General features: G+C 39.2%; 2 protein-coding genes across 5 annotated transcripts; one reads left to right on the forward strand and one right to left on the reverse strand.

Moving 5' to 3' along the window:
- The first annotated feature begins 23,613 nt into the window (after positions 1 to 23,613).
- On the forward strand, positions 23,614 to 35,713 carry SMNDC1 (survival motor neuron domain containing 1). 2 transcript variants are annotated; one of them, XM_012771102.3, is made up of 6 exons: positions 23,614 to 23,836; positions 25,104 to 25,223; positions 29,930 to 30,072; positions 30,802 to 30,963; positions 33,044 to 33,197; positions 34,466 to 35,713. In XM_012771102.3, exons 2-6 carry the CDS (start codon positions 25,104 to 25,106, stop codon positions 34,601 to 34,603), a joined length of 717 nt encoding a protein of 238 aa, XP_012626556.1. In that variant the 5' UTR covers positions 23,614 to 23,836; the 3' UTR covers positions 34,604 to 35,713. The 2 variants fall into 2 exon arrangements, with proteins under 2 accessions (XP_012626556.1, XP_075865915.1); XM_076009800.1 differs by lacking the exons at positions 23,614 to 23,836; positions 25,104 to 25,223 and adding an exon at positions 27,244 to 28,154.
- Positions 35,714 to 42,217: 6,504 nt separating this feature from the next.
- MXI1 (MAX interactor 1, dimerization protein) lies at positions 42,218 to 118,676 on the reverse strand. Of its 3 annotated transcripts, none has more exons than XM_012771068.3 (6): positions 118,147 to 118,676; positions 100,618 to 100,750; positions 81,715 to 81,744; positions 51,174 to 51,288; positions 50,409 to 50,580; positions 42,218 to 44,784 (listed from the first exon to the last, which is right to left on the reverse strand). In XM_012771068.3, the coding sequence occupies exons 1-6, from the start codon at positions 118,418 to 118,420 to the stop codon at positions 44,621 to 44,623; spliced, it is 888 nt and encodes a 295-aa protein (XP_012626522.1). In that variant the 5' UTR covers positions 118,421 to 118,676; the 3' UTR covers positions 42,218 to 44,620. The 3 variants fall into 3 exon arrangements, with proteins under 3 accessions (XP_012626522.1, XP_075865914.1, XP_012626531.1); XM_076009799.1 differs by lacking the exon at positions 118,147 to 118,676 and adding an exon at positions 116,773 to 116,850; XM_012771077.3 differs by lacking the exon at positions 118,147 to 118,676 and adding an exon at positions 101,731 to 101,995.
- Positions 118,677 to 121,896: the final 3,220 nt, after the last annotated feature.

The following is a 121,896-nucleotide window of genomic DNA, read 5'->3' on the forward strand; positions in this document are numbered from 1 at the left end:
AAGATGCCATCTACAAGCCAAGGAGAGAAGCCCGAGAAGAAACCAACCCGCCAATACCTTGATCTCAGACTTCTAGCTCCAGAACTGTAAGAAAATTAATTTCTGTTGTTGAAAGAAGAAAGAAAGAAAGAGAAAGAAAGAAAGAAAGAGAGAGAGAGAGAGAGAGAGAGAAAGAGAGAAAGAGAGAAAGAGAGAAAGAGGGAAAGAAAGAAAGAAAGAAAGAAAGAAAGAAAGAAAGAAAGAAAGAAAGAAAGAAAGAAAGAAAGAAAGAGGAGGAGAGGGGAGGGGAGGGGAGGAGAAGGGAGGGGAGGAGAGGAGAGGAGAGGAGAGGAGAGGAGAAGGGAGGCGAGGGGAGGGGAGGAGAGGGGAGGAGAGGGGAGGGGAGGGGAGGGGAGGGGAGGGGAGGGGAGGGGAGGGGAGAGGAGAGAACATGTCCCCAAAGGAAACCCTGCACATACCCATTAAGGAGCATGGGGTCTCCTCTGAGGGTGATAACAATATTTTGGAACCAGACAGGGTGGCTGCAAACATTGTGAAGCACTCGATGCTACTGAATTGTTCATTTTATTTTTTTTTTCTTTTAACCTCCATTTTACAGATGGATGAATTGTTCATTTTAAAAGGATTCATTATGTTATATAGATTTCATCTCAATTTAAAAAACGCATTACTTAATATATGTGCATTTCATTGTATATAAATTTAAACTAAAAATAAATAAACTGGAAAAACATTCAACTCTTTTAAAAAAAAGATAGCATATCCCTAATAAGGGCTCATCGGTATGTCCCACGTGAGTGGCCCTGCGGTGCCTGGCCAGGAAGCTCTACTTTCCACCTGGGTGCTTTCCCCTGACCCTCCTTTCCTCACACTCTAACGCGGCTTCCATCCTCACCCTTCTACTGAAAGGTCTATCGGGGTCATCTTGCCCAAGCCAATGGTCAGTTCTCTGTCCTCATCTTAGTCAACCTGTGGGCACCATTCAGCCGAGATGACAACTCTCCTGTTCTTGAAACACTTGTCTGGGCTTCTGTGATGCCACATCTGATTGTCTTCCCACTTCACTGGCCCTTCTTCAATCTCCTTTGTACCTTCTCCCCCCCCCCAAATATACAGAGCCCCAGGCTCTATTTTTGGCCATCTCTCCTCTTTCTTTAGCTGGGTACCCTAACTCAGTCCAACTATATGTCTGTGACTTGCAAGTAAGTATCTTCAGCCTGAACATCTCCCCTGAACTCCAGGCATGTCCTATCCTACTGCCCATTTGACATCTCTAAGCAGATGTTTCACACAGCTGAGACAGAAATATGGATTCCTTCCTATTTTACTCTAGAACATCTCATTTTTGTAAATAATACCATCATTTACCTACTTCTCAGGCTAAATGTAGCCATGTGCTTAAGTCATCTCTTCCTGACACCACACTATTACTGCACAGCACAACTTATCGGCTCTGCCTCCAGAATGTACCCTGAATACAATCACCTTTCCCTGTTCCCATCCCCACCGCTCCAATCCAGGCCCAGGGCCCTGCCACCATCTCTTGCTGGACTACCACATTTTCTCTAGTAGGTCTCTCTTACTTCCCTCTTGCCTGCTTTCAGACCAATCTTCACCCAGCTACTGGAATAATGGTTTTTAAAACATAAATCGGGTCTCATCAACACTCCATTGAGTGAGTGTCCATTGCATTGAGAATAAAATTCAAATTCTCACAAGGCACTCCCCCATTTCCCCAGCCCCATCTCTCTCTCTACCTGTCTCCTCGCCCACAACACTCTAGCCACACTCTCCTTCTTCCTGTCCCAGAGCCTTTACATTTGCTCTTCCTGCTGCACAGAGTGCCTTTGCCCAGCCTTGAGCAGTTCCCTCTCTGCTCATGCCAATGGGACTTCAAATCAATTGGCGGCTTCTCTGAGAGCAGGTGTCTCCTATTTAATCTTCTTGCTAGCTCTTATTTATCCCTAAAATTGTCTTATGTATTTATCGCTGACTTGTTTAATGACTGTCGCCATCTGCTGGAATGTCAGTTCCTTGAGAGCAAGGACTCCTATTCATGGCTGTATCACCAGTGCTTAGGACAGTATCTGGCAATAGAAAGCACTGTTCAAGGTCTGTCCAGGAAGTATCCAGCCATGGTTCATATAATGAGGTTAGCAACAGCGCTGTAACCTGGCAGCCAAGGGGAGTGGACTCTAATGTGCATGTGTGAACAATGGTGACGTCACTGCACTGGTCAGTGGGGCACCAGACACCGTTAAATGAGCATGTGTACTGTGTGGCCATCGCATTCAAAATGAGTGAGTAGAGCAACGAACCTGCATCAAATTTTGCATTAAACTTGAACATTCCTCTGCGGAAACTATTTGGATGATTTAGAAGGCATCAGAGAGAAAGCTGCCCCTTCCCAGGAGTTCCAGCAAAAATCTCAGATTCAACTTCTACTGGACCAACTTGAAACAGGTGGCCCCCACAACCAATCACTGTGTCTAGAGGGATGGAATATGCTAATTAGCCCAGCCAAGCCACTCGCCCACTCCTAGATGGGACAGAGTGGTTGGGAGTTGGTTCAACTGAAGCACATGGTTTAAGAGCAGAGGAGGGTGGTTCCCCTAAAGAAAACTGCAATCTATCACTAGGCTAAAAGATGCAAGTTAGGGGAGGAAAAAAGTTCATCCCAATTATCTATTTGTTTCAGGGAACTAAAGCATATTGCTGAAACTTTTGCTGTAATTTTAGAGCTTAAGGATGAAGAATGGCTTGACTGCTGCCATCTCACAGCCCAGCCTAGTGACCTTATTCACCCACTGAATATTTACACAGCACTGACTGTGTATAATATCTCACACAGCCTGTACGACAGACACCTCCTACTCTGGAGGTCATCCTTTATTAGTTTCCTTTCTGTCATCTGGTGCTGAATGTTATTACTAAGACTCAACCTCAGACTCTTAAGGCCAAAGCCCTGACCTCTTGTTTCTCTTGTGTCCAGGCTTTAAGGTCCTGAGCATCTCCCTAGGTTTAGAGGTTTACCTTTGCCTGGCAACATCATTAATCTTCCTGATTTGGCCCCATACTTCATTTTGCTGGACTACCCCCCTTCCTATCTCACTCCTTGGAATTTGCTCTCTGGCCAGCCCCGCGGAATCACCAGACCTGTTGCTACCCAAAGCCTGCCTTCATTGCAGTCATTTCACTGCCAAATGACTCCTTCCTTAACCCCCGTGATGAATATACCCACTCTAGTGTTCACCTCCCTAGAGAAGTTATGGAATCATCCTATCATTTGTGCAAAGAATACATCTAAGGCAGTCTTAAAAGAGAGCCTATCCTACACAAAAATGTCTCTAAGAAAGGCTATTCTCCAATTTAAGCTGGCACTGGACAATCTTCTTTTTTTCTTGAGACAGGGTCTCCCTCTGTCGCCCAGACTGGAGTGCAGTGGCACCATCATAGCTCACTGCAGCCTTCCATTCCTGGGCTCAAGCAATCCTCTTGCCTCGGCCTCCCAAAGTGCTGGGATCATTACAGGCTTAAACCACCATGCCTGCCTGCCACTGGAAAATCTTCATTTTTCCTGATTTCACAGACAGAAGACCTAGAGGATGAGCTGATTGCTACCTTTCGTGATTACCTTGCACACACTCAGATATCAACATTCAGTAAGTCATCAGTTTCCCCTTCTTGCAATTCATTCATTTATTAAAATCAAGTGTTCCTAACCCTTTCAGATTGTTACTCCCCACTTGGTCCTCTGCAATCACTTGTCTCATGCTCTGGGGCTGAGATCTGGGAGCGAGAGCCCTGTAGTTTTCCCTCTGAGTCATAAACGTGGGGACAAAGTATTCTTCATGATCCCACTTGTTATTTCCTTTTTCTCAAACTGCAGAAAGTCAGTCTGGTGGTCAGGTGAATTCCTAAGCAGTGCTCCTTTGGCACAAGTGTTCCCATTCTAAGCACTTACGTTGGTTGAACCTCTCTATTTGCATAAGTAGAAACATAAAGCTTCTTTCTCTAGAGCAGCTGCTAACCTGACCCACAAGTGCAGTTTTATTCCCACCAGAATATAAGATCCATGAGGAAAGGGGTTTTGTTTAGCTATTACTTTATCTACAGTATTCAGTATATCTGGGCACTCAAGGACTATGAATGCATCCATTCAACAAATGTTTATTGAAGCATTTACTAAAAAGGTCATTGTGTCATGTGATACTTGAGATAGAAGGAATTAAAAACAAATGTAGCCAGAGGAACATTTCAGCCAGAAGAAACAGAACTGCCTTAAACAATCTACCAACACACATAAGTAGAATTCCAAATTGAGATCAGCTCAGGTTTGCTCAATCCACCATCAAGGACCCAGGTTTTTTCACGGCATCATCCTAAGACCTGTTCCCTATGGGGAAGGACGAGAGGGGAGGAAGAGAGAGACATCATTGAGTGGCTGTCAGTAACAATGGGGATGATGACAGGAGACAGAGGAGCTTCCTGCAAAAGCGAGTAAGACCCTTACTGGAAAATCACAGCACTCCTCTTGGGTCTCTGTGGCCAGACTGGGTCATACATTCGTTCCTGAATCACAGATTTAGCCTCGGACCAATCAGACCCTCGCCTGACACTGAGGGTGAGGTCAGCACCCCCTAAAGCAAAGGGGGCTGTATGGAGAAGGGGTGGCTCTCTGAACAGAACCCCTGAGGAGGGGGTAGGAGCTAGGGGCTGGGGTGGGGGCACGGGGCGGCCATGGCATTCACCCCAAACAGCAACTTGCCTTTGTCAGGAAAGGCAAATGCCATGTGTGAACTGATTTAATCCTTCCAATGACGCTCGAGCAGTGGTTCTCCATCCAGGGGCAAGTCAGCTAAGCAGCGATTCACCTAAGCAGCAATTCTGATCTCAAAGGCCTGGGGCAGGGCCTGGACAGTTGCAGTTCTTCAATGCCCATGGGTGACTGTGACGCTCAGCCTACCCTGCACACCAGGGCTGTGGGCCAAGCAGCGCCATCCTACAGGTGTGCAAAGAAGTATTCAGCACAGAATGGTATTGATAAATGGTTCAGAAGAGAAACTCAATGAAATAAGAGAATAATATTTATTCATGGTGATCAATTAAATTATTTGCCTAACTTAAGAAAACTACTATGCATAACTTGTGCTTAATTCAACTCATTTGACATGAGGTTACAGAAGAGAGTCTGAGTCTACTTGTGGAATATGTTGGTTTATTTTCAGTGCTTGAAGACACATTCAGAGATACTGGGTTTGGGAAGACACCATATAAGTTAACCTGCATGCTGTAAATGTGTTTTATGTTTAAATAAAGAGGAACATTTTTTTGAAAAAAAAAAAAAAAAGAAGTATTCAGCACAGTCCCTGCCCTGGAAATTCTACAGTAAATGTCAACGCTGTCAAGGTTAAGAGATGTTGACATACAAGCCAGAGGGTTTCAAGGGGGGAAAATGCTCCCCACAGGCAAGAATTTGGGGGAAGAGAAGTTACTAGGAGACAGTGGGACCCCCAAAGACAAATAAGACTTGAGTGGGGAGCCAGGGGCAGCCACACAGCCAGAAGGGCACAGCGCGAGCCGGGTGGAGAAAGGTGGAACGCTTGCCAAATTCATGCGTGGCCTTTGTTGGAGGAGGGGCTGAAGTCTGGCTGTTACCGTGTTAGTTCCCGGGAAAGAGAAGTTTTCTCATCACGAACTGATGACTGGAGAAACTAAGGTTCGTTTCCAGAAGTTGGTGAATCAGTGCTATCTGATATTCCTGATACTTTGCCGAAACTATTCACCAAGCTTCCTCTTTGAGCACAAAGGGGATTTTAAGAGGCAACATTGGGGCTTTCACATATTTATGTTTTTAAAATCAGATACACCGGGTGGAAAAACCCTGTGAGATCACCTCTGTGCTCTACCCAAGCTGTGCAAGGGATACGCAATCATCTTCTTAGAGAAGGAGGCATTTCAATTCTTCTTCAAAGCAAACAAAGATAAACCTGATGAAATCCAGCCAGGCTGCAAAAGTGATGAGGAGAAAGATTGGAAACAACCTAGAGAATATGGAGGAAGTTTGTAAATTGGCCGGCAATTGGATTACATTTAAAGATTCAATTAGTGACAGATTCAGAATAGAGCTTCCTTTAGCAAGTCTGGTAACAACCAGGCAAAGGCTTGGTGGTTTGCAGATAGCATAGAAAGTGAGTCACCTGGCATTGGCTTGCTCAGCTGGGCTGGGACAAATGTCACCCACTCCCTTTGATGGATACACCCCATGCATAGAAATATGTGGATAGGTATTGATTTTTTTGAACTCTATCATTACTCACTATTCTTGACAACTTGTTTTCCGTATTTGGTTTGCCTCGTTGGTGCTATTTCTTCTGCTTCTAAATTGCTTTTTAGTGAACTCTGATGGGTTCTACCTGATGCTAAAGAAGTTTCTCAGAGAAAGAGAGTTGGCAACAGACATTCAATGTATGGATTGGGCTGGACACTGGGGGAATATTGCCTCTCCCAAGTTTCAAGAGGGCTTGCCTATGTGATCTATTAAGTGGATTCAGGTTGAGAACTCTGGGCTAGTCAAGAGAGGCACCTACAGAGAGCACTGGTGCAGTAATTAGCTGCAGCAATGGAAATAAAATTTGTGCATATCTTTCAAGTAGGGGTCATCATGTAACCTTTATAAGAGAAGTGTTATGGAGACAACAGAAAAAAAAGAAAAGATAGAAAGAAAGATACAAAGCAAAACACCAGGCCACAGAGGAGAGGACTAGCATAAGCCAGTGAGGGCAGAGGCAAGAGCTGGCTTGCCCAGTCTCCACCCCTGTGCTCAACCAGCCTCGGAGCAGAAGCCTGAGCAGGAACGTGCAAGAGGGCAGCTGATGTGGGGGTGACGTGGCAGAGGCCTCCCTGCAAAGTTAAAGGTGACTTACATACACTGGCTGTGAGAACTGGCGATTTCTGCTGGTCCCATCTTTCCAGGTTTGAGCTGATCTCTAAGTTCAGTGAGAATCATTTTTGTAGTCTCAACTCAATCATTTTTGTAGTCTTCTCTTCAGGGTAGACCTGAAATCAGTGATGCTGATGAGCTGAAAATGATTGCAAACAAAAGACAATTATTTTGGAGAAATTCAGGCTTTGTTTTGGCAAATGAGTTGCTTAAGAACTCTAGAGATGTGAATGGTGGGCATGAGTAACATTCCACAAAAAGTGGTATAAAGGCCGGGCGCGGTGGCTCACGCTTGTAATCCTAGCACTCTGGGAGGCCGAGGCGGGCGGATTGCTCAAGGTCAGGAGTTCAAAACCAGCCTGAGCGAGACCCCGTCTCTACTATAAAAAATAGAAAGAAATTAATTGGCCAACTAATATATATATATATAAATTAGCCGGGCATGGTGGCTCGTGCCTGTAGTCCCAGCAACTCGGGAGGCTGAGGCAGTAGGATTGCTTAAGCCCAGGAGTCTGAGGTTGCTGTGAGCTAGGCTGACGCCATGGCACTCACTCTAACCTAGGCAAGAAAGCGAGACTCTCTCAAAAAAAAAAAAAAAAAAAAAAAAAAAAAAGTGGTATAAAAAGCAAAGCAGGGTAGTCTATCGCCTATAGTTGTGAGGAGGGCAAAAACAGTTTCACTGACAAAGATCACTCCACTGGTTTAAGCTAGCTGTTGGTCTACTCATGCCCTAATGATCATACTAGGTTAGGGAGGTGAATCATTTAGTCCAACTCAACCTCTTGGAGGGAAAATAAGCCCAGCTGCCTTACTGCTGTTGGGTCCTCTTAACCTAAGCACTATATAAAGTTCTTCCCCTTGGGCCTTTGCCTCAGGTTCTTTTCTGATTTTCTCACCAAGATATTTTTATTTGGAGAAGGTTTATTATGGCAAAAGAAGAACTTGGTGGCTAAGAAATGGAGAGGCTCCATATGGATAATCAACTCAAACTCTGTTTCACTCAGGTATTTGCTCATTCAACAAACACTGAGTACCTAATACTTGCACCTAATATTTCTGGAGATCTACAGATGAATAAGATCTGATCCCAAAGGAAAATCAGTGATGAGAGTACAGTGGAACATCAGATATTAATATAATAGAGGTAAGTATGCACAGGACACCACAGCACCACAAGGCAGGAGTGCAGGGGACATCCACTTCCACCTGGGGAAAGGGGCCAGGGAGGTTTTCCAAGAGGAGGTAATGCTTGGGTTGAGAATGAAAGGATGAGTGCAAATTAGCCAGAAAACAAGAGAAGAAGAATCTTCCACAAAAAAGACCAATATTAGCAAAGCCATAGAGGTGTAATACCTTGGAAACCTGCAAATAATTTAGTTTAACTCAGGCTGGACATGTTGGAAGGCCCTCGATCTGGAGGGACCTTTTTAGGTTATGCTAAGGTGCAGAATCTTTAATTCCAAAGGGATAGAAAACCACTGGAAGAGTTTAAATTGGGAAGTGACACGAATTGGGCTTAAACTAACCATTCTGGCAGCTGAACGAGAAGAGAGCGGGATGATGGTCTAGGAGGCTCCCAGGCTATAAATGAGCGGGAACTGACCTAACACAGCAGCTGGGTGAGAGGACAGGGGTTTGAGCTACATGATGGTATAAGAGATGGAGTCAGTGCCCCACTGAGGTAGGAAAGAAAGGAGAAGAATGATTTCAGAGGGATCTCTGGCTTCCCTCTTGTAGGACAATGTGGCAGGTGGCATCATTTTCCTTGAAAAAAGATATATAAGAGGAGGAGCAACTTTGGAGGGAAGAGGATAAATTCCATTTTGGATATGTGTGTGAAGTGTCTGTGGCTTCTTTTGCTTTTAGCAGTTTGAATAAAATGTGTCTAGGTATGGTTTTCTTTGTATTTATCCTGCTTGGAGTTTACTAAGATTCTTCAATCTGTAATTTTATGTCTTTCACCAAATTTGGAAAAATTTAAGCTACTTTTTTTCTAAAAAAATTTCTGTGTTATTTTCTCTTCATTAGGGATTACAATTATATCTATGTTAGTATTTTTGATATTTACCCAGAGGTCAATGAGGCTGTATTAATTTTTCTTCAATCTTTTTTCTCTCTTATCTCCAGTTCTGATCATTACTATTGACTTTTTTCTAGTTCACTGACTTTCATCTGCCATCTCCAATCTTCTGTTAACCTCATTGAGTGAATTGTTAATTTTAGATATTGTATTTTTTACCTCGAGAATTTTCTTTGAGTTCCTTTTTGTAATTTTTCTTTCTCTGCTGAAGTTTCCTCTCTGTTTATTCATTATGATCATATTTTCCTTGGGCAGAATTACAATAGCTAGTTTAAAATAATTATAATCTAATTCCAATTTTTGTATCATTTTAGGTTCAATCTGTATTGATTTTCTTTTCTCTTGAATATGGGTCACATTTTTTCTGATTGTACAGTAATTTTGAATTGTGACCTACACGTTATGAATGATACATTGTAGACACTGGTTTCTATTATGTTCCTCTGCAAAGTTTTTAACTTTTTGTTTTACTAACCAGTTAACTAGACTAAAACTCTAAACTTTTTCTCCTCTATGGTGGTAAGACATTAAAAATTCTGCTCAGTTATTTTATCATTAACTAGGCTTCTTGACATCTGCCCCACATGTGTATAATTCAGAGGTCAGCGAAAGATTTGGGGAAAGTTTATACCCAGAATTTGGGGCTTCTCTTCTGTGGTTCTCTCCTTTCTATGATACCCACCATCACAACCATTTTCCAGTTGTGATAGCTGTGATAGCCTCAAGCTCTGACTTCTAATTCCTCAAATCAATTAATCAAAATTCTGGATTTCTCTCGAAATTCTAACTACCCTAGCTTGGAGCTGACTGGGACGTGCCCTCAGGCAAAAATTCATTAAAAAACAAACTGAACCAGGAAACTCATCCAGTGTCAACTCTTCTCTAGTTTCTAGTTTGGTCACTCTTTAATGCCTTTAGGTCATTTTTGTAATTTTAATTTTCATGATTGTCATTTGTGGAAGGGTTAATCCAATACGAACTACTCTGCTATTAACAGAGATGGAATTCCAGGTGCTCAATAAATATTTGTTGAACAAATTCAAGTACCCACTTTACATCTCCATGTTGACCTTAATAGACACTATACACTTAATTTTCCCAACTGCCTTGATAGTTCCACTTGAATGCATAATAGGCATTTCAAACTCAACATATCCAAACAGGAACACTCCTACCTCAGAGTCTTTGCACTTTTGTTTCCTCTGCACGAAATGATCTTCCACCAGATATCTACATGGTTTACAATTCTTACTCCCTCCAGGTCTCAGCGCTAGAGTCAACTTCAATGAGACTTTCCTGACCATTTGCTATAAAATAAATCCATACCCTCCTTTTGCACTACTGCTCTCCTTGCTCCCCTTTAATCTTCCCCATAGCACTTATAACCACAGAACTATTACAGATCTGATTTTAATTTTTTTAATTTTTTATTTTTTTTAGACAGAGTCTCACTCTGTTGCCTGGGCTAGAGTGCCATGGTGTCAACCTAGCTCATAGCAACCTCAATCTCCTGGGCTCAAGTGATCCTCCTGCCTCAGCCTCCCAAGTAGCTGGGATTACAGGCATGTGCTACCATGCCCGGCTAATTTTTTCTATATGTATTAGTTGGCCAATTAATTTCTTTCTATTTATAGTAGAGATGGGGTGTTGCTCTTGCTCATGCTGGTCTTGAACTCCTGACCTTGAGCAATCCCCCCACACCCCCCCACACCCCCCCACACCCCCCACACCCCCAGACCCCCACCTTGGCCTCCCAGAATGCTAGGATTACAGGCGTGAGCCACCGCGCCTGGCCCAGATCTGATTTTTAAATTATTGCTGTTCCCCATCACTATAGCCTAAGCTCCACGAGGGCAGGAACTTTTCACTGCTCTATCCCTAGAACTGAGAAAAGACCCTGGCATGGAGTAGCTGTTCAATAAATTTTTGTTAAATGAATGTTGAAGCTACTTGAATCAAAAAGAGTGAGAAGAAAACCTGGGTAAGGAAAGAACAATAACATTCACAGGCAGTGTGGTGGAACAAGAGCCTGTAAAATAGACAAAGGTCCCAGCAGCCAAAGGGAGAAAATCCAGGAGAGAATAATGTCACAGAAGCCACAAGAGGAGTTTCTATAGGGAAGATGTCAAATACTGCAAAGATCAAGTGAAGTGAGAACTGCAGAGTGGTTTTTCTGCCATTATGAGTTAGGAGGGCCTTGATGGCTGTGTATGTGACAGTCATCTCAGTGGCACAGTAGAAGAGGAAGCCAGACCACAGGGAGACATGGAGTAGCAGCAAGTAGAAACACAGGTCAAAGGCTGGGAGAAGGGCTAGAAGGGAAGTGAGGCTGAAGCTGCAGGAATAAGGGAATAAGGAGAGAGGGATTGTGGAGGAGATGAACTCAGCCCAGCTGGAGGGTTTGCCTTAGGCACGAGGAACAAGACTTCAGTCTGACTCTGAGATGCAAGAGGGAGGAAAGCATTTGTTTGACTACAGAGTCAGGGCTGCTACAGATGGTTGCATTAGTTACGTCCTGTTTAGACTGACCCCTGGCTGAGAGGGGCATTCTGCTCTCCAAGTCACAGCCCTGATGTGGGGCTGTGTCCACCTGGAAGAAGAGATACATGTTTACTAATGTAGCATCTAAGCCATGCCTCTGTGGCATCACGTTTTCTGAAGGGAGGGGGTACATTTTCCTAAGATTTACAAAAGTGGCCTGTATAAAACTTGCACATTTTTCCATAAATATACGGAGGATTCTTACAGGATTTTTGATTTTCGGTTTCTCTTTTTAAACATATTAAACATTATATATCAAAGAAATAAAATACTGTAGGCACAGTGAAGAGCCTGATATAGCAGCACTATCCAATCCCAGTGCCCTCCTCCTTCCCCAAAGACAACCACTGTCCTGAATGGGGTATTTTTTTTTTTTTTTTTTTTTTTTTTTTTTTTTTTTGAGACAGAGTCTTGCTTTGTTGTCCAGGCTAGAGTGAGTGCCGTGGCGTCAGCCTAGCTCACAGCAACCTCAAACTCCTGGGCTCGAGCGATCCTTCTGCCTCAGCCTCCCCAGTAGCTGGGACTACAGGCATGCGCCACCATGCCCGGCTAATTTTTTTTTTTATATATATATCAGTTGGCCAATTAATTTCTTTCTATTTTTATAGTAGAGACAGGGTCTTGCTCTTGCTCAGGCTGGTTTTGAACTCCTGACCTTGAGCAATCCGCCTGCCTCGGCCTCCCAAGAGCTAGGATTGAATGGGGTATTTTTCATTCCCATGCACAGTCTTATACTTTTGCTACAACTGTGTTCCCATAAACAATATAAAGCATATTTTTATATGACTTAAATATTTGTATAAATGATTTCCTACCATACATATTACCCTGTGATTTGCTTTTTTCTTTTTGCTTAACATTGTTTTTGAGATTTATCCATGTTGATACATGTACTTCTAGTTCATTCATCTTCACTCATTTCATGAATATTTATTCAACATTCTATTAAATAAATATACCATACTTTTCCCTACATTTTTCTATTGATGAACATGCAGGCTGTTGTTTTAAAGCTTTTATTTTTAAAGTCAAAGCTGTGGACTGGTGCTGTGGCTCATGCCTGTAATCCCAGCACTTTGGGAAGCCCAGGCAGGAGGATCACTTGACCCCAGGAGTTCAAGACTAGCCTGGGCAGCATAGTGAGACCCCATCTCTACAAAAAGTTTAAAAATTAGCCAGGTATGGTGGCTCATGCCTATAGTCCCAGCTACTCGGGAGGCTGAGGCAGGAAGATCACTTGAGCCCAGGAGTTCAAGGCTACTATGAGCTATGATCACACCACTGTATTCCAGCCTGAACAACAGAGGGAGACCTTATCTCAAAAAATAAATAACTGGAAAAAATTTTAAATGATAAAATCAAAGATGGAAAAAGGTTTTTGTGTCTCCTTATTACATATACAAGAACTTCTCTCAGAGTGGAATTGCTGGCTCCCAGGGTTACCCTCCTTCACCCACCAACTGGCCCTCCAAAGTGGATAAAATATGTACTCCCATTAGTTGTGTGTGAGTATTACCATTTTCTGATTTTATTTTCAGACTTTAAAATTTTATCCCATCAGTGGGGCTATAGTTTTTGTTGGCACATCCCCTATTATTCATAAGCTTGAGTTTTTGTCATGTTTTTTGGCCATTTGGGGTTCTTTCTTTTATAAATTTTTTGTTCATCTTTCTAGCTCTCTTCCTCTTTCTTCTACTTTTCATTTTTCCATTAGGCCATTTATCTGTTTTCTTAATGATACACAGGGTTTTAAAAATTATTATGGTTACTAATCCTTTATTATAAATATCTTTGGTCTGTGGCTTGTCTTTAACGTTTTAATGATGTCTTTGGTTGTATACTTGATTTAAATTTTAACATATTTAATAGTTATACTTTTCCATTTTTTCAAGGATGAATCAACATGAATCACTTTTAGGTATAGGTGCTGGAGGGGGGAAGGTATGTAAGAAAACTCTTGCCAAATGACCTTCCTTTTCTTTGTAAAGTAAAAGGGGAACACAACTCTTACAGATTTCTGTAGAGTTCCTGAGCAACTTCCTCCTTCAGTCAACTTGCATTAACTGAGTCCACACCAAATGCCCAGACCCAGGATTTGGCTGCGGTGGATTGGGGAGGGGGCTGAGATAGGATTTAATACATGGAACCCTGCCTTACTAGAACTTAGCATCAGGAGACTAATAAGGGTTAGACTGTGTAGCCCTCATACACTACAGTAGAAACTCAGAGGAAGGAGAGATCAGGGTAGGATTGAGTGATTGTCTATGGACTGGATTCCTCAGGGAAGACTGTATGTCAACTTCCTTGACTTCATATAAACTTAAGGATCACAGAGTCTTAGGTCTACAAAGAAACAAATAAGGAAATAGAGGCCCACTGAAGTTAAGCTTTCACAGCTAGTGAGAGACAAAATCCACACTGGAACTACGGATTCCCATCCAGTGTGCTGTCCCACATGCCAAGAAAGAATATTGACATGTCTCCCTTTGATCATAAAATAGAGATCTGAGAGTATATGAAAGATAACAAGTAAGTCAAAACAGAAAATCAACAACCCAAAAGAGCCCATGACCATTTAATCTGGGCTCACAAACTGTTAGAATCAGTTATTATAGTTACATCACTTTGTCTTATAAAGATACAGAGCAATATGTTACCTTCTATTTTTTCCCTCCAGATAAGGCACAAAGAAGTAAAGTGACTTACTTAGCCCAGGTCACTCTACAAGTCACAGCAAAAGAAAGTAAATTAACATAAGTTCTATTCTCAATACTTTTATAATATAAATCACAAGAGCAATGGTCACATATGTTTACACATCAACGCCACTTTCTTGTCTTGGTTATATGAATTTTGTTCTACCGATTGTCGGGTTAATTGACTCTCCTTCATTTTGCCTATGCAGAAAGCATCAAACCTAGGCAGCCACTCAGTAACACTGAAAAAATAAACCAGAGATACATTGATTAAATTGCTTATAATCAAGTTGCTATTACAGTCTTCATTTTTCCTATTTATATCCTTACCAGCACACATGAGTGTAAAAAATCACTTCCAACTGCCTGCAAGAGACACGCTGTAATTAGGATTAATCAAAAGTTCTTCCCAGTATGAAAATGCCAAAAACATTACCTCCTTATATCTTACTATAGTAATAGGCTTATGAAGAAATTGATATTATGCGCCCGTGTGAGAGAAATAGCACTAATTATAAGAAAGCTTTAGAATATTCACCAAAGTCAAATATAATGTTCACTGATGTTGAAAATCTGCTTCCGCTGTGTTTTCAAGGAGACCGAATTTAGTCCAATTCAACAGTCACATTATCAAGTATCTACTAGTGCCAGACACGTCTTGCCAGGTGTTGAAGATGCAAAGAAGAATAAAATGTTATTGTCACCCATTGGATATAATCCCTAGAAGAGCCCAGTTATAAACACCAATAGTCCAGGTTGCTCTTAATAGATGTAAAAACATTAAGGGAACAGAAGAGGGAAGCAAGGAGCTCTACCTGTGAAAGCTGGTAAGCTGTCACTAATGCCCATATGAACATGGTCTTTAAAGACATTCTTCCAGGCAGGGAAGTGGGAAAAGCATGTGACATGGAGCAGACACTGGGAGCAAAGGCAGTGAGGCAGGTTTGTGTACGGAGCATGTGGCCAGTGCAAAGGCTATGGCCATATCACCAATGGCCTTATGTGGTGGGCCAACAAGTTGGGATTTTAACATGTAGGTGTGGGCATGCTTAGATTGCTGTTTTCAGAAGATCAATCAGACAGCCGAGAGTGGAGGACACATCCCAGGAAAGGAATCCCATTCTTAGGCTATTGCATTAGGCTAAGTGAGAAATGATGACAGGCTGATCTGCAGTACAAGAGATGGAGAAGAGGAAATACATCCAAAAGACTTCTGGGGGTGGTTTACATTCTTAAATGACTATATGGGAGGAAAGTGATTCCTTCAGCTGAAACTAGAAAAAAAAATTAGGCAGAGTATCAGTGTCACAGAATACAAAAGAAGTCAAGGTCAGGCAAAAATATAAGTTAAAAATTTTCTTTATGGGCCGGGCGTGGTGGCTCATGCCTGTAATCCTAGCACTCTGCGAGGCTGAGGCTGGTAGATTGTTTGAGCTCAAGAGTCCGAGACCAGCCTGAGCAAGAGCAAGACCCCGTCTCTATTAAAAATAGAAAGAAATTAGGTGGACAACTAAAAATACATAGAAAAAATTAGCCCGGCATTATGGTGCATGCCTGTAGTCCCAGCTACTCGGGAGGCTGAGGCAGGAGGATCACTTGAGCCCAGGAGTTTGAGGTTGCTGTGAGCTAGGCTGACCCCATGGCATTCTAGCCAGGGCAACAGAGTGAGACTCTGCCTCAAATAAAAAAAAAATAATAATAAAAAAAAAGTCAATCAGACATTTACTAACTGCAAAGAGGCTATTTTTGGGAAATATAATTTATTCCTCCTTTTCCTTCCCTTTTTATAAAATTCACTCTAATGCCTTTTGATATATCAGAGGAAACTATCACCAATTATGTCAAAAAATTCTGTTGAGTATTTTTCAACAGAGGAAATGCTTATTCTTTGTACCTAAGATGCTTCTATATACACAATCTCTCCTACAGCATAAAATATATACCAGAAATCAATTTCAAACAAACATGATGATATCACCTGCAGGAAGTGCTGGGCATTTTTCCATTATTAAAACTAATGGAAGAAAATAAGATGAGAAGGTGATGTTTCATGGTTTCTGATATGGGTAGCTTCTGCAAGAGAGGCAGTGTCAGAGATACGGAAAATACCGAAAATGAGGCCTTCTTCCCTACTGTAGTGGCTGCTGGGGTGCTTTGCCCAGATTCCCTCTTTAGGACTGAGGTGCTCATTCTCCCAGCAGCTGGGAGTGCTGGCGGCTGACTTGCTTTCAGGTGAATTGCTCTCAGCCCCTTTTACAGGGGCGGCTCCCATCTATTAGCTGACCAATTGAAGATGGGTGAATATAAAGCTCTGGCCCCTTGACTTGGGCATCTCAGCTGCAGAAGGGTCATCTCAGCTCCGGAGCTTCTACGGGACTGCCTGAGTCCCAGCTGCCACTGTGTAGCAGCTCACCTCGCCCTGTCCTGCCTGTCACCTCTCACAGGTAATGTTCCCAAGGGCACTCTCCAAAAAACCTCTTGCACAGAAATCTCAGAGTCCTTTCCCCAGGAAACCCAAACTCAAAAACCTTCCAGGATCATAAAGAGCCTTTCACGAGCAGTAATTACAGAGAACGAGGGTGTCACTATAAAAGTACCTATTGAATATCTGGGTCTTGAACAAGATGAGCCACATTTTATTCCTACTTATGTTCTAAAACTAAAAACAAGAGATGCTGCAAACGGTACACAAGTGGTCTTCTAAAAGGCTTTGGACATAAAAGAACTTATAAAACTTATTAAAGAATCACAGGAAGGTCAGATAAAAACATGTATATTAGAACCAAAATGGAAGATGAGTTCAGGTAACTTGTGGTTCTTCATCATTTGGATTCTGCAAGCCATAGTTTTTTTTGGTTGTTTATTTTTGCATATCTCTTCCCACCCTCATCCTCACATCCCTCCCAGTAGCTACTTAGCAATGTTCCTTCAATCTAAGGCTACATCACTGGGGAAAAAACAAAAAACCAAAAAACAAACAACAACAAAAATCAGATATCAAAAGATGCCTGTATCCTGACTGCCACCTAATGGAATTTTTGAGCATTAAACTTGTGTAGTTTTTTTGTGTTTTGTTTTGATCTGCTGACATTATATAAATAAAATGGCTAAAAGTGACCATATTCAGCTATGGGCCACTAGTCGTAATAGGGCATAGGCCAGCCGGTGGCTCACGCCTGTAATCCTAGCACTCTGGGAGGCCGAGGTGGGCGGATTGCTCAAGGTCAGGAATTTAAAACCAGCTGAGCAAGAGCGAGACCCCGTCTCTACTATAAATAGAAAGAATTTAATTGGCCAACTAATATATATAGACAAAATTAGCTGGGCATGGTGGCACATGCCTGTAGTCCCAGCCACTCGGGAGGCTGAGGCAGCAGGATTGCTTGAGCCCAGGAGTCTGAGGTTGCCGTGAGCCTGGCTGACACCACGGGCACTTACTCTAGCCTGGGCAACAAATGGAGACTCTGTCTCAAAAAAAAAAAAAAAAAAAAATAGGGCAAAACTCCAGGGCTCATTTTGGTTCTGGAAAAAGTCTAGTTAATTGTCTTCTTTTTTCCCTGTCTACATTTGGGAATGTATATCCCTGCCACCCATGGCTGTTTGGTTTACATAACCTTCAAAAAGAGATTGTTCTGTTATCCACTGTGCAATAAAAGTAATATGGAATATTTCACCCTTTTCTCCCTTTTTCTATGATAAATGGGCTGTAGGCGACATGGATATGGGAGTAGGCAATACTCAGATAAGGAGGGTATTAGCGGAGGCTGTGGTGCAGATGAATCCAATTAACTCCAGGTTTAGAAGGCCATCTTAAGACCAATCCTGAAGCTGTTACGTGAGAAAGCCAAAGGGGCCAGAGAATGAAAAAAAGGGCCAATCACCACCTCAGATGGCAAGGCCCACGGGACTCTCTCCTGCACGTGGAGAAGTCAAAGTAATTCTTTCACATGTTACTCATGCTTTCCTTCCTGGCCTTCAAAGAGTTCTTGGTGACTGCTTCAGCCTCCACTGCCCACATCTTTTCTGCTAAGCCTCGATCCACCTGGCTTTCTACTGTCCTTGTTGCTGCTGCTGTTATTGTTTCTGACAATGCTTTTGTAATCTTCTATATTACTTCTGAGCTTGTTAAGCTACTGCTAACTCCTAGAGTTCCCTTCAACTATTGGCTGGTCTTTCCCAAACACACAAACATTCCTAAAACCCTTCTAAAAGGTGTCCTAGCCAGTCTACGAATACATTGTGTTATGCAAAATTTGAAACATACAGACATTGAAAGACTAGTACAATGAACACATATATTCTCCACCTAGATTCAATGATGTATCATTTTGTTGCCACATTTTAATTTTTCTCTATGTATACATATATAATTCATGTATACATACATTAATATATGTGAATTTTGTAAAATTTTTACATCATTTTTTTGGCCAAATGCTTTGAAGGTAAGTTACAGATGTTATGGTACTTCACCCTTGTAAATACCTGAGCATAGAACATTCTAAGTAATCATAATTTTCACACCGATTAAAATTAATAAAACTCAATATCATCTAATATCAAGTCTATATTCAAATTTCCCAGTGTCTCCCATTTTTTTGGTCAATTTTCTTTCTTTTTCTTATTTTTGAGACAGAGTCTCGCTTTGTTGCCCAGGCTAGAGTGAGTGCCGTGGTGTCAGCCTAGCTCACAGCAACCTCAAACTCCTGGGCTCAAGCAATCCTGCTGCCTCAGCCTCCCAAGTAGCTGGGACTACAGGCATGTGCCACCATGCCTGGCTAATTTTTTCTATATATTTTTAGTTGTTTAGCTAATTTCTATTTTAAGTAGAGACATGGTCTCACTCTTGCTCAAGCTGGTCTTGAACTCAGCTCAAATCAAACGATCCTCCTGCCCCAGCCTCCCAGAGTGCTAGGATTACAGGCGTGAGCCACCAGGCCTGGCCCTTTTTGTCTCTTAATCTAGAATAGTCCCTCACTCTTTTTAATGATACTGACCTTTTGAAAAATTTAGGCCAGTTTCCTTATAGAATGTCCCACATTCTGAACCCGATTCTTTCCTCACAGTCCTTTTGCCTCTTTCTCTATGCATGTATTTCCTGTATACTGGAAGGTGGGTCAAAAGGCTTGATTATATTCAGGTTAAGCATTTTGGGCAGGGTTCCTGCATAAGTGTGATGCTGTTAGTAAGTACTTCATGTACTTAGAGGCATACAAAATCAGGTTGTTCCACAATTGGTGGTGCTAAATTTGTTCCCTGGATTAAATTAGTGATTGCTGAATTTCTTCACAGGCATATTTTCCCTTTGTATTTATTAAATCTGTGGTGTGTAATACTTTGTATGTACGTGTGACATTTTGACACTATGCAAACATCCTTCCTTTCCCTTCTCCTTTTACCATATGGGTTTTAACTTCTATTGATGATCCTTGTTTAAATTACTGGGGATTATAAATGGTGACTTTTCCAATTTTATCATTCCATCTACATTTATTGGCTGGCATTTTCCTATAAACAAAAACTCCCTTTCCCCACTCTCTGAGTATCACTCTGGACTTACGAATTTAAAAAACCCGCTTTGACAATCTATTATAGTTATTCTTCTTAGTGGCCAGTGGAGTACCCTAAAACTGGATTCTGTGGGCTTTTGGTTTGACCTTATTAATTTGGGGGTACTTCCTTGCCTTCTGGGAAGGTGTTTCAAGCTCAACTTTGTTCTTTTGTACTTTTTGGGCCTGAGACCCCAAATCAGCCATTTCTCATAGAAATACCATTTCTTTTAGTGGGGAATAGTATTTAGATATCAAGATGTGGGCACCCTCTAGTGAGGTGACATTAGTTCTAAGAAAGATATATATGAAAAACTCTAATTCAAATTTAACATCAGAGGGTTTCCCCCATAACTTTTATATTTGAATTTCTTTCCTTAGAGTTTCTACCGACAAATATATATATATATTTTTTAACCTGTAGTATATTTGAGAATTCAAAAATTACATTACCAATAGCAGTACTAGCAATAAATCTGTGACATTTGAGGGTTTTTGTTTGGTTGTTTGGATTCTTTTTTCTCCCAGAATATATACCACTAAGAAGGTATGGTTAGAGTACTATTAAGCACTTCTGAATATCTCTAAAGCGCTATCATTTCTGACCCCTGCTTGTTAAACCTTAGATTATAATCTTTTTCAAACTGAAGAAATTCTGCTTTTAGTGGAATGTTTTCTATTCTTTAGTGCTATAGTTTCTGTTCTTTAGTGGTACACGTAAAACACAAAATAGCTTAAAATGCACATCCTTTCTGATAACAAAATAGACCAGAAAGGGAAAAAAAATGCACATTACAATGCAATACAGATTTAAGTAAACAATTCAGGATAGCTATGAATGATGAACATCTGAGCCCCTACACTGAACAACATGCATTTAGGCTGTTTTTCCATCAACTAAGCATCATCCCAGGATATATGTATTCAATGCACTGGTTACAGTGCATTGAGATAAATCTCTCAATAAGCACAAAAAAGCAAGTAGCTTGCTCTGTAGCAAATCTCCATGCACCTATTGTGACTAAAGAAAGTCAACAATTATGATGACTACACACACATCTCTAATTCATCACCTTAGGCAACTGTTGAGATAGCCCCAGATTTGCCCACATTTTTTTTTTTCTATTTATAATCAGGAAAGGATACAAGAAAAGCTAATTTAAAGAATTCAGTCTCCCATTTGACCAACATGTATTAGTTTTATTGCATACTCATGTGCTCTGCAGTGGGTTAACTCATTTCCAAAGGCAGGAGCTATACTGTAGCTTTCTTTAATAGTGAAAGGAAATAGCTGTATATTCTAATGACAATTTGGAGTCTTTAACTTTTATTCACTTACTGGGTTTAAATAAATGCCAGTTTAAAGACCTACAGGTTTTGGACACTGCTCTTTTTGGAGAATAAACATGATTAAGTTTGGATGCACATGTTTCAAGAAAAATCAGACACTGAAAGTGGATTTTTGACACTTCAAAGGAGGTGGTAAGTCAGAAAGCCTATATGAAGTATCACTCTTAATCAAATTTAACATCAGAGGGTTTCTCCCATAACTTCCTCATAATTGTTTGTTTTGTCTTTAATGCCACATAAAATCATTGTGAAAATTAAATGAATATGTGTAAAATGCTTAGAATGGTATCTGGCACATACAACTGTTATTGCTTTGTGAGAATTAAAATTCAACATAGCTTTTCTTTATAAATAAATGTTGCACAGAGATTAAAAATCTGAAAACAAAACTATCAAGATGGTATAGAAATCAATACTGGAACTTATAATAAATATTCCCCTATTTTCTGATCTATGGGGTTCAGGAAGAGTTCTCATTTGAGATTTTACACAACTGTGAAGTTTACTTTATATTCAAGGAAGAGCCTTCTGGTATCAGTTTTTAAAATACACAATTAAAATAAGAGCAGTTATCAAAAAACTACATTTTATTTTAAACAAGTTTCTACTTTATTTAAGGAAAAGTACATTCTGGTTTGTCCTCCCTCTTAATTCTGGGTACACACGGCCACCTTCTGCAGCATTTTCAATCGTCACAAGTTGACTGCCATCCCAATCACACTCACAAACCTGACCTAGTTTCCACCTCAATAAGTTATCTGACTCACCATGAGGGCGATGTGTGTGTATGTAGAGAATAAAAGGGAAGGCTCCTTCAAAAGAAAACAAGGAAGGAAGAAAGAAAGGAAGGAAGGAAGGGAAGGAAGGAAGGGAAGGAAGGAGGGAAGGAAGGAAAGGAAGGAAGGAAGGAAGGAAGGAAGGAAGGAAGGAAGGAAGGAAGGAAGGAAGGAAGATAGGAAGGAAGATAGGAAGGAAGGAAGAAAGGAAGGAAGAAAGGAAGGAAGAAAGGAAGGAAGGAAGGAAGGAAGAAAGGAAGGAAGAAAGGAAGGAAGAAAGGAAGGAAGAAAGATAGAAAGAAAGATGCTGGCACAGTTCAAAAGAACCCATCTGAGAAGAGGGCCTTCTTATGGGTCCAGCAACGAACCCTCAATCCCCCTGGGAAGGTTCCTTCCCAACATTTTACATAGCCTCTTTGTATCTTAGAACTTTATTTTTCATAACAACACGACATGTAAAATTTTTAAAAAATTGTAATAAAATTATATATAGTAAGAAAAAGGGTAAATCGTAAAAACGGTAATCAATGAAAACATCTGACTTCCACTTCAAACCTCTAGACAGATTTGTGTATCCGTCCAGAACTTGCATATATCATTACACACAATGTGTGTAATACTTCAACATAAATAGAAGTTATTCATACTACCCTGCTAATCATTCACCACTAATTTGGAGATTGTTCCCTATCAGGCGAGATTTAGCCTAATTAACTTAATTAAAACCAAGTTTTTTGAGAGAGTCTCACCTGTTGCCTGGGCTAGAGTGCTCTGGCGTCAGCCTAGCTCACAGCAACCTCAAACTCCTGGCCGCAAGCAATCCTGCTGCCTCAGCCTCCCACGTAGCTAGGACTACAAGTATGTGCTAATTTATATATATATATATATATATTTTTTTTTCAGTTGTCCAGCTAATTTTTCTATTTTTTTAGTAGAGATGGGGGGGGGTGTCTCACTCTTGCTCAGGCTGGTCTCGAACTCCTGAGCCCAAAGATCCTCCCAGCTAGGCCTCCCAGAATGCTAGGATTATAGGCGTGAGCCACCACGCCCAGCCAAAACCAAGTAAGTTTTAACAAAATAGTTTTAAATCAAACTCCTCTCCAATAGGTTCTTTCCGCTACAATTTAGATTCCTGTTGCTACTAAAGTTTTTAATTAATACGTAAAGCAGCAGTTTTCAAACTTGAGCGGACATCAATATCACCTGGAAAGCTTGTGGAAACACCTTGCTGAGCTCACCCCCGGAGTTTCAGGATTTAGAAGGTCTGGGGCGGAGCTTGAGAAACTGCTTTTCCAATAAATTCCCAGGTGATGCTGAGGGTTCAGGGACCACACTTTGAGAATCAGCCACCAGTATAAAGGCTGCATTATACCCATTCCTCCCATCTCCCAGCACCGCTCGCCTAAGAAGGCACAAGCGACTACTCGTCTGAAAACATCAAGGACCCAAAAGTACCCGCCCCAAAAGAAACAGCTCCCGATGCAAGCCGGAACCGACGTAAGACGAACCTATGTTCTGCGCCCCGCGCAGCCCGACTACGCCACTTCCCCCACGACTACACCCGCCTTCTCCACGTCCCTAACATGAGTTAGGTGGAATGCTTAGAGGGCGCGAGGAGTCACGTGAGATCAGTGACATCTCGCGAGTATTTGTGTATCTCGCGAGACTTCACTCGCCTCTGTCTTTTCCTCCTTCCAGCGCCCGGCTTTCCTCCCCTCCCCCTCGCCGCCGACCGAGTTTTTCCTTTTCAGACAGAGTCGCCTTGTCGTCGCGAAGGTTTTTTGTTTTTGTTTTTTTGTTTTTTTGTTTTTTTTTACTGCTGCTGCTGCTGCTACCACCACCACCCCTGGGCTAATTTGCCCTGACCCTTTCCCGCCGCCCTGACCCCAACCCCACACAAGGTAACAAACCCCGTCGGGGAGACAGTAAGGCCTCGCCGGGCCTCAGTCTCTCCCTAATTGAAGCCGAGGCCCGAGGCCGACTGGCCCGCCTCGTCGGAGAAGTCTGGGCGTCCGCAATAGAGTTAGGAGCCACCGTCTCCTCGCCCACCCAGAGTTGAGCCTTCAGGGGCCCCCGGTGCCGTGGCGGCGAACTAGGCCAACTAGGGGAGTCCGTCGGGTGGGGTTGGGACGCCGGTGACGGTTCCGGGAAGAGCTTACTTGAGGGTTGTGGGGCTCCAGCAGTTTCCCTGGAAACTGTTGTTTGAATTTCGAGGTCTGAAATAATTATGCAAGTACTGGCGGGCTTTGAGGTGTTGGGGAGCTGGAAGGAGGCAGGTTGGCTTGCTTTAACCCTTTGAGACCTTTCCCGATGCCAGGCTGTAGTTGAACAGAAATGTTAAGAAAGATAAGGATCCTGGGAAGTCTTGTACGTTTCCTTATGTCATTAAAAAAGAGTTAGTTCGTATCTTATTTTCAGGAAAATGAGTGAGCTGGATTTGGCAAAAGGCATGATCCTTAAATCGGAGCTTATTTGCGCTGTTTTACTAAGAAATGCATCGACAACTATTTAGGTGACTGGGTGAAAAATTTTTGTTCTGAAGAACTAAATGCACTCTGAATAGTTCAAGTAGAGTTAATGTAGTTAATTTTTTAAAAAAATTCTTATTTGGCTTTGGAAGCAATTGCTTAAAAATAAGATTTTTCCCCTCAAAAGATTCAACTCTTAAAAGAAGATATAACAGCCTTGATTATGAGCCAAACACAGTGCCTTCCCTGTAATAGGAGTTTAAAGAAAATTAGAAATTTTCATTTCCCTCTTACCTCCTTTTCTACTTTTCTCTTCATATGGAATTTATCTCATGTGTTTATAATCCTCAGAATCAAGCTATCTTTTTTTTTTTTTTTTTTTGGAGACAGAGTCTTCTCTGTTGCCCGGGCTAGAGTGCTCAGCCTCCCAAGTCCTCATGAGTAGCTGGGACTACAGGCATGTGCCACCATCCCCGGCTGATTTTTTGTATGTATTTTTAGTTGTCCAGCTAATTTCTTTCTATTTTTAGTAGAGACAGGGGTCTCACTCTTGCTCAGACTGGTCTTGAACTCCTGACCTTGAGCGATCCTCCTGCCTCAGCCTCCCAGAGTGCTAGGATTACAGGTGTGAACCACCACGCCCAGCCTATGGTTTGATTTTTGGTCCAGTTTTCATGGCAACCGTTTTTATTTTCCCCAGATGTCAGAAGATTTAGCAAAGCAGCTGGCAAGCTACAAAGCTCAACTCCAGCAAGTTGAAGCTGCATTATCTGGAAATGGAGAAAACGAAGATTTGCTAAAATTGAAGAAAGATTTACAAGTAAGTATAGGTGGACAATTGTAGTTTTTCTGTTTTTCAAATAATTTATTGCATAGAATCCATAGGCACCCAAACCATGTTTGGAGAGGGTACCCTCCTGTGTGTGTGTTCACATTCATGTGTGTCTGTCTTAGTGTTACATGTATATACACATAGGCACTGTGGCTTGTAGGAGGGTTGCTTCCTCTGTATATATCAAAATGAGTGACATGTTATTCTTAAATCTTGGATGCTTCTATAATTTTAAAATAAGAGATGAAAGTCTTAAAAGTCTCTGTCAGTTCTTAAAGAAAGGGTACATACAACTCTACAATGAAAAGTGCTTTTATTTTTTAAGACCTGGCAAGGGAAATTTAATTCAAAAGATATTACAACTAATATTCAAAAAGAAAAGTATAACCATATTAAGATTATTTTTAATGCCACAAGATTCTTTGAAAATGAAAATGTGGCTTTTCCCCTCCAAAGTTGTGCCTTTCACCTTGTATTGAAAACATATATTTCAGCAAATGAGAGGACCAAGTTAAAAAAAAAATCATAAAAAGACTTCAGGAGGTACATGTTCTCTGCATAGATGTTTGAAGTTAAGGTTAGGTTTTTACAGTGTAGTTGTTGACAATTGTTGAATTGATGTGGTGAAAAGGAGATCTTAATTTGTCTGTCATGGGAGAGTTGAGTAGGTATGATACCTTTTTTTTTTTTAAACTTGCACTGGGATTTCAAGACAAAGTGATAGTAAATATCTGTTGTTTCTTAGGACAACAGGTTTATTAAGAAAAACAGCATATAGAATTAGTGAATATTAATACATGGGACTTTTCATCTTAAGAATGTCCTTTAACTTCTGAACCTGATTTTTAAAAAAGTTTTAAGGGTATTTTGATGATCTCTTTACTGATTGAGTAAAGAACTCAAATTTGTGTTCTATCTAAATAATCTTTCCCTGCCTTTATCATCTTGTTGTCCATTAAAACTATTAATATTTTAGGGATATTAGAACTGCAGACAAATGGAACTTAACTTGAAATGGGGTCCAGATTTGGGATTCTGAAACTGCTTATCTGGGCATAATTAAGATGAGTTGAATATTTTCAAATTCTAGATTTAGGATAATGGTATATTTTTAAAAACAAACTGTCTGGGATAATTTCAATATGAACAGGACCCCTTCTTCAATGTACAGAAGCTAGGTCTGTGGATTTTAGGGTGCTAGTCAATGAGAAAAAGGTGTTTGGGGCCATTACTCTCACAGGCCGGTCATTAAAAATAACTCAGAGGTTTGCTTTCTGTGCATTCATTTGATTTGCTTATATGTTGTGAGTATACATTGAAGATGAGGCGATAGAGGCAAACTGACCTCTTGTATACTTATACTCTGTAAAGTACTAACTTTATGTTTGCCCCAATGAGAGATGTCCAATCTACTTTTACCAACCTAAAACCAGTCCTTTTTTTCTTTGAAGAAAAGAAAACATTGTGTGCCAGTGTTCTCTATATTGCTTCCTGGGCAGTATATGTGGAACTAACTGGTAGAGGGGAAGTTGGGAGTGGAGTTTGAACTGGAGTTTTAATATTTCTGAAATAAATTGTCATTAGAGTCTGGGTAGAACTGCTTTCCGATCTGTACTGTGTGGAGAAACCATCATGGTAGACATTATAGTAAGCACCTAAAATGCTTACCTAGGGTTTGGTTAATAATGACTTGGGAACCATTTATGTGTAAAATATTCTCTTTTCTATAACCATTTAGAATAGCACTATCCAATAGAACTTTCTATGATGTTACGAACATTCTATATCTGTTGTTCAATACCATAGCCACTAGCCACATGTGGCTATTCAACACTTAAAATACAGGTCAGGTTACTGAAGAGCTGAGTTTTTAATTTAATTAGGTTAAATAACTACATGTGACAACCATGTTGAATGCCAAAAATTTAGAAGGTTAAGTTCTAATACTTCTGGTAGTAATAATAGCAATGCCTTTCCTGACCAGTTTTGATCATAGTTTCTTTCCCTCTCAGTCTATCATGAGAAAAAAAGTTTAATTTTGGTTACTAGGTTAGGTCCCTTTTGAATTGAAAACTATTCAAAGATGGAAGGCATCTTTTAAGATTAAGTGAAATTCTGAAAAGTATTTGGCTACATGCTTCTATTTAGTAATTGTCTCCATTGAGGCTACAGTTACAGCTTCTATTTTGTTTTGGGTTTTTCCCTCCCTCCTTTTTCTTTGCTTTCTGAGAACTATCTCATGGCATTGATTTTTAAGTCAGTCTGTCTGTCATGTTTGGTGAGAAGTCTGTTCAGCCTGTTTGTGGCTTCCTCATTTTCATATTTTTCACCTATCATATAGTTTCTAATTCCTTGTGTTTCTCTATTGGAATTATATCCTTATCCTGGTTATTAATTTGTTTGCCATTTGATTTATGACAAAATGCTCTTTTTGTATTTTTTCAATGATTTCATTTTGCCAGTAAGGTTTCCATATTTATTTCTTTTATGTACTGTTTTTCATATAGACTAAAGTTACTCGGCAAGCAGCAAATTAATCTTCTGAAGTCCTAACTGCCATTCTTTTTTCACTTAAAAAGTGGGTATAGTAAAATCCAGGCTAGCTAGCTAACTAGCTCCCAGGGGTAGTCTATGATGATCACAGAAATAGTAAATTTATTAGGCTGTTTTACTGAATAAACTCATTCTAAAGGAGGCAGGGGTCAAGTCACTTGTCTCATATATTACAGTGGCTCTCTGCATCCCCGAAACGCCTTCCTTCAGTAAGCAGAGTGCTTGAGTGCACCCCCTTTGACCTGCTGATATGTAGATCACAACACCTGATGCTTCCTGGAATTGCCGATTACTGTAACTGCTGCCCATCTGTGGATGAAGGAGCAGTTTCAGAACTCAGACTTGAGGGAGGAAAAGTAATTAATGGTATGTACCTTCAAGAAACCCCCTCATACATAAAATAGTTTTTCTAATACTTTGGTCCATGTGCACATGTGAAGAAAAAAAAAATTAGAAGGTTCTTCATAGTTTGGAGGTAGATGTAAAACTATAGCAGGGTTAAAGGACACTGTGAGTAAATGCTCTGGACTTTTTTAGAGGGTCATTTCAACACAGGGCTCTGAAAATTCTTATAATATGCACAGCTTTTCAGGACCCTTTTCTTTGATGAAAATGTATTTCCTTATGAAAATACAGTGGGGAAATGTTCTGTCATAAAAGAATAGAGTTCTGAATTTGAGACCTATAAATGCAGAATTCATGTTAGTGCTTTGATAGTTAAGTGATCCCTAAGAAGATGTGGAAGTATTTGATGATAGGGATTGTGTGGGTTCTTGAGTCAAGCTTACTGGATTATGTTCCTGGCCCTGAAAGTGATTAACTGAAAACAAGACTGGATAATTTACTCTTCTTCTCTGCATATTACATAATGTATTTATTTGGAAGGTTCTTAGGTTTATTTGCAAAGGACTATCTAAAAAGTATTTAAATGGCTACTTGGCAACTAATAAAACTTAGAGATGTTATTTCTACTGAATTTTTAACTCAAATTTGAGTCTTGTAGGACTGACCTTTCTCTAAGAGCTTATATTCATTTTTTTTAAAGACTCATATACTACTTTTTCAGAAATAGCTAGGAAGATTTAGAATCTTAAGGAGAGAGGTAATATTTACTGGCTACTGAATCAGAACTATTAGAAAACTTCAATGGGAACCAAAAGAATCTCAGTATATAGTTTAGCTTTGCTAATTTTTTTCCCTAAACACACAGTATGATGTTTTAAATGCAACAGTGGGGGAATAGGTATGCAAGGTCTTAAATCAGATAAGATGAAATATAACATAGATCTTCATTAGAGTAAAAAATACAGCAGATAGGTAGCAGAATCTATCAATGTGTACTATTTCTCAAATTTTTAAGCCATCTGTATACCAAACATCTTTGAATGAAGCCAATAAATATAAGCCTGAATTACAAAAAATATCTGTCACACAGGCGTTGCCTGTTTATGTTTTTGTTTTTTCCTTTTAAATGAAGCCTAATGTACTTAATGTTAAGGTATGGAATATTTTAAATCTAACCTGATAATTTGCTTACCCAGATGGGGTGAGTTTTATAATAAATGAATACGATGACTACTGGTTTCTTTTATATATGTCTATAGTATTTTAGTAGAAATATGTATAAGTAGGAAAATTTTTATTACTAATAAAAGGGCTGCTTCAAGTGTTTTGAAGATGAGGGGGTGGCTAGGCAGTTAATACTACTGCCTATAAAACAGTAGGGTTGCATAAAATATACATGACAATGATAAGAATAAAAGTGATCTCAAATCTAATTTAGTCTCTCATACTTTCTTATTTTTAAAGAGATCTAGTCAGCTAAAATAGTTACTTAGAAATAATGCATGGTATTTAAGCTCAAGTCTACTCTATTTCCATTAGTATTTGTGGTTAATTAAGTTGAAAGGCAACTATATGGGCTTAAATCACAGCTCTACCACTTACTGGTATAAAAGGTTGTATCTCGGTTTCTACATGGGGATAATCACAACTACTCTCAATAGTATTATGAACAGCAAATAAATATATAGAGAGTGCTTAAGTGCTATACAGTGTAAGAGCTGTTGTCATCAGTAACAAAGTAGTTTACAATGTGAATTATAAAAATAATGTTACGGTTTTTGTTTGTCTTTTTTTAGGAAGTCATAGAACTAACCAAAGACCTTCTGTCAACTCAACCTTCTGAAACTCTTACAAGTTCAGACAGTTTTGCTTCTACTCAGCCCACTCATTCATGGAAAGTAGGAGACAAGTGTATGGCAATCTGGAGTGAAGATGGACAGTAAGTGTAGAAAAAAAAAACTCTAACTATAACATGAAATAATAAAATACAATGGTAAGAAGTTTTTATTCAGTTTGAACTACTCTGTTTTAATCTTTCTACGTAGGCAATATAATTTATAGAGCCAGTTTGATTTTTGGATGGTTGCCATTAATACAATATAGTTTTGACTTTAGATTAAGTTGTAGGGGAGAACAATGGCTTGGATACTAGAGGAAAGAAAAATGAAAGCAGAGAAAAATGAATGGTTATTTCTAAAATTAGTAAATTCTTTTTGGTTGATTATCTCAGACTTCTGTGACTTGCACACACTGAAATCATTCTTATAGAAAATCTTTTCTCAAAGAGATTAAAGAACATTGAGCAGACATATGTAAGGGACTTTGCAACAATATTGAAAATTGAGTGAATGGTTGATTATCTCAGACTTCTGTGACTTGCACACACTGAAATCATTCTTATAAGAAATAATCTTTTCTCAAAGAGATTAAAGAACAGTGAGCAGACATATATGTAAGGGACTTTGTAACAATATTTTGATTAGGACTTCCTTTTTTGATAGCCGATGGCTAACTTCAACCAGTCTTTGAATTATCTTTGCCAAAAAGGCCATTTGATTATAGAAGTTTCATTTTAGACACATGTAATGATTGTATCACTACAGTATAAGTCTTGTAGGCTGAGTACGAAACCTTTACTCACCTGCTTACAGCCATGATATCTTTACAGGTGTTATGAAGCGGAGATTGAGGAGATAGATGAAGAAAATGGCACCGCTGCAATCACCTTCGCTGGTTATGGCAATGCTGAAGTGACTCCACTGTTGAACCTCAAGCCTGTAGAAGAAGGAAGGAAGGCAAAAGAGGATAGTGGCAACAAACCCATGTCCAAGTAAGTAACTGTGACTTTTTTAGTATTTTATGTGTGATTTTCCCCATTTGGGCACTTGAGGTAGTCTGCAGAGAGAATCTCAGGAGGCTAGATTGAGGTGAGAAAGTTATAATACTGATTATTAACATTGTTTTGAAGATTACTGATAATAGGGTTAACATTGTATGTGTATGCCTAGGTAAAGTGAAGACATTTTGGTTCACTCTTGGGCATTCAATAAATATTAAGAGGATACTCTGCACTAAGAACATTTTCCTGGTATATTTTTATAAGCCAAGTGCTAGAGCTTACACCACAGTGAAGAAGACCAACTTGGGCCTTGTCCCAACTGAGTTTATTAAACATCTAAGGCAGAAAAGGCATAATTAAACAAGTGCTTTAATAATAAAGTATAAAAGTTATAAAGGGGATATAATAGGTACTTTAAGGGAACAAAGAAGAGGTACCAAAACTATACTTTCATTATCAGGGTAGGTTTCTTTGAGAAAATGTCATCTCAACTGAGACTTGAAAAGAACAGGAGTTAGCCAGGGTTAAAAAAAAATTAGAAGGCCATGTGACATTGAGTATATATATCTGGGTTTGCATCCTATCTCTGTTATTAAAAAGCCTTATGACCTGGGAAAAGCTGCTTCACATCTGTTTCCTCATCTGTAGAATAAGGGGCAATAGTTAGGTACATTAACTAGGTTGTGAGGATTAAAGTGATAACATCAGTAAAGCACATAACACAGTTCTTGACATGTAGTAAAGGTTTAGTAAATATTTACTTTTTTTTTTTTTTTTTTTTTTTTTGAGACAGTCTCGCTTTGTTGCCCAGGCTAGAGTTTGTTCCATGGCGTCAGCCTAGCTCACAGCAACCTCAAACTCTTGTGCTCAAGCGATCCTCCTGTCTAATCCTCCCAACTAGCTGGGACTACAGGCATGTGCCACCATGCCCGGCTGATTTTTTTGTATATATATATATATTAGTTGGCCAATTAATTTCTTTCTATTTATAGTAGAGACGGGGATCTCGCTCTTGCTCAGGCTGGTTTTGAACTCCTGACCTCAAGCAATCCGCCCGCCTCGGCCTCCCAGAGTGCTAGGATTACAGGCGTGAGCCACCTCGCCCAGCCTAAATATTTACTTTTTAAAAAGGGTAGACATAAAAGTAACAAATCCTGTGATAAAAACTTGAGACTGGAAGGTGGGTGGTTTGAGAAGAGCGTAGAGAGATAGAATCCAGATTATAAAGAGCTGGTAAGCCACTGATAACATTTTAAGTTGAAGGGATATGATGTGATCAGATTTGAGCTTTAGAATGACGGCAGGCAAAAGAGAAGGGAGCTACTGCTATGATCCAGGTATAAGATGATGGCAGCCTGAACCCAGGGATTGGGAATGGAGAAGTGTATGGTTTTGAATGGTTTTTAACAGGCCAGATCAACAGTATTTTTAGTCTTTGACTTCTGAGTAAAAAGCCATGCTTAGCTTCCCGGTGGTGATATGGTACCGGGAATCTAGATTTTGCCTTTCTTTAAAGATCTTTCTTCATCCTTCATTTGGTTAGAAGTTAGTGTTAACTGAGCAGAAATTATTGAGAGTTTTAGAATTTTTGGAAACACTTGGTTATTTTGTTTTTATAAGAATTGTTAGCAGTGATTTCCTTTGTTGCTACTACATTGCTCTAGGTGAAATAGTTTTATCTGCATTGAATCTCATATTTTTTTCTAAATGCTATACTTGCTAACTGTATCTATTTGGAAATTGATAACGGCTTAGACATCTATTGATATTGAAATTCAGTTTATTACTAAAACACAACTGGTAAAAGCTTATATACAAGTCAAATAAAAATTCACATTGAAATATTTGATTTATATGTGTGATTATAGTTTAAAAGCTTCTAATGATGCTACCTATTTCTTTAAAAACCATTTCTTAGTAGTACTAGGTGATTGGCATTGATTTTAATGAGTTAGTGCTTTTCATGTAGAGGAATATATGTTTATTTGGGTTTTTTGCACTGCTAATGTCTACAAAGAAGTCATCTTTTAAGTCTTAATAGTTGACATTTAGCTCTGTTTTTTCCACATAGAAAAGAAATGATGGCCCAACAGCGTGAATATAAAAAGAAGAAGGCTTTGAAAAAAGCACAGAGAATAAAAGAACTTGAGCAGGAAAGAGAGGATCAGAAGGTGAAATGGCAACAGTTCAATAACAGAGCCTATTCTAAAAACAAAAAAGGCCAGGTTGGTAAATCTTTCAATCACACTTTGTAAATTTGAAAAGTGCGACTGTCATTAAAATGACTTTAATATGAAAAGAGAGGTACATAGATTTTTGGAAGTACATGCTTAACCAGAGCGTAAATTCAGAATCATCAATCCTCAATTTGGCTTATTGAAAAATAACCTCCGTTAGCCACTGTCTCTGCAATAAAAAATGAGTTGAGTTTATATCAGAAATTACAAAGTCTATGCTCTTTTCCTTGTGCAAACTAAAATTCAAAAAATTATTTGCTACCTTACCACTTACAGGCAATCTGCTGAACTCTACCTGCTTTATTAACATGCTGTGGGCATCACTGGTAGAAGTTATTTAAAAGAGCATTCAAGGGCCGGGCGTGGTGGCTCACGCCTGTAATCCTAGCACTTTGGGAGGCCGAGGCGGGCGGATTGCTCAAGGTTAGGAGTTCGAAACCAGCCTGAGCGAGACCCCGTCTCTACCAAAAATAGAAAATAAATTAATTGACCAACTAAAAATATATATACAAAAAAAAAAATTAGCCGGGCATGGTGGCGCATGCCTGTAGTCCCAGATACTCGGGAGGCTGAGGCAGTAGGATCGCTGAGCCCCGGAGATTGAGGTTGCTGTGAGCCAGGCTGACGCCACGGCACTCACTCTAGCCTGGGCAACAAAGTGAGACTCTGTCTCAAAAAAAAAAAAAAAAAAAGAGCATTCAAGTTCAAGTGTTTCGGGGGTGGAGGGAGGTAGAAAATAACCATAGCATTCATATAGAAGTTCAGAATAAGGATAATTTGACTTTCATATCTTAGTTTTCATTGCTGTCAAGATAGCTCCTCCAGTGGTGGACGTGACTTCTGGAAAGTAGCACTTCCTTTTCAGAAAGATGTTTATTTTGTGACTTACAAGGGCCAAGAGACAATTTAGGCATCATAACAGGTCCCACAGTTAAACATCAATACAGCCAGAGTTTGGTCATGCTAATAAAATGGATAGCTCATACCTAAAATAAGGATTGGAGTCTGCAAATCTAAAAATTTTAAGGCACCTGAAGGCAAGCGTTATGAGGATTAATAGCATGTAGTGATATTTTCCACAACTTATAAGTTGGAGTAAATGGCTTCCACCATGAGCCCATTTCTGTAACCATTTTGATACTAAATGAAGGCAGTGTGCTTTTCTTTTGTAAAATATTGAAACCAGAACATATTTTAGCATAATTGAAACTTTTTCCAAAACTAATCAGGAATGATTTCTGTTTTCTTTCCCATAGGTAAAGAGGAGTATTTTTGCCTCACCTGAGAGTGTAACGGGCAAAGTTGGAGTAGGAACTTGTGGAATTGCTGATAAACCTATGACACAATATCAAGATACTTCTAAATACAATGTTAGGCATTTGATGCCTCAGTAATCAGAAAAACTGTTGGATTTCATCTCTGCAGGGCTTTACATTTACCTTTTTATCCTTATATTTTTCTAAAGGTAAATTATTTGTTAGATGAGTAAGGAAGATACCATTGTTGTCATTATTTGACTTCAATAGAATGAAACTTGAAGAAATTGAATTTGATAACTGCTATTCATTTAACTTTTTTCATTACTACTACCACAGTTCCCTCAAAGTTTGTTGAATAAAGCAACTTTTCTAGATGCTGCTTAGTACAGCACTTAGATGAATTGTTGATCTTCCTATTATCAGGCCCCCACTTAATCTATGGTATATACTTTTTGTAAGTCATAACTTGGAATTTTCAGATGCTTTGAACTTGATACATATTCTAGCAATTCATTGAAACATCAAGACAAAACAACCTGCTAAAGCGATCTTTACCTTTTTTTTAATCTTCAACTTTGAAACCTAGCTTTTGGTCCATTTCAGCCTAAATACAGGTTAATTTGTAAATGGCAAAGTTTGTTTTGAGGTTTTTCCTTCAATACTTTGTTTTCTAGGCCTATTATGCCATGGCTAAAGTTGATCCAGCTTTTATTTTTATTTGAGTTTTAGTTTTATGTAAGAAACCATGTTTAGGATGAGCTGCCTTTTCTAAGGTATTTTTGTTTTCTGTATGTTTGCTTTTTTCCTGTGTTGATTTTTCACTTAGTTGTGGTACCATGTTTTGGATGTGTAATGTTTATATGGGAAGACAAAAAGCTGATGTATAGCCCTGTATACAGTGTAGATACTATTTTTGTAAAAAAAAAAAAAAAAAAAGCAAGGCTAAATTAATGAACAAGAGTACTGAATGTTTCATCATTAAAATTTCCTGTATTTCTTGTGCATTAATCAGACCATAATTTTCCTGTATATTATGTTCATGTAGCTGAGTTTATAATTTTTAACTAGATCAAGTCAGCATTTGTTGGTGTAAGTGAACATCACAATTACTGTCAGTTGAGTTTAAGCCAAATATATGCATAGAAAAGGGTCTTCCTATTAATGGAAGATGATGATTTTTAGGATGTATGTTAACTTCAGTTTTGTATGTTTAACTTTTATTAAATAAAGTATTTCTAAAATCTCCAGGGTGTGTTAACAAAAGGATGATGTGTTTAGCTGCCAGCGTTGGTATAGTGTTTAAGCCTTTGAAGTACTTGCACACAGCATTGCCGTGGAAGAGAATATTCAGTATGTGATAAAGATTTCAATAAATCCTTAAGTATTCCTTCCATTAGATAAAACATTGCATCCTAAAGTACAAGCCAGTCTTATTTTACGGGCTTGTGTTATGTATAGGGGTATTTGTAAATTTTTGGTGGAAGGGGAAAATGAGTTTTTATTTCATGAATTTTAATTTTTTCATGAATTGAAACTTAGGAGGATATTGATGAGTAGTAGAATTCATCTCCCTTCTACATTCAGCCCCCTTTCAATCCAGGTGGTCACTGTTTTTTTCCTATAACCTATGGCCATAGGGTAGAACATGAAGGACAGAAAGAAAGGCACAAGTTGCAGTAGAAAAAGGGCCTAGGAAAAGCCTGAAAATTTCTAATTATGTTGATGCTCCTTTTGTTACCATAGTAACAAACATCTTAAGAGCGTACTAATAAGAGTAGCCATGAAAGATTGCACGAGAATCCTTTGAATTAAAAAACTGAAAAGAAAGTTGGTGTAATTGTGTGACCTTAGAAAATGGTTTTGTTGAGATTACCTTGGTGTGTTTGTTGGAATAATAAGTTCACCTGGTGTTTGTGTAGGCAGGACTCTTGTTAACAGACTTCTCCCTCCTTTGACTTTGATTTGCCTTTTCTGCATGTTAATTTCCCCTGGGGTCTTTGTAGTAGGGAGAGAGAAAAGGAAACAAAAGTAACCCTGTCATAAAAACAACTTTGTTTTGAAAATAGGATGTGAGTAGTAGGTAAGGAAATCAGAAAGAAACCGTTGTATCAAAAGACCTAGATGTAGCCCTTTGGAAATTCCTGGTGTCAGAATGATCTTGGTGTTTCTGGACTAAAGTAAAAGTTAAGGACTGGGGTTGGGGGGGAGAGTACCTGTCACACAAATAAATGTAACACTGAATTTGGAAAGATGGTTAATGAGAAGCATACCAACAACAGTTTTTTACAAATGAAGATAGTTAAACTCTTATCTTCTTAAACCAAATATGAATGTTGGCCTCATGCAGCTTATAAAATTTAGTGTAGAATTTTCTTTCTCTGTCAAGAAACAAGACTTAAAGTTCTGAAACTGATAGACTGAAATGTTAAATATTGATTTATGGCTCCTAAGTAGGAATGATTGCATGTAACTTCTCAAAGCTTGACATTTGATTTTGTTGAACATTTCAAGGAAAGAACAATTCTAACACCTCAAAAATTAGTAACCAGAATTTTTAATTTTAATAGTAACCACAGGTAACAAATGCTTATGTAAAGAGGCTATAGAACATACTGGAAGAGTAAGGACTCTAGGACCAGACTGCTGTTTGAATCCTGGCTCCCCATTTATTACCTATGTGTATTAACTCTGCTACTGTGTATTTCTCAGCTGTAGAATGAAAATACCTGTTTTATTCGGTTTTAAAGATTGAGTTAATATGTGTAAAGAGCTTACTAGAATATCTGGCATATGGTAAGCACTATAGAAGTGTCTGCTGTTATTGTGCAGAGTGCCAATGGTGATTACCGGATCTGTTTTCATTGAAGAATAGTGATACACATTACAGTGGGTAACAACACCCATTGTTTATGATTTGAAGCCCCAAATTATAACTATTACTGAAATGTTATCAAATTACCAAAGTTATAAGATACATTAGGTAAATTCTAGCAAAGGTTTAAATTAACTTTTATACCAGAGCATGTTAATGGGAAGGAGGGGGTGAAGGTTCTAATAAAAATCACCCCTAATGTTTGTTTAAAATTAAAGAGGAATTCTTGGGTCTGAGTCTTACCCCAGATTTAATCCGGGCCAAGGTGTTTGTCTGACAAACACCACAGGTGATTCTGATGTGCATTGCTGGCTAGAACCATATTTGGGGTTAAATGTAAAAGTTTTATGTTTTTACTTTTGAAATGAAAAATTACCTTTAGTGGCAATTTTTGGCCTAATTATGAAGACTAGACATCAAAGCAAAATGAAATGCATGTTAATATAGCAAAACATTTTTTAAAATGCTTGTTATTTGTCACAATGAAAGGGGTATGTGTTTCCAGTATGATGTATTTTTAATGCTGAGTTGCCTGCCTTGAAAATAACAAAGGAAACCATCAGGTAATATAAAAGGAATTTGTATTAGATCATTAAGTATGAAATGTCCAATTTCCTTAAATACTAAGTTTGACAGTGATATATCTCTGACGTTTCACTTTGACACTTCTTGTTTTATTATTATTGTGAAGGTACATCCTCATTCTTCCAAACGTGGTTTGGCTTGTGATTACCTTTAAAAAATTTTTTAGAGCAAGTTTTGTAAAACCATGGATAAGTCAAAAATTCATGTTATTTTTGAATGAGTTCCATCTTGGAACCAATGCTGCGCAGACAGCTCAAAATACCAACAAAGGGTTTGGGAAGGATGTGGCTAATGAGTGCATGGTACTTCTATGGTTTGAGAAGTTCCGTTCTGGTCATTTTAATCTTGAAAATGATCCACGTGGGTGACCAGAGTCCAAGGTGGATAATGATGAGCTGAAAGCTGCTGTGGAAGCGAATCCATCTCAACCTGCACCTGAATTAGGAAGGTTTGACATTACTGTTCCAACAACATTGGACCCTTTGAAACAAATCAGCAAGGTAAAGAAGCTGGATAGATGGGTTCCACATGAACTAAACAAGCATCAGAAAAGAAGTCGTCTGGAAGCTTGCCTTTGCTGTCACGACATAAAGGCAAACCATTTTTACACCCTATTTGTGATGAAAAATGGATTCTTTTTGACAATTGCAAACGTATGGCATAATGGTTGGATAAAGATGAAGTGCCAAAAGGCAGTCCAAAACCTAGTATTCATCAAAAAGCTAATGGTGTCTATCTCGTGGTCCAGCACTGGTGTTATCCACTGCTGCTTCATGAAACCTGGTCAATTGATTACAGCAGATGTCTACTGCAATGAATTTGATGAAATGAGGATGCTTGCGATTAAGGCAGCTGAGCTTGATCAATAGAGACAGGCCAATCCTCTTGCAAGACAATGCTTGGCCACATGTTGCACAAACAGTGCTGCTCAAACTACAGAGGCTGGACTTGGAAACTCCATATTCACCAGACCTCGTACCAACTACCATTTTTCTTCCAGGCTTTGGACCACTTCTTGCAAGGAAAAATACTCAATTGTCAACAAGCTGTGAAACACCTTTCGAGATTTCATAATCTGTCACTTGCTTTCCAGGCTTCTTCACTGCTGGCATAAACAAGCTACCTTTAAGATGGCAAAACTGGGCTGGGTGTGGTGGCTCACACCTGTAATCCTAGCACTCTGGGAGGCCGAGGTGGGAGGATTGCTTGAGCTCAGGAGTTCAAGACCAGCAAGAGCAAGACCCCATCTCTTGCTAAAAAAATTAAAAATCAAGATGGCAAAATTGTGTTGATAGTTTAGGCACATTCTTTGATTACTTGTACTGCTTCTTGTTTGAAAACTTTATTTGAAATCGGACACTTCATATTTAATGACCTAATGGTTTTGTAATTTGTGTCTATAGACTGTAGTTTTATAATTATACCTTTTATAAGGTGAAAAATACTAGTTGTAAATTCAGCCAAAAAATATACTTAAATCTTTGATTTGGCTTTTTGCCTTAACTTGGGTATTGAGTGAAATATAAAAGGAAGAAAATCTATTAAAACCCAACAAGGTTTTGTATTTGTTAAAATCTTGACAGGGATCAATAAACACCTGCTGATTTGTATCATTTGTATCATACTATGAAGCTATCAATTAGTATAAATGGTAATTTACATGTTCAACAGTAAATGTAAACATTCTTTATATCTAGGATTTTTGAGTTGCACGTTAAACTGAATTTTTACTGCAGTGGAGAGGAAGAGCATAACAGGCAAAATAGCAGGTAATACTGTAGTTTAAACAAACTGGAAAACCCAAGTAATTGAATCCTTTATCCTATCAATTTTTAAAAGGCATGAATATGTGCATAGTTCTTAAGAAACATTTTAGGAGGTTCACAAACCAATATTAAAGATGGGGCATTCTAAAATTTTGTTTTGGCCTATCCAAAAAAGTAAGTAAAAGAAAACATAAGATGATAGATTTCTGTGAGGCTTTTCAAATGCTTTTTTTGCCTTTCCGATTTATGTATATAATGGTGGTTCTTTTGTGCCCTTGAGTGGGGTAAAGCAGATCTGAGAATAACACTGGGTTTGTAGTAGTACTTGGGGCCCATAGTCATGGTTGTTATTTTGCTGGTTCAGGATTTCTCTTTCTTGGTGAAACTGATGTGCTTTTGTTTTTTTCCCCTTTCAAGCCCTGTACTTAATTTAGCAAGATGCAGTGAATTTCTGACCAGAGAAACAAAAGAATTCAGGCTTGGAGGAAACACTTGACTCCATATCCTGGAAAAACTAGAGTTGAAGCCTGAGATCTGCAGCTAGGCTAGTCTTTAATAGATGGTATTTGTCCAGTTGTTCATTGCTCAGAAGTAGCAGGAAGGAGTAAGTATCCCTTTGGTTCTTTTGCCTGGAATTTTTCCCTCCAAAAGTGCTCTCAGGTTTAGTTGACCTAGCTTTCCAGAGTAAGTGTAATGAAGGTACTAATTTAGAAATAACTGATCTCTTGAATTTATATTCTTTTTATGATTTTAGAGATATGTTATGGATTTTGTTATACTTTTATAATGCTATTCTGTGACCTGCTGTGGACATCTAAAATAAATATCTCAGTTATTGCCCTACTAATAAAGTCTTTAAGCGTTTCCCATGGCAAAGTGCTAAGAGCTTAAGGATACGCGGAGATTTTTACAATTACAAACATGTTAGTTGGCAGTATTTCCCTGAATATGACTGTGTAAGAAAGGTAAAACAGAACCAGGAATTGAAGTTGTCAGCCAGTACATTTATTTTGAACTACACTGCCTATTTAAAAGGATGAGATATATTCCACAATGAGTTTCCTATTAGATCTGGTAGATGGTTCAAGAAGATAGCTGATTCTCTTTTCTTGGCAAGGTCAGCACTAAATACTAAGACACTCAATTATCAGTGTATAATATGCTCAACTTTAGGTTAGTCCTTAAAGATCAGATCACTAAAACCAATGCTATGTTAATCTTATAAAAGCCTTTATTTTAAAAATTCTATAGGACATCAAAATTTATTTTTTGACAAGGTCTTGCTGTGTTGCCCTGGCTAGAGTACAGGGGTATAACGTGATTATAGCTCACTGCAGCTTCAAACAGCTGGGCTCAAGCACTTCTCAAGTCTCAGCTTCCCAAGTAGCTGGGATTATAGGAGCACACCACCATGCCTGGCTAATTTTTTTTGGTAGAGGCAGTCTTGCCATGTTGCCCAGACTAGTCTCGAATTCCTGGCCTCAAGCAATCCTCCTGCTTCAGCCTCCCAAAGTGTTGAGATTACAGGCATGAGCCAATGCACCTGGCCAAAATCGAACCAATATTTGGAAGTAGTCTTCTGTAAATCCTAGAATCAAAATTAACTAAAATTCAAGATTAAAGATGAAAAAATTAGAAGATTGCATTCATCAGAGAAACTAGAGAAGTACATACCTCTTTCCTGTTGGTACTATATCTTCTTAGAGATTTGAAGGGGAATTAGAGCTGTTTTAAATATATCACTTTAAATCCTTAAAACCTTTCAAGATAGAGGTAGTATTTTTAACAACTTTTCAAGAGGAAACAGGGTCCATGATGAAATTAATTTGCCCAGGGTCTAGCAAATGCTTGGAACTGGGATTAAAATATAATTAACATTGCTTTTCCCACAATATGCTGCTTTTGGTAGATGTGTTGGGAATCTCTGACTTTGGTTAGGAGCTTTGTCTCAACAATCCTTGACACCTTTTAAAATCCCGTCATAATGCCAAAAACAGTCATTGTCATGGGGACTAGAAAAGTCATTTCTATAGTTCTGGTACCTATTCTAACCAGAAACTAGAGTCACAATGACCATCAGAATCCTCTGGTAATATGCACTGGGAAGCTTTTATCTCTTAAGATATCACTCACAGGTATTTTACAAACAGGTTACCCTAAATAAGATTAGTGGGGACTAAGTGAGAATCCAGACTTGTTTTCAATTTGACTAATGGTGTAGCCAAAATAATTCCCTAAAAAGAGTTAAGAGAATAGATTAGAATGACAAATGGCTTTTGTGTCCTATCTGAAGCAGTTAAGATTATTGGGTACATTAAACTACATGCAGTTATGTTATATGGAGTTATCAGATAAGCACCTATTTAAATTGTAGAACAGGAATAGCAATTATAATTCAAACTCCATTAATTGCACAGTTACCGAAATAGTATCAACAGACATTTAGGAGATAGTTCCCTCTTAAGGTGTGGATACTAATCCATATTTTTGCCTTCAGAGAAGGGTGGTACAAAAATTACTCAGGTATTCTTTGTTCACAGTTTTATTTCTTGCAATTAACTTTTGTGTCTTCAAAGTTGATTTATCTTTTTAAAAAAGTAATACTTCTTACCCATTATACAATCTACCCAGCCCCAAGGAAAACAAACCCAGGAAAGGAGTAATTTAGGGGGCAGTTGAAATACGTACTTTAGGTTTGTAACAAAGGCTTCCCAACCCATCATCCTGTACATATACAATAAAATGGCAGCACCTCAAATTCACCTGAATGAAGTCTCAAATTCCAGCCCTAGGCCAAATGATGCAAGTGAATGCCACGGGAATAACAAAGTGGAAGGTTAGTTATTGGTTTCCATTTACTTTCCATGGTAGTTAAGCACAGTCTTTAAACTGTCTCACTTGGGAAAGTTAAAAATAAGCAAATATGTAGAAAGCAACATTCTTGACTCAGCCAGGAGTAATTATAAATGAAACCAGAAATAATTTATCTGGCCCACAGAACTGAATTTGTTTTGTCATGTTTTTCATTAAGTCCCCAGCACCTGAAATGTAGCAAGTTCTAATATTGGGCTTCTAAAGGCATGCAGTTTTTCATACACATGTACTTCAGAGAATTTCTTTCACTCAAACATAGCACAATCAAGGAAAACTTGGAGGCACAGGAAAAGCACAAGAACAAGTAAATATATGCTGAGGCCTAACATGACCAAAATGGCGTACACTTCATATATAGAAGCAGTGAATGCTGTTAAAGTGCTACTCACAAAAGGATAGTCTAGCATTAACACACAACTCAACTGCACTGCTAAATATGGTTGTCTTTATTTTCTTTTTCCTTGCCCAGCCCTATCTAAACATAAAATAAAACTACAGGACTGAAATTAACAACCCATTAAAATCAGCAATAAGTTATGAAAATCATAAAGCTTTTTTTTTTTTTAAGTAATTAAGAGTAGTTAAATTATTCAAAGTATACAAAGTCCAAACAGCCAGGGGTAAGGTCTCCAAGAAGGCTTCCCAGGGTAAGGGAGAGGGCCAGAAGGGAACCTTGGAGTTTGAAAAACAAAGGGAACACATGACATCAAAGTGCAGGCTAGAAATTTCACTTAGAAGAAAATTACATTTCTGAAAACATTTGTAGGAGCAACAATAGCACCTGCACAGTGGGACTGTGAGGAAGGAGAGAGACTGCCTGTAGGAATGGAAGCAAATCTTTACATTAAAATGAGACAAGTGCTGAACTTAACTATGTTAACTAAGATAGTTTCTACTATAGATATCAGATGGTTAAAAGCTGGTAAAAGGTAATGATTCTAAAAGAAAACAAAAACAGCATTGACCTTTTTTCTTCCTAGCCCAGACCTCATTGATTTTGTGCACAATGAAGAGTGAGGTGTGAGGTGTTTTATCATTATCAAATGCTGCATCAAAATAGATGATTTTTTTTCCCATGTGTTTTTCCACTATAAAAGACATCTATTTTTTTTTTTATGGACAAGCTTTAAAAAGATGTCATTTTGGTTTTAAACACATATAAACAGTTATCAAAATCTGAAATAAAAATGCTGCCGTGGCTCAGACCTTGGCCTGCTAATCTGCGTGCACAACTCTTCTGACCCACTCAGACACAGGCACATGGAGCTTTTTCCTTCTGGCCCCCCAATCCGTACTTATAGGCCTTGTGTGACAGAGGCTGTCATGCATGGACTGCCCCCAAGCGGCCTGGGGTGGTGGGCTGGAGAGCTGAGCTGGCGGTTGGGTGCCCTAGTGCTAACAATGCAGGATAAGGTTAGCTTACTTAGCATGGAATCCAACAGAAAGCTGAGCTGCATGATGATCCCTTTCAAAAGGCTTCATGGGAGTCTCTCCTTTCGCAGAGCATGAAATGAGCTTTTTTATGTTTTGTTTTTTTTAATACAGAATTGATCATCCACAGGCTTCATGATAAACTCTCCCAGGCTAAGTTTTAATAGCTCTTTAGCTATCCAAGGTTAATGCCTGATTATCTTGTCTTTTCATTAGTATAGGTTTGATTTTGTTTTTAGGACCATAAAGCTCAGGAAGGGTTCATAATCCCATCCTTAAATGTGTCTACTGAATGTAGTATGAGCAAACTAGAAAAAAAAAGTGGATAGAATCTTCAATGTCCTCTTTTAAATCAACTCAATCAAATCAAAATTTCACACAAGTTTTCTGTTGCTGTTAGAAATTGTGATTTTTCCATTATGAATATTTGTTCTGCTGGGGAGGCTCTGCTCCACTTTTGCTAAAGTATTTGCTTAAATACAGGTCTGTTGACCCTTTTGTTCAAGTATAGTTGTGTTTTTAGTTTTAAAGAGGAGACTGCATCATGAACCCAATTTAAGAGATTGTTTGTATTGAATTGGCCCAGTGAATACTTTGCCCTGCACTGTTATGTCATGCTGGGTTCTAGGAAGTGAACGAAAGTTTGACACTGGCACTGGAGTAACCCTCATCACTCCCAATACTCTGCAGGCTGCTGTGGTCATCAATGTCACTGATGCTGGTGGTGCTTATATTGTCCACTTCTCCATGGGAGAACTCTGTGCTTTCAACGTCCACTTCAATCTCCTCTGCCAAAGGGAAAAAAAGAAGAACATTACATTAATAAGCTAGTTTATATGCCCCTTCAAAAACTAACAGGGCATGAGGAAAAGTGATATAAAAGAATGTTATACAACAAGCTTATTATCAGTGGACTCTGCAGAACAGAGGTATTGAAGGTGAACAGACACAGGAATATTTCTGGCCAAGGGGAATGTCTGGTATACAGTGGTGGTCTTAATTTAGGCAGCAAGTTTACTAAAACCCTTTGACGCCAGTCCGTCTGGACCTCCCACTAAAAGCACTTGGCCTATTTGGGAATTAGTGCTTAATATTAAAAGATCAACCCCAAGTGGTTTAAACAACATCTGTTTTGCATTAAACCAAAAACTAATTCTCAGTGTTGTTTATTAATCAGGTTTGCCTTAAAGGGGGAAAAAACACATAAACTGAATAGGCAAACTAGAAAATGTATCCATCCAGGCCTTTGGTGGTGTCATTCTACAGATAGTTCAACAGGCTTCTAGGATTCATCATAAAGATCTTTGACTATTCAGTAACTAAAATCAATCATGAAGTAGACTTTGAGGGATTTGTCTTCACTTTAATTTTCTTCCTCAAATGTAGTTTGAAGTAAGGGTCTGAGGCTTGAAAGTCTCTGGATTATAGTGAGATCTATAGTAAAGATTATAGTAAAGGCATTCTGGTAGTAGTTTATAGCTTCAAAAATCAAATATTTTTAAAACTCCCTAAATACATATAAGACTTAGCTATCAACAGATACTTGAATTGTTAAATACTACACATACAATCACCAGTTATATACAGAAAGCAATACACACTCCAAAAACAAAAGGGAGTTAAAAAATTGTTTCCTCCCCTAAGAACTAAAGTGAAACTTAGGATTTTTCAATTCTCTTAAAACAGACAAACTTAAAGCTTAACATTTCACATTGGCTCTGACTGTAAGGGTTCACACTGATAACAACTGCTTTAGGAAAAGGGAAAAAGTACATTCTTGCTGAGGCCAAAAAGAGTGAAGTAATTTCAAAGAGTACTTTTCAAAAGGGCTTGTTGCTTCAAGGTTTTAAAGAATTGTTTTTAAAATGCAGGCAGCTGTCCAAACAAGCTGTTCAAATAATCTATGAATTCATCACTACTTGCTTCACATCCATAATGCTTCAGAAGCCATTCAGTGTTTCCCAGCATCACAGAACACTCATCAAACCTACAACTGGGAAATAATATGAAAGCACCTTATATTCAACACGGCATGCTGAACTCGAAGTAAAATGAGAAACTTCTCTAGCAAAATGGACCAGCGATGCTACTATTAATAAAAGCCCCTAACACTGGGAATAGGGGGTTGCCAGCTCAGGATAAGAATGGTATTTGGTAAGTACACTGAGAACACTAAAAAAAACGAGAACTATAATGATGGAGATACACCCTCTGTGAAATTTAAAGGTGCAAGGATTGGCTACTAGGAGGAGGTAATAGAAGAGCAACTAAAGCCTAAACACTGACAACTTCACCCTAGCAGTAGAGGAATGACTAGGACCAAGGTCAGCCTCCTAATTCTGGGTTATTTCTGCTACATCTCACTGTCACTCACAAATGTAGCATGTCCTTGAGGTTCTTGCTACTGCCTTTGGTGTACTTTTCTTCAAAACTGAATGCCACATAAAAAATAATCTTTTACATAGGAAAACAAAGCAAAACAAAAAGTAAGGACTCCTAGTGTTATATTAAAAGGATCAAAAACCAATCTAAAAGGCTCTTCCTGACCAAATAGGGGACTATTTGAGCATTTAAAAGAATTAAAAAGAATGACTGCAAGGGATTGGAACACATTCAATACATAAAAATATGAGTTCATGGATGTAATATAAAAAAACAACAGCAAAACAAATGTTATCACCTCTGGAAGTTGCTATGGCACTGACTCTATTTGTAAAATTGATAAAGCAAAAAAAATAAGCATTTATCCCACCTTCTCTGTATGAACCCTATTTCAGGGTAACTAAAAAGTTGAAGAAATGTTCTTTATAGAAGAAAAACAAGCACACAAGGAATGACCGAATTACAAAATCACTGTCTTATAACGCCTAATGAAATAACCAGGGCAAAAATTATGATTACTAAAACTATTAAGGGAAAGGTTGATACACTTACATAAATGTATGAAGATGACATTGCCTGAACCTACTGATTAACATCTCTAAAAGTGAGACAATTAGATACAATATTGATGCAACAGGAAGTACAAAGTACTACCCATGAAGTAATCCTGCATCTGTCAACCAGTTTACAGGAAATATGAGAGACAGAACATGTTAAAAGACACCATGAGGATTCCATCAGCCAGATATAGAATGTGGGAAATTCTATAAGAAAAATGGTCCAGTTTCTTGATGTTTAAAAAATATGTATTTATGTATGTTCTTACCACACACACACACATGTTCATTCATGTTTCTTTTGCAAAGAAGTCTTTTTGAGATGTTAGTTATAAATCAGTTTTCTGTTTCTACGAAAACGGTATGAAAAAACATGCAGGAGAGGAAAAACTATGATAGATTAAAAGTATCTTCAAAGGCACACACTAAAATGCAATGTGGATTTTGGATCCTGATTCAAATATATGTATTAATGGTTAAATACCATTTTTAAGACAACTGGAGAAAATTTATCAGACTGGGTATTAGATGGATGACATTTAGATTATCTGATTTTATTTTGTACAATATTAGTATTATAGCTAGATTTTTTAAAGTCCTATTTATTCAAAATACATACTGAAATTTAGGGGCAATGTGATGTTATCTGGGATTTGATTTTAAAATATTGAGGGTGAAGGTGGTGTAGAATAGATGAAACAGGAATGGCAGAATGTTGACAGCAGTTCAAACTGGATGGTGAGTATACTGGGAGTTCATTATTCTATTCTCTCTACTTTTGAATATGTTTGAAAATTTCCATTATAAAAAGTCAAAACACGGGGAAAAGAATCCATTTTCAATAAATGGTGCTGGGAAAACTGGATAGCCACCTGTAGAAGGCTAAAACAGGACCCACACCTTTCACCTCTCACAAAAACCAACTCACGCTGGATAACAGACTTAAACCTAAGGTATGAAACTATTAGAACTCTAGAGGAAAAAGTTGGAAACACTCTTCTAGACATCGGCCTGGGCAAAGAGTTTATGAAGAAGTCCCCAAAGGCAATCACAGCAGCAACAAAAATAAATAAATGGGACATGATCAAACTACAAAGCTTCTGCACAGCCAAAGAAATAGTCATGAAAGTAAATAGACAACCTACAGAATGGGAGAAAATTTTTGCATCCTATGCATCCGACAAGGGACTGATAACTAGAATATACTTAGAACTCATGAAAATCAGGAAGAAAATATCAAATAACCCCATTAAAAAGTGGGCAAAGGACTTGAACAGAAACTTTTCTAAAGAAGACAGAAGAATGACCAACAAACATATGAAAAAATGCTCAACATCTCTAATCATCAGGGAAATGCAAATCAAAACCACAATGAGATATCACTTAACCCCAGTGAGAATGGCCTTTATCAAAAAATCTCCAAACAATAAATGCTGGTGTGGATGCAGAGAGAGAGGAACACTCCTACACTGCTGGTGGGACTGCAAACTAGTTCAACCTCTGTGGAAAGCAATATGGAGATATCTTAAAGTGATACAAGTGATTCTACCATTTGATCCAGCAATCCCACTGCTGGGCATCTACCCAAAAGATCCAATGACACTCTACAAAAAAGACACCTGCACTCGAATGTTTATAGCAGCACAATTCATAATTGCAAGGCTGTGGAAACAGCCCAAGTGTCCATCAATCCAAGAATGGATTAATAAAATGTGGTATATGTATACCATGGAGTACTATTCAGCTCTAAGAAACAATGGTGACATAGCACATCTTATATTTTCCTGGTTAGAGCTGGAACCCATACTACTAAGTGAAGTATCCCAAGAATGGAAAAACAAGCACCACATATACTCACCAGCAAATTGGTATTAACTGAACAGCACCTAAGTGGTCACATAGGTACTACAGTAATAGGATATTGGGCAGGTGGGAGGGGAGAGGGAGGCGGGTATATACATACATAATGAGTGAGATGTGCACCATCTGGGGGATGGTCATGATGGAGACTCAGACTTGTGGGGGGAGGGGGAGAAATGGGCATTTACTGAAACCTTAGAATCTGTACCCCCATAATATGCCGAAAAAAAAAAAAAAAAGTCAAAACAGGCTGGGCATGGTGGCTCACGCCTGTAATCCTAGCACTCTGGGAGGCCGAGGTGGGCAGATTGCTTGAGGTCAGGACTTTGAAACCAGCCTGAGCAAGAGTGAGACCCCGTCTCTAGTATAAATAGAAAGAAATTAATTGGCCAACTAATATATAGAAAAAATTAGCCGGGCATGGTGGCGCATGCCTGTAGTCCCAGCTACTAGGGAGGCTGAGGCAGTAGGCTTGCTTGAGGCTCAGGAGTTTGAGGTTGCTGTGAGCAAGGCTGACGCCATGGCACTCACTCTAGCCTGGGAAACAAAGCGAGACTCTGCCTCAAAAAAAAAAAAAAAAAAAGAGAGAGAGAGAGAAAAAAGTCAAAACAAAAATTTTAAAATCAGTCTTAAATTAAAAACAAAACAAAACAAAACAAAACTGCCACTGTGTAATGTTTTAGAATCCTTAAGATCTTGTGAGCTCTATTTTCCCAAATGTAAGCCTTAAAATTACCAGTTCACCTCTAAGACCTTTTTAATTGTGGTGTGAAGCCTTGACATGGTGGGAGCTATAGATGAACAGATCAGTATAACTCAGACCAGTTCTTTTTTGGTTGATTTCTATTTCTGTTCTTTAATTCTGTTAAAAAGAAATATTCTAGGAAAGACGGGAAGAGAAATGAATGGTGTGGTACTTTAAAATATACATATAAGAATTATCACCACCAGTAATAAAACATATCAACATCATGTATCTTCCTGACACAATAAATTGAGAAGGGCACAATATCACTTCTGTGATATTCCTTGCCCTAAATGTATACCCTCAAGCTAACAATTTGAAAAAATCAGACAAAGCCAAATTGAGGGACACTGTAATTGGCCAATATTCTTCAAAAGTGTTATTGTCATGAATAAAAGACCAATGACTATCTAATACAACATGGGACCCTGCCTCGGATCCCGAAAAAAAACAGAGGATCTTAGTGGGGAAACCGGTAAAATCTGAATAAAGTCTATAGATTACTTAATAGTATTATGTAAGTGTTAATTTCCTGCTTTCAATAATTGTATTATGGTTATATAAGATGTTAACATTAGGGGAACCTGGGTGAATGATATATGAGAGCACTACAATTTTCTACAGAAATCTTTAAAATTTTCTGTAAGTCTAAAATTATTTCAAAATAGAAAGTTAAAAATATATACATATATATTCAAGAAAAAACAAAGTTCTATACTTCACACAGGCACTGCTAGACAGTTTTAAAATCCTAAAATGTTTCAGTGTTGTCTAAAAAGAAGGCAAATACAGTGACTCCCAACATGCCCTCCCTAAATCAGACACAGACATGCTTAGTATTTCATTAGAGAAGAGGCACACTGCCTACCTCGCTCTGAATCAGAACGATCTGAAGAAATAGTCGATCCAATGCTGTCCATTCGTATTCGTTCCATCTCCTGAGGACCCTGCAGCTGTTCCAGTCGCCTCTTTAAAAATCTCTGTTCTCGTTCCAAATTCTCGAGCTGGTGCTGGCTCTTCCTTTCAGCTTCTTCAAGTTTCTAAAATGATGAAATGATACTTATGCTTGTGTATACTCCAGTACAAACAATAAAACTGATTTCTACTAACATCTTAAAAGGTTTTTTTCTTTGGCACAGAAAGCATGAATGAATATACAAGTATATGTGTGCGCATAAAAAATTACATATTTTTTAAGTATGTAAAATAGTTCTGTCTTTGCTTGTGTAACAAATGCTGTGTTACTTGAACAAGATGGAATTCTACAAGTCAGTAATCACGGAGAAACTTCCTCTGCAGTGTGGTATTTGATGGAAAAATACTGAGGAACATAGCCGAATGAAATCATCTCCACCAGAGGGCACAACTGCCTTCCTTCTGAGTATCAGGAGGGTAATTGTTATTTTCCTAGGGTTTCTAGTTCTTCAAATGGCCACGCTGTCAAAACAATTTCCTTTAATCAGGTTATGTTGCTCCCATCAGATTAGCTGGTGAGTTTTTAGAAAGATTTCTCTTGAGGACAGTTATTAAGGAGGGCATAGTGAGTTAGCTGATGTTTATGAATAGGAATCACTGCCAATAATTAAAATCAGAACTGAGAAAATTGTGTAAATCTGAAAGTAAAAGTCCTCACCTTGATGTGTGCTTTGGCTTTGTTGAGCAAACCAAGTGTTGTATGCCTGGTACAGTCTGGTCCTAGTGGAATCAGAACTTTTAAGCGTTCTAAACACAGGCGCAGATGAGCTCGTCTAAGAAAGACAAAAAGTCAAATCAGTACAGCCTGGATATTCCACCAGAAGCATCATAAAACCTATTTTAAGACAAATAATAATTTGAAATTATTCATCCTATAGGATAGATGTTACACTCCTAATTCTTCAGTTTTAAAGTATCTCCAAGTACAGGGAGACCTGCATTTCAGTCTCTGCCATTTCTGCCATACTCTGTAGACACAAATCACTTCAGATTATTATCTCCAATGGTAATCTCTATCAGAGATGGTTTTTTAGCCCACCCATAAACTGTCTCAACTGTATTAATATGGAAATATGAAAACATACTAGGGCAATTTTATTTGATATTGGATGCCTACAACCACAGGCTAGAGTAGGGGTTTTCAGCTGTGGTACCACAACGGGATATAAAATGCTCACAAGTTTCCATTTCCTTCCTCCCACCTTTTACTTACACACTTACACACACACACACACACACACACACACACACACACACACCTCTCTGCAACTGTAGCCATCCTACAGTGTATTACATGTTGTTATATTTTAGGTTAAACCACATGAATATATATTAGGTTGAACCATTTCTGATATTCAACCATTTTTCACTTATAAAAATGGCAATTTCTTGTGATCCAACACAAATGAAACAGCACAATTCTGTGACCAGCTAGGATAGGGGTGGACAAAATATATACCCTGGGGCCAATTCTAACCACTGACATAACCCATAAAATAGTCCCCTGCTTCCTATCTAAATGTACCAGCTCATTAGCTTAATTTGTATTTCTTTTCCTCTCTTCCTCTCCCTCCCTCCCTTTCTCTCTCTCACTACCTGCCTTCAATTTTCTATACAAGGTGACAAAGTCTTTACTGAAAGTCATTGCATTCTCTGATCCATACATCCTGTGGGAAAGTTTGGGGAAATTTCTCCTGAAAATGGTAACAGAGAGCCCCATGGATTTAACTTCCCTGGGCTCTAAAAGGAACTATGATCATGGTGATAAGAATGAATTCTAAGTATATAATTTCATCCTAAAATAATACTAGTCCATATCTTTGGTCCCATGCCTCATAAGGCATAACATAATTCAGCAGTTAACAGTATACCTGCAAAGAAAATCCACAAATGTTCACCCCTACTCCTTAAGCAGCTAAAACTGAACTTTTAGCAACTGTCTCAACTCATCAGAACAAAACACACTTAACATTTTCTTTCCAAAAAGGACCAAAATGGTTTTAACTCACCCACCAAATTATGCTTACTATTTTAATACACAAAAAATGTCAAATGAAATTCTCAAATGCTAGCAATTTTAAAGAGAAGGCAATAAGCAGCCAATTATGTCACTGACAAGTAAGGATGATTAAGGGTAGTGAGGTCAGAGGTTTGGCTGATGAATTGTCAAGATTCTTTTAGCACGTACTAGCCCAGCTATAATGGCTAAAGGTCTGGTAGTATGTCTATTCCAAATCTCTTTATTGGGTTCAATGCCTCATGTCTAATAACTGGCTCCAGGCTGAAATCTGATATATCTGATATGGATAAAGGAATGCTTTCACTTTCCCTAAATTAAAGGTATATCAATGGATTCCTCCTTAATAATATTTAACAATTTCAAAGTCATTCTCTTCCCTCCAAATTCATAGAACGTTTAGCAAAATTTTCATTTTTAACTGGAAAATCTCTTAGGTGAGGAATCTCACGTGATTATAGAGTGCTCTTGTTGAGCAGACCAAAAGGGGAAAAAAAAAAAAAAGAACAGGGTAAAAGGTGTCTTTAAACTGTTCATTAGGATTATTATGATATATGCCTAACAACTGCACTCATATGATATGACTGGAGGTTGGAGAGACACACCAGCAGTTCTCTTGCTAATAATTAGAAGTTCTGGCTCTGAATTCAGTCTTCTAAAGTTAATAAAGCATGTAGTAAAGTTAACAAGTACATTACCTCAAGAATAGCTTGCCAATTTTGTTCAAATTACTTAGCCCCAGAAATTCAGTATATATAGGAGTTATCTTTTACTTTTCAGTTTAAGAAACTTCAAAATGATTCCTTACTGTAGTTTCACATCAAAGAAAAAAGGGTGGATCGATTTTCCATTTTGTGAGACCTACTAAAACCTAGGCTGAAAATAACTAATATTAAAATGTCTTTTTTTCTCTCTTTAATCACTCAGTCATGTATTTATTATATGACTTTTGTGTACTCAGCACTGTTCCAGGTACTTGCAAAAAAAGTAAAAAGAAACGTAAACTTTAAGAGTTTATAGACTTCAGAACAAAACATACTATTTTGTCTCATTTGGTTCATACTGAAATGAGTCATCAGATATCAAGGGAAACAGAAACTGAATAAATGGAGAGATTATAATTGGAGGAGGTAGACTTGTAAAAGAGGCTGAAACTTAACTTTGGACTTGAAGGAAACTGAATCTGTCTACGAAAAAGCAAAGATTTGCCAGATAATTAAAAGAGTAAAGGACCTAAATTTATAGATTTGGACCAAGGTTAAACCTAAAATTAAAAATACCTCAGGCCAGGTATGGTGACTCATGCCTGTAATCCTAGCATTATGGGAGGCCGAGGTGGGAGGATCACTTGAGGTCAGGAGTTTGAGACCAGTCTGAGCAAGAGCAAGACCCCATATCTACTAAAAATAGAAAAATGAGCAGGGTATTGTGGCCCACGCCTATAATCCCAGCTACTCAGGAGGCTGAGGCAGGAGAATCACTTGAGCCTAAGAGTTTGAGGTTGCTGTGAGCTAGGCTGATGCCATGGCACTCTAGCCCAGGTGACCGAGTAATACTCCATCTCAAAAATAAATAAATAAAATAAAAAATAAATAAAAATACCCCAGTTTCTTTCATTTAAGGGAAACAACTGAGTTGGAATTCTGTAAGAATATATCAGCCAAGTGCAACAGTCTTGGTATCTGCAATAGCACTGTCAAATCAGGGGCTACCAAGACGGAAGTCTGAATAATGCCTAAACAAACAGGGAAGGCAGAATACCCTCTAAGGTATTTTTTTTTTAGCCACTACTAAACATTTCTTCAGTCAAGTAATTATGAATCTCTTCCGACATACAGCTTACACCAAGAAAATACCCCGAGGTGTCACGTCTCACAAAGGCCAGTGATCCCATTCTCCATGTTTTGTAAATACAGTCCTCCAAAATAGATACTAGCAAGAAAGAAGGATGAGCAGTGAATGATATCCTCTGCTCTCCTGTGGGGAGAGGTGTATCTGTGGAAGCTACAAGTCATTCCCTCTAGTTTTTGTACTTGTAAATGAATAGGCATTTGAACAGTAGAATAACAAAGAATTAATGGCAGTTGAAGGACAGCAGTTGACCAATAGGGAGCCACACTTTTCAGAGTCCCATCCAAATAATGCACGCAGTTAACCACATGTGCATATGTGCCACTTAGGTAAATGCACCCTTCCAAGAGCAATGGATACCCTGTGACTGAAAACTGGAAAGGGTTAAATCAGAAAACCCATTTTCCTCCATGTGTAAGTTTTTTCTCTCCAGCAAATTCTTGGAACAAGAATTGTATGGTAAAATTATTCTCCCCTTACAATGGTGCTGCTCTCCACCCTTTCCCTCTCAGTCTCTCTGTTGGTAACCAGACTGCAAGCTTAACCACCAGTGACCTAGAAAGGCATATCTTTTGATGCCATCTGGTCCTTTCTTTTCTTGCCTTCACTCTCATGTGACTGGTAGCTCAGGAGCCTCCTGCATGGGGTTGCCAAATCATGGGCACTATAAGACTTTGGGGGAAGGTCAGAGGACAAAAGATAGAAGAAAAAGGCTTAGTTTAATTTGAAAATCTGCATTCACAGAGAAAAAAAAATCACAAATATCATACGATATTTTTCAAGTCTCTGAGGAATAGAAGAGCTAACACAGAGAATAAGGATTCATGAAAGGCATGGTCCTGCACCTCTAGTCAAAGTAGGGAAAGAAGGATGGGGAAAGTTAAGGCTGCTATTCTGAATATTATGATAAACACGAGACAAACAGCAAATAGAAAAAAACCCAACATTGTAAACTTTATGGAACTAGACTTGAAAAATGTTAAAAAAAAAAAAAATTAACTCCCTGGTTGGAATTTACTTGACTTTTCTTAACACATAAATACTTTTTAAAAATACATGGGTAACTCAATGAAAGCTATAAGCCTGAAATGTTTCCTAACTTAGCATGAGTGACAGCAAAGCAAAGTTAGAATTAGACATTGCAGCAGGAGGTACCCTGTGAAAAAACTGGAGTCTACTTGCTGAGAGGGAGGGGGTTAGAGAATGGAGAGATACCAAGGTACTTTTATTTTCAAAGACACTTACAGGTCTGTTTTAAAATGAGACTTAAAAGTGGGTTTTACCCAGGGGAAAAGGCAATTCCCAGCCACTAACTCTGTTAGAGGGAAGAGTCCTATCAAAATTAACCACACCTTCAAAAAGGGCAAGCCCCTTGTGGGAAAAAGAACAATTAGAGTCTGTTTGGCTTTTATTTTGGCACATTGGGATCATTTTTCCATGAAGGAGCTAATGTGTTTGATTTCAAACCCTGTAAACTCTACTGCCAAACTGACATACCACAGAACATGAAGGGAAATGATTTTGTTATAAAATGGTCTTCCCTAGTAGCTGTGACATTTTAAAGCACAGGTATGTCAACTAAAAGTAGCACACACTGTTGTGGGAAGAGAGAGGAAAGAATTCTCTTTCAGAAAAAAATTGCAAGTATCATTTGATGATGTTTTTCATGTAGTCTCTCGAAACTCTAATCCACCTGGCCCAACAATAAGAAACCTAACCCCCATCTGGCCCCACAAACTATCCATTGGCTGATGCCCTTAGAGGCATGGTCCTTCACTGGAACTTGCTTGTCTTTCATTCCTCCACTACAGGATACCAAGACTTTGCCAAGTAACTAAATCAAAATGGAAAACAAGTCAAGTGATAGGGACAGTGCTTTTATTTTCCTCTCTGCTGAATGTTACGCAATGGGCTGCTAGTCCTCCCATGAGCCACATTCTTCAAAGCTGTGGTGGCTTGTGGCCAGGTTTCCCAACTCCCCACACACTCTCCTGCACACGACAGCAGCTAGCTGCTTATCCTACACATTCTATATACCAAAGTTTCTAAAATTTAATGTTTTGAGAATTTTCTAAAAATCTCCAAAGTTACCAAAAAAACTTGCCTACTTTTCTTATGAAAAATGGATCCTGAGATATCAAAAGCACACTGCTGCTCATGAATTTTATTTACTAAAACATATATGATCACATTCTGCTATTCAGCTTATTGTGTTTATGAAATAAGAAACCTAGACAAGCTAGTTCTATAAAATGGCATTTTATAATTATATGTTTCATCTACAACACATATATTATCCACTTCACAAAAAACAAACAGGCTATTAACTCCCAGGTAGTAACTTGGCAAGTGGCATTTCCCTAGCGTCAGATCTGACTGTGGTAGTCATGGGACACGATGACAACAGGAAGTAAAACCGTAGGAGACTAGCAGGGACCCTATCTATTCTCACTTTTCAAAAAGAAGTTGCTTTCACTTAATATACTTCTTAACTGGTATCTTATAGAATAACCAAACAGAAATAACAAGTGTTATAATGAAGTTGCAAATTATACAAGTTATATATTAAACACATACATTACATGATATATTCTACTGTCACATTATCAACTATATACAAATGAGAATTGAAATCAGTTGAGATACATGTTATTTATTCTTAGAAGACTTTTAAAAACCACTTTCTCTAAGTAGTTCTTAGGGTAGGCTATGTATACCCATAGAGGTATTCAACATTGAGCCAGAGGGCAGCTGAAGTCACTAGGTTAAATATAGTATTCCTTCCATAAGTCATCATTTTCTCAAAGATTGGAAGAAAAACATTATTTTATATAAAAACATGCGCAGATAATATAAAATGTATCTACAAAATAAAAGAAGTCTTCAAATAAATTTCACATTATTTCATACAGGTTGAGTATCCCTTACCTGAAATGCCTGGGACCAGAAGTGTTTTAGATTTTGAAATATTTGCATTACACCCAGCTGGACATTCCGAATCCAAAAATACAAAATGCTCCAATAAGCATTTCTCCTTTGAACATGTCTGCACACAAAAGTTTTGGATTTTGGACCATTTCAGATTTCTGGATTTGGAATGCTCAGCCCGTACTACATCCTGGGACCTCCAGGAATCTGTGTTCAAACTGCTAGAACAAATTACTACAGATCACTATTAGAGCTTTGGACTTCAGAACACCATTTCTAATTCATGCTTGGATTATGTCTCAAAGGCTTACAGAGGGAAGAAGGGACAGGGGAGATGGCAGAGCGGATATGAGAGGAGAGATGACAAGTAAGTAAAGATGACAAAATAGTATATTCTTTCTCAAACTATACAGACTCCATGTAGGCTAAAATTTTATTTAGTTTTTACAACTCAGAGATAGGAAGTGCATGAAGTGCCACTCAGTCAACAATTATCATCAGTAAACAATCAGTCCCGCCCTATTACACCACTAAGCTAGATGCTATAAAGATTTTAAAAGTTGCCAGTAGTAATTTTTACCTCATTGAAGACTATAATTTAGTTCTCTACCTACCACCTTTCTAGCCTCACATCCCATTACTCATAAACTCTTACAAACCTCTTCCACACCAAATGTGTTTTTTACTTGCCGATTTCCCTACCTGGAATGCCCTTCTCTCCAACTGTCCACTTGGCATCCAACTCATTTTTCAGCCCACAGCCAAATTATTGTTTCTTCCATGAGATCTTCCTTGCCATACTCCCCTTTCTTGGATGATTAACACTTGATTTTTACACTAATCACATTGTATTTTAATTGAGATTGAATGCATACTGTCAATCATTTCTGTTTTTCCAATACCAAGCACATTGTGGAGAAGAGATATAATGTAATACACACACACACAACATGTAATTTCTAGTGGATGTTTCTGGGACTCTCTAACTCACCAAAGTTGAGGTAACAATCAATACTGGGACCTTCAAATAGTATAACTAGATGCCAGGGCAGTATTCATAAGAGATCTACTTATGAATGCCAGAACTCTTAACACTTGTTTGTTTGTGTTTGGTGCAGCTGAAGTTACCAGTGAATGTTAAGGTGCATGCCACCAAAAGATCTACATGTAGAGTAACCAACAATCTCCAAACTTTTTTTTTTTTTTTTGAGACAGAGTATCATTCTGTTGTCCTGACTAGAGTGCAGTGGTGTCGTCATAGCTCACTGCAACCTCAAACTCCTGGGCTCAAGTGATCTTCCTGCATCAGGCTCCCAGATAGCTGGGACTACAGGCGCATGCCACCACACCTGGCAAAGTTTTCTTTTTTTTTGTAGAGATGGGGTCTCACTGTTGCTCAGGCTGATCTCGAACTCTAGTGATCCTCCCACATCAGCCTCCCAGAGTTGCTAGGATAACAGAGGTAAATCTAACCTAACTTTTTTTTTTTTGAGACAGTCTCTCACTCTATTGCCCAGGGTAGAGTGCTGTGGCGTCAGTCTAGCTCACAGCAACCTCAAACTCCTAAGCGATCCTTCTGCCTCAGCCTCCCAAGTAGCTGGGACTGCAGGCATGCATCACCATGTCCGGCTAATTTTTTCTATATATTTTTAGTTGGCCAATTAATTTCTTTCTATTTATAGTAGAGATGGGGTCTCGCTCTTGCTCAGGCTGGTTTTGAACTCCTGACCTTAAAGCAATTCTCCCACCTCGGCCTCCCAGAGTGCTAGGATTACTGGCGTGAGTCACGGCACCCGGCCCAACCTAACTCTTTTTTTTTTTTTTTTTTGAGGCAGAGTCTCACTTTGTTGCCCAGGCTAGAGTGAGTGCCATGGTGTCAGCCTAGCTCACAGCAACCTCAAACTCCTGGGCTCAAGCAATCCTCCTGCCTCAGCCTCCTGAGTAGCTGGGACTACAGGTATGCACCACCATGCCTGGCTAATTTTTTCTATATATATTAGTTGGCCAATTAATTTCTTTCTATTTATAGTAGAGACGGGGTCTCACTCTTGCTCAGGCTGGCCTCGAACTCCTGACCTCAAGCAATCCGCCTGCCTCCCAGAGTGCTAGGATTAAAGGTGTGAGCCACTGCGCCTGGCCCCAACCTAACTCTTGATTAGAGTCAACATCTCCTTTACTAGTGAAGCAGAGGGCTTAAGAATTGTATCACAACTGAATGACTTTCAAAGTTTTTACAGTGATGGAAGACTAGGATAACAATGTCAAATGAAATTCAGAGAAAATTTTTTAAAATCCAATTTTGTATCACCAATGTTAAGTTTTTGACCTCATTAACAGGCCTCCTAGCAAGTGGAAAATCTGACCTGAAGTTTGACCTTTGTTCCAGCTGTTGTTCAAGAAATAGTGATTACAGAAAGATATGCCATGGTTAAAAAAAAAAGAAGAAGAATGAAATAGTGATAACTATAATGGCAGGAACAATCACTAAGGAGAAAACAGAAAAGAAACAGCTAAGAAAAACCAGGTAGGAGAGGGTAAAGTCTATAAAGAAATATGCCATAAGGCAAGGAAGAAAAAAATTAAATCAACAGTTTTTATCCCATCTGATAAATGAGAAACTAATGTATACACAGGTTTGCAAGATCCATGGACTGCTGACAGTTGAAGACTATAGTGCAAAACACAAACAATTATTTTTTATTATCCTGCATCCATCTCCAAAGAAGACTTCACTTTTGACAGCCTTGTTTGGGAAAAAAAAAATTAAAATCTTGTTCCAGAGGCATTTGTGTTTACTAGAACTCCCACAAGGAACCCAATCTCCAAAGTGATTTAAAAGAAATTCCTCACTTGATATCCATTCTATGCTAAATTTAGTTTCTATCTATATATCCCCTCTCTTATCTGTTTATACGGATTTGGTTAAAAAGAAAAACCTGATCATTCATTCACCATATTTCTTCTTTGGTCACACAAGAACTTTGTGTATTCCAAGTTTCAAAGTCTGGGAAATAGGGCTACATCACTGGAGAAAACAGTGGCAATTTGTTCTAAATACAAAATAGCTTATTTTCCTTTGGCAACTCTCCAGGGGTTTGGGTGGAGGGAAAGGATACTCCTCTCTGAAGAGATCAGGCTCTGAACCTGGACTACTGTCAAAACTTAGCTGTGGGTGGGAAAGAATTTTTTTAAATTATTTATCTTTCACATCAATTTGGAAACTGATTAAAGATTTTTGCCTTACTAACAGTGTTTCTACTCTCTGGCCTTTTGTTGGTGTTCATCCCTATTCTGGCAGCCCCCATTGGCTGATTTAATGGTACCAAGGGGCTGAGAAGTGTTGCTGTCCAAAAGAAAAAGCATTCTCTCACAGGGACTGGGAAGGCAATCTGCAATCACAACAGTAGCTACTTGTTAATTTTCTATTTGAAACACAGTGATGTCAATAGTATTGTACCCTGCCAGCCACCATGGGGTAAAGTACATTTTGAAACCAAAACAAACTTCCTACGTGCTGGCAAGTCAGATCTGAGACACAGTGATACCACTGCATAAGACACTGCCTTAGTTTTATATACAAAATGCGCACAACAAGAATTAAGTCTACTCTTCTACAAAAGTTCTACTCTTCTAACTTTTACAGCTCCACTGCTACTCAGAGCCCAGTATAATTGTTTAATTACATCAAATTACTGTCGAGGATGGCAGAGAGAAATGAAGAAATACTATTACTGATCTCTAATAATAAATGGTGATCCTATAAAGCACAAACAGCACACTTGAAGAATACTTTGTAATGTAGCTGTTCATACTAGAAGCATAAAATGAAAATAGCAAAGAGACTTTAAAAATGGCCCCACTGATAAGATGTGATTAGTGCAATAGCTTATTTCAAGGCAACGGTCCCCAACCCTTTTGGCACCAGAGACCAGTTTCATGGGAGACAATTTTTCCACAGACAGGGTGGGAAGTGGAACTCAGGGGTGATTCGAGCATGCTCGCAATGGGGAGCAGCTGTAAATACAGATGAAGCTTTGCTTGCTCACCTCCTGCCATTCACCTCCTGCTGTGCACAACCCCCTTCCTAACTTTCATGGAAGATAATTTTTCCATTGATGGGGTTGGGGGAAGGGGAGCAGCTTGGTCCCTAACAGGTGGTTGGGGACCCCACAGTTTTAAGGGGATATATTCACTTAGGAGTAAAAACACATTTTATCAAATGAAACAGGAACACTCTGGCCTAAGAATTATTGTATCCCTGGAAGGTGAATATTCACAATTTATACCGAATATGAGTGACCCAAAATAGACAGCTAAATGATTAAAAGTGGTAACCATGCTTACTACTGGCAGATGGCAAATGGCAAATGGTTTGGCATTGCTGGACATCTGCCAATTCAGTCATTTTTAAAGTTTCATGTTAGCAGGATTTTGCCAAAATCAAAATGCAGTTTGTTTTTTGGTGAGGAGGGCTACAAGAAAGGCTACAAAGAGCAATTGTTGGCCGATGTGTTTGCATAATTTGCTGTTGTTTGTTTAATAACCCTGGGGCATTCACAGGCTATTTGGAACCTCTGAAAAACTAAAAGTCATAGACTTTAAAATTTGCCATAGTCCTGACAATGACAGAGAATTAATGTTTTGTTATATCTTTTTAGTTCTAAATTGCTTTATTGTTCTGAGCTTTCTCTTTCATTATACTGTATCACATTTTTTTCTGACCACAAAGGGCCCAACTTAAGAGTAGTTTTGAGAGTTACTTTTGGAGGCAGCCTAGCATAACACAACACCTGGCACCAATCCTAGGCATACTCTCCTCTGATAAGGCAGAAATTTTTTCAGTGTCGTATTAGGGCACTGACAGAAGAGCACTTTTAGGCAGGTAGATGGTGAACGTGTCTTGAGAACTATTCTATTTTTCAAAAGCCCTCTGAAAAGGGAAAAGTGTTCATAAGATTAACAATAATTACAACAATCTCCTAAATGGTAAACTTTTATCAAGACTGGGTTTAAGTTATGGCTAGATTGCAACACTACACTGTGTGACTTGCTTCTATTTATATTTGTCTAAATCTTAGTTTGACTCTCCCCTGGAAAAGCCGGGGAAAAGATTCAATGAGAGAAGAATAAGAACCCTAGGGTTTACTTTATATGATTCCAGCCTCAGCTCAATACTATTAGAGTTTTCTGTTCCAACAACAGCTATACAATTTTCTTTGTATTTCTTTATTCTTTTAATTGACAAATAATAACTGCACACTTTGATTTCACCAATAGCTCAAGAGAGCAGCCCTGAAAAATCTACACAGTTCCATGGATTTGGGACAAGAAGTAAGGGCCAGGCTGAGGGAACATGTTTCATTTTGTTACCATTGCCAATCAAAATCCTGGATGTTCATCACCACAGGTTGTGTGGCTTTCTTATTCCAACAATAAGAACACAAAGACTATTACTCCAACTAATGAAGCTGGTAAAGTACGGAGGTTTAAGTTTATCAAACTTGGCTACATTTCCTTTTAGATACTGCAGGATGAAAGGCCTAAAACATCTTTTGAGGATCACCAATATCACTCATCCCACAGAACAAAATATATATCAAAGATCCTTTGAAATGGTGAAAAATAAAATCCAGTATTTTCAAAAATACCAACATTTCTTGAACACTGCGAGCCCACATACCCATGCTCTCTCATTCATCTGTCTCAATACACACAGCAGTAGATTCCAACTATTTTCAAGGAAGTTCTAAGAGTCCAGTATCATCAAATTGCTCTTTAGGAAAAGCCTTCTCCATTACAAAAATAGCAGTCTTGCAAAATCATTCAGCTCTATCTAAATTGTGTTATATTTACAAATGTTTTAACTGCAAAGATGGAATTCCTAATTGAAAAAGAACCTTATTTAGAAGAGACTGGATTTTTGTACAGCTTTGCCAAATACAAGCTGTTCTGTAAAGGATTAATTGTGAGTCAGGCAGGAATAAAAGTGCATCAAGATAGGAAAATCATACAAACATTACAATTTCAAAGAAAAATGCAACACTGGTCATACCAATGGTCCAAATGCCAGGGTTTTTGTCAGGATCCCCAATGGATGGCTCAGAGAAAACCGTGACAGTTGTCCTCCATGACAATGACCTATATACTTTACAAACATAACCCTAACATCATTTTACCAAAACCCAATAGCAATATTTTATCAAAGAACTAATCTAAACTTGGTTTGATTTTATTTTCATTTTCTATTAGTCCCTATATAGTTACCATGCATTGTATTAAGTAGGAATGTCTTTTCTTTTTAAATCTAAATTTCTTCCTTTGAGATTCAAAGCAGGTACACTCCCTAATTTTAGTCATTATGATTTTGGTGAAGGAATCTAAGTGTATCCTTTCCTAATTTCCAGATTTTTTCCTTATACTAATTTAGCCATTAAATTTCCAGATTAGAAAGCCCATATCTTTCACATTTAATTGTAGATTATTTTAAAGGGCCAGCATTTCTTTTTCTTTTTTTTTTTTTTTGAGACAGAGTCTCACTTTGTTGCTCAGGCTAGAGTGAGTGCCATGGCGTCAGCCTAGCTCACAGCAACCTCAAACTCCTGGGCTCAAACAATCCTCCTGCCTCAGCCTCCCGAGTAGCTGGGACTACAGGCATGCGCCACCATGCCCGGCTAATTTTTTCTATATGTATTAGTTGGCCAATTAATTTCTATTTATAGTAGACACGGGGTCTCGCTCTTGCTCAGGTAGGTCTCGAACTCCTGAGCTCAAACGATCCGCCCACCTCGGCTTCCCAGAGAGCTAGGATTACAGGCGTGAACCACCGTGCCCGGGCAAGGACCAGCATTTCTCTAATTACTTCAGATAAAAATATTGGAAAAGAGAAAAAATTTTTTTGTAATAGCATAAAATCGCATATCATACTCAGTTTTTAGACAAGCTTTAAAAAGATAGGTTGTGGGTTAAGATTTTAAAAAACCAATAATCTAGGACGATGTATTAGACCAGGCAGAAAGTTTAAAAGGGCACAGGATTTCCCACACAAACATCTTGTTTGGGGTTCTCTATTAAAGGATACATTGAGAAGCACTCAGATAACATATAAGGTACAAGAGGAAATATATGATCTCAAAAGTTACTAGGCTCTTCATCATACAGGATTTACAAGAATAAAATTAACATCTTCAACAGTACCTGGATGCCAAAACAATGGCAATGGCAAGAGATTCTGAAGGGCTAAGAAAGTGAGTATTCAGTTATCCTTATTTACTCAGAGGTACAGCAGATTTATCTATCCCAGTTGAAGCTTTTGGTTGTTTTTACAAGACACTGAGCATTCACCATTATTGCCACTACAAAAAGAAGATGGACCACGGTACATATCCTTTCATAAGAAAAACACAGCCATTACAAATGGCACTGTATTTTAGCTGCCACTAGAGACATACCAGGAAAGCAACTATAAACTAAGAGAATAAGGAGGCTATATCACATTCTCTAAATGTACTCTTGGGCCCATATATATCCTTTTTTTTAACTTCAGAATCTTATAGAGGTACAAATGTTTACGTTACATATATTGCCTTTGCCCCCCCAGAGTCAGAGCTACAAGCGTGTGGGATAAGAACCCTTATTCAATAAATGGTGCTGGAAAAACTGGATAGCCACATGCAGAAGACTGAAACAGAATCCACTCCTCTTACCTCTCACAAAAATCACCTCACAATGGATAACAGACTTAAACCTAAGGCATGAAACTCTTAAGAATTCTAGAAGAAAATGTTGGGAAAACTCTTATAGACATCAGCCTAGGGAAAGAATTTATGAAGAAGAGGAAGACCCCAAAGACAATCACAGCAACAACAAAAATAAATGAATGGGACCTGATCAAATTAAAAAGCTTCTGCACAGCCAAGGAAACTATCACAAGAGCAAACAGACAATTACAGAATGGGAGAAAATATTCACATGCTATACATCTGATAAAGGGCAGATAACTAGAATTTATATAGAACTCAGGAAAGTCAGCAAGAAAAAAATCAAACAGCCCCATTAAAAAGTGGGTAAGGGGCCGGGCACGGTGGCTCACGCCTGTGATCCTAGCACTCTGGGAGGCCAAGGCAGGTGGATTGCTCGAGGTCAGGAGTTCAAAACCAGCCTGAGCAAGAGCGAGACCCCATCTCTACTATAAACTATAAATAGTAAGAAATTAATTGACCAACTAATATATATAGAAAAAATTAGCCTGGCATGCTGGCGCATGCCTGTAGTCCCAGCTACTCAGGAGGCTAAGGCAAAAGGATTGCTTGAGCTCAGGAGTTTGAGGTTGCTGTGAGCTAGGCTGACGCCACGGCACTCACTCTAGCCTGGGCAACAAAGTGAGACTCTTGTCTCAAAAAAAAAAAGTGGGCAAAGGACATTAAGATAGCTATCTTATCCCTGCTGAATAGCTGCAAATCCACTTTCACCCCCGAATAAGTGGCAAACTATACTTTAATGATTAGAAGACAGAGCAAAAAAAACTCAGACATAGCGTTTCTCCTGAAAGCACTTTCAAATGTACTGACCACATGATAAAACCAATTTTGGCAAACTCCTGGACAGAATCATGCATGTCACAGGAATAATCACTCATGACTAAGCTGTTAATACTAGCTTCAGCCCATGACAACCCCTTGCTATGAGTTTACTTCAACTCCTATCTGGGACCCACCACAACTTAGCACTTAATTATATACTTCTTATAGGAGCTTTATAATAAGATCTTTTGTCTTCTACCTAGTTAGATCTTTATAATAAGATCTTTTGTCTTCTACCTATAAATCCTCAAGACCAGGGCTCAGGACTTCTACTTCTTTTATCCTATCTCCAGTACCTAGCACACAGTCAATAAGTGCTTGTCAGTGACTGGTAGTTATCTTAAGGAGTCATTGATCAGTACCAGGAACTAAGCCGCTTCAAATGAATTCCTATTTCCACCAAAACTTTCAAATTAGAAAACATGATCTTGGGGTTGGTTAATGGCATATGAGGCTGTTAATAAACATTAGCACAGATAACAGACCACTAACCATAACTTATAACTTATCCTAGATTGATAATCAAGGGAAGTTCAAAACAAACTCTAAATTTTCAAGATCAAGTAATCAAGGAAGTTTGAAACAAACTCCTAAACCTAAATTTTCAACATTCTTCCTCGTTATCTCACCTAAAAGTACCAAGTGTAGGTAAGGGGAAAGAGTTGAAGGGAGAGCTAAATTGTACTTTATTAAAAATAAAACTGCTGCTAAAAGGTAATCCTTTTTTTTTTTTTTTTTTTTTTTTGAGGCAGGACCTCATTATGTTGCTCAGGCTGGTCTCAAACTACTGAGCTCAAGAGATCTTCCTGCCTCAGCCTCCTGAGTAGCTGGGATTACAGGTGCATGCCACCATGTCCAGTGTCAAAGATCTATAATTATTAACTATTCTTTATTCCTAACCACTGATAGGCCTATACTAACATCAAATCCCTCTGTACTCAAAGCTCTACTAAAAATGTTGAGAAACCTCAGATTAACCTTAACTTGAAAAGAAAGATGGGTCCATTTTGCAAATTGAAGGTGCCAAGCTCAAACATGTTTGAGTTCCAGCTTTCCATATCCAAACTAAAAAATCCTAAATAGAAGGATACAGTTCTTTATACCACTTCCAAAAATGTTTCTCCATTAGAGAATTGCCATTTGAAAAAAAATTATCTTAATTTTTCTTTTTTTTTATAAATTTCTTTTTTTTACTTCAAAATAAGTAAAAAATTATCTTAAAATTAAAGCACTAATCAGCACTAACCTTCAAACTAGTATTTAAAAAGTCATTTTTTCTATTCCATTCAAATATTACTAAACATTGCTGACCACAAGACCACAATTTTTAAATAAATGGAATTTTTTTAATGGAATTTTATTATAGCAAATTCTAGGCCAATTAAAATTTAGAAAATGATAGGTGAATGCCTATTAATTTTATCATGGGTAAATTATATGAGGAATCTTTATCTGGATGAAAATTTAAAATTTATGATCTCAAACCATTAATATCTTTCCTTCTACGCAGAGCAGATCACAATGTGCTAAACAAAACTATTTTTTAAATTTCTAGTAAGAAGCACAACAGAGCAAGAACAAGCTTCAATATATCATATTTAAAACTCACTAAAATAGTTACAGATCACTTCCTATTTAATAACCTCTTGCTATCTCTATTTTATTTATTTATTTTTTATTTTGGTATATAGTTACAGATCACTTCCTATTTAATAACCTCTTGCTATCTCTATTTTATTTATTTATTTTTTATTTTGGTATATGATGGAGGTACAGATTTTAAGGTTTCAATAAATGCCCTTTCCCTTAATCACTTCACAGCTTTCAAATGAGCCAAACTCAGAACGGATATATATGTAACTCTTATATATCTTTGTAAAAAAAAAAAGATGTGTATCTCTCCATCTCTCTCTCTCTCTCTCGCTCACACTTTTTAATTGTAGTAACATAAAAGTGGCTCTATATGAACATCTATAAGCACCAATTGGCCATTTCAGTAACAATCTCTGTGGCTAGCAGAATTTATGGAAATTCACAGCATCCTATGTTTTCCTAAAGCTATTAATTCTAAATTAAGAGAGACATTAGCTTTTCAAAAAGGAGTAAGTCTTCCCAAGGCCCCGCCCAAGAACACTGTTCCAAATGATCACAGAAATTTCCATGAGAAAAATCTATTTGTTTAAATAATTCTACAGCCTTTTAATGATGTCGAATTAAGTATAACTATGAGAATAAACCAAATTCTAAAAAATCAGATGCAAAACAGGATCACCACAACAGCAGATGAAAATCATAGAAAAGAGCCTGCACCAAAAAAATCAAGTTGAAATGTAATAAGATACTAATATCCAATTATAGAGCTATGGAGACAGAACTCGGTGACAAAGCATCAAGGGCAAGACACTTGTATAAATTCCAAACATTTTGAGGAAATGTTTTCATAACAAAAAAAGATCTGTCATAGCTTCTACACTATTTATAGTAAAACTTTAAATCACAATTGAGTTTCTTGGTCTGCTGTACCAATTCAAACAGAGAAAAGAAATGTACCTTCCTCTGTAAAACCATCACACTCAAGAGGCATTTTTCCATGGAATGACTTTAGCAGAGAGGTCCCATTATAAAGCACAATCACCACGTATTTCCTAAGTGGGTCATATTACCTAGAATATCCTATGGGGACAAACCGTTATCTCTGAAACAGGAGTGAAGAACAAAACTATTTTTCTTGGAAAGGGAAGATATTTGCAGGGTAGCAAATATCCCACTCGTGCCTTACTAAAATATTTTCTATCTTGAAACAGCAGGTTTCACAAAAAACAAAAAAAACACAGCTATTTATTAACTTGGCATTTGACTTTTTTCTCTTAATCTAAGAACAGGTGTAGTAGAGCCTGCTATAAAAATGTTTGTTACTAATTTACTTAGTATCTGTTACTCCAAGTACCCAGGACCTTGTGTACTAAGTACAAGGCACTATGTCAGATACCAAGAAGAGCAAGACCTCTGCCCTCATGGAATGTATATGATCTAGATAGAATATATATGATCTAGATGGGGAGAAATTACGATATAAAGTAGTATGGGTTAAAATTCATACAAGTGACACAAACAGTGAAACTCAGATAGGAATTCAGAGGAAAGATCACTTTGGATAATCAGGAAAGGCTTTGTGAAAAATATACATTTTAGCTGTGCTTTGAAGGTAGTGTGAAAAGCTCTGGTATGGGAATCAGAAAACCTAGCTAGGTTCTCACCCTGACTTTGCCAGTAACCAGCTTGGTGCAGCATATAACTTACAGGGACTTAGATTTTGAGTACTAGACTAGATGATTTTCTGAGGTACTTTTCAGCTTTATTACTTACGGACATGTACAAATAGGTTACATATATTGCCTTTTTAAAAATATCTTTAAGTTCATAAGTAATGCACTCTTGGTACATGATAGTTTCCCCTTGAATCTTGCTCCCTTCCCCAAAGGTAACAAGTGTATCACTTTGACATTTATCTTTTTTGACAGGTGCCTTTTCCAATACATTTACATATACATATATGTACATACAGAAATACATTTTTACCTTAGTATCTGTGGAGAATTGGTTCCAGGACCTCCCTCAGATACTAAAATCCACAAATGCTCCAGTCCGATATAAAATGATATAGTATTTGCATATAACCTATGCACATCCTCCTGTATATGTTAAATCATCTTTAGATTGCTTGTGATACTTAATACAATGTGAATGCTATGTAAATAGCTGTTATACTGTATTGTAGAGGGAATAAAGACAAGGAAAAAAAAAGTCTGTACATGTTCAATAGAGACCCAATTATTTTTCCCAAATATTTTCAATTCGCAGTTGGTAGAATCTATAGATGCAGAATCCACAGATATGGAGGGCCAACTATATATGATTTTGCTTTTTTATTTTTTAACATAATGAAATCATATTGAAATACTATTTTGCAATTTGCTTTTTCCATTTATGTCTTGGAAATATCTTCACATAATGTACATGCAGGTCTATATCATTCTTTTTACTTGCTGCAAGGTATGGACATATCATTTATTTAGCCATTCCCCTGTTGACAGAAATCCAGGTTATTTCTAATTTCTGGTTATTATAAACACTTGTTATTCTTGTTCATGTCTTTCTAGGCATGCTTGTAAGTTCAAAGGGGTGAGGGTACAGTCCATGAATCTGAGCCAAAAATCAAAAATATAGGGGAAAATGAAGAAGCTCAAACCAGGCATCCATATTTTCAGCAAAGGAGGAAATAAAGAGTGGGAGATACCACTCCTAGCCCTTCGTGCAAAAACTAGATCTGAGGGTAAAAAGTGAAGTTGGCTACTTGAAATCTCAGGATTCTTCAAGACTAAGATCATTCAATTGTACCACCTAATTTTAGAGGAACAAAAGCCCTATCTGTAAATTAGAATATGATTTGATGACCTCTGGCTTTGTGGTTTTGCCCCACATTCTACTGGAGGGGTAAAAAAACAAACAAACAAGGGTTTGAATAGTCACTATGATAAATGCTACAGGGAGACAAGAAGAAGAATGGCCAATCCACAAGGAGATTGCAATTAAAGACAGCATAAATTTCTAGTGGATCCAGTCAGCACATCTCTGATTTCCAGCAACTCTTAGCAACTATGAAAGCAAAAAAATAAATAAATAAATAATAGAGATGTCTCTGAATTAGGAACGGGGCTTGGCAGACTATCGAAGCAGTGAAGACATGAGTGAAAAGCTACTTTTATTGTCTAAATGGTAAGGAAGAAAGATTATAATACACTGACCTGCAGCTTACTTTCTTCTCAGATTTATAGACGGATATTTTAGATGCGCTAAATTGTCCTTCCTTGTTTTGTGTGACAGCAGTGTGTTTTTTCCTCCCCATAAGGCACACCTCATCTAGTGATCACTGGGGCCTATTAAACTGACTGATTAGATACAGCAATACAATATAGTTACAACCACAAAACCGGATTTCTGGAGCCTGAGCAAATATAAAGTTGTCAGAGACTACCAAAAAAAAAAAAAAAAAGTGACTAGGAGTTATAGCACAATAATGTTTACAAATTAACCTGTTACATTTCCTTAGAAGTCAGTTTTCCAAAAGGGACGATGTCCTGAACATTCATGAGCATTTAAATCTCAGAATTCAAATCTATATCTACCTATATTTATGCATATATGCATGTATATATGCAGCTTTGAGGAATAAATTTATAGTACACACACACACAAATGTTTCTCAGGGCAAATTCTAGTTTTATATAAATATTTACTACTTATCAAAGTACTTCATTATAAAAGACCTTATTATAGCTACAATATGCATTATAATAATCTTTAGATATTTTACAAAGTACCAAATTTTAAATGAAGTGAGGTTCTAAGCTGATTTTTCCCACTGGCTTTTCATTTTGTATGTGTGGGGGGGACAGGTGTATACATATGTACATATATGTATATACATATATATTTATATTAAGGAAAATGCTTCAGCAATAGCACAGTAACAATTAAGTTTCTAATATGCCTATAATTATTGGAGTTAAAAATTCACAGAACTATAAAACTTTTCATGTAGGAAGGGATTTCAGAGATCATCTCAGTCTCTTCCTTTTACAGCCAAGAAAAGCAAGACTCTAGGAAGTTATATAATTTATACAAAATCCACAGTCTATCAGTGGTAGAGAGTCTATCTCCTGACTCCTGGTACAAGTCTCATGTCAATGCATTATATATCCCCAAAGAAGCCATCTGTGTTGGATTCCAGGTATCCTTTTTGACAATTTGGCTCCCAAAACATGTTTAGTATTAAAAAAAACATGTTTCCCCAAAAAATCAACAAAACAAAGAAGTCGTGTACTTATGAGTTAAGTTCCAACTTTTCTTTATTCTGAAGGTATGAGTATAAGCAATATGTCATGTGTTCGTCCCAGTGCTGAATTAATCCTTTTTTTTTTTTTTTTTGAGACAGAGTCTCACTCTGTTGCCTGGGCTACAGTGCCGGCGTCAGCCTAGCTCACAGTAACCTCAAACTCCTGGGCTCAAGCAATCCTTCTGCCTCAGCCTCCCTAGTAGCTGGGACTACAGGCATGCGCCCACCATGCCTGGCTAATTTTATATATATATATATATATATATATTTTAGTTGTCCAGCTAATTTCTTTCTATCTTTTAGTAGAGATGGGGTCTTGCTCTTGCTCAGGCTGGTCTTGAACTCCTGAGCTTAAACTATCCACCCACCTCCTTGGCCTCCCAGAGTGCTAGGATTACAGGAGTGAGCCACCATGCCCGGCCTGAATTACTTCTTTTCCAAGAAAATTTGTTTTCAAGAACAGGGTAGCAAGTAATCAGATTAAGGAAATCTGTTCTCATTAATGAATCTTCATTTAGATCTGAATTTTTCACTAGTAACATTTATGGGATTTTCAAATACATTATTCACCAGAATAAGTATAAAAAGCAAGTACAAAATAATTATTGTCTTCCTCACAACAGCTAATATATATCAAAAGAATCTGCCTCTCTTAATTTTTAGAAAATAAATGTAAGACACTAAGTCTATTATCTAATAAAAAGATTTTACTTATGTGCCATTTAGCAGGCCTTGACAAAATTTGTGGCAGAATAGAAATTTCTTTAAATAAAGATAGTAGTTTGAGAAAAAGTATTTGAATTGTGCTTATTAAGCTTTCAATATTTATCTGAGCATTTACACTGTATTAATTCCTTCACTATATGCAACAAAATAATTTAGCAAAATAGTATATTGCTTAAAATCTAGTAGAATTCTGCTATATAATTATTATAAGTATCAGTACTAAAGGCATAGTCAGTTTTATGTATCAAACGCATTCCTCAAGGTTGCATATAAAATAAAATTGTATATACTGCATCATCTAAAATATCTCAGGAAAATCCATTAACTAAAGTCTTCCTGTTTTTTTTTAAATTACAGATTCATAGTTTAAGAAGTGTTTTCGTAAACAAGCTACAGCTTCACTGAGATAAACACTCTGTAATCACTTGGATAAAAAGCTACCATATCTTTGATACAGTATTTGACATGTCAATCATTCAAGGTCTGAATTTTTTGTTTGCTTCTAGATAAAATTTTAGAATCTGAATTTCAAGTTATATTTCTGGGTTACTTTTTTAAAACTTAATGATCTAATCTATTCCCATGTATCTGTTGTAGAACTGATTTAAACATTAGTAACTGGATAGCTGAAGTACTGAGAACACTTGGTTTCTAGAATGCAGTCCTTGTCTCTCTCTGAGTCAGCCTGTCACCTTGCAGTCTGTGTAGCCTAGGTCAGGGAGTAGAAAGCTTAGTCTTAATGAGCTATTTCTGACAAAGGTCAATATAGAAACTGTGAATCTATCTAGAGACAAGTGCAATGACTTCATTGCATAGATTGCATTTTAGATGTGTAATTTTATCCTACCTCTATTTCTTCTATTAACCATAAATTTTATCTCTAAAACCTGCACATTACTTCATCTTTATCTAACATTCAATTCTAATGCTAACAGGTGCCCATCTCTACACTTCTGACAACTATTTTTAGTTGTTCTACAGTTTTCAGCATTCCTATCCCCATAAAAATACAGTTAAATAATTTACTTGCATACAAAAATAAATACATCAATTATATGTCTCTCTCTGACACATGATGCTATTCTTCATACTGTTTGATGTTAACTGACATATTTCTCTGGTTCTACAACTTCATGAGAAAATTCTACTAAATGAGTGTCCCCACTTTCCAAGACATACATACTTTTTTAATGTTCTATAGCGATCCTCTATTAATTCAGTACGGTAACTGAATTCCTACTGCCTAAAAAGTACAGAGTGTAATTATCTCCTTCAGGACTTTTACATGAATTAAAAGTAGTGGTATTAGTTTTCCACAAAGGGAAGTAACCAACATTTTTATTTGATGAATCAGAAAACTGGATCTGTAGCTACTTCCTGGTCACTGGACCATGCTGTTTCTCCTTTCCTCCACAACTGTACTTTTGACTTTTGTTGTTTAAGGCATAACAAATACAATTAAGTTATATTTTATTACACCTTAAATGAAATTAATAAAATTACTACATTCTTTCAATATCTGGTCTTCATTTTGTTAGAATTCATTATTAATTAGAAGTTCTTCAAAATCTATAAACACACTCTTTATATGCTATATAGAGCCCAATCTTTCCCCATTATTAAATACTCATACCACATTAGGCACTGGTACTACACAACATATTGGAAACTTACCTGTGGTTAATTACATGTCTTAAGTAACTGGAAAGTGTTGAGTCCTTTGTGCAGTGCTGTCAACTGATGATGACATCAGCAATTTTTACATGCCAAACTGCAAGATCAATGGACTCTTCAGGACCTTTCCCCTCATCAGTGGACTAGTATGATGAATGGATGACTACAAAGTTGGTGAGCAACTCTAGTTAGTCATTTTAGTAGATGTGAAATGGTATTTCATAGTTGTGATTTGCGTTTTCCTAAAGATTACTAATGTTAAGCATCTTTTCATGTGTTTACTGGCCATTTATACATCTTCTTTGGAGAAATATCTATTAAAATTCTTTCCCCATTTTTAGATTGGGTTATTTGTCTTTGTATTATTTAGTTATAAAAGTTCTTTATATATTCTGTACTGAATTCTCTTATCAGATATTTTTTGCAAATATGTTCTTCCATTCTGAAAGCCATCTTTTCAGTTTTTTTATGGTGTTCTTTGAAGCACAAAGGTTTTTAATTTTCATAAAGTCTAATGTTTCTATTTTTCTTTTGATTGTGCTTTTGGTGTTTTATGTAAGAAACCACTGCCTAACCCAAGGACACAAAGATTTCCTCTTATATTTCCTTCTAAGAATTTTACGGTTTTAGCCCTTAAATTCAGATCTATAATCCATTTTGAGTTGATTTTGTGTATGGTGTGAGGTAGGGATCCAACTTCATTATTTTGTATGTAGGTATCTAATTGTATAAGCACTGTTGAAAAGACATTGAATTGTCTTTGAACCCTTGTCAAAAATTAGTCACCACATATGTGAGGGATCATCTCTGGATTTCAACTCCATTCCCCTGATCTGTTCTTTGATCAGTACCATACCGTCTTGATTAGTGTAGCTTTGTAGTAAGATCTGAAGTCAGGAAGTGTGAGTCCTCCAACTTTATTCAAGATTGTTTTGGGCTACTCTGGGTACCTTGCATTTTCATATAAACTTTAGGATCAGCTTGTCAATTTCTGTAAAAAGGAAAGCTGGTACTTTCATAGGGCCTGTGTTGAATCTGTAGGTCAATTTGGGGAGTACTGACAACTTAACATTAAGTCTTCCAATCCATAAACATGAGATGTTTTTCCTTCTATTTAGGTCTTCTTTAATTTCTTTCAACAGTGTTTTGTAGTTTTCAGTGTACAAATCTTTCATCCTCTTGGTTAAATTTATTCCTAGGTATTTTATTCTTTTGGATGCTATTCTTAAATCCATTTTTGGATTGTTCATTGCTGGTGTACAGAAACACAGTTGGTTTTTGTGTATCAATCTTATACCCTGCAATTTTGCTAAATTTGTTTATAAGCTCTAGTAGTTTTTTTGCTTAGGATTTCCTATACAGACATACTTCAAAGATATTGACATTCTGCAACCATTCAAATTTGACTATGAGACTGCAGCAATTCAGTCACATCTTCAGGCTCCACTTCTAATTGTCTTGCTATTTATGTCACATCTATAGTTACTTCTTTCACTGAAGTCTAGAACCCCTACAAATCATCCATGATGGTTGGAATCAACTTCTTCCAAACTCCTGTTAATGTCAATATTTTGACCTCCTCCCACGAAGCACCACTGTTCTTAATGACATCTAGAATGGTGAATCTTTTCCAGAAAGTTTTTGATTTACTTTGCCCAGATCCATCAGAAGAATCACTATGTAATGGCAGCTATAGCCTTACAAAATGCATTTCTTAAATAAGAAAACTTGAAAGTCAAAATTACTCCTTGATCCATAGGCTGCAGAATGAATGTTTCTGGCAGCAGGCAGGAAAATGACATTAATCTCCTTGTACATCTCCATCAGAGGTCTTGGATGAACAGGTGCATTGTCAATGAGCAGTAACATTGTGAAAAGAATCTTTTTGTCTGAGTAGATCTTAACAGTGGGTTTAAAATATTCAATAAACCATGCTGTAAATAGATGTACTGCCATCCAGGCTTTGTTGTTGCATTTATAGAGCATAGGCAAAGTAGATTTAGCATCATTCTAAAGGACCCTAAATTTTTCAGAATGGTAAATGAGCACTGGCTTCCACTTTAAGTCAACAGTGGCATTAGCCCCTAACAAGAAAGTCATCCTGGCCTTTGAAGCTTTGAAACCAGGCATTAACTTCTCCTTTTTATGAATTCTCCTCTGCTATGAACGTTCTAGATGGCATCTTCTTCCAATAGAAGGCTGTTTCATCTACATTGAAAATCTGTTGTTTAGTATAGCCACCTTCATCAATTATCTTAGCTAGATCTTCTGGATAACTTGCTGCAGCTTCTGCATCAGCACCTGCTGCTCCACTTTGCACTTTTGTGTTATGGAGATGGCTTCTTTCCTTAAACCTCCTCAACTAACTTCTGCTAGCTTCCAGCTTTTCTTCTGCAGGTTTGTCACCTCTCTCAGCCTTTACTGAATTGAAAAGAGTTAGGACCTTGCTGTGGATTGGGCTTTGGCTGAAGGAAATGTTGTGGCTGTTTTTATCTTCTAACCAGATCGCTAAAACTTTCTCCTTAACAGCAATAAGGCTGTTTTGTATTCTTATCATTTGTATGTTCACTAGAGTAGCAGCATCTTTAATTTCCTTCAAGAAATTTTCCTTTGTATTCACAATTTAACTGTTTTGCACATGAGGGATAGCTTTTAGCCTATCTCAGCTTTTGACATGTCTTCCTCACTCAGCTTAACCATTTCTAGCTTTTGATTTAAAGTAAGAAACATGCGACGCTTCACTTGAACACTCAGTAGCTACTGCAGGGCTACTAATTAGCCCCACTTCAATACTGGTGTGTCTCAGGCAACAGGGAGGCCCAAGGAGAGAGAGAGAGAGAGATGGGAAATGGCAGGATTAGTGGAGTAGTCAGAACACATACGACACTTACCAATTAAGTTTGCCATCTAATATGGGCATGGTTCATGGTGTTCCAAAACAATTACAACAGTAACATCAAAGATCACTGACAACAGATCACCATAACAGATATAATAGTAATGAAAAAGTCTGAAATATTGTGAAAATTACCAAAATGTGACATAGAGACAGGAGGTACTGTTGGAAAAATGACACTGATAGACTTGCTTGATATAGGGTTAACACAAAACCTCAATTTGTAAAAAATGCAGTAACTGCAAAGTGCAATAAAATGAAGTATGCCTATGCATAAGATTATGAGAGCTTCAAATAGAAATGGTTTTACTTCTTCCTGTCCAATCTGGTAGCCTTCTATTTCTTTTTCTTGTCTAATTGCCCTGGATAGAACCTCTAGTACAATGTTGAGTATAAGCCATGAAAGTTGACATACTTGTCTTATTCCTGATCTTAGAGGGAAAACATTCAGTTTTTCACCACTATATATAAGTAGGTTTTTCATTAAATGCTCTTTATTAGGCTGAGGAAGCTACTATAAGGTATTTTCATATTGAGATATGCTAACACCTTTTGTGCCTTAATAATAAAACGAGGCTAAGAGCTTCTGACTAAACTTTTCATAATCACAGAATCCAATCCAAAACTCTAGACTTTTAATCCAGCTTCAGGTATAGGTTAATTTCAATAAAGGTCTGGTTTCCCTAACTCCATAACTTGCCTATAATGTAAGCAAATACCCTTTAAGTACTGCTAGATAAGAGTTGTAATGAAAGTTCTGCAAAACCAATCTTGTTTTTTCCTCCTAACAAAACAATATACATCTAAAGGTATTCTGCTTCCCCTCCACCTTCACCTCTACCTCCTGAATCTGAATTTTTTGTATTAGTCCTGAAACTATCTAAAGCTCTCTAATAGGCTGTAGGCTTCCTGGGGTAATTGTGAGTCAAAGCAAACTACTCTGGGCCTGCTAGACCTCAAATCTCCACCCTTAGGATTCCCTCTGAGATCTGGGAGTACCAACCTCAACGTTTGTGGGCTACTATCTCCTCAAGGCCAGACCCCAGGGCTTCAACAATCTTAGGGCTTTAAGACAGCCATTTGGAATTACTATGCCATTCACTAACAATTTAAAATCACCTACTCTAATTCTCCCTGCATTTGCCCCAGTAAAAAATACCAACTCAGAGCAGCTTTATATGCAAGATTTTCTGAACCAAGCTAAAAAGGAAAAAAGCAATTTCTGACATGAATATGTTATACATAAAGTGGCAAAATTTAAAGAATATGAATTACTTCAGGAATGTCTTTTCAGAATGAAGACAAAACTAAATTACCCTTTTGATAATGAGTTACTTTCTTCATATAAGATTACACTCAGAGGAGGATGAAGCCAAAATTCTATTTATACTATAAGATCCCAAAGTTAGGTTAACTTTTTTTTCTTTAAAAAATCAAATAAAAATGGTGCCTTGGTAAAAAGGACTGGGGGGGGGGGGTCTAAAAAATCCAAAAACAATATAGGCTTGAATTTTTAAAATATTCCTATGCTGTCTTCTTGCTATTTGGCTAAAACATCTTTCCACTCCCTTTAAATTTTCCTGTGTACCAAAATTTTTGTTTTTTCCAGATAATAGCTGGTAACTTTTCAGAGTGTGGTATGAGTTATTAAATTTGATTTTTCCTCTGGCACTAACACTCCAACATATGCTACTAGAGTTTTATTAATATTGATAAATCCCCTTTTAAGAACAAATATATCTTGGAAAAGTTAATTGTATATCAACTTGAAAGCCTCAGGGAAGTGAGGGTGGGAGAGAGAAAAAAGGGAGGAAAAAAGGGAGGAAAGAAAGGAAAGAGAGAAAGAAATAATTTAAGTAATAAAGAATGCCTATTAGCCCTTCTAGGGCTATCAGAAGAGAATGAAGTAAGCAAGTCTTAAATGAAGTAGGGTAGGAAACTAGTCAGAAAGTCTTAGATTCAAGTAAATAAAATAGGAACAAAAGACCTTTACTGGAGATTGCACACAGCCCAGGTAATAAAACCCACATACATGTGTTATACCTGTGCAACAGTCAGACACTAGATTAAACAACTTATAGGGCACATGAAAGTAATACTATGGGTGATACACATACACCTCTGTGAGGTTTTATTTAAAAGTTATCAGTAAGTCAGAAATGAATATGCAGAATCCAGGAAACAAAATATAATTAAAGATTTCAAAGCTCCATTCCAAATAGTTACTAAAAAAGTCTCTTTATTTCAACATTAAAGGTTTCTGCCAGGTTTCCAATGGGGGTCTCTCAAGAAGCAGATCCAGTGGGTGAAATAATTATAAAAGCCACATATTTACCAGTATTTAACTCATGTGGCCCAAAATATACTCTGTGCTTTAATTTAGAGTAAACTCCAATATAAGGTTTTACTTTTAGAACCTCAGAGCTGTCATTTCTTAGTCTTTTTTTTTTTTTGCTTTGTTTAACTGGTCAGATACTTCCTTTAATCCATCCAGATCTTTAATATACCAGAAGTATATGGCAGAAAAAAGAGTCTTTAAAGTGGAAGATTCTCCTGCTGAACTGCTTTGCCACTAACTAGCAAAATCTTTGACTAGACCACTGGACTGTGAGCTCGTTTTATCCTTCACTCAATATTAAAGCCATCATCTACTGTACATGCACTAAATGAGAGGCACTGAGGATAAAAAATTGAACCAAAAAGTATTCTTGCCTTTGAGGCAGCCACAGTCATTTGGCAGAAAGAGACATATGAACAAATAATTACAATGTTACCTAATCAGTTTTACAATAGAAGATATGAAAAGAGCATTGTGCAAACAAAGTGGTAAAAGCCACTAAGTCTGCCTGAAAGACTATGCTAAGCCCTTTCAAGAGGATGACATTTAAACTCATCTGCAATGAAGCAGTTGGGCTAGTCAATCTATTAAAAAAAAAAAGCTGAAGGTCATGAGATCTTGGTTTGTAAAAAATAGCTGGTGCAGACAATTCCAGTATGTTGGTTATAAATCTAGTCTCTATATCAAAAAGAGAATATTTTACTCCTACGATTCTCGTGTTCTCTCCCAATCTTGTTGTATGTTCCTTTTCTCAGTAAATGGTATACCATCCAAAACTTATCTACAACCAACTAATACCCAATTTCTATTGATTCTATTCCATACTCTTTGTGTACTTCTGTCTCTAGAGCCACCATCATCTCACACCCAGATTACTGCAATAGCTGTCAAAGGGATTTTCATGCCTCTGGTATCCCTTGTCCCAACCAACCAATTCTTCACACTGTAACTAAAGTGACCTTTCCAACACACAAAGCTGACCACATGAAAACCCATCTTAAAATCATTCAACTGTTCCCTATGAGTCTCAGGAAAAGTTCAATCTCTACAGCAAAGTTGACAAGACTATGCAACACCTGGCCTGCCTTACTTAATGTTACAATCTTTTATACTCACACTGACCATCTTGTAGTTTCCCTAGTATACAGTGCTCACTCACCATCCTCTGCAGAGCCTTCCAAGACTCCCTTCAAAGGGGAATCAGGTGACCTTCCCAAATAATCTTTCAGTACCCTCTAGTACCCTCTGCTTCTCCATTACCATACTTACCACATTATACAGTAGTTTAATTACCTGTATAACTCTGAGGTCCTTAAGGACAGAAACTATCCTATACACTCCTAGATTTCCCATGTAAAGCATTCTGTCTGCCTAGCACTGACATATAGTTCATGCTTAATAAATATTTTTTGAATGCATGCATGAATGAATGAATGAATTACAAAGAAAGAAAAATGCAATGCCCTCCAATTTGTCATGTATATTACCTACTTTCCAGAAACATTATCCTTTAATAAGACTGTATTTAAACCATAACCCCATCACAATTTAACCTGTTTTCAGGGACAGAAATAAAGGCAGCTACACCTAAACTCAAAATTCAAATAAGCTTTAAAAATATATTTACTTCTTCTAGTTTAGATAGTATAAATTTACTGTTTAATATTTTGGAGCAAATACATATATATCAGAATCATGACAGGGCTACACACTTGAAAAATAAAATTACAATTACATATGCACTATTATATTATTTTCCCTGGTAAAATAGTGAGTTTGCTTTTTATGTGAATTATTTTAGTGATGGAAAGGCCTTGGAGTTCTGGTCTCTAGGCAGAGACCTAGAGAGGGCCAGTGATTTGCCCAAGGTCCCACAGCTGATTTATAAACATAGGCAGGACTTAAGCTCAGATGTACCAATCTGGAGGCCTGTGCTTATACTACCAAATCAGTACCTTCCAATCATCATTAATGAATGAATTCTAGAATAAGCCCTGGCACATAGTAGGCTCCCAATAAACATTTGTTGAATGAGTGAACAATCATGCATAGAACATTGAAAATATGCCTGGGACTATGCTAGACATTTTCATATTTATCAGCAAATATCCTCCCCATACTTCTATGTGGTAGACCATACACTCTTCATTTTACAGACCAAGAAACCAAGGTTCCAAAAAATTAATGGCTTACACAATAAGCATGCTTACTAAGTGATAAAGCCAGGTCAAAACCCAAATTTTCAGAACATCTAACTAAACATAATTGAAAGCTGCACCTCATCACTGACTCACCGATTCTTTTCCAGCTCATTGTGTGTAGATCTAAAAAGAAAAAAAAAAAGAGCATTAGCCATGCTTTGTTGCTAAGGCTATAGAAAGGGGGATTAGTTTAGTTACTACTATACCACACCCAGTGAATTTATTTAACAATGCAATATATGGTCATACTTCAACAATGTCACTCATCAAGAGGAAACAGTCTACATTCGTCAGGACTGTTCACACAGATATGGTGTTTTCAGTTAACAATGGAGTTTCATTGTTATTTTATTAAAATTAATACTAGCACATGTGCTCCTGCCTACTTCTAGCATCCTACATTTTGTTGATCTATAGACACTATATCAGAAGTTTTAAACTTAAACATAGTCCCATTTTTATTTAAAAAGAAAAGAAAAAGGTATGTGTACTTCTATGTCCTCCTCTATCTCCACTTACCAATTCCTAAACAGAAAAAAAAAAAAAATTGGCTAGCATAGACACTAAAACAGCCTTGCCTTAACTGCTAAGTGACACAGGCAAATCCAAGCCTGCCTGCCTTTTGTGTGAAATATATAATAACAAGAAGCAGCTACGCAAGAAAATATATGAATATAAAGAAAAGAAGATATATTAATAAGATCAAGAAACAGGATTTACAAGACTGGACAATATAGCAATGGTTGTTTTCTTTTGATGACATTTTTTGTTTTACTTTTCAGGATTTTGGGGGTTTTTTTGTTTTTTCTTTGAGACAGTGTTTCATTCTGTCGCCTTGGGTAGAGTGCAGTGACATCATCATTAGTTCACTGCAACCTCAAACTCCTGGGCTCAAGCAATCCTCCCGCATCAGCCTCCCTAGTAGCTGGGACTACAGGCAGGCACCACCAAGTCCAGCTAATTTTTCTATTTTTAGTAGCTACGGGGTCTTGTAGCTCTTGCTCAAGCTGGTCTCAAACTCCTGGTCTCAGGTAATAGCCTCCCCCAAAGTGCTAGGATTACAGGCATGAGCCACCTTGCCCAGCCACTTTCAGTATTTGTTATAAAACTTCCACCTACTGAATAAGCACAGTGTCTGCTAAACAGTTAACATATATCATTTTATCCCTAAAACAAACTTTGTTTTATAAACAAGAATACTGAAGTTCAGAGAGGTCAAAACACATACTCTTGTCTTGAGAGTGTAAGCAGCAGCCATAATTTAAGCCCAGATCTATCTTAGAACTCCAAATTCTTAACCACATGGTGAGAAGTAATACTGACTATAGGTTAGGGGCACAGACTCTAAGGCCAGACTGACTAGATTCAAATACTGGGTGGCCGTGGTAAAGTCCCTTCATTTCTCCAAGCTCAGTTTCCTCATCTATGAAATAGGAAAAATAATCGTACTTACCTCATATGATTGCTATAAGAACTAACAAGTTTACACTTAACAGCAAAATAGAATGGACTCTACATAAAGTTAGCTACTACTAAAATTGTTATAAGGGTTCCCTTGAATGAATACATGTTGCTTTTGCTGTAATTTAGCATTTATAACAACAGGAATTTTATAAAGGACAATTTAAGTTTCTGTCACAAGAACTAAAACTTTAATCATTTTATATATTCTGGTTAACATCAAATGCCTTCAGAATATTACATCATTGATTGCTTTAACCTGACAACATAACCTGATGGATATTTAATAACCAGATTCCCAAATCTTGACAGTAAGAGTATTTTTGCCAGCCTAATTTGGAGAAATTTTACCCATTATCCTAGAGCCAAAGACTTGAGTTACTGTCTCCTGTCCATCTTTTGCTTTATTAGCAGTTCCATAAAATCCACGTGACATGGGATAAAAAAGACTGATGTTCATTTTAAAGAGATTATCTTAATAAAAGGACTTCTCCCTCAAAAAGTAAAAAGAGTCCTAGGATGTTTCAAGAATGCAGCCAAATTAACAGCAAATATATGTACAATTCAGATGGAAGAAACTGTAAAAACACAGAACTTGTATTTTAACAGAAACTCAGCTCAAAACTCAATAAATAAATGACAATAAAATCTCTATTGCCATGGAAGTATTTATTAATAGTTTGATTGTTAAATTCTTTTCTGTTTGAATAAAGCATTAAAGTAAATCAGTAAATTAGAAGAGAGAAAAGGCATAAAGAGATTTAAAAGAAAAAGCATCATTCAAAATTTGAATGGATAATCAATAATAAGATTTCCCACCCCCTCCTGGCTGAACAAGTTTTGGTTCAATTGCCTCACTGAAAAGAAAACTAACGATAACAAAAACAAAAGACAATGCACATAAAAAATACTAGTGTAAGTAATAAATAGAAACATATTTAGAGAGGAGCAGACTGTCTACCATAAACTTATTCTAAACAGTCTGGCAATCCCACCAATAGCCATAAATGCAAGAGATAATATACCCAACAATAACCAATTGTTGAATTCCAATATTATATTGAGTCTATTATCAAAGCTAGCTCCAAAAGAACATAATCTGACCCACTGCTGTGAACAAAATTAAAACAGCAGGTTCTTCCTACCTCTATCAAACAGACTTTTCTTTATTATTTATCTTTAAAAAAAAAAAGATAGCTAAGAATATAAACCTTTTCACCAAACCAGGAAATGCATGCCACATTTAATTATACCACCAGCAAAATTTAACATTTCCAAATAACAAGAAACAAAAATGATCAGAAATATACTAATCATTACCATATTGTCATGTTCTTCCAATCTTTTAAAATGCATCAATAGTGTTTACTCCTATTTTGATGGGTTTTTGCCTATAATGTCAAACCAACAAACACTGAAGAGTACCTTCAATGTTTAAGCCTTTCTTAGGCTACAGGAAATCAAAGACAGTCTCCAGTTGGTAAATGAAGACACGTATAGGAGTGATTATAACTAAAGACAAAATAAATTATACAAAGAAAGATATAAAGTGTTGTGGGAGTTCAAAGGAGGCAGAATTTACTTCCAAATGGAGCTATAAGGAAAATTTTAGAAAAAGGTAGCATTTGGTCTGGGGCTTAAACCCTCTGCACTCAGATGTCGAGTGTGACTTGACATGGTTAGCAAAAATTATAGAGATTAAAAATACTCTTTGAATGTATCAATAATTTGAAATATTACAAAATCCAAATAAATAAGTTTGTATGAAAAGAAACTCCAGTTTTTTATTCTACTGCCACGCTTTGTAAAATCTGGGGTATTTAAAAAATTAAATCCCGAATAGAATAAAGGAATCGAGAAAAAAGCAAGTAAGTGCAAAGGTTAACTGACAGTAACACGTACTATACAAGCAGATTCTGGAACTGCTAAAGAGATGCCATTCCAAGTGAAAGAAATAAGATAAATAAACAAGTTGTGAAATTGTGAAGACCAAAGCAAAATCACAGAAAAATGTATAGACAACTTAAAAATCCATAGTGTTAGAGGGAAAAAGTCCTGAGTTTAATATTAACTCTGTCACTCACCCTAGCTATATAACGTTAGGACATATTATTTAACCTCTCTGATTGAGTTTCCTCATTTGTAAAACTGGCATATTACACCAGACCTTAGCTGGGTTACTGAGAGAATTAGAGAAAAAATGAAAAAGTATCTAGCATATAATAAGTATTTAATAAATGTTAGCTACTGTCAGTATTTTTACTATTTTTTACAAGACTAAAAATATACTACCCAGAACATTAAGTATACTACATAGGACAACAAATTGACAGGTTCTCAATAACACTTAGAATTAGCCTGGAAGTAGGCCGAGCACAGTGGCTCACGCCTGTAATCCTAGCACTCTTGGAGGCTGAGGCAAGAGGATCACTTAAGCTCAGGAGCTGGAGGTTGCAGAGAGATATGATGATGCCACTGCACTCTACCCAGGGCAACAAAGCGAGACTGTGTCTCAAAAAAAAAAAAAAAATTAGTCTGGAAATAAATAAGCAAACAATCAACCATAATGCTGAAAAGAGAAAATGAAAGAAAAGACAGGTGACTGAAGCCACATCATTTAGACAGCTATGAGGAAAATACAAGGTTTAGGCATATAAGAGAGAGAAAGATGCCTAATTATATATGTATACAGAGAAAATAATAATCTAAACAGTGCTGGCAATAAATAAGTAATTAAATGTATCACACACAGAAACAACCCCTTTGCTTCTCTGAGCCTGTGAGTCCAACCAAGCCCTTCTAATAATGCACTATTGAAATATTCAATTATGATAAATTCCCTGTAAGGTTGAGATGTTCTGAATAATCCATCTGGTTAGCCCACTTTTCTTCTCCAAATAAAATGCACCTCTGAGAGCAAACACTAATGAACTCTCTTCCTTTCAGGCACCCTGATTCTGAATGCTTAACAACTTCCAAGGACAGAGAGAAAGACCTTTCTATCAATTTATCATTGAATCACAGGTAATTTTTTCACAAATAACATTCCCTTAAGAGAGACATCCTAATGTATTCCCTATTTGAATGGGAGTCATTATCTCAACCACATATGTGACTTTTCATTGACTATAACATAGCTCTAATACATAACTTCTAATACTTTAGGGTGTAGTTTGGTGGCTGTCAATGAAATGAAGCACAGAATTGAAACTGCACAAAATGGTAGAGTTTGGCTCAAGAGTAGTGGAAGGAAAATAAAGTCACCATTCTCAGAATTAATACTTTCTTCTAGAGAAAAGACCTCTATCTTTGTTCAATTAATGAACCAACTTCCAATTTGTTAATATTTTCATTTCAGTTAGTTTCTAATCCTAAAGTGCCTCATGGATGCTGCCCTCCATACAATGAAAAGAACACATTCTATGAAGCTAAATGAATATCTTATAACTGGTATCCTAAAGCTTACAATATACTCAAAGCACAAGAAAAAAAGAAAGATTTCAGCTATGGTAGAACAGGGGTCTCCCAGTATTTTCCTAAAGGAGGTTGAGAAAGAAATCTACTAGAACAGTAAAATTTATATTTATATTTATTATTAGTCTTTCAAAATGGTAGTTTTGTACATTTGTTTCCATCAAAAGGTACATCTCATTAAAAAAAATTAAAGACAGTAAAACTTGGAATACTACAAAGTTTTAGGAAAAATGCCTCATAAGAAATGTATTCCTTCTACCTATTCCTTCTACTATTATAGTGACAAAAATATAACCATCACAATAACTAAGCCCATAAAAAGTATCCAAAAAGGATACACAACAATAACTACAATCAACAACCTTTTTCCTTAAAATGTACATATCAAAGTTGAATATATGCATACCTTATGGTTCAGCATTTCTACTCACAGGCATATACCAAATGAATATATACCAAACTATCATGAAAAAACATGGATTCATTTCCACAATTTCAACATAATGTTGAATGAAAAAAGTCAAATACGCACAAAAAAGTAAAAACTGCATAACTCCATTCATAAAAGGTCAAAACTGGCAAAACTGATTTATGGTATAAAAAGTTGGAATAGTGGTTACCTCAGAGAGGGGGTGACAGTGACTGGAAAAGAGTTAGGAGACAGGCTTCTGAGAAGAGTTTATAATATTCTATTTCTTCACTTTTGTGAAAATTGAGCTGTACACAGGATTTGTATACTTTTTTGTATGTATATTTTATATCAATAAACAAAAAATATACAAACTGAATTATGTGAAAATCAATTCATATTTCAAATATGGCAAACACCCTGACTTAAGTTTCAGACAAATTTTATGGCACACTACATAAACACTTTATCAAGAATAATTTTTAATAAATTTTAAAGTAAATAAATCATTAACAGTAAGTTCTCAAACCACAATGGAATTAAATTAGAAGTCAATAACAGTAAGATAATTAGAAAATTCCAATATTTGGAACATAAAACACAAATCAAAGAACAAATTACAGAGAAATTAGAAAACATTCTGAACTGAATTACAACAAAACACTACATATCAAAATTTACTGAATGTAGCTAAAGCATCCTTAGAGAGAATGTTCAGCCTTAAATACTTATATTAGGGAAAAAAGGGTCAAAAATTAATAGTCTTTCTCCTCAAGAAGCTAGAAAAAGAGGAGCTTAACTCCAAAAGAGGAAGGAAATAATGTCATCATAAGTCAAAGAAAAAAATCACAAATAAATTAGAAAATATTTTCAACTGAATGATAAAGAAAACACAACATATAAAAATTTGTTAGCTATGGCTAAAATAGTGCTTAGAGAAAAGTTTTTAGCTTGAAGTCCTTATGTCTGAGGGTAGAGGGTCAAAAATCATTCACCTGAGATTCTACCTTAAGCTGCTAGAAAAAGGAACAAACTAAACTGAAGAAGTTGAGCAATGGTTCTCAACTGTGGGCAGTTTTGCCCACCAAGAGACACTGGCAATGTTTCATGACATTTTTGGTTATCACTTCTAGAGCGAAACTATTAGCATTTTGTAAGGAGATGCCAAGGATGCCGCTAAACATCCTATTATGCACAAAACAGATTTATCTAACTCAAAATATCAATAGTATTGAGGTTGTCTCTAGAGACAAAAAATAATAAAACCAAGGATACAAATTTTAAAAATAGAAAAAGGGAAACAACAGCGAATATCAATAAAACTGAATGGTGACATTATTTAAAAAATCAATAAAATTGATGAACTACTTCTAAGGCTGATGAAGAAAAAAAAAATACAACACAAAAAAACCAGTACTAGGAATTAAAGACTGTATTATGCATCACTACAGATCCTACACATATCAAAAGGATGAGAATATTATGAACGACTTTATACCAAAGATATTTGTCCATATCATCTAAATTCAATGACTTGGTTAAGGACAAATTTCTTGAAAGACAGACATTACCAAAACTGACTGAAGAAGAAAAAGAAACCGAATAACCTTTCATCTATTAAAGAAACTGAATTCTTAATTTTTAAAAAATCTTCCCACAAAAATACCTCAGAGCCCATAAGTCTTCATTAACAAATTTTACCAAGCATTTAAGCGATAAAACCAATCCTACAAAAATCTTTCCAAAACAACAGAAAAGAGAATAGTCCCAACTCATTTTATGAGGCCAGTATTAGCCTGATACCAAAACCTGACAAAGAAATTACATGGAAAACCAAAAAAAAAAGTAGACTAATTAATCTCTGATAAACAGATACAAAGATTCTTAACAATATATTACCAAATCAAACCAAACAACATAAAGAAAATATCCTAGTTCCTGGGAAAGAGCTTCTACAACCTTGGAATTTTCCTAGTTAGGAGTGTCTTAGTTATTCATGGTAGACCCTTGGACCACATGTGAGTTTATGCTCAGATGACCTAGAATGGGGGCTGGTCATGCCAGAAAGACCAACCATGTGATTAGAGGGTTGGGGCTTTGAGTCACCAAGACTGGCCTAACCTCTAGGGAATGGAGAGGTACTAGAGTTTGACAATCACATACATGGCCAATGATTCAATCAATCCTGCCTGTGTAATAATATCCCAGTAAAAACTCTGGAACCTGAGAATTGGGTGAGCTTCCTGGTTGGTGAACACAGTGATCTGCTAGGTGGGTAATGAATCCTGATTCCATGGAGAGAGGGCACAGAAGCTCCACATCCAGGATCCTTCCAGACCTCACCCTATGTGTCTCTTCATTTGGCTGGTCCTGATTTGTATCATTTATAATAAAACATAAGTACAGTACTTCCCTGAGTTCTACAAGTAGTTCTAGTGAATTATTAAACCTAAGGGGGATGTGGGAACCTCTGAATTTATAGCCAGTTGGTCAGAATTTAGGGCAGCCTAAGGATTCATATACTGTGGCTGGCATTTGTAGTAAGGACAGACATGTTAGAAACTGAACTATTTTAAACCTGTGGAGTCTGTGCTAACTCTGGGTTGTTACCATGAGTATAGCAGTAGTACAAAATACAACATGATCACGTAGGGTTTATTCCAGTAATGCAAGGTTGATTTGAGCTCCAAAAATCAATCAATTTGAAAGGAGGGGTTAAAAACCTAGCTATGGGTACAATGAACACTATTCTGGTAATGGGCACACTAAAAGCACCAACTTAAGCATTGTAAAAGGTATCCATGTAACGAAAACATTTGTACCCCCTTAATATTTTGATATAAAAAAAATCAATGTAATCCTCCATATTAACAGAATAAAAAAGAAAATCCACAGTATTATCTCAACAGATGTGGAAAAAGCACTTGATAAAATTTAGCATCTATCCATGATAAAAACTCTTAGCAAATTAGGAAAGAAAGGAATTTCCTCAACATAAAAGGCATCTAGGAAAAACTACAGTTACTATACTCAATGGTAAAAGAATAGACTTTTTTCCCAAGATCAGTATAAAGGCAAGGATGTCCACTCACCACTTCTATTCAGCACTGTACTATAGGTTAGAGGTCCCAGTGAGTGAAATAATGTAAGAAAAATAAATATCATACAGAATGGAAAGGAAGAAGTAAAAAAAGTCTTTATTTGCAAACATCACTATTGTCTATTTGGAACATCCTAAAGAATATACAAATTACTGGAGTTTAGCAAAGTCAGTTTACAAGATAAATATGTCAAATTCAACTGCCATTTACAACAGTATCAAAGAACACTTAAGGATAAATTTAACAAAATACGTGCATGACCCACACTCTAAAAAACCACAAAATACTGAAAATTAAAAACCTCTAAATAATTACAGAAACATACCATGTTCATGAATCAAAAGATTCAATAGTTAAGGTGTGTCAAGTCTCCCTAAATTAATCTATAGATCCAATGCAATCCCAGTCAAAATTAAAAATAGGCTTTGTTGTAGAAATTGACAGGCTGATCCTAAAATTTGTGTAAAAATGCAAAAAACTTAGAATAACCAAAGGAACTTTTGAAAAAGAAGAACCAAGTTGGAAGACATTCACTACCTGATTTCATGACTTATTAGAAAAACTACAGTAATTAAGACAGTATGGTATTAGAGTAAGGATGAATATTTAGATCAAGGGAATAGAACAGAGAATCCAGAAATAGACTCACACATCTGTGGCTGATTTCTTACAATGGTGTCAAGGAAATTTAATGTAGAAAGTATATATACTTTTTAACAAATAGTGCTGGAACAACTGGGTGTCCATTTGCAAAAAAAAAAAAAAAAAAAAGAACTTCAACCCTGACTTCACACTTTCTACAAAAATTAATGCTAAATCAATTTTCAATCTAAATGTAAAACCTAATACTATACAACTACTAGAAGAAAACATAAGAGAACATTTTTGTGATCATTATGCAAAGATTTCCTAAGACATAGAAGTATGAACCATAAAAAACAAAAAAATGGAATTCATCAAAACAAAAAACTTTGCTCTTCAAAAGACAGCTAAGAAAATGACAAAGGCAAACTTATGAGTAGGAGAAAAATATTTACAAATCATGTATGTAAGAAAGACTTGTATTGAGAATTTACAAAGAACTCTTACAACTCAATAACAACTCAGTAAAAAAAGGCAAAAGGTTTGAACAGACACTCCACCAAGAAAGATGTATTAGGAGCAAACAAGTACATAAAAAGATGCTCAGGGTCATTAGTCATATAAGGAAAATGCAAATTAAAACACAGAGCGATACTATGACACACCCATCAAAATAGCTAAAATTAAAAAGACTGGCAATATCCAGTGCCATCTAGGAAGTGGAGCTACTGGAAGTCTCATACACTCACACCTGTAATCCCAGGACTGTGGGAGGACTGCTTGAGGCCAGGAGTTTGAGACCAGCCAAGGCAATACAGGAAGATGCCATCTCTACAAATAATTTAAAAATTAGCTGGGTGAGGTGGCACAGAGGCTGAAACAGGAGGATTGCTTGAGTCCTTAAGTTTGAGATTACAGTGAGCCACTGCACTCCAGCCTGGGTGACAGAGTAAACCCCTATCTCTAATAAATAAATAATTTTTTTTTTTTTAAAGAATGTAAAATGGTATGGCCACCATGGAAACCAGTTTGGCAGTTTCTTTATAAAGTTATATATTCACTTACTATATGACCCAGCAATTACACTTTAGGTATTTACCTAAGAGAAATGAAAACACATCCACAAAAAGACCTGTTAATGAAGAGTTCATAACATCTTTATCATAGCTAAAAATGATAAGCAACCTAAATGTCTACAAACCAATGAATGGATAAAAAATTATGATAGATCCATACAATGGAATATTACTCAGCAATAAAAAGTACTGAACTACTGATACTGAACATGAATGAACCTCAAGACATTATACTAAATGAAAGAAGTAATACACAAGAGTATATATATATGACTCGGCTTATATGAAATTCTAGAAATGGTAAAACTGCAATAACAGAAAAGAGATGAGAGGCTGCCAGGGACCAGAGGTGAAGAGAGGAAAGAGAGTAAAGGGTCACAAGATAATGTATTGGGTGACAGAAACTGTCTATATAATATCTGTGTTGATGGTTCCATGACTGTATACACATCACACACACAAACTACCTCATCAGTTTATAACACATTATACACTAAAAACTGGGGAATTGTGTTGTATGAAAATACTTCAATAAAGCTTACTTTTATAAAACAATAAGCCTTATCATGAAATTGAGGCGATAATCTACCACAAAGTACTGAGGGATGAGAGGAAAATATCAATTCCTTATTCTAGGAGACTAATAATATAAATTACTAAGAAGTGTATAATTTGAAAACATCATTTCTTTGGGGAATATTTGCTCTCACATGTAGTTTATTTAGAAATATGAAGGCAAACAGCAGAAGAAACTGCTATGGTATTAGAAGTGGTAACCTCTAGAAAGCAAAAATTGAATGAGGGGAGAGAGTGCAGGGGGACTGTTATATTTCTTTATAAGCTATTTAGTTTCAATTGACTTTTAAAATTATATACATATATTACTTTTTTAAATGTTAAGAATGAATTTAAAATACCTAGTTCACTTTCTATTCCCTATATCACCAGAAATTAAGAAGCATCTTATACATACTAAAGTTATGCATTATTTGTGAAATAATCAACTACAGAGAATCCTGAAGGTTAATGATTGGTCTTAAACATATTTTTAAAAGTTAAAAAAAGGACATTTATGGTAAACTACTAATTATGCAGACTACCTCATCAGTTTATAACACATTCTATTACAGAACAATACTCTATAAACCTTTTAAAATGGAGAAAATATCAGTGATTTCCTAAATCACCTGACTTCCACAAACTGCAGTTTGGTGCTTTAGGAAAGAGTCAGGCATGAAATAGACATTCAGTAAATACTTGCTGGGAAAAAAGAGAATGGCACTATAATTAACAGCATTACCAATAAACGTAAAGTTCGTTTTTTGAAGTGGCTCCTAATTTTTGTTAATATATTCAGTTCCCCCCTATAGAGACATTATACATCTATTAATACTTCAAAGAATCTTATTGTGTCTAAGGGAAGTATACCACACAAAAAGGTGGTTCTCAAAGGGAAGATGGGAGGAGAGGCTAGCAGGATGACTGAGTCTCCTTGCTCTGGGAGCTGTGGGGAAGTGTAAGTGCCATCTTCCAACTGGCTACACTCCTCCTTCTCATCATCCCTATGGGTTTATTTAAAGTTTTAAAGGAATCACTGCATAGTATTTATTCACTCAATCTACCTTTAGTTCTTCTTAGCATGTGTCACATGTTCAAGACTTTCCATTAACTTACTGCAATAAATGAGAATAGGCAATCTTTTTTAAAAAACCAGTTTACTGAGGTATACTTTACATATTATATAATTCATTTTAAGTGTACGTACAGTTCAATGACCTCTGGTAAACTTAAACAGCTGTGTAACCCTCAGCACAATCCATTTTAGAACACTTCTATCACCCCAAAAGTTTCTTCCTGTCTACATGCAGTCAGTCGCTACTCCCATCCCTCAGGCCAACACTGATCTGTTTTCTGTCTCTGTAGTTTTGCCTTATCTATAAATTTTCTATAGTGGAATCATACAGTATGTACTCTTATGTGTCTGCCTTCATTTCACATAATGTTTTTGTGGTTCATCCATTTTGTCGTACGTATGAGTAGCTTATTTCTTTTTTATTGCTGGGTGGTATGGCAGTGTATGAATATACCACATTTTATTCATTCATCAGTTGATGGACATTTTGACTGTTTCCAGCTTGATTATGAATAACGCTACTATGATCATTCCTGTGCAAGTCTGTGTAAATATGTAGAATAAGAGATCTTCATCTCAAAGGACTGTGCCTCACACTTCTTACACTTTACCATTATCATCTAAGTTACTTTTCACACTTATGAAAATGGCCAACAGTATGAAGCACATACTGGTACTTAATAAATAAATTTATCTCCAATGACTGTACCTGCTACAAATGACAATGAGAATAAAGATATCAAACATCTCTAAATCAGTTTTATACAAAGCAATCAATTGAGCCTAAGTTTCTTCAAAATTCTTCTCAAAGATATCTGCCAATATTTCATCAAAAAATATAATACCTTCAGATCTCCATGATCTTGTTCAAAGTGTTCAGCCATTCATTCATGTAGTAGGTATTTACTAAGTACCTACACTGGGAATATAAATACTCTAAAATTACAATATACCTGCCCTCATGGAGCTCACATTCTATCACTCACTTTTTGCAAAACATAAATAAATGAGGCAGGACTCGTTAAGAAAATAACTACTATATGTCATACACTATGGCACTATATCCTTACATTGTTAGATAACTACCATATAATTCTATTTAATTTATAGGTATTTTAAAATATTTATATTTCATATAGATAAATCATTGTTTCTTTAAATAGTGGATTATGATGTTTATGATAAATTCTATAATAAAATTGGACTTCGAGCTTTTGATAATAGTAACCCCCTAATCAACGATGATTCTATAGAAAGATGAAATTCAAATACTTCTTTTTGACATATGGTACTATTTCCAGGAAGGTAACCTGCTTTACAAAGGACAACTGATTGGATAATAATATGCAGATGTTAAAGCAATAATATTAAGACTACCAACTGGTTTTAGTAAAGCCATACCTAGAACTCTAAGTTTTAAAATAGTAATTTATGTGCACTGTTACCTACAAAGATTACAGAAACCAATCCTAACAGACTCATTATTAATGGCAATAGAGTTCTTATGGAGACTGAAGATCACTTTAGTTCTGCTATTCATATAGAAGATATACGCTATCATACAACACCATGGTAGAATCAAAATTAAATACCTGAAAGTTCACATCTTCTAATACTAAGGCAAACTTACTATACACTACCCTCTAGTCTCTTTTATTACATAACAGGAAAGGTTTTTTTATAGTTTCTCAAACAATGAGAATCCTAAATTGTCCCTGTCTAATCAAAATCAGAATAAAAGAAAATAAGTTGCTTTATCAAAATATATGACTCACTAAAGAGTAAAATTATGTCCTTTTATAACTGAGAAATGCCCATTTTAAATGACTTCAAGACTCTGGCCACTTAGCCTCCAAAAATGTATTTACATGGTATTCTCAAAGGACTATCAAAAATATTTCCCCTGATAAACAAAGGCAAGGAAATAAGCACCACATGGAAACCCTTTTATCCTATGTCATAAAACTAAATAAAATCTATAACACATTCCCTGAAATGTATGCAGTAACATTTAAAACAAAATTATCTACTGAACCAAATATTTTGTCTTATAAGAAGTCAGTTCCTCAGATAAAATTTAAGGAATTTAGTGCTAACACCAGGTTATGAAATCCCTATATCTCCCTGAATGCATGTTGAAGTTAATCAATGGTCAAGTGTATATTGTGAATCTATAGCATTCCTACAATAACCTATTGTAATCTTTTTCTATAAATTTAAACAATTCACTCTCTCTACTTTGTATCTGACGTAAAAATGGCACCGTTTATAGCATCTTACTGCCTTGTATTATTTACCATTTCATTATATGTAGATAATCTATTTTCAAATACACCATATGTTCCTCAGGGAGCTCATGCCTCATGGTAGGAAAGAATGTATAGCAACAGTTCTACATAAATTCAATAAATTTGGTTACTAATTACCTTTAAGGGAGCAGTTTCAATAGCTGGTGAAAAACAAAGCAAACCACAGAGGGTTAAAAAAAATAGCACTGGTAGGAAGGCATTAAAAGCAGCAACACATTTCAGGCATTTGACAGAGCAGAAAAGCAAAGCACTAACACATAGAATTTCAGGTTACAGTCACTGAGTCTTAGTTTTTAAGTAAATTATTACTAAAGGCTATTTGCTGATGCTGGAGAAACAAATCCCATGGATTTGTCTCATCTTCTAGTTCTACCTGTGGAAATTACTTGGCACAGCAGTCAAGTTTCCTCCTCAAAAAAATGGGGAAAATAATTCCCCTTTACTTCACACAACTGTTCTGAAATTTAAATGAGATGATAATGTATGTTAAAGGACTTTATATACAAGTAGTATATTAAATGCAAGGTGTTACAATTATTATCAGTGAATATGAAGTCTACCCTTTGACCCAACAATTCTAATCGTTCATGTTTACCCTAAGGATCTAGGTGGACAAATAATAAACATATCTGCAGAAAGATGTTGATAACATCCCTGTTTGGAATGACAAAAAAACCTGAAAATAACTTAAATCATCAATATATGACTGACTTAATAACTGATACATACATGAAGGAGAATATCACATAATAATTAAAAATAATGTCCACAGATATGTAACTATGCACATAAAGAAATGTTCAAGATAGGTGAAAGCAAGACTGCAGAATCTTCAACCTGAAGAAGCCTTCCCTCATCCATCAGACTTGATCAGATAGTAGATAGTAGAAAGAAACTTCATAAAACTAACAATAAGGCTTCATTTAATTCTATATATGATATACTTGTTTAAAAGAACTGGCAGAGATTTTAATTCTTCAAATACTACATATTTTTTTCCTTTCCAAATGTATCATCAATCAACATCCTTTAGAATAAAAGTAATCAGAGTTTGCCAAAGCAAGAGTTGCATACTATTCCATCATTTCTCCTTCCAGTCTAATGTGGTACTTAACACAGAAAAGAAACTCAGTTTCTATATAAGACAGTCTACCTGGAGTTTGAAAACCTATTCCTTAAGACAAGGGTCCCCAACCTAAAGTGAGTTGTATAATTATTTCAGTAAGTATTACAATGTAATAATAATAGAAGTAAAGTGCACAATAAAGGTAACCCACTTGAATCATCCTGAAACCATCTCCCCCAGTCTGTGGAAAAATTGTCTTCCATGAAAATGGTCCCTGGTGCGAAAAAAGGTTGGGGACCACTACTTTAAGAAACACCTACTGTGTACAGAGCACTGTGATAGGTATTGGGGATAAATGTCTAAGCAGAAGGGACTCAATCTCTGCCCCTACAGAGGATGGGACACAAATTTAAGAAACATTCTATTGTAGAAATAGTATTTCTATAAACGTGATGAACACTATGAAGGAAAAGTAGAGGTGCCATGAAGTATGGGAAGACCTGAATTACTATGGCAGATAAGGAAAGGCTTCCCAGAGGAAGTTATAATTGAGCTGAAGTTACAGTGTTATTATGTAGAGACAACTTGGCAAAGGGAGAGGAAAAATGATTCTCAGCAGGGAACAGAATATGTGCAAAGACCCTGAGGTAGAAGGAAACGTGGCATATTGAAGTGAAAGAAGGCCAGCCAATAAAATTCATGAGAATTATGGTTGCAGGGACACCAGATAGGAGGGTACTATAATTGTCCAGGTGAGAGATGGTGGTAGCTGAGATTAGGAGGATAGCAATGAAGGTAAGAGAAAAGAAGGCAGATCCAAGAGACATTTAGGAAGAAATAAGTGTTACAATGAAGTCATGGCTCATTTAGTAGAGTTTTTAAAATGACAGACCTTGAGGTTTTCCAGTTGTGAGATCGAATAGTTAAGCTGAGAATTTTAGCTTTCTGATGCTCCTCAATGAGCCAGATAGTTATTGCAGCCAGGTCCTCTAATAGCAGTAACATCTTAGCAAGATTGATTTTACAAGTGTGCCAGAAGGCTGTGACCAAGACCACAATAATATCAAGCATGTGTTTAAAAAATAATTATATATCCTAGTCACCACCCAACTGTCAGAAGATCCCAAATGATAAAATTACTGGTATTTGCAAGGTACATACTTATAATATCACATTATATCATTTATTTTCTCTCCTTTGTACTTCTGTGAAAATAAGATTTCAAGGATTAGGGGAAAGGGAGAATAGGAACTTATGAGTCAACTCTCAGCATGAATTTATAAAATAAAATTTTTTCAGGAATGTCACATTATACCTGAAAATAATAGGGGGAAAAGTCAACTGCCATTGTATCATAAAGATGCTACAATGGTCAGAGAAACAAATGTCATTTTATGACATATATCAATGCTCAAGATGTATTGCAGGAACAGCAACTTCCACAAAGGTAGTTTTTTGAATGGGAAAAAAATAAGATACATACACTTATTAACTCTATTCCTTTCCTTGTTTCAGAAGATGAAAAAATGGAAATTTCTATAAATCTTCTTGCTTTCTGCTTTATGTAACTGGTATATGAAAATCTTTATTAAATTCAAAAGTAAGCTTAAAGTTAACAGGAAGCGCACAGTGTCCCCATACAAATGGATCAACATTATTTCCCAAATACCCCAGTACTAGAATTTGATCTTCAGCTCCCCTACTTCCATGAGGCAGAAATTTTAAATAAGTGGCTAAAGAAAAATAATTTCTAGTATTTCACTTTAATATACTAGTTTCTTGCTCTTTTCCTACAAGGGATCTGGTCATCATCTGTGGCATATGTACCTTGCTCTGTAAACCTATTGCTTGCCCCCCCCACTCAATAAATTTCACCTGGTGCTTGCCTTGAACTATAAACACACATGCACACGCACACATTTTTCTCATATGCCACAGCCTAAAGCCCACAGATGGAAGGACCTTGAGATAATATGTTCTAAAATCTATTTCTTTCTCTCTTTTTTTCTTTCTTTCTTGATACTTATATCCCAATGAAAAAGTACTTTCCTTATTCTTAGGTAGTTCAATGTACATGTATTCTCCCTTGGGTACCTATCAGAACAACATGGCATGCTTGTAGTTTTACAAATTTTCTAACATGCTGTGCTAACACACAGTAATTAGCACTATGATCCCATATACAATAGTAGAATCCTAACAGGAACAATAGCATGAAAGAGAAACATCACCTAATCAAAAACTGAGCGAAATATAAGACAACAGATGACAAAGACTTTCTTATTAATGACCTGTAACATAATTGGTAAAATCTAGAAATGTACATCTTATTCATGCCTCTATAATCCTTTGGTTGTTAGTATCATATCACATATCACATCTGCAATGATGGGGAGATATACGGAACTACTAATATAGTACTTGATCTCTAAAATTCACTAAATCAGAATCATAGAACTTCAGGAGAAGAAGGGGCCCTGGTGATTATCTAATAAATCCCCTCATTTTACAGATGAAAATGGTAAAGAGCAGAGAGGAAATATAATGAGATCATATACCTAACTTCTAGAAAATAGGAAAGACTTAAATACTTGTAGCATAATAGAACCTAGGACTGTTTTCCTATCTGGTACTCTTTCCATGTCTCCAGGTTAAAAAAATTAAAAGTTGTTTAATTTACATATGGATTGAAGAATTCACAAAAATGTAGCATATTAAGCTTAAGGCTATTTTCATAATTTAAGAAATAAAGCTTAAAAAAATACAGAATAGTCTTAATGGAGAAGCCAAAAAATAAAAACTAAAACTGAAGATAAGTCAAAGGGAGAAGAGTGAATGTTTTGCCTCAGTGATATCTGAAATACAGAGGACAATCCAACCTCGTGCGCTCCAAATTTTTATCCATGGGAGCCTCAGGTTTTCTGCATCTAGAGCCCTACTAATCCTTTTCCCTCCCTAACCTGCCTTCTCAGATGACTAACCAACCACCTGGCTAGAGCTCTCCATAGTCTTCAGGGAAACTTAGTAACCCAAGGATCACTCCTCCCAACCCTCCTCCCCATGAATCTTTATTATATTCTCTAGACAAAGCTTTGGCAATCAGAAATAAAGGTCTAATTTAATCTCATCAATGGAAAAGGCAGCCATCTGTTGATCTTCTTTTAAGAAAAGTCTTTTGAAAACTTTGCATGAGATGAATCCTTGGAATTCACTGGCTCCCTGGAATAAAAACACTAAAGAGATAGCCAGGCAAGCATATTCTAAAGGATCTGTTCTGCTTGAAGGACAAACATCTTTCTTTTTTATTTCTGCTTATTTAAAGCCGGCTTACCAATCCAATCTTGTCATTAAATAAGAGGCAAAATTACCATAGTGTCGTCTTCCCCTCACTCCTTAAATCTACCATGCCCACTAACTTCCTACTTTACCTAAATGCTTGTATTCCTTTAACAAAGTCCTTGAATCTGCTTTATACCCTGCCAGAGCTATTTCTGATGTTTAAAAATTCTCCTCAGACTACCTTAAACTTGGACAGAACAATGAAAGCTGGTCCAAGATTACTTTCAGCATGCGGCTGCATGCATGGACACATGTTGCCAAATCTCTCAATTTATTGTCCTCTGTCATAGACCTCACCATCTTAATAATCCCAGCAAGAATCTCTTTGGTTGTCTTTCCAGATTCTATTCCTTCCCTTCCACACAAAACCAGGTTATGACTTTATTACTTTAAAAGGGCCAAATTCCCAGGGTGGTGGTAAAGAAACCCATAGTGTTGCTCCAGAGTTAGGATTAGAGGAGAAATTTAGGTCCATAGGTCAAGCACTTCTGCTTTAGTTTGTTCCTTCCCTCCAGTTCCCCTTTCTAAACTTCCCCAGCTCCATACCTGTTGGCAGTGCTGGTGTTGCTGCTCCCGCTGCTGTGTTTCTGTGCCCGGCTCAACCTCCGTGGGGGCTTTGAATGCTGCAGTCGGGGGCTTGGCATGGAGGGGAACGACGAGGCGTAGCCATGTTCACACTCTGAAGAGAACACGAGAAAAAGATGTAAGAAGAACATAAACACTGAAATCCATGGATCCACAAATCCGAGGTCCTTACAGTAACAGGTTTTTGAAAGAAGTAAATTGTTTCCACTCTTTTTAGTTAGATGATAAAAATCCCAGTCCTCGCCTAGACATCAATCTTGTGACATACACAGACCCAACTCACCGCCTGGAAGGAGGGTACTTCCTCTAAACCAAGTAATTTCTCCTTCCTCTCCAAAATCCTTTCTCCAAGAATTCTTTTGGACATAAATACCCTAAATTCTGACAACAGGTAACCATTCCCTCAATGATTTCACTTGCTTCAAAAATCCCCTTAACTCTCTCCATTCTGGAGTGTCTCTCTAAGCCCCACGTTTTTTGTGTACATCAAATAACTCAATCGCCTGGTCTCAGAGGACGTTCTCTCTCCTGACACCACAGTTCCCGGAGTTCCTGCTCTTCACACTCCTATCTCTTCACAGCTCCTTTGGTGGCCACCTGAAGGGACCCCATCTCAGCGCAGTCAGATCACGGAGGCCCTTCCCTCCCCAACTTTCCCACAGCCTCGCCGGTGCACTCGGACCCGCCCAGCTCCTGCCCCTGCCTCACCCGGGCCCCCAGAGCCACCCGCCCTCTTCCCCTCCGGGTCCAGCGCCCCTGCAGCCCAGGCTACCCCCGCCTCGCCCCACGCTGCCTGCGCGCACACACCGCCACTCACACGAGCACCTCCTCTCACACCTGTGCGCCTCACGCACACTCCACCTACAAACTCACGTGCGCCTCTCTCCACACAAACCTCCGCGCGCGCGCACCTCCCCTCACGCGCGTGCAACTCGTCTCGCACCGCACGCGCACACCTCCCTTCACCCGCGCGCACCTCAGCTCACGCTGCACACGCGCGCGCCCTCCCTCACCCGTCGCACCGCACTCCCCGCGCGGGCTCCAGCGGCGGAGGCGGGGAAACCCAGCCGTTACCTCGCTCCCGGCGCTCCAAAAACTCGGCTGCCTCCAGCAGACGCTGCACGTTGATCATCCGCACCCGCTCCATGGACACCGCGGGTGGCGACCGGGGCCTCCCCGCACTCCTTTCCCCGGCCGAGAGGAGGCGCCGCAGGCGGCTACAGTCCGGCACCGCCCCCGGACATGTGCGGCGGGCGGGCGGGCCAGCCCGGCCGCGGCTCTGCGCGCTCCCCGCCGCGCCCGCCGGGCTGCCAGCAGCCCGCGCGCGGTTTGTTTACCTCCCCGCGCGAGCACGGGGTAGGGGCGGGAGCAGCGCCGCGGCCCGCCCCCGCCCGTCCCTTCCTCTGCCCCCTGGGGAGCGCAGTCCCGCCTCCGCCCACTGCACGCCGGGAATCGTAGTACACACACAGCTTCAGGGCGCCCGCGTCTGGCAGGATTTCGCAGTGGCCGCTGGGAAATGTAGTCCCGCTGGGCTTCCTTTATTTCCTCCAGGGTGAAAGTAAGAAGTTGCTGGGTCTTGCTTGTGCTAGGGAAGGATTTGAGCCAGCTGTTGAGTCCACTCCCGGGAAGCTTATTTCTCAGTGACTCCCTGCGGGTGTCCAGGGGCTAAAGCATTTGAAGTCCCACGTTCTAGTCCTCTACTAATAGTTTCTCATGTAACTTATGTGCCTCAGTTTCCTCATCTGCAAAATGAGGAAAGTAACACACCTGCATGGACAGCACACACAGAAACACTTGGAAAGCCAAAATCGCTGTTCAAAAACAAGGGACTATTTCACCAGGGCTTCCATGAGGCTCTGCTTCTGCACAGACAGGTTTTTGTTTTTTAATCTTATGTTTAAAAACTTTCTCCTTCTGTTCCTCGCTAGTGCCTTTAAACTCCAGAAAAACCTCTGGTGCTGCAAGGGAAGGATACGATTCAGTGGGTAAGTGATTTGGTGCTGGAGTTAAACAGGGTTCTGCTTACACTTGCTGTGTGGACTTCAAGCCTCATGGATATAATTACTTCATTTGCACAGTACACGGTAATGATAGAAACAGACTCGCACCCTGCTCTCAAGGAATGTATATTCAGTAGGGTTTATTGTGAAGATTAAGTGAAACAACTCCAGCATTCAGTATACACTAGGCACTCAGTAAGTGTAGGCTATAAGTATTTCCTCTAATTCTCTCCTTGTAGAGAGGTAACTGAAAGCAATGGCTAAATAGAGGCTGCCTCTGGCTACTCTCACTGCCACTCTCTTTCCAAGTCCTCCATCTAACAAGTTCTCAAAGTCTAGGCCGGGATTCCTCAACCTTGGCATTATCGAGATTTGGGTCTGGTTAATTCCCTCTTGGAGCAGGGGCTGTGAACTGTACATTGCAGGATGTTTAGTAGCACGCCACTACCTTCAGGTGTGACAACCAAAAATGCCTCCAGACATTGCCCAATGTCTCCTGGGGCCCAAAAACCTCCCCGCCCTCCCTGCTGCCCCAGTTGAGAGTAACTGATCTAGGGAGAGGAAAGACAAGAGGATCTTAACTATTGAAGGCTCCAAGAGCAAGCTGGGAACTATGTAAACAAATCCATAATTTTTTCCCACCCTGATTATTTTAACCTGCTGGTTGACATCCAAAATAACAGGAAGCTCCTGGTGAGGGGAGAATTTTCCCTTCCCTGTGGTCATTCCATTGGCTACTACAGAAAATACTATCTTGGGATGGAAATCTTACCCTCTCAGAAATGTTATGGGCTTCGGGCTGCATTTTAACACCCTCTCTCTTGTGTTTTTTGTTGTTATTGTAAAGTGAACGAAATCTCCAATGAGGTCACAAGCTGTAAAATTCTGCTAGCTCTTTTAAATACTACAGCTGGCACCAAATTTAAGAACCAATAGGTCAGGTGTCCTCAAACTACAGGCCCACGGGCCACATGCGGGTGTTTTTGCCCATTTGTTTTTTTACTTCAAAATACTATATGTGCAGTGTGCATAAGAATTTGTTCATAGTTTTTTTTAAACTACAGTCTGGCCCTCCAACGGTCTGAGGGACAGTGAACTGGCCTCCTGTTTAAAAAGTTTGAGGACCCCTGAAATAGATGTTCCATCAAATGCAAGGAGACCCAAAGTGAGAGGTGTTCATAAGCCACAGGAGAATTAATTTTATTTTGTAAAGGCTTTGAAAAAGAAAGCTTTTTCAGCTGTTGGCTAGATTGTTGCAGATCTGGGTTTTCCCATTGGGTATTGGTAGCAATCACCCTCCATCCTCAACAAGGGACATGTTGGGTAGGGGTGGGATGCAATTGTTTACAAGAAAATACCATTCATTCAGAACATCTGTTAGTTTAGGGTAGCCATCAGGTTGAAAGTCACTTTCCACCACTTGCAGAACCCCTTTAAGCTTTAGGTCTCAAATTGCCAAGGGCTATCCCAGGAACTTAAAAGAGGCAGTTTATGACAAATACAAGTCTACTTTGCCCAATGACCGGTAAACCCATGTGACAAGAAAAGTAGTGCAAACTGAAAATATACATAAATTCAAGATGGGTTTAATTCTACAGGTCATAGAGCCATAGCAGATTAGTAAAAGAAGGCTAAATAGATGCTTGGGGCCCATGCCTTGCCTTTCATAGTTAATCTCCAGGTGAATTAACCAGTCCTTCTAGAGGACCAAGATGGAGATGAGGAAATGGAAAGTACATCAAGAGTCGCCAAAAGGCCACCTGCTAATACTAAAGAAGAGAGGTAATGGTGATTGTGGGCAGTGGCTAGTGTTAAAGGCTGGTTTATGTACAGAAATCTCCAGCCTTTCCTAAAAGCAATTGAGGTACCACTTCCTTCTCCCTGCCCTGGCTGCCTCCTGAAGGCCTGGCTTGGACATGGGCCACAGCGGCCTCCTGCAGCACAAAGCTTAGGGCTCTATCCTCAGGAAAGCAATGCTACCCACAAACCATCCCTCAGCAACAGTCTCAGCCTGGAGAAACCCAGAGGCAGCCTTTCTTTTGCTCAGATGAATCTAGTTTGTACTACAAATACAGATGGGGAAACAGGAAAAGCAAGGCTTCCAAAGTCTACTGACAAAAGAACCAGAAATACTACCCATAGTCTCCGGTTCTGTCCTCTCCCTAAAGTACCTCTCTGGGTGGGGTGTGGGGGGTAGTCTCATTTGAAAATGGAGAAGGTCCCTCAGAGTTCCCCAGGCATGACAATCACAGCCTGGATGGGGGCAGTCTGCCTTCTGAAGGAAGCAGGCAAAGCTTTCAATTTTCAGGGGTCCTTTTCCAGCACAGTTTACTAAGTGCAGATTTCCAAGTGATTTATTGCAGATTCATAAACAATGGAAGCTGGTATGTTATTTATATCTTTTCTGCAGAGAGGCGAGATGGAGCCAGGTGAAGGGGCCATGATGTTAAGTTACAAGTCCAAAGTCACTGTGTTGGTGACACCTGGTGCTTAGAACTTCCCTGAAACTGCAAAGTGCTTACTGTGTAGGGCACTGTTTCCTGCAGTTATCTTTAAGGATGGGGGTTTTCAAATAATCAAGGTTGGGGAGAGTGAGCTCTGAGCTCCTAAATGAAAACCATAACAGTTGTACATTTTTCCATCCCCCACCCCCAAATCAAGACCGCAGCCACATCTTCAGAGCCCAGAAACGTGAACAGCAGCAGAAAACCTTTCCCTCTGCCCAGTGAGTCAGCCTTGCCTAACTTCATGCGTAAGCTCTCCTCAAGTCAGCGGCAGCTCAGAGCTGCGGGTCTGTGTGCAGCCGAGATAAATTTGGGTCTAGAAGGGATGACGTAATGCTAAACCCGAGAGGTAGCTGCCGCCTCCCAGGGCTCCAGTCACCAGGGCTGCAGGCTGACATCCCAACCACACAGAAACGCACCAAGCCTCCAGGTGTCCGAGCTGGGGAGAAAGGGAAAGGACATGAGGTGGGGGGAACGGCAGGGGGAGGCAGCGTTAATCTGAGACGGCTGAATCTGAATCTGGAAGTTTGTTGTTTTTTAACTCCAGTTTTTCTGGTGAGATCAGACTATTGGCAAAGACTCAAACAGCTACACTTGCACCCTGACCCACCTCTCCCCTCCTAGAAAAGGGCTTCTTACACTTTATTAAATGGCCCTTATTACAGCAGTCTATTTCAGTGATTATAATGGATGTGTTAATCTCTCCAATGTCCTTTTCCTTCTTTTTTCATGAAGTTGGATCCAGGAAGAAATCTGCATTGCAGGACCAAATTAATATGCTCATCTAAGTGGCTTGCTTGCTCTGGAGCACCCATTTGGGTGCTCTCAGGTGCAACTGATAAGGATATTTGGGAGGATTTTGCTAGGGACACACCAAGTGAATGTTTCTCTAAAGAACATTTCATGGTTTATGTCATAGAAGTTTATATTATTAAGCTTATTTCTCAATACAGTCTCCATTTTTCAGTTGAGAAAATTGAAGCTCAGAGAGGTGTGGTAATTTGCCCAAGGCCACACAGCTGTCTATCAAACCGATGGAGCAAGGGTTGAACTCAGGCCTGTAGTCCTGTGCTCTCTTCTCATCTCCACAGTTCTCTTTCTGGTTGATTCTTGTTTAAAGAAGAAAAAAAAAAAAAAAAACAACAAAGTGGAATAAGTTTTCTGATCTTTTAAACCTGTGGGGCCCCAATCCTTTAAATGCCAGGATCAAGTTACATGCCCAAAGGATCCCAGTGCTGCTTTTTCCCTAAGGAGAGGTTGCCCTCAGAGTCAACTCTTTTTCTGCTGGTGAAGACTGAAAGCCCTGAGCCCAAACTCACTCTTCCACTGTAATTAAAAGACCACCACAGGTAAACAATCTTTGTTGCATGGAAATAGTTTCCTTCATGAGAAATGCCTCCCCAATACTTTTTTCAAATGACTTTTCATCATTTGTTGTTGTAGTCACGTATTATTCTCCTATACTTTGTGGCTGTAATCATTTATACTGGTAGATTTCATGACTTTCAGCCATATAACGTGGTCAGCCATGGTATGTTATTCTTTTGAAGCACTGCTCAATTCCATGAGTTAATACTGTTGTTTAGAATTTTTGCATCTATATTCAAAAGCAAGAATAATTTTCTTTTTTGTTGCATTTATAGGTTTCAGTATTGCAATGATCTATTCTTTCAAAGTTAGATGCAACTTGGTTTTAACGCCTTTAAAAAAAAAAAAAAAAAAAGGCTGCCAGAGGCCTTCTCCTGCTGCTAAGAGGATGCCCCACATTCTTGCCACAGCCCTGGGTAACCCTCCCTCCCCTGCCAGGAGCTGCCCTAGAGTTGCCCTGCCCCCACCCCTTGGCAGCAGAGGTCACTGTTATGCCCGGCCAGGCCTAGACACTAAACCACACATTCAGCTCCTGCTGCCTTGTGTCTGAGTTCTCTTAGCTCCAGGTGCAGCATTTATAATAAAAACACCAGGCTCTTGCCTATTTGAAGACATAGGTGATCTCACTGTCTCTTCTAGCTTTAGTATTCTGCTTCTAGGATGCTGGGATTCCCCAAAGATCCTAGAACAATGTACATCCATTGCCCACTAGCTGCCATGTAACTAGAGCTGACTACATGCACAGAACTGCTCCTGCAGTCAATTCCTTTAATCCTCAGCACACCTCTGAGATTCTTGTTTTACAGATGAGCATCAGAAAGGTTAAGTGATTTGCCCAAGATCACACAGGCAAATTCAAACCTAGACATTCTGACTCTTGGACCCCACAGTATACATCCATGTTAGGTTCAATCAGATAAGGTCAAACAGAATTGGTTAGGGCAATGGTCTCCACCAAGGGCAATCCCATTCCTCTAGGAGGCTTCAGAAATGTGTAGGAGGCTCTTTTGGAATGTCACAATGACTGGGGGTGGGGTTCCAGTGGCAGTTAGTGAGTGGGAACCCAGGATGTTAAATCCACCAGTATTCCAAACTAATCTGCACAAGAACTGTCCCACCAACAGCTCCTTTGTTGAGAAACACTAGGTCAGAAAGTTAAGACAGAAAAATCATCATCTATTCAGTAAATATTCCCTAAGCATCTATTATGTGCTGGGCCCTAAGCTAGATGCTGAGGATAGATAAGGAACAAAACTACTTATGGTCTCCGCCCTCAAGGTGGTCGCATTCTAGCTGGGCAGACTGATGGTAAGCAGGTAACATAATTGTAAATTGTGAAAAATAGGATAAGGGATAAATGATAAAAGGGTGGGTAGGTTTAGGCAAGTAGGTAGGGGAGCTGGGAAAATCACAAAGGCTGTCCAGGACATTTTCCCAACTTTAACAAGCACACAGATCACCTGAAAATTGTGGTAAATTGAGGTTCTGCTTCAGCAAGCCTCGGGGCGAGGGGCTGGAAGTCTCATTCCTAACAAGGTCCCAAAGGATGCCAAGGTAGCCCATCCACGAACCACATTCACTCTGAACAGCAGGGGTGAAAGCCATGGCAAGGAGTTTGGATTTTTATTCTAAGTGAAACAGGAAAGAAACTACTGAAGGGCTTTGGCCAGGTGTGCTGGCTCACACCTGTTGTCCCAGAACTTTGGGAGGCTGAGGCAGGAGGATGGCTGGAGCCCAGGTGTTCAAGGCTACAGTGAGCTATGAATGTTCCACTGTACTCCAGCCTGGGTGACAAGGCGAGGCCTTTAATCAAATGAATAACATGAACCCAGTTATATTTAGGATCATTCTTGTTTCCTAGATCTGAATCTGGGAGAGGAAGAGGTTGGGCCTATGTCGTTTGACCAGAACCAGCTGGCACACACTGCTGCAATGACAGCCAGGGCCCAACGCTCATCTCTGCAGCTCGCACTTGCCTCTCTCTTCTGGGTTCTCTGGCAGGAGCCCTTGGCTCCACATACAGGCCAGCCCAGCTGCGCTCCAAGCTCGAGGCCTTCAGGAAGCCTAGCACAGCCGAACAGGGTGTGGACTCACACTTCTGACACCCTAGCTTGCAGAGCCACAGGAGCCCTACTGGTTGGGTGAGTTCTCCAGGGGCTGCTGGGCAAGGTAGTATTGCACGTGCAAGTGGCAATACCCTAGACCATTGCCCTCTTGAGAAAGGGGCCTACTTGAGACTCTAGTGTCAATGCCCAAAGAGCCTGGAGGGTTTTGGCTAATCTCTTTCTGTCCCCAGAAGAGTGGGAAGAAAAGGAAGCAACCCCAGGGGGACTCCCAAAGGAACTCCCTCAGCCTGGACTTAAAACATCAGATTCCAATTCTTGCCTCTTGCTAACTTCTTGTTCCACGAAGGTTCTGCCAGAGTCCCAAGGTCTCTGTAGGAAAAAAGAAAATCCTGGGTTTGTGTTTCTGCTCCACTTTTTGTTAGTATGTAGCTTTGGGAAAGTTAGTCAGCCTTGCTCAGATCAAGGCTTTCCTCATTTATAAAATGAAGGTAATTAGAGCACCCACCCATTGGATGTTTGTGAGGATTAATATAAAGTGCTTAGCATGGTGCTGGCACATAGTAAATGCTCAGTAAAAGGAGGCCATTATCATTATTCCTTTGGAAAACAGAGAAGGCATTGCACTTGTCAGCAGCCCTCTTGGGAACGGGTTATTACACTACCAGGAAACAGACAAGAATTGTTGATTGGTTTCTGCTTGTCTGTCATTTGAACTGGGATACAGAACTGGGACTGAAGACCACACATGTTTCACTTTGGAAGCACCATGCATGGTGCTTGGTGCCTGGCAGGTTTTAGAAATGTGTTGAATTGAGCTAAATTTTACAGCTGGTAGAAAGAATGAAACGAAGTTGTACATAAGGCACTCAGAGTCTTGGGAGCCAAGAAATATGGTAGGATGGCCAGGCTGTGGTAGAGGGAAGAGGGAGATGACACAGGCGTGCCACACAGTAGTTCTGGGTCCTTGTAGAAATAAAAACAAAGGCCATACCAGTTCCCACTTGCCACCCATGGCCAGAAACAGAGCAGCCCTGCACATGCTCTCCATTCTAATACAATAGCATACCTGGTCCCAGATATCTTTATTCAAGTATCCTTGAATAAAGGATAATGGCAGTGGAGACACAGAGTATGAATATTTTAAACAGTAGGTAATCCAAATCCCTGTTTATTGGCCTTAGTTTGAATTTCCCTATCTCCTTTCCCCTCAGGACAGTATGCTTATCTTTCTAATTTTGCTGTGTTTAAATTTCCGTAGCAGACACAGGAGTTGGATATTTGAGGTATGTTCCAAAGGCATGCTGCATGTATGGGAGAGTGGGCTGGGTAGGAACACTGGTGTGGACAACCCTCCAAGTGTAGAAGGTCCCTATCTGTAAAGAACTGAGAGTGGAATTTGTTTATCTACAAAGTTACTTACATGGTACTTGGTTTCCTAAGCTCAGGCAGTTAAGAAAAAGAAGAAGAAAAAAGAAAAGTCAGATATGTAGAAATTATAGGACAAAAACAAAAACACAAAGGATTTTAAACATGGAGGGGTCAGGCAGGGAAGGAGGGAACTATTACTTTTAGAAGCCCAGGATAAATTATTATTCTGTCTGTAATCATGGCTAGAAACAAAGACATAAAGCCCAAGTCAAATGCCATCTCACACTTTTGGGGTTTACTTTAAGACAACTGAATTTCCAAAACCTGGCATTGGAATGAACAAACTCACAAAACAAATTTAGAATTACTGGCACACAACATAATTCCACATCTTACCAAAGCATTAACAGTTGCTGCAAGGGCCTGTTCAAGGGAGTTTCTCTAGTCTAAATTTTTAAAAAAGGGATTCTGTTTACATAAATTTCCTGGAGACTTATTGCTCAAAGCAGGGGTTACCTGAACTTTCAAAATGTTTCGCAAGCAAGGGGCCCAGCACACATTGTGCCAAGATGAGGAAGCAAAGAAGTGGCCTCTTGCTGCAGATGATGGTAGTAAATGTCCATTATTTTTGGCTGGAGAGATCAAGCCAGTTGTTGACAGCTTTAACACCTCTGGCCAGGCCACTCAGGTATCACGATAAGACAATTGCTTCCTTTAAGTTTAGCAAAAGTGCCAGAGGACAGATGTCTGTCACTGGGGAATTGAAACCCACTTGTGTGTGTGTGTGTGTGTGTGTGTGTGTCTCACCCCTAAAAGGAGCTCCCCGACCATGACATGAATTTCTCCTCCTCAGTTAAGTCTTGGGCTAGATGTCTCATCTTTGTCACCACATTCTAGCTCCTCTCTCCCTCCTCCTACCCCTCAAATGTAAAAGAAAATACTTTTCTAAGTGTGGCAAATTCAAATTAGCTTCATTTTGAAAGACGATTGAGAATGTTGCAATGACCTTTGTAATAACCAGACACACCCTGGGATCAGTAAACCAGGTTTGAGAATTGCTGACTTTATAAGCACTGGACCTGCAAAACAAAAGCCCAGTTTTGGGGGCTCAGCCTGGGACCCATCCTCATATCAGGCAGGAGGGAACACAGCCCAGAAGGACTTGGTTCTGCCTCTGCTGTGTCATCCTGAGCAAGCCACTGTCCCTCTCTGGGCCTCAGCCTCCAAGTCTGTATATGAGGATGACAGATGCTCTGTGACCCCCAGGGCTCCTTCTGGCCCTAATGCTCTGTTTTACCCCCTGCCTCCTTTAAAAACAAAACCCAAGATGGAGGAGAAGGAAGAATAGAAGGGAAGAGAATGGTTCAGAAGGCCAGACCTCCAGCAACCTCCCCCCATTTCTGCCTGCTGAAAATTGTTTTCCTCATTCTGCAAGAAGATTCCCATTTCTTGCTGGGTTGTTGCTTTTTTATTTCTTTTTTTCTCTCTCTTTTTTTTAACTCAAAAGCCACAAAACCACAGAATTCACGTCCCTAAAACAGGTCATCTGGAAGCCAGAGCTGTTGGGGGTTAGGTGTGTTAGGCCCAACAGACTGGTGGTATCTAAGCGAAGACCAAGCCAGGGCAAGCATGTGCTTCTCCTCCAGAAACCCAGTTTAAATCAATATTTATCCAACTGTATTTATAGAAAGTGGTGGTGGTAGGGAGGAGGGGGTGGGTAGGGAGGCAGGGGGATCTAAAACAGAACAAGCCACAATGACTGATGCAAATCTTTGTGGCCAATTCACTTCTGCAGGCTGGGCTTTTTCTTAAAAGGCAAAAGACCCGGCTTTTGATGAACCTGCTGTTGGCCCCAGTACCATAGCAACAGCCCCAAGCCCTCTAATATGCCCCGAGGATAGACTTGGGAAAGGCAGCAGGAGGGGGGTGGTGTTTCCTAGGAACCCTAAACTTGAGTTAGGGCCAGCAGAGTTGAACAACTCTGAAAAACAAAAATCCTCTCTGGCCGGCTATTCTGTCTTCAGCCTCACTTCTAACCCCTTTCTAAGCAAGGTGTGTGCAGGATAATCAACAGGGTGTTTCAAATACCAGCTCTGCTTCAGGTTGCTGGGTGACCTTGAGCAGGTCATTTCACCTCTTTGGACTTCATTCCTTGGCTATAAAATCAGTACATGTGTATACGGTTAAGACTGGTGAAGACCGCAGGCTCAGCTCTGCCACTTACAGACCATGCGACCTTTGAACAAGTTACCTGGAATCCCTGCTCCTTGGTTACCCTCTCTGTAAAATGGGATAATAAAATTGCATCTGTCATAGGGCTGTTGTGAAGATTGGGGTGGATAATGCATGGACAGTCCCACACTCAGTATGTGGTCAGTACTTAATAAGTGGTAGCAGATGTTGATCTTATGTGATATGACTAGTTGCTCTGTTGCTGCATGCTGGCACCCTCTGCATTTCCCTCAGTTTCACCTCTAGACTTTTCCCCAGCTATCCTCAGATGAAAATCCCCGTTTCTGGGTGTGTCCATGGGGAAGTATCTTGGTCACAGACGAAAGATGAGTGACCAGCTGCTGCTTTGCCTTGATAGCTAATGGAGCCTCCTTTTTCCTCCCAAACCAGGAATGGCTCGATTCAGCTTCACTAACGTCCTAAGTCCGTCCCCTTCCCCAGATCCCCTTCCCTGGGCATCCTGTCCCTGGGAGCTCTGAGACTCTGAAAGTCACAATAATAGCCTCAAAAAAGTCATCTTCTGACATTTACCAGTGGGCAGAGATCATATTTAAAATGGGAAAAAAGCTGAATCGGGGGAACATAATTTAGGATGCAGAGGAAATAAGGCCTGATTTAAGAATGCTCTTCACACAGTTCCACTAAAAATAATTATCTGACTCCACTCACACCACAAGTCAACCTACAGGATCTTCAGAAAAAGGCAATTGCACATAGTAGGTGCTCAATACAAATTTGTGGAATGAATGAATTCATCATAAGATGGCTGCCCAGCAGAAATATGGCCAGCTTGAACATGAGTTACCATCAAAGTCTTCAATTTTAGCATAAGTTGCCCTAGTCCCCTAGTTTCTAAGCCAGTAACTTTTTCATTCTTAGGGTCATAGCTGTTGACATAATGCAGTTTCAGCTCTCTGGACCTGACCTATCATCATGCAGGCCTTGGTCTTACCACCCAAGGGCGGTCAGAAATCAGTATTTCCTACTCTTCTCCAGGTCTTCAGAAAGGCTATCATGTGTTCCCTGGCCTCCAAACCTGATCCCTGTGCCATAGACAGTAAATGACAAATCCAACCAATTAGGAAATGTGTATTGTCTTCTGTATGTCAGTGCTATGCTATATGCAATGGGTGACATATACTGAATACTGTAGGTGATCTTTTCCCATAAGATGCTAATAATCTCCCTGTGAAGATAAAGCTAATACACAGGAATCAAGAAGAGAATTGCAAGGTTATCAAAGCTCAGAGAAGTTACTATTTATCGAGCATCTATTATATTCCAGGTACTTGAAATACTTCGATGCAGTACCTCATGCAGTTGTTTGGCAATGATGTGAGGGTGGTGCAATTTCATTATCCCCATTTTACAAAAAAGAAATGGAACTTCAGAGAGGCTAAGTAACGTATGTCCAAGGTCACACAGCCAGTAAGCAGTAGAGTATTAACTCGGGCCTTGCTCCATGTGTATGCAACGTTTTCATTCTCTCAACTACACCAACTCAAGAAATAGAACCGAGTAGACAGAAATAGCCAGGTGAGGTTTCCTGGAGGAGGTAGGAACTGACCTAAGTCTTGAGAGGAGGGTAGGATACAGATGACCCCAGGGAATTAAGAGAATGAGGGTATTCTAGGCAGAGGGAAGAGCCTGAGTCCAGCACAGTGGCTTGCCTGTGAAGCCTACTTGCTGGGGGACCTGCTGGACAGGAGCAGAGATTTCATGACAGGGCGGAGGAGATTGTCAGGAGGACAGGGTGGGGCTAAATGACACCTCATAACAGCAGCTCCCTCCACCAAGAGAAAGAGGCTGCTTCATGGCCTGTCTGTGGCCCCTAGGAAGGCGCCCCACCCTGAAAACCAGGTTATCCACTGGAGGAAGCAACCCAAGGCTTTCTACTCCCGTGTCATCATTCTTCCCTATCTTAAGTGTTGCCTCGACTGGGAGACACTGGGAAGGCCATTTCTCTCCTCCAGACCTTACCTGCTTCTTCCACTTATCTGCCAACCAGCTTTTATGCACCTGACATCCATTTGTGAATCTTCTTCCCTTTGAGTTTTAACCTTTTCCAAAACAAGAACTAAATCTTTTTCTACTTATTAGTCTTTAATTGCCACCCCTCCACTGGACTTGAACTGCATACAGGTGATGCCAGAGGTTTTTTACATATAACTTCTGAATTTATGATAACAGAGCCACAGTCTTCAAGACTAATAAATTTCTGGAGGCCTTCAAGAAATCTGAGATTCGTAGGGATACACATTAGTTGGAATTTTGGAAGAATGTACCTGCATTTCCTGGGGATTCTCTTTCTTGCCTTGCAAACAGCAGACGGCCAACACAGGTGACCGAATTTGAACCCTTCCCCTGGAACACTCACCCTATCTACTGGAAATAATTCAGCACTGTGGCCACAACTTAGTAAGCACTCCTACTACGGAAACCTCAACGAGGCAATGAAAAGCAGTTCTGGCTAGAATGGAAAATAAGGCAAGCTCCTTGCTAAGTAAGTGCTTTGCAAACAACAGTAAAAACGGAACAAGTGAACTCGTGACTAGGGTCTATCGTGCATCTCAGGAAGGTCTCACCAAATCTGAAACCGTAAAATCCAGGCTCGACGCTCATCTCTAGGGAGAATTGCGTCCCTTTAAGAAGAGACTGGACCAGCTGGCCACACTACAGCTCCATGAGATTTCCTGGCTTGCATCCTGGCCCCACCCCCCAGCCTCCAGCCTCAGCAACGCGTGACGTCAGAGGAGGCTGACGCTGCCGATTGGCTGAACGACGCAGCTAGGTCAAGTCCAGTCGGAGGAAAGAAGTTTGTCTCCATGTGGAAACCATGTGTCTCTAGCAGGGAGGGGGAGGAGGAGGAGGCGGAGAAACCGAGATCAAGTGATTACTGGGGAACTCGCTGAAATGAAGGCAGGGAGGTTGTGCACCTGAGCCAGCCAGCAATACCCTTTGCAGTAGTGGCCTAATAAAAAAGACTTGCACAACAAACAAAACCTGACCCGCCCCCCCATCATAGTAATAACTAAAAAGCTAGGGTCCCTGCTTCCTTCCAAAAACCTGGGACCTGGGAAATGCTGGAATCCTATCGGAACGCCCAGATCCCTCTCCCTCCCCCAACGACCGAATGATGTAAGCGTTTCGGAAAGCAGAGCTCTGGAGCAAAACAAGCCCCGCGCGCGCGGAGCAACCCGCAGTGCCCGAGCCCGGCGCACGCACGACCCGCCCCCCGACTCGCGTTATTGCTGTGCACACGCGGACCGCCGTGACGTGCGGGCATTGTGTGCAGCGAGCAGAAAACAACGGCGAGCGCCGCCAGCGCGAAGAAGCCCCCCTAATAAAACGAGACAGATGTAGGGCCCGCCGTTTTCCGTACCAGGAGACGCAGACCGAGCGGGAGGAGGGGAGGAGAGTTGGGAGGATAAAGTGGGCCCCGTGGGCCGCTCCTGCTTGCCGGGGGCATAATAGAGGGCCTGGCGGATGGTCGCACGGAGTTTGCTGGAGGTCACCCCAGCCTGCGTGAGCTGTTGGGGAGGGGGCGAGAGCCTGGAGCGGGGTCTCCGCAGCCGAGCTGGCCATGGCGCAGCGCCCCAAGCTCTCGGGGAAATCTGGGGGCCGTTGGCATCACGTCATTTAGAGCCAAACGGCGGCGGCGAAAAGAGGCGAGAGAGCTAAAAATACTCCCGCGGGGAGCCGGCCGGAGGAGGGGGGTTGCGGGGCCGAGGGACTTATTACGCACACGAAGTTGACTTTGACTGGGCCCAAAGGCTCCAGAGCCCCTCTCGGGGGCCGGCAGGTTTGCAGCGCAGACCCCTCGGGAGAGGGACCAGGAGGAAGCCCCTCGGCTTCACCAGCCTCTGGAGCCCCGCTCCGCCGCCGCGAGCCCGCCCCGCTCGGGGCAGCCCGAGCCCGGCGCGCCTGGCTCTCTGCTTACGTGACTGGTGGCCACGCCGGAGCCCCGGCACGGGGTAAACAAGGAGTTGGCGGCGGCCAGGGCGGCGGGGTGGGGTGGGGTGGGGCGGGGGGAGGTCTCCGATTGTCTGCGGGTGCAAAGGGGGGGGGCGGGACGCTGAGGAAGCTCCGGCCGCTTCCTTAATGCATTCGCTGGGGAGTGGGGCAAATCAGGTTTGCCACACACTGCCAAGGTGCCCTCTTTGGGTGCACCCCTAGTCAGAGCTGACGCCACGGGACAGACTCCGGTGAACTGGGGACCCGGACGGGGGTAGCTAAAGAAATCACGCCCCTCCCCCTCGCCCCCCCCTCCCGCAACAAAAGCAAACACCAAACAAAACCACGTCTTCACCCCACTCCTCCTCCCCAGCTCTGGCTTTTCAGAAACTGCCCTCCAGACGAATGCACACACTGTCCCCCCCCCCAACACCCCCCGTACCCCGCATGAATAATCACGAAGCGATTCGGCTACACAGCCTGCGATACGCCTCTCTCGCAACCCAGGCACTCCGGGAAAACAAGCGAGAAGAGAAAGAAAAGAACGCACCACCGACCTCCCAACACAAATCCTTGTTTTCGCTTTACAGCGTCTGCACAATTGCGCTGCCAACACTCGGTTACCTTAACCCTGAAGGCCTGGGGTGTCAGTCAGCGAAGGTGTTTTTGTGTTTGGGGTTTGTTGTGTTGGGGGGGGGAGCTTGCAAGATCTGACACGTTGCAATCGGACCTTTCTCTCTCTTCCCCCCTCTCTCTTCTCTCCCTCCCTCTGTCTGTCTCGGTCTCCCTCTCTCGCCTCATTGATCTTTCTACTTGTTCGGACAGATTAAACCTCCCGGTCTCCTCCCGTCTGTCGGTCTATCTGCCTCGTCCCTTCCTTCCCGCAGCTATTATTCTGAGGACTGTGCCGGAGACGCCGCGCACGCGTGCCCGGTTAGGGCGCTGAGTTGACTGCCCGGGGACGGCTAGGGGACCTGGCTGGCAGTGGCAAAAATGAAACAAACAAGGAAGAGGCCAGGCCGGGTGGGGTTCTCAGCATCCCCCCACCTTCCCCACCGCATCGCTCTCCACCTGAGTCTGGAGGTTGGCGGGGGACGGCAGAAATCCACCAGGAAGGCATTTGCCTTCCTCGCCCTGCGCGCTCGCTCGGGAGCCGAAAGCCGCCTCCCGGAAAATAAAGAAACCGCACACAACAGCCCACACCTTCTTCCCCAACTATTGTTTCTGCAAGATCCCAAAGTTTCCTTCTAGTCGCCTCGCCACGGCCAAGTTTCCCCAGCACGGCACGGCGGGTCTGGGGCGAGCTGTTGGCGCTGGCTGGCCCGCCGGCCTCTTTGGGGGTGCGGGGGGATGGCACCCCCGGGCAACGGCGGCGCAGGGGGGCTCTGAGCGTGGACGCGATGGCCCGAGCCCAGTCCTGCCGCGACAGGGGAGGAGAAGGCGAAGTAGACAGGAGGCAGAGACAGCCGGAGCCCACGCCGCGGAGAGCTGCGTGGTTGTTATTGTTGTAATGTCTGTGTGTTTTCTCTCTGGAGCCTCTGCGCTCTGCCTATGGTTTCCAACTTTCGGCTTCTAATCCTCACCCCACCCAGGAACGAGAGACAAAAAAACAACACTTGTCTGCCGGAGAAGCCTCGAGGGGTAAAGGGGGGGGGGAATAAAAAGGAAGAAAGGCGACCTCGAAGAGACGAGCTCTCAGTTGTCAGCAAACAACAACACTTCCCCCGCTCCTCGGCCGGGCCATCCGCTCAGCCCTCCCGAGACAGACAGACCGACGCACCGACAGGCCCCCCTCTCCCCGTCGCTCGTCTTTGTTACATCTTTAGCAGCTTTGTGCGTGCGTGTCCTTTCTCCGGTGTCATCGGCTTTACTGCCGAGGGCTGGATGTGTGTGTTGGGGGGCGGGGGGGTCGCGGGCCAAGCTGGCGACGGGGGTCGCCCAAGTGGGCGAGGAGGAAAGAGCCAGGCGCCGAGGAGGAGCCGGGGCCCCCAAACTTACTTTTGTTTTCTTTCTCGATCTGCTCCAGGTAGCTGGCGGCCTCGAGCAGAATCTGCACGTTCTGCAGAAAAGTGTTGATGTGCTTCTCCATCGAGTTCTCGCTGGTGTTGAAAATGTCTGAGAAGGGGCATCTGGGTTTGGCCCCCGCGGGCTCCTCGGGCTGGGCAGGGGGCTGGGGCGCGGCCGCGGCCGGGGGCACGGCCGGGGGCGCGGCCGGGGCCAGCCCCGCGCCCTCGCAGCGCGCCTCCTTGCGCGGCCGCCCGCGTTTGCCCATGGAGGAGCGGGGTCCGCCGAGCTCGTCCTCTTTCGGGGCTGCGCTGCCGGCCGAGCTCCGGGCCCCCGGGGAGACCCAGCCGGCTGGAGCGGAGAGGGCGCCGGGCGGGGAGCCGGCCTGACTTCCCGAGCCTGGCTGCGTGCAGTTGTGTGTGTGCGTGTGTGAGTGTGCGTCGGGCTCGCTGTGGGTCTGTGTGTATGGGAGATTGAATGAACCTACAGGACAGACGGAGGCGCTCTGGCGCCTGGGTCCTAGTGCGAGCCTGTCGCCAGCGGACCGGTCAAAATAAAAGGTGGAGACTAGCGAGGCAGGGCCCGCCCCCTGGCCGTCCCCGCACCCTTCCCCGCCTCTCCCCAAATCCTGCCACAGTGTAGAGCGCTGTATTTTCACCGGAGTGGAAAAAATACTCGATGTCTCTCAGTGCACCTGTGTAAAAACTATTTTCTTTACAGAAAAATAACACCTCCAAAAGCATCCGGCACAGTGCCTAGCACATAGTAATAGGAGGTCCGCAGCAAATGGTAGCTGCTGTGACTTTAAAAAAATAAATAAATAAAAGCCCAATTTATTTTTATCTATCTATTTGTTTTGAGACACAGCCTCACTTTGTTGCCCAGGCTAGAGTGAGTGCCGTGGAGTCAGCCTAACTCACAGCAACCTCAAACTCCTGGGCTCAAGCAATCCACCATGCCCGGCTAATTTTTTAAATATATTTTTAGTTGGCCAATTAATTTCTTTCTATTTATAGTAGAGACGGGTCTCGCTCTTGCTTAGGCTGGTTTTGAACTCCTGACCTCGAGCGATCCTCCCACCTAGGCCTCCCAGAGAGCTAGGATTACAGGCCTGAGCCACTGCGCCTGGCCTAAAAGCCCAATTTAAATGAGAAGACTCGAACCGTGCCTGTAACCAGAAGCTCTTTCCCCCCAACACTAACCACTCCCCTCGCCGGCCACCCCCCACACACATACAGGCACCTGTGTGTGCTTTGGGACAGCCAAGTGAAATCCCAAGGCCACCCAAATCCGGGTTACAGATTTACTCACTCCTCCTTTCTCCCTTCAAATGCAAAGTTAATTTTCAGGAAGGGGGAGGAGATGTAAGCAGCTCTCCACACTCCTCTTTCCAGAGGTGGTCCAGCTGTGCAAAGCTCTCACCAGGGTACCTCCACACCCAGCTCCCTTTTATTTGACAGAAAGGCAGAAATGGCAGGCCAGGAGCCACTGGCCCCTCCCCCAGCTGAATCCCACTTTTGGTTCTGAAGTCCCCTAGCCCAGTTGACATTGTTTCCCTGCTGCTGCTGTTGGCAACCATGGATGCTTTCCAGCCCCTGGAGATGCTGTGGGGTCATAGGGATCATTGAGGGCTGTTTTGGAGTGCCATAGAGAAGGGTTCAAATCCCAGCTCTGGGGCCTATGGACTGTGAGCTTGGACAAGTCCCTTAACCTCTCTTGGCCTAAGTTTCCACATCAGTTGAAACCTCTGATAAGGTGCTTGCGTGGAGTAAATGTTATCTGCACTTAGCTCACTCTGCCTCTAGTAAGATCTTTTCCTTCCAATCTACACCCAGGCCAGAGCCTGGGTAACTCGCATCTAAGAGGAGAACAAGATGCAGTGAGCAAGACTCTCCTGTACTCCATTAGAAAACACCTCTACAACAAGTCCATCTAAATATTGCAAAGCCACCTGCAGGTTTCCTCCAGGGGAGACATGGCTAGAGGATGCAGAGGATACTGCCCCCTGGAGTTGTGTGGTGCAGCCGCCCTGCTCAAAGGCAACTTCATACACGTTTGTCACAGAGACTCTTACTGGAAATGGAAACTTTTGAAAAAAGGGGAGAAAGTAGATTTCTTTGTAAAATACTCTCTATGTAAAACTTACAGAGTAGGTATACACGCACACCCCCTCCCAGAGCCTTCAAGAAAACCTTTGTGCAGTTTTAAAAATATAATGACTTGCTGCTGACATAACATGAACAATTAGTAATTGGCAATTTAAAGCCAAAATATTCACATTTTGGAGCATAATATAATCATACTACACATACTCTTGGCTCATTTTCCACCTTGTGGCAAATTTTACCTGATTGATCTCCTAATCCTTTGGCTACCATAAAGTAGAAGCTTCTAAGAGCTGTGAGATAAAAGTTCATCTTCCATTATCATAAGAATTACTGACTTTGTTGTTTCTGTAGGAACCACAATCTGAGTTATTCATTTTGAAATGTCTATAAATGTCTAAGGACTTTAGGAAGGCCTCATGTATACACAGTTTGAAACAAGCTTTATCCAAGGCCATTTTGCAAAAACTGGCACTTGTGTAAAATAGCTCTGATCTCTCTTGCCCCAAATGAAAGCTGTTACTGAGACAATGAACCAACTAAGCCCAGAGAAAACCTTGGTTTCTCTTTAATTCCCCAGTGGTGGCATGGGTCAAATATACAGTACTGAAACCACATGTATGAATATGCACACCCACCAAGATGGGCACACCCCACACATGAGTGCCAGGTGGGGGGAGGGTGTTTGGTAATTATTTATTTATCCCTACTCCATCTCTCATAGGTCTGCGAGCTTCAGAAAGCCCAGTGGGAATCTTCAAGCTGGGCCACGGATCTGACCAAAGCCAAAATAAACAACGGCTTGAAGAAAATCTACAAAAAAGTGCTGATTTGCACTATTCCCACAGCCAGCCACAGCCCCCACCATCATTCCCATGGAAAACACCACTGCTGGTGCCAAATCAAGTTTCCCCCCCCATCATAGGGGCATTGTTTTTTGTTATTATGTGAGTTCTTAGCCTCAGACAATGGCACCACAAGAGACACAGTGGAGGCAGGAGAAATGCCTTTTTGTTCTACAAAGTCTGTGCTGTTGTACCCCCAGAGTCTTGCATACAGTTTAGTTGCATATATTCATTTTGGTGACACGTATGTGGAACGATGAATGTGCCAAGCTAAAGCCCAAAGCCCTTTCCTTATTTGTTTTCAGAGCTCATCAAGTGTTAAATCATATTAACATCGCATTGCTCTCTCCTTCTTTCCCCTCCGTCCTCCAATTAACAGATTTCTCTAATAAAGTTGGCCCCAACAGAAAGAGTGGTGTTTCAGGGGTTATATCACAGGACAGGCATCCAGGATGCTGGGTTACAAGCTCAGCTCCATTCCCGATTAGCTTTGCTTCCCAGGAGGAGCCATTCAGACCCTTTGCAACCCCCCTTTCTCTGGGGCTTTGATTCCAGAAGTAAACAGGCCTCTTTAGAAACTTGCTGAGAGTTTCTGCAGAGAACAGGTAGGGGATAAGAATGCATCCACCCCGAACATGTGTGAATTCTTTGAAAGAAAAGCAAAAATGCCCATGAGGTCAGCTACAATGTTCCCAGAGGGTCCTGGGTATCTGAGCTGCCCACTCAGCCTGGGTCTTGTCTTCCCAACCTTCTGTTTGTTTGTTGGGCTTATTAGCTTGTTTGGTGATGTTTTC

The sequence above is a fragment of the Microcebus murinus genome, chromosome 14 (assembly GCF_040939455.1).
Source record: "Microcebus murinus isolate Inina chromosome 14, M.murinus_Inina_mat1.0, whole genome shotgun sequence".
NCBI lineage: Eukaryota > Metazoa > Chordata > Mammalia > Primates > Cheirogaleidae > Microcebus > Microcebus murinus.

Excerpts from the sequence above, each read along its gene's own strand:
- SMNDC1 (XM_012771102.3), top strand. The coding sequence starts at position 25,104 with ATGTCAGAAGATTTAGCAAAGCAGCTGGCAAGCTACAAAGCTCAACTC. Across the intron at positions 30,073-30,801 it reads ATCTGGAGTGAAGATGGACA|GTGTTATGAAGCGGAGATTG; the intron begins GTAAGTGTAGAA and ends ATATCTTTACAG. Across the intron at positions 33,198-34,465 it reads CTAAAAACAAAAAAGGCCAG|GTAAAGAGGAGTATTTTTGC; the intron begins GTTGGTAAATCT and ends TCTTTCCCATAG.
- MXI1 (XM_012771068.3), bottom strand. The coding sequence starts at position 118,420 with ATGGGCAAACGCGGGCGGCCGCGCAAGGAGGCGCGCTGCGAGGGCGCG. Across the intron at positions 100,751-118,146 it reads GATCGAGAAAGAAAACAAAA|AGTGTGAACATGGCTACGCC; the intron begins GTAAGTTTGGGG and ends TGTTCTCTTCAG. Across the intron at positions 44,785-50,408 it reads TCGTTCTGATTCAGAGCGAG|AGGAGATTGAAGTGGACGTT; the intron begins GTAGGCAGTGTG and ends TCCCTTTGGCAG.